Source organism: Oncorhynchus mykiss, unplaced genomic scaffold (genome assembly GCF_013265735.2).
Source record: "Oncorhynchus mykiss isolate Arlee unplaced genomic scaffold, USDA_OmykA_1.1 un_scaffold_85, whole genome shotgun sequence".
Lineage (NCBI taxonomy): Eukaryota > Metazoa > Chordata > Actinopteri > Salmoniformes > Salmonidae > Oncorhynchus > Oncorhynchus mykiss.
In genome coordinates, this window is record NW_023493658.1 from 264,667 (window position 1) to 408,845 (window position 144,179).

A 144,179-nucleotide genomic window follows, 5' to 3' on the forward strand; every position below is an offset into this window, starting at 1 on the left:
CTCTCCTTCTCTTCTCTTCTCTCCCTCTCTCTTTCTCTCCATCCCCCTCTCTCTTCTCTCTCTCTCCCTCCCCCTCTCCCTCTCTCTCCTTCTCTCCCTCTCTCTCCTCTCTCTCCCTCCCCCTCTCCCTCTCTCTCCCGATCTCTTCTCTCCCTCTCTCCTCTCTCTCCACTCTCTCCTCTCCCTCTCTCTCCTCTCTCTCCCGATCTCTTCTCTCTCTCTCTTCTCTCTCCCTCTCTCTCCCGATCTCTTCTCTCCCTCTCTCTCCTCTCTCTCCCGATCTCTTCTCTCCCTCTCTCTCCCGATCTCTTCTCTCTCCTCTCTCTCCTCTCTCTCCCTCTCTCTCCCGATCTCTTCTCTCCCTCTCTCTCCTCTCTCTCCTCTCTCTCCCTCTCTCTCCCGATCTCTTCTCTCTCTCTCTCTCTCCTCTCTCTCCCTCTCTCTCCCGATCTCTTCTCTCCCTCTCTCTCCTCTCTCTCTCCTCTCTCTCCCTCTCTCTCCCAATCTCTTCCCTCTCTCCCCTCTCTCTCCCTCCCCCTCTCCCTCTCTCTCCAGATCTCTTCTCTCCTCTCTCTCCTCTCTCTCCTCTCTCTCCCGATCTCTTCTCTCCCTCTCTCTCCTCTCTCTCCTCTCTCTCCCTCTCTCTCCCAATCTCTTCTCTCTCTCTCCTCTCTCTCCCCCTCTCTCCCGATCTCTTCTCTCCCTCTCTCTCCTCTCTCTCCCTCTCTCTCCCGATCTCTTCTCTCTCTCTCCTCTCTCTCCCTCTCTCTCCCGATCTCTTCTCTCCCTCCCGATCTCTTCTCTCTCCTCTCTCTCCCTCTCTCTCCCTCTCTCTCCTCTCTCTCCCGATCTCTTCTCTCTCTCTCCTCTCTCTCCCTCTCTCTCTCTCCTCTCTCTCCCTCTCTCTCCCGATCTCTTCTCTCCCTCTCTCTCCCGATCTCTTCTCTCTCCTCTCTCTCCCTCTCTCTCCCGATCTCTTCTCTCCCTCTCTCTCCCGATCTCTTCTCTCTCCTCTCTCTCCCTCTCTCTCCCGATCTCTTCTCTCCCTCTCTCTCCCGATCTCTTCTCTCCCTCTCTCTCCCGATCTCTTCTCTCCCTCTCTCTCCCGATCTCTTCTCTCCCTCTCTCTCCCGATCTCTTCTCTCCCTCTCTCTCCCGATGGAGGGAGGTTAGTTGGTTGTCTGAGGGAGAAAGTGAACATGGGTTGGAGAGATGGAGAGGTGAGACAGACAAGTGTTTTGGAAAGTGGGAAAGGACAAAGAGAACAAGGAATGAGATTTGGTGGCAGTGATGGCAGAGGAGAGAAAGAGCTGTTGACTAGAAAACACTGACTGACTGGCTGACCGGCTGATTGACTGGCTGACTGGTTGATTGACTGGCCAACTGGTTGATTGACTGGCTGACTGGCTGACTGGATGGATGGTGTGTCATGGTAGAAGTAGTTGTGAACAGCTACATTCTAGTTTAGAAAGGATAGGGTCACAAAATGTTAACTGTGTCCCAATTGGCACACTATTCCCTATATACTGCACACTTCAGTGTGGTATGTCAGAGGGGTTATCCCATCCTTCGTAGTGCAGTGCATACGTATATACAGTATCAATTAGGACACACCTACTCATTCAAGGGATTTTCTTTATTTTTACTATTTTCTACATTGTAGAATGATAGTGAAGACATCAAAACTATGAAATAACACGTATGGAATCATGTAGTAACCAAAAACAAAATATATTTTATATATTTCTAAGTAGCCACCCTTTGCCTTGATGATAGCTTTGCACACTCTTGGCATTCTCTCAGAATCATGAGAAATGCTTTTTCAATCCGTTTTGAAGGAGTTCCCACATATGCTGAGCGCTTGTTGGCTGCTTTTCCTTCACTCTGCGGTCCAACTCATCCAAAACCATCTCAATTGGGTTAAGTTGGGTGGTTGTGGAGGTCAGGTCATCTGATGCAGCACTCCATCACTCTCCTTCTTGGTCAAATAACTCTTACACAACCTGGAGGTGTGTTGGGTCATTGTCCTGTTGAAAAACAAATAATAGTCCCACTTAGCGCAAACCAGATGGGATGGCGTATCGCTGCAGAATGCTGTGGTAGCCATGCTGGTTAAGTGTGCCTTGAATACTAAATAAATCACCCCCACAAAATCACACCTCCTCCTCCATGCTTCACAGTGGGAAGATCATCCGCACATGCGGAGATCATCCGTTCACCTACTCTGCGTCTAACAAAGACACGGCGGTTGGAACCCAAAATCTCAAATTTGGACTCATCAGACCAAAGGACAGATTTCCACCAGTCTAATGTCCATTGCTCATATTTCTTGGCCCAAGCAAAACTCTTCTTCTTATTGGTGTCTTTTAGTAGTGGTTTCTTGGGCATCCTCTTTTCTTCCTCCGCTTACTCTCTCCTCCTCCACCTCCTCTCTTCCTCCTCCCCTTCCTCTCGGCCACCTCTGCCACCTCTCTTCCTCCTCCTCCACTTCCTCTCCTTCTCTCTGCCCCCTCTCTTCCTCTCCTCTCGTCCTCTGCCTCCTCCTCTCCTCTCTGCCTCCTCTCTTCCTCTTCCTCCTCTCTTCCTCTCTGCCTCCTCTCTTCCTCTCTGCCTCCTCTCTTCCTCTGCCTCCTCTCTTCCTCTGCCTCCTCTCTTCCTCTGCCTCCTCTCTTCCTCCGCTTCCTCTCCTCTCTTCCTCTCTGCCTGCTCTCTTCCTCCTCTTCCTCTCCTCTGCCTCCTCTCTTCCTCCGCTTCCTCTCCTCTCTTCCTCTGCCTCCTCTCTTCCTCCGCTTTCTCTCCTCTCTTCCTCTCTGCCTCCTCTCTTCCTCTCTGCCTCCTCTCTTCCTCTGCCTCCTCTCTTCCTCTCTTCCTCCGCTTCCTCTCCTCTCTTCCTCCTCTCTTCCTCCGCTTCCTCTCCTCTTTTCCTCTCTGCCTCCTCTCTTCCTCTCCTCTCTTCCTCCGCTTCCTCTCTTCCTCTGCCTCCTCTCTTCCTCTGCCTCCTCTCTTTCTCTGCCTCCTCTCTTCCTCTGCCTCCTCTCTTCCTCTCTTCCTCCGCTTCCTCTCCTCTCTTCCTCTGCCTCCTCTCTTCCTCCGCTTTCTCTCCTCTCTTCCTCTCTGCCTCCTCTCTTCCTCTCTGCCTCCTCTCTTCCTCTGCCTCCTCTCTTCCTCTCTTCCTCCGCTTCCTCTCCTCTCTTCCTCCTCTCTTCCTCCGCTTCCTCTCCTCTTTTCCTCTCTGCCTCCTCTCTTCCTCTCCTCTCTTCCTCCGCTTCCTCTCTTCCTCTGCCTCCTCTCTTCCTCTGCCTCCTCTCTTTCTCTGCCTCCTCTCTTCCTCTGCCTCCTCTCTTCCTCTCTTCCTCCGCTTCCTCTCCTCTCTTCCTCTGCCTCCTCAAGCCCAGTCAGAGGCTGGATCAGGGAGATGGAGGACCCTGGGTCAAGCCCAGTCAGAGGCTGGATTAGGGAGATGGAGGACCCTGGGTCAAGCCCAGTCAGAGGCTGGATCAGGGAGATGGAGGACCCTGGGTCAAGCCCAGTCAGAGGCTGGGTCAGGGAGATAGAGGACCCTGGATCAGGGAGATGGAGGACCCTGGATCAGGGAGATGGAGGACCCTGGGGCAAGCCCAGTCAGGGGCTGGGTCAGGGAGATGGAGGAGGACCCTGGGGCAAGCCCAGTCAGAGGCTGGGTCAGGGAGATGGAGGACCCTGGGTCAAGCCCAGTCAGAGGCTGGGTCAGGGAGATGGAGGACAATGGGGCAAACCCAGTCAGAGGCTGGATCAGGGAGATGGAGGACCCTGGGTCAAGCCTAGTCAGAGGCTGGGTCAGGGAGATGGAGGACCCTGGGGCAAGCCCAGTCAGAGGTTGGGTCAGGGAGATGGAGGACAAGCCAAGTCTGTCTGGAGGACACAGGTCAATATGGAGTAGTCTGTCTAGAGGACACAGGTCAACATGCAGTAGTCTGTCTAGAGGATATAGGTCAACATGCAGTAGTCTGTCTAGAGGATACAGGTCAACATGCAGTAGTCTGTCTAGTGGAAAAGAACAGAATGTTCTGAGCTCTGTTATCCCCTCTAGCCTCTCTTCCTCCTTCACTTCCACTCTCCTCCTCCTCCTTCTCCTCTTTTCCTCCTCTGCTTCCTCTCTTCCTCCTCTAACTCCTCACAGTAAACAAACACACAGCAGCTTGACTGTCAGTCCTGGCTGATTTCACTTGGGTCATGGTTTAATACTGGATCCTGGCCCGTCAGTCCTGGCTGATTGTCCTTGGGTCATGGTTTAATACTGGATCGTGGCCCATCAGTCCTGGCTGATTGTCCTTGGGTCATGGCCCGTCAGTCCTGGCTGATTGTCCTTGGGTCATGGTTTAATACTGGATCCTGGCCCATCAGTCCTGGCTGATTGTCTTTGGGTCATGGTTTAATACTGGATCCTGGCCCGTCAGTCCTGGCTGATTTGACTTGGGTCATGGCCCATCAGTCCTGGCTGATTGTACTTGGGTCATGGTTTAATACTGGATTCTGGCCCCAGTCCTGGCTGATTACACTTGGGTCATGGTTTAATTCTGGATCCTGGCCCGTCGGTCCTGGCTGATTGTCCTTTGGTCATGGTTTAATACTGGATCCTGGCCCGTCAGTCCTGGCTGATTGTCCTTGGGTCATGGTTTAATACTGGATCCTGGCCCGTCGGTCCTGCCTGATTGTCCTTGGGTCATGGCCCATCAGTCCTGGCTGATTGTCCTTTGGTCATGGTTTAATACTGGATCCTGGCCCGTCGGTCCTGGCTGATTGTCCTTTGGTCATGGTTTAATACTGGATCGTGGCCCGTCAGTCCTGGCTGATTGTCCTTGGGTCATGGTTTAATACTGGATCCTGGCCCGTCGGTCCTGGCTGATTGTCCTTGGGTCATGGTTTAATACTGGATCCTGGCCCGTCGGTCCTGGCTGATTGTCCTTGGGTCATGGTTTAATACTGGATCCTGGCCCGTCGGTCCTGGCTGATTGTTCTTGGGTCATGGTTTAATACTGGATCCTGGCCCGTCGGTCCTGGCTGATTGTCCTTGGGTCAAGGTTTAATACTGGATCCTGGCCCGGGAAAACTGTTCTGTGTGTTTACTTGTGGATCATAGGACGTCCCAAATGGCACCCTATTGCCTAATACTCTGGTCAGAAGTAAAGTACTATATCAGTGGAGGCTGCTGAGGGGAGGACGGCTCATAATAGTGTCTGGGAGAGAATGGAATGGCATCAAACACATAGAAACCATGTGTTTTATAGCATTACCACGAGCCTGTCTTCCCCCAACTAAGATGCCACCAACCTCCTGTGCTATAAAGGGAACATGGTGCCATTTGGGATGCTAGGTGCTTTATGAAACACAAGGGTGATGAAACATACAGGTAGAGGTAGTTAACCAGAGGGAGAGGAGGCTGTGTTGGAGCACAAGGGTGATGAAACATACAGCTAGAGGTAGTTAACCAGAGGGAGAGGAGGCTGTGTTGGAGCACAAGGGTAATTAAACACACAGCTAGAGGTAGTAAACTAGGGAGAGGAGGCTGTGTTGGAGCACAAGGGTGATTAAACGCACAGCTAGAGGTAGTAAACTAGGGAGAAGAGGCTGTGTTGGAGCACAAGGGTGATTAAACACACAGCTAGAGGTAGTAAACTAGGGAGAGGAGGCTGTATTGGAGCACAAGGGTGATGAAACACACAGCTAGAGGTAGTAAACTAGGGAGAGGAGGCTGTGTTGGAGCACAAGGGTGATTAAACACACATGTAGAGGTAGTAAACTAGGGAGAGGAGGCTGTATTGGAGCACAAGGGTGATGAAACACACAGCTAGAGGTAGTAAACTAGGGAGAGGAGGCTGTATTGGAGCACAAGGGTGATGAAACACACAGCTAGAGGTAGTAAACTAGGGAGAGGAGGCTGTGTTGGAGCACAAGGGTGATTAAACACACATGTAGAGGTAGTAAACTAGGGAGAGGAGGCTGTATTGGAGCAAAAGGGTGATGAAACACACAGCTAGAGGTAGTAAACTAGGGAGAGGAGGCTGTATTGGAGCACAAGGGTGATGAAACACACAGCTAGAGGTAGTAAACTAGGGAGAGGAGGCTGTATTGGAGCACAAGGGTGATGAAACACACAGCTAGAGGTAGTGAACTAGGGAGAGGAGGCTGTATTGGAGCACAAGGGTGATGAAACACACAGCTAGAGGTAGTGAACTAGGGAGAGGAGGCTGTATTGGAGCACAAGGGTGATGAAACACACAGCTAGAGGTAGTAAACTAGGGAGAGGAGGCTGTGTTGGAGCACAAGGGTGATGAAACACACAGCTAGAGGTAGTAAACTAGGGAGAGGAGGCTGTGTTGGAGCACGAGGGTGATGAAACACACAGCTAGAGGTAGTAAACTAGGGAGAGGAGGCTGTGTTGGAGCACGAGGGTGATGAAACACACAGCTAGAGGTAGTAAACTAGGGAGAGGAGGCTGTGTTGGAGCACAAGGGTGATGAAACACACAGCCAGAGGTAGTAAACTAGGGAGAGGAGACTGTATTGGAGCACAAGGGTGATGAAACACACAGCTAGAGGTAGTAAACTAGGGAGAGGAGGCTGTGTTGGAGCACAAGGGTGATGAAACACACAGCTAGAGGTAGTAAACTAGGGAGAGGAGGCTGTATTGGAGCACAAGGGTGATGAAACACACAGCCAGAGGTAGTAAACTAGGGAGAGGAGGCTGTGTTGGAGCACAAGGGTGATGAAACACACAGCTAGAGGTAGTAAACTAGGGAGAGGAGGCTGTGTTGGAGCACAAGGGTGATGAAACACACAGCTAGAGGTAGTAAACTAGGGAGAGGAGGCTGTGTTGGAGCACGAGGGTGATGAAACACACAGCTAGAGGTAGTAAACTAGGGAGAGGAGGCTGTGTTGGAGCACGAGGGTGATGAAACACACAGCTAGAGGTAGTAAACTAGGGAGAGGAGGCTGTGTTGGAGCACGAGGGTGATGAAACACACAGCCAGAGGTAGTAAACTAGGGAGAGGAGACTGTATTGGAGCACAAGGGTGATGAAACACACAGCTAGAGGTAGTAAACTAGGGAGAGGAGGCTGTGTTGGAGCACAAGGGTGATGAAACACACAGCTAGAGGTAGTAAACCAGGGAGAGGAGGCTGTATTGGAGCACAAGGGTGATGAAACACACAGCCAGAGGTAGTAAACTAGGGAGAGGAGGCTGTGTTGGAGCACGAGGGTGATGAAACACACAGCTAGAGGTAGTAAACTAGGGAGAGGAGGCTGTGTTGGAGCACAAGGGTGATGAAACACAGAGCCAGAGGTAGTAAACTAGGGAGAGGAGACTGTATTGGAGCACAAGGGTGATGAAACACACAGCTAGAGGTAGTAAACTAGGGAGAGGAGGCTGTGTTGGAGCACAAGGGTGATGAAACACACAGCTAGAGGTAGTAAACTAGGGAGAGGAGGCTGTATTGGAGCACAAGGGTGATGAAACACACAGCCAGAGGTAGTAAACTAGGGAGAGGAGGCTGTGTTGGAGCACAAGGGTGATGAAACACACAGCTAGAGGTAGTAAACTAGGGAGAGGAGGCTGTGTTGGAGCACAAGGGTGATGAAACACACAGCTAGAGGTAGTAAACTAGGGAGAGGAGGCTGTGTTGGAGCACGAGGGTGATGAAACACACAGCTAGAGGTAGTAAACTAGGGAGAGGAGGCTGTGTTGGAGCACGAGGGTGATGAAACACACAGCTAGAGGTAGTAAACTAGGGAGAGGAGGCTGTGTTGGAGCACAAGGGTGATGAAACACACAGCCAGAGGTAGTAAACTAGGGAGAGGAGACTGTATTGGAGCACAAGGGTGATGAAACACACAGCTAGAGGTAGTAAACTAGGGAGAGGAGGCTGTGTTGGAGCACAAGGGTGATGAAACACACAGCTAGAGGTAGTAAACTAGGGAGAGGAGGCTGTATTGGAGCACAAGGGTGATGAAACACACAGCCAGAGGTAGTAAACTAGGGAGAGGAGGCTGTGTTGGAGCACAAGGGTGATGAAACACACAGCTAGAGGTAGTAAACTAGGGAGAGGAGGCTGTGTTGGAGCACAAGGGTGATGAAACACACAGCTAGAGGTAGTGAACTAGGGAGAGGAGGCTGTATTGGAGCACAAGGGTGATGAAACACACAGCTAGAGGTAGTGAACTAGGGAGAGGAGGCTGTGTACCCAATAGAGTAGGGTTTTCCCCCTGGGTGCACGTTCAGTTTTTTCCCCAGCACTACACAGCTGATTCAAATGATTAAAGCTTGATGATGAGTTAGTTATTTGAACCAGTTGTGTATTGCTGGGGAAAACCCCCAAAACGAGCACCAAGGAGGGGACCCAAGGACCGAGTTCAGAAACCCTGCGATAGAGGACTAACGCCTTGATCACACTGAGCGCAAAATAGTACGAAGCATCATCTGGATATGTGTGCAACAAAAGTTCAACATTCACCTTCTGCTACCATTTCTGTCAAGCCGTCAACGCATACAGTTTCACGCATACGTCACCGTGCGCGCAACAAAGAACGCACTGCAGGGCAAACGCAACGTTCCATTGGACACGAAGGTACTTACGGTGTACTAAAAATGCCTAACACTGTCGGTGTGATCAAGGCGGAAGCAAATTAAACTAAGACCCATGCAGTATTTATTTTTTAGGGATTTTAAAATGTAATTCTATTCCTTGACTTTTCACAAGTACCACGATATGCGTTGTATATGGTTGCCAGTGTAAAGAGAGTAATGCTACTTTCAGAATATTTTTTTCTTTCAGAATCAGAAGTGGTTACAGAACCTCTGTACTAAGTGACACCCAAACCTGCTTGGCAGGCCTTGCTGTTATTATGAAAGGAGAAGCGGAGTCCCTAGTTACGAAAGAGTGACGGGAAGTGTCCTTTTTCTGAAGCTGGAGACATTAGGTGTCGCCTTTTGCCCAATCTCATAAGGCTCAAGACTACTAAAGAGAAGTTAACATCGTTTTTGAATATCTTTTAACCGGTAATCCGATCCGCGACATGCACGCACACAGGGAGATAAACAGTGATTACCCCACAGGTGGGCAAAGCCCCGGTGAAAAAGAGACGGAACCACCACCTGCAAACGCCATGTATCATCAAAGTCTTGCGGCGTCACGACTGTCAAGTAGTCTACTGACGCTGCCTAAAGAGTTACCGGCTTTCTGTGCGTCCAACCACGGCATGCTCGTGATGAACCCGGGGTTGCTGAATTCACGGGCGGGTTCTCCTTATTATTCGGAGACCTACAGCGATAATCTTAACAATAAACGGAAGAAACCTGCGATCCAAACAAGGCAGGAACGCTTCGCAGGTTCCGGAAACGGTGAGTTGGTTTAGTAACAATGTTACAGCACAATCACTCAACGAGTCAGATAAATGGTGTCTCTACTCTTATCGATCCAAGACTTAATGCTAAAGTTTGAAATGTTCTCTTACTGATTTAAAGATGGGCATCTTGTAAAGATGTAACTTAGATATCCTAGCAAATTCGGGGGGTGGCCCCGATTGGGACTCGAAATCGGGTCAAATCAAAACCCGTTACGCAAGGAGGTCCAAACCTCTTGACGAGGTCGTTAAGTGTTGGGTTCAAGTCACTACAACATAGTTAATTGTGCTGTTGTTGAGAGAAGCGAAGCTGGTAACTACTCTAAAAGCATCATTAGAAAATGCAACAAAGTAATGATTCATGTCCAGTGGTATTGTATCAGGGGTAATCTCGTTTAAACTATAAGAATATTATATATACATAAATGCCTCCATTTATGTAAATTGGGAATGTGCATGTTTGTTCCACAAATTCTAAACGTCATTCCAATCATTTAACCCCCAAAGCGCTTGCATTACTTCAAAGGCTCTCCTCCGCCTTTCACATGGCAACTGCAGGCTTTTGCTCCAGCCCTACTCTAACACCAGGAGCTGGGTTCATAGATTTGGGTCAGGTATGTTAGAGAAGGAGAAACAGCAGACATCCATCCAGCACAGCCTCTGATTTGAAAAGGCTACCCCCTGGTTCTCTATCTCACCTTTGCGTGTGGAGGCTTTTGCTTCTGGCCCTGCGCCAACATACCTTGAACGGTCATTTACATAGCTGCTGTTTCTCCAGTTCACCAGTAGGTGACAGTAGAACCCATGTTTTCACACTGACTCATTCCAATGACCTTGTAGTGCAGCTGTTGAAAAGCACAGCGCTACCACGCTTCTCCACACGGTCACACACACATACTGGACACGCAGGAGTAAGAAACGCACACACAGTGAATCTGCTGAGGATACGATAGCTCCAGTCTGGTAAGTTAACGTTTCAACAGTAGCCTGTCTACCAGGATTCTAACCATGTTTTATAGAACGTTTCAACAGTAGCCTGTCAACCAGGATTCTAACCATGTTTTATAGAACGTTTCAACAGTAGCCTGTCAACCAGGATTCTAACCATGTTTTATAGAACGTTTCAACAGTAGCCTGTCTACCAGGATTCTAACCATGTTTTTGAAGTTGAACCTCTTCTACTGTTGGTTCATTGCTCAACTCTCTTTCATTTTCTCGATCTTTTTCATGGCTCTGGAACAGTTATGGAATACCACTCTACTCTCAAGCAAACTGTTTTATTCTCTCTCTCTCTCTCTCTCTCTGGGGCTTGTGGGTAAGATTGTTGTATGTTGTTTGATGTACAGTGACTTGTCAAAGTATTCACCCCCTTTGATATTTTTCCTATTTTGTTACCTTATAACCTGGAATTAAAATAGATTTTGGGGGAGGGTTGTACAATCACTTTGATTTACACAACATGCCTACCACTTTGAAGATGCAAAATATTTTTTGTGAAAGAAATAAGACAAAAAACTGAACTGGAGCGTGCCCCCCTCAAAGTCAATACTCTGTAGAGCCTCCTTTCACAGCAATAACAGCTGACAGTCTCTTGGTATGTCTCTATAAGCTTGGCACATCGAGCCACTGGGATTTCTGTCCATTCTTCAAGGCAAAACTGCTCCAGCTCCTTCAAGTTGGATGGGTTCCGCTCGTGTACAACAATCTTTAAGTCATACCACAGATTCTCAATTGGATTAACCTCTCTGAACCATCCATCCCGGATCCGGGATAATTGTCATCAGCAACGCTGAATAGCGTAGCGCCACAGTCAAATAATATTACTAGAAAATATTCATGAAATCAATCCAAGCGTTTGTTTAAGTTTATCGATCACTAGACAAAACATTAAGTACACTTAGCATCAGGTAGCTCGGTCACGAATCAGAAAAGCAGAAATCAAATGAATCGTTTACCTTTGATGATCTTCGGATGTTTTCACTCACGAGACTCCCAGTTAGACAACAAATGTTCCTTTTGTTCCATAAAGATAGTTTTTTATATCCAAATACCTCCGTTAGTTTGGTGCGTTATGCCCAGGAATCCACCGGAAAGAGCGGTCACGACAACGCAGACAAAAATTCCAAATTATATCCATAATGTCCACAGAAACATGTCAAACATTTTTTATAATCAATCCTCAGGGTGTTTTTCAAATATTTATTCGATAATATATCAACCGGGACAGTTGGCTTTTCACTAGGACCGGGAGGAACAATGGCCGCATTTCTCTTTTGCGCACAACTCACTGAGAGCCCCCATCCACTTACGCAATGTGGTCGTTCACGCCAATTCTTCAAAATAAAAGCCTGAAACTATGTCTAAAGGCTGACAACTTAGGGAAGCCATAGAAAAAGGAATCTGGTTGATATCCCTTTTAAATGGGCAATAGGGATGCATAACAAGAGAGGTTTCAAAAACAGGCACTTCCTGATTGGATTTTCCTCAGGTTTTAGCCTGCAATATCAGTTCTGTTTAATTCCGACACAATTTTGACAGTTTTGGAAACTTTAGAGTGTTTTCTATCATAATCTGTCAATTATATGCATATTCTAGCATCTGGCCCTAAGAAATAGGCCGTTTACTTTGGGAACGTTATTTTTCCAAACATAAAAATAGTGCCCCCTAGCTTCAAACTGCACTGGGGCCTTTAGCAAACTGCACTGGGGCCTTGAGCAAACTGCACTGGGGCCTTCAACAAACTTGTTGCCCTACACCTTCCCTCACCGTGCTCCTACACTTTCCTAAGACGTGTAGGCCTGCGTGTTGGTACCAGACTCTTTCAGACCTGTGTCTGTTCATGGCAGAACTCTGACAAAACCATTGGGGGTGGTTTCCTGGATAGTGGTTAGGCATTGGATTAAAAAGCAAGCTCTTTAGAGAATCCCAATTGAAAGTGCTTTTTAGTCCAGGACTAGGCTTTATCCGTGTCCGGGAAACCGCCACGTTTAATTTAGTTTTCTAGAGATGGATAGATGGAACCCATTAGTGGCAACACTGTTGTAGGCTCTGCCCCTTTATGGTGTGGCCGACCTAACTTACTTACTTAATCATTTTAGCCACGAGCAAATCCCTTCCGTGATCTAGTAGATGTCTAGATCACCCAGTGGAAACGCTGTAGGAGGCTGATCGGGTAGATGTCTAGATCACCCAGTGGAAACGCTGTAGGAGGCTGATCGGGTAATGTCTAGATTACCCAGTGGAAACGCTGTAGGAGGCTGATCTAGTAGATGTCTAGATCACCCAGTGGAAACGCTGTAGGAGGCTGATCTGGTAATGTCTAGATCACCCAGTGGAAACGCTGTAGGAGGCTGATCGGGTAGATGTCTAGATCACCCAGTGGAAACACTGTAGGAGGCTGATCTGGTAGATGTCTAGATCACCCAGTGGAAACGCTGTAGGAGGCTGATCGGGTAGATGTCTAGATCACCCAGTGGAAACGCTGTAGGAGGCTGATCGGGTAATGTCTAGATTACCCAGTGGAAACGCTGTAGGAGGCTGATCTAGTAGATGTCTAGATCACCCAGTGGAAACGCTGTAGGAGGCTGATCTGGTAATGTCTAGATCACCCAGTGGAAACGCTGTAGGAGGCTGATCGGGTAGATGTCTAGATCACCCAGTGGAAACGCTATAGGAGGCTGATCGGGTAGATGTCTAGATCACCCAGTGGAAACGCTGTAGGAGGCTGATCGGGTAGATGTCTAGATCACCCTGTGGAAACGCTGTAGGAGGCTGATCGGGTAGATGTCTAGATCACCCAGTGGAAACGCTGTAGGAGGCTGATCGGGTAGATGTCTAGATCACCCAGTGGAAACGCTGTAGGAGGCTGATCGGGTAGATGTCTAGATCACCCAGTGGAAACGCTGTAGGAGGCTGATCGGGTAGATGTCTAGATCACCCAGTGGAAACGCTGTAGGAGGCTGATCGGGTAGATGTCTAGATCACCCAGTGGAAACGCTGTAGGAGGCTGATCGAGTAGATGTCTAGATCACCCAGTGGAAACGCTGTAGGAGGCTGACCGGGTAGATGTCTAGATCACCCAGTGGAAACGCTGTAGGAGGCTGATCGAGTAGATGTCTAGATCACCCAGTGGAAACGCTGTAGGAGGCTGATCGGGTAGATGTCTAGATCACCCAGTGGAAACGCTGTAGGAGGCTGATCTGGTAGATGTCTAGATCACCCAGTGGAAACGCTGTAGGAGGCTGATCGGGTAGATGTCTAGATCACCCAGTGGAAACGCTGTAGGAGGCTGATCGGGTAGATGTCTAGATCACCCAGTGGAAACGCTGTAGGAGGCTGATCTGGTAATGTCTAGATCACCCTGTGGAAACGCTGTAGGAGGCTGATCGGGTAGATGTCTAGATCACCCAGTGGAAACAGTGCTCCAGTAGAGACCTGCTAGCTGGGTTACTGGGCCCGTCCCCCACCATGCTCCAGTAGAGACCTGCTAGCTGGGTTACTGGGCCCGTCCCTCACCGTGCTCCAGTAGAGACCCGCTAGCTGGGTTACTGGGCCCATCCCTCACCGTGCTCCAGTAGAGACCTGCTAGCTGGGTTACTGGGCCCGTCCCTCACCGTGCTCCAGTAGAGACCTGCTAGCTGGGTTACTGGGCCCGTCCCACACCGTGCTCCAGTAGAGACCTGCTAGCTGGGTTACTGGGCCCGTCCCTCACCGCGGTCCAGTAGAGACCTCCTAGCTGGGTTACTGGGCCCGTCCCTCACCGTGCTCCAGTAGAGACCTGCTAGCTGGGTTACTGGGCCCGTCCCTCACCGTGCTCCAGTAGAGACCTGCTAGCTGGGTTACTGGGCCCGTCCCTCACCGCGCTCCAGTAGAGACCTGCTAGCTGGGTTACTGGGCCCGTCCCTCACCGCGGTCCAGTAGAGACCTGCTAGCTGGGTTACTGGGCCCGTCCCTCACCGTGCTCCAGTAGAGACCTGCTAGCTGGGTTACTGGGCCCGTCCCTCACCGTGCTCCAGTAGAGACCTGCTAGCTGGGTTACTGGGCCCGTCCCTCACCGTGCTCCAGTAGAGACCTGCTAGCTGGGTTACTGGGCCCGTCCCTCACCGTGCTCCAGTAGAGACCTGCTAGCTGGGTTACTGGGCCCGTCCCTCACCGTGCTCCAGTAGAGACCTGCTAGCTGGGTTACTGGGCCCATCCCTCACCGCGCTCCAGTAGAGACCTACTAGCTGGGTTACTGGGTTGACACCCAGCCTCCTGTTGGCTCTGGTCCTTTTACCGAGGGCTATGTAACAGTTGAGTAATCAGAACATATGGTTCCCTCCCAGTTAGTACCAGGCATGTTCAAGCCTGCCTGTTTAACCAGAACTAGTCGATGGCACACCATGTCTGTGTATCTGAGGCAGCTGTTGTGTAATATAGTAGAGGATTAGCTGTGTTTAAATACATCTGTAGAGGTTATGTTTTTGGAAACCTGTATTGTAGAATGGTGGTGTGTGTTTGATTTCAGAAGACATTCCCAGCGGTGTTCTATTCTGGAATTCTACAGCGTAGCCGGAATGTTTTGTAGACAATGGATGGAACAGCTAAGACATCCTTCTTCAAATGACATCCCGTTCTCTGTAGGTATGAGACCTGGTGTGAGATGGACGGACCTGGTACGACCTCGAGGTTGTATGATGGTAGAGTGGTTTTGGGAACTGTTGAGTATCTCTCACATCACGTGTCATTACAAAAAACATTGAGTTCTGTGTGGGCAGTCAAGCAGTATCAGTGTTAACCATCATTTATATAGCCAGCCAATGTTTGGTCCTAAAGGTCTAGTCTAGCTATATCTAGGGTCTAGTGGTATAGATGGGTCTAGTCTAGTCTAGTGGTATAGATGGGTCTAGTGGTGTAGTCTAGTTATATCTAGGGCCTAGTGGTATAGATTGGTCTAGTCTAGCTATATCTAGGGCCTAGTGGTATAGATGGGTGTATTTATATCTAGGGCCTAGTGGTATAGATGGGTCTAGTCTAGTGGTATAGATGGGTCTAGTGGTGTAGTCTAGTTATCTAGGGCCTAGTCGTATAGATGGGTCTAGTCTAGCTATATCTAGGGCCTAGTGGTATAGATGGGTGTATTTATATCTATGGCCTAGTGGTATAGATGGGTCTAGTCTAGTGGTATAGATGGGTATAGTCTAGTTGTATCTAGGGTCTAGTGGTATAGATGCGTGTAGTCTAGTGGTATAGATGGGTGTAGTCTAGTTATATGTAGGGTCTAGTGGTGTAGTCTAGTTATATCTAGGGTCTAGTGGTATAGATGGGTGTAGTCTAGTTATATCTAGGTCCTAGTTGTATAGATGGGTGTAGTCTAGTTAGATAGGTCTAGTGGTGTAGTCTAGTGGAATAGATGGGTGTAGTCTAGTGGTATAGATGGGTCTAGTCTAGTTATATCTAGGGCCTAGTGGTATTGATGGGTGTAGTCTAGTGGTATAGATGGGTGTAGTCTAGTTATATCTAGGGCCTAGTTGTATAGATGGGTGTAGTCTAGTTAGATGGGTCTAGTGGTGTAGTCTAGTTGTATAGATGGGTGTAGTCTAGCTATATCTAGGGCCTAGTGGTATAGATGGGTGTAGTCTAGCTATATCTAGGTCTTAGTTGTATAGATGGGTGTAGTCTAGTTATATCTAGGTCCTAGTTGTATAGATGGGTCTAGTCTAGTTAGATAGGTCTAGTGGTGTAGTCTAGTGGTATAGATGGGTGTAGTCTAGTGGTATAGATGGGTGTAGTCTAGTGGTATAGATGGGTGTAATCTAGTGGTATAGATGGGTGTAGTCTAGTTAGATGGGTCTGGTTATATCTAGGTCCTAGTGGTATAGATGGGTGTAGTCTAGTTAGATAGGTCTAGTGGTGTAGTCTAGTGGTATAGATGGGTGTAGTCTAGTGGTATAGGTCTAGTGGTGTAGTCTAGTGGTATAGATGGGTGTAGTCTAGTTATATCTAGGGCCTAGTGGTATTGATGGGTCTAGTCTAGTTATATCTGGGGCCTAGTGGTATTGATGGGTGTAGTCTAGTGGTATAGATGGGTGTAGTCTAGTTATATCTAGGGCCTAGTGGTATAGATGGGTGTAGTCTAGTTATATCTAGGGCCTAGTGGTATAGATGGGTGTAGTCTAGTTATATCTAGGGCCTAGTTGTATAGATGGGTGTAGTCTAGTGGTATAGATGGGTGTAGTCTAGTGGTATTGATGGGTGTAGTCTAGTGGTATAGATGGGTGTAGTCTAGTTATATCTAGGGCCTAGTTGTATAGGTGGGTGTAGTTTAGTTAGATGGGTCTAGTGGTGTAGTCTAGTTGTATAGATGGGTGTAGTCTAGCTATATCTAGGTCCTAGTTGTATAGATGGGTCTAGTCTAGTGGTATAGATGGGTGTAGTCTAGTTATATCTAGGTCCTAGTGGTATAGATGGGTGTAGTCTAGTGGTATAGATGGGTGTAGTCTAGTTAGATAGGTCTAGTGGTATAGATGGGTGTAGTCTAGTGGTATAGATGGGTGTAGTCTAGTGGTATAGATGGGTGTAGTCTAGTTATATCTAGGGCCTAGTGGTGTAGTCTAGTGGTATAGATGGGTGTAGTCTAGTGGTATAGATGGGTGTAGTCTAGTTAGATAGGTCTAGTGGTGTAGTCTAGTGGTATAGATGGGTGTAGTCTAGTGGTATAGATGGGTGTAGTCTAGTTAGATAGGTCTAGTGGTATAGATGGGTGTAGTCTAGTGGTATAGATGGGTGTAGTCTAGTGGTATAGATGGGTGTAGTCTAGTTATATCTAGGGCCTAGTGGTGTAGTCTAGTGGTATAGATGGGTGTAGTCTAGTGGTATAGATGGGTGTAGTCTAGTTAGATAGGTCTAGTGGTATAGATGGGTGTAGTCTAGTGGTATAGATGGGTGTAGTCTAGTGGTATAGATGGGTGTAGTCTAGTTGTATAGATGGGTGTAGTCTAGTTAGATGGGTCTAGTTATATCTAGAGGAGAAAGGGGGATTCTTGCAAGCTGAAGAAAACCATCCCAACCGTGAAGCACGGGGTGGCAGCATCATGTTGTGGGGGTGGCAGCATCATGTTGTGGGGGTGCTGCTGCAGGAGGGACTGGTGCACCTCACAAAATAGTTGGCATCATGAGGTAGGAAAATTAAGTGGATATATTGAAGCAACATCTCAAGACATCAGTCAGGAAGTTAAAGCTTGGTCACAAATGGGTCTTCCAAATGGACAATGACCCCGAGCATACTTCCAAAGTTGTGGCAAAATGGCTTAATTAAGGACATCAAAGTTGATGTATTGGAGTGGCCATCACAAAGCCCTGACCTCAATCCTATCAAAAATATGTGGGCAGAATGGAAAAAGCATGTGCGAGAAAGGAGTCCTACAAACCTGACTCAGTTACACCAGCTCTGTCAGGAGGAATGGGCCAACATTCACCCAACTTATTGTGGGAAGCTTGTGGAAGCCTACCCAAAACATTTGACCCAAGTTAAACAATTTAAAGGCAATGCTTCCAAATACTAATTGAGTGTATGTAAACTTCTGACCCACTGGGAATGTGATGAAAGAAATACAAGCTGAAATAAATCATTCTCTCCAGTATTATTCTGACATTTCACATTCTTAAAATAAAGTGGTGATTCTAACTGACCTAAGACAGGGAATTTCTACTAGGATTAAATGTCAGGAATTGTGAAAAACTGAGTTTAAATGTATTTGGCTAAGGTGTATGTAAACTTCCGACTTCAACTGGTTGTGTGTATGTATGTATGTATGTATGTATGTATGTATGTATGTATGTATGTATGTATGAGTTAATTGGTCTATTAATTTCTAATATTAGGGCCAAGTGGTATAGAAATGACATGAGCAGGTAAGCCAGTGGAAAGTTATCTGGCATTTAATTGAAGGACACACTGGTATGTACTCTCTCTCACCCACACACACACACACACAGTACACACACAGTACACACACAGTACACACACACACAGTACACACAGTACACACACACACCGTCTCAGAGAGATGTTCACTCAGACAGTGTCACTTTATCCGTGCGTGACACATTGACATTTCCACCCTGGCAGTGTACTGTGTGTTCCATCCCCTCTGCTTCTCTGATGTACCCTTCTCACACAGTCTGTCTGCTCTGATGTACCCTTCTCACACAGTCTGTCTGCTCTGATGTACCCTTCTCACACAGTCTGTCTGCTCTGATCTACCCTTCTCACACAGTCTGTCTGCTCTGATGTACCCTTCTCACACAGTCTGTCTGCTCTGATCTACCCTTCTCACACAGTCTGTCTGCTCTGATCTACCCTTCTCACACAGTCTGTCTGCTCTGATCTACCCTTCTCACATAGTCTGTCTGCTCTGATCTACCCTTCTCACACAGTCTGTCTGCTCTGATCTGCCCTTCTCTGTCTACTGCTCTGATATGCCCTTCTCTCTCTGTCTGCCTGTCTGTCTACTGCTCTGATATGCCCTTGTCTGTCTGTCTCTGTCTCTGTCTCTGCCCTTCTCTCCGATAAGATATGACATCTCGTGAATAAACTTTATTGACTATTTTAGCTGGGCCTCCATCTGTTTCATTTCATTTAAAAATATATTTTTCTCCCCATTTTCGTGGTATCCAATTGTTTAGTAGCTACTATGTTGTCTCATTGCTACAACTCCCGTACGGGCATGAAAGTCCTGCTACCCAGCCGACAAAGATTAGGGGAATCCGTGAGACTTACTCCCCATCCTCCCTCAAGATAGGGAGACCGAGAGGATAGGACAGTTAGACATGATAAGAGAGGAGAGGACAGTTCGACATGATAGGAGAGGAGAGGACAGTTCGACATGATAGGAGAGGACAGTTAGACATGATAGGAGAGGAGAGGACAGTTAGACATGATAGGAGAGAAGAGGACAGTTAGACATGATAGGAGAGGAGAGGATAGGACAGTTCGACATGATAGGAGAGGAGAGGATAGGACAGTTAGACATGATAGGAGAGGAGAGGACAGTTAGACATGATAGGAGAGAAGAGGACAGTTAGACATGATAGGAGAGGAGAGGATAGGACAGTTAGACATGATAGGAGAGGAGAGGATAGGACAGTTAGACATGATAGGAGAGGAGAGGACAGTTAGACATGATAGGAGAGGACAGTTAGACATGATAGGAGAGGACAGTTAGACATGATAGGAGAGGACAGTTAGACATGATAGGAGAGGACAGTTAGACATGATAGGAGAGGACAGTTAGACATGATAGGAGAGGACAGTTAGACACGATAGGAGAGGAGAGGACAGTTAGACACAATAGGAGAGGACAGTTAGACACGATAGGAGAGGACAGTTAGACACGATAGGAGAGGAGAGGACAGTTAGACACGATAGGAGAGGAGAGGACAGTTAGACATGATAGGAGAGGAGAGGACAGTTAGACATGATAGGAGAGGAGAGGACAGTTCGACATGATAGGAGAGGAGAGGACAGTTCGACATGATAGGAGAGGAGAGGACAGTTAGACACGAGAGGAGAGGACAGTTAGACACGATAGGAGAGGAGAGGACAGTTAGACACGATAGGAGAGGAGAGGACAGTTACACAATATGAAGTGGAAAAATTAAATTTCTGAAATGCTTGAATAAATGTGTTTTTCCTACGTCATCTGTGGTCAGGAACATGAGCAGATACAACGGGTCTGTGGACGTCTCATGTCACCGTTCTGTCTCTGGACGTATTGAGGAACTGTGTGTGACGCTGAAGTCGCTGTTGGCTAAGGACTGGCATTGATTCCACTAACTCTATTATCATGAACCAAACCACAAACCCTGTGTGGTGAAATAACCCTCCCTACGTCTACGTCTGTTTATACAAGAACGCACCCTGTGTGTGTGAATCAGCGGTTGAGATTGTGTAGCTTTATATCCTGTCCCCAAGCACATGATCTGTGGTGACGCCTCATATGGACTGCTGCCCTCACTCCCTCCTAATCTCTCTCTCTCTCCCCTTCCCTCCCTCCCTCCCTTCCCTCTTTCTGTTCTCCCGCCCTCCCTCCCTCCCTCCCTCTGGGTTATAAGGTGTAGTGAACATTGAGCTCACTCAGAAACACACTGAGTACGTCTCTCAGACACTCGACGAGAGACGAGACACCAAGTGTTTATCAAACGTTGAGCAACATTTTACTGCCGGTTCTTTCTCAAGACTGTCAGTCAGATACACACGGAAGGAAGAGACTGATGGAAACTATGGGTGAGCATGACTGTGGTATGTTTATTAAAGTCTTGTGTTAGCAGGTTTTATATTGGTCGTTGTAATGGGAAAGGCTCTCTTACGTCGGAGGTGACTTGTTGCAGATGGGGATTATCTGACAGTGAATTAAAAGGGAAACACCAGTACACTACAAGTACCACTGGTGTTTATTAAAGTCTTGTGTTAGCAGGTTTATATTGGTCGTTGTAATGGGAAAGGCTCTCTTACGTCTGAGGTGACTTGTTGCAGATGGGGATTATCTGACAGTGAATTAAAAGGGAAACACCAGTACACTACAAGTACCACTGGTGTTTATTAAAGTCTTGTGTTAGCAGGTTTTATATTGGTCGTTGTAATGGGAAAGGCTCTCTTACGTCTGAGGTGACTTGTTGCAGATGGGGATTATCTGACAGTGAATTAAAAGGGAAACACCAGTACACTACAAGTACCACTGGTGTTTATTAAAGTCTTGTGTTAGCAGGTTTTATATTGGTCGTTGTAATGGGAAAGGCTCTCTTACGTCTGAGGTGACTTGTTGCAGATGGGGATTATCTGACAGTGAATTAAAAGGGAAACACCAGTACACTACAAGTACCACTGGTGTTTATTGAACTGATTGAGCTCCTGGATGTTGTCATGTAACAGATGAATTCTCCTTCATATTGTTGTGGATATCCTCATGTTTTGGTAGATGTGTGTGTGATGTTTTCTTAAATTGTAGTGTGATCCTTGTTTGGTTGAGAGCGGAGTTGTTTGGGGGGAGGGGTGTTCTATTTCACCCAATAAGGTCAGACTTTGCGAGGGCCCCTAGTGGGTCAACACAGAGGTGTTTATGTTGGTTGAGAAGCACACAGTTGTCTTGGTCACTGTTAAGGTGAAGCAAAGGGACTGGGATGCTAGCGACATCTCTCTGTATGTAAACTCTGTTGTCTTTCTGTGATGAGTCTTCAGAGCTGCCATTCATTTAGATGGAGGGACTTCGTTCAGAACGAGGTGCAGTAGTGATTCAGATCTGTTTAGATAAGGGGTCGGAGACTGGGGGTCGGAGACTAGGGGTCAGAGACTAGGGGTCAGAGACTAGGGGTCAGAGACTAGGGGTCGGAGACTAGGGGTCGGAGACTAGGGGTCAGAGACTAGGGGTCGGAGACTAGGGGTCAGAGACTAGGGGTCAGAGACTAGGGGTCGGAGACTAGGGGTCGGAGACTAGGGGTCGGAGACTAGGGGTCGGAGACTAGGGGTCAGAGACTAGGGGTCGGAGACTAGGGGTCGGAGACTAGGGGTCGGAGACTAGGGGTCGGAGACTAGGGGTCGGAGACTAGGGGTCGGAGACTAGGGGTCGGAGACTAGGGATCCTGTTGGAAAATATCCATATGATGCATGTGGTTCATTAGTCAGCGACCGACACACACACTGAACATGTAGACCGACGTGCAGTATTTGTTTACGAGCAAAACCTTTATCCATCACTGTGTCTGACCTGGTTACCATAGCTCTGGTTCAAACCATGCACCTGCTCATCACACCCTGGTAAACAACCATGTCCTGGTCTCAGAGCAACAGATAGGGAGGGACATGTGGTGTGTCCTCAGGACATATGGGCCAGTATGAGATCCTCAGGACATATGGGCCAGTGTGAGATCCTCAGGACCTATGGGCCAGTGTGAGATCCTCAGGACCTATGGGCCAGTGTGAGATCCTCAGGACCTATGGGCCAGTGTGAGATCCTCAGGACCTATGGGCCAGTGTGAGATCCTCAGGACCTATGGGCCAGTGTGAGATCCTCAGGACCTATGGGCCAGTTTGAGATCCTCAGGACCTATGGGCCAGTGTGTGATCCTCAGGACCTATGGGCCAGTGTGAGATCCTCAGGACCTATGGGCCAGTGTGAGATCCTCAGGACCTATGGGCCAGTGTGAGATCCTCAGGACCTATGGGCCAGTGTGAGATCCTCACGACATATGGGCCAGTGTGAGATCCTCAGGACCTATGGGCCAGTGTGAGATCCTCAGGACCTATGGGCCAGTATGAGATCCTCAGGACCTATGGGCCAGTATGAGATCCTCAGGACCTATGGGCCAGTATGAGATCCTCAGGACCTATGGGCCAGTGTGAGATCCTCAGGACCTATGGGCCAGTGTGTGATCGTCAGGACCTATGGGCCAGTGTGAGATCCTCAGGACCTATGGGCCAGTGTGAGATCCTCAGGACCTATGGGCCAGTGTGAGATCCTCAGGACATATGGGCCAGTGTGAGATCCTCAGGACATATGGGCCAGTGTGAGATCCTCAGGACCTATGGGCCAGTATGAGATCCTCAGGACCTATGGGCCAGTATGAGATCCTCAGGACCTATGGGCCAGTATGAGATCCTCAGGACCTATGGGCCAGTATGAGATCCTCAGGACCTATGGGCCAGTATGAGATCCTCAGGACCTATGGGCCAGTGTGAGATCCTCAGGACCTATGGGCCAGTGTGAGATCCTCAGGACATATGGGCCAGTATGAGATCCTCAGGACCTATGGGCCAGTATGTGATCCTCAGGACCTATGGGCCAGTATGAGATCCTCAGGACCTATGGGCCAGTATGAGATCGTCAGGAATCAGCAATAGAACAAACAGCAGATAGTTAAACTGCTGACCACTGACTGTTTCTGGATGGCTATTGGTCTTGGCACAGAGATGAGGTTTTAGTGGTAATGTCAACAAAAGGTCTGTTTGTTGCTTAGTAACCTACCTAATCGTTTTAGGTTTTGATTTACTCATACATTATTGTTTTATTTAACTGTATTTAACTTGGCAAGTCAGTGAAGAACAAATTTTTATTTTACAATGACAGCCTACCCCGGCCAAACCCTCCCTTAAGCCGGACGACACTGGGCCAATTGTACTCTGCCCTATGGGACTCACGATCACGACCGGTTGTGATACAGCCCGGGATCAAACCAGGGTCTGTAGTGACACCTCTAGCACTGAGATGCAGTGCCTTAGACAACTGCTCCTCTTGGGAGCCGAAACACCAGTTAGGATCAGATCACCCTTCGCCTTTTAAATGGGTTGATTCACCATTCACAGATCTAGGATCAGATCACCTTTCCCCTTTTATATGGGTTGATTCACCATTCACAGATCTAGGATCAGATCACCTTTCCCCTTTTATATGGGTTGATTCACCATTCATAGATACTCAGGAGTTTCCATTAACCACAGATCTAGGATCAGATCACCCTTCGCCAGACATAACCTTTTACCATCATGAGGTTAATAACCATACTGACCCTAGATCAGTATTGAGGTAGAGAGATACTAATGTCAGGGGACTAGATGAGGCTGATCCAGTTCAACTGAAGGCCATCAGAGATTCAACTAGAATTTAGAAACAATGAAGACTAGACAGAGCTGGGAGATGTAGTCCAACTACAAGCTGCCATTAGACCGGGAGATGTAGTCCTTTATAAACTGAGCCTTACTGGTTCATGTGAGAGCTGGGAGATGGAGTCCTTTATAAACTGAGCCTTACTGGTTCATGTGAGAGCTGGGAGATGGAGTCCTTTATAAACTGAGCCTTACTGGTTCATGTGTCCAGAGTGGGCAAGAAGAGGAACACGCAGTCAGCTGACAGTCATGTTTATCTCACAGCATACTGTTGTCCATGTGCTCACACACACACAGTCACTACAAACTGGGCTGTAGGGTCACTGGTGCATGTGACTAGTTGAGAGTAAAGAGGAACTGGCACACAAACTGACAGCAGGGAAATAAATAGTACACACACACACACACACACACACACCGACTGAAAGTGGAGCGAGACGGAGCCAAAAGAACACACACACACTATGGAGGAAGGAGACACACACACTATGGAGGAAGGAGACACACACACTATGGAGGAAGGAAACACACATATACACTGACTGTCTGAAACCAGAGATGAGACACACACACACTATGGAGGAAGGAAAGACACATATACACTGAAACCAGAGATGAGACACACACACTATGGAGGAAGGAAACACACATATATATACACTGACTGTCTGAAACCAGAGATGACACACACACTCCCTCATAGCACACAGAGCTACTGTTGTCCCAGGACAAGGTAAGGCACATCAGCCAGCTGTGGCAGTCAGAACCAGCTAACAAGCAGTCTTTCTGTATCCACACATGAACTGAACCACACAATTTGCCTTGCAAACACACACACCGTTCCGATAGTCCACCCATAGATGTCCTATTCAGATAGTGTTTTTCATAGACAACTTTCTGGGGCGAAAACAAAAAGGCCTTTGGTTGTCAATATGTTCTGTGTTCCAAGTCAAATGGCGAGTCAATAGGTGACCTTTACCCCTTCACCTGGCAACAACCCCAATCTCACCTTTGAACTTACTCCTGATTGACCAAGGGGATTAGGTTAGTCGGATCCTCCCTGAATTGAGAGAGAGAGGATAAATGTCACCCTTAAGCACAGATCTAGGATCAGCTTCCCCAAATCCTTAACCATAAAGGGCTGGAGGGAAAACTGACCTAAGATCAGTGTGTAGGGAAAAGCTTCAGTAGACATGGATCAGTACAACACTAGGCCCTGTTACAGTGTGAGGAACCAGGCACGTGGGGACGTGAGGCCCAGGGTTCGCAGGACTTATTCTCCCTAGAGACTGACACCTATTTCTGGGATGGAATCAACCTCGGGCTACCCTTGTTGGCCCTTTGTGTGGTTCTATGTTGTGGGGATCACAGAGTTGTGGTTAAAATAGTTTGGGACTTGGTATTGGATTAAAGTGTCCTGTGAAATATCACATGATCATGTTATTGTTGTAACTCAACCCCTACAATGTTTTCTATCTCCCTACACCCTCTCTCTGTCTCTCTCCAGTCTGTCCAATGGGCAGTGGTGCCAGTAGACTCTACAGCTCCCTGGCCCAGACCCTAGTCAGCACCAGCACCACTACCACCCCGCTGGCCCAGCACCCCTCCCCCTCACAGGGGTGTCACTCTCCCCCGGGGGGGCACCCCCTGCAGCTGCTGAGGGAGTGTGAGGAGGCTCTACGGGACAGGCCTCCTCGCCTCCTCAGAGCCTTCATCTGCCCCGGGGAGGGAGAGGTGGACAGGGAGGAAGTGGACAACGATGCCACCCAGAGGACCATCAGAGTTATGCAGTGGAACATACTGGCTCAAGGTAAATATGGTTTTTAAATTGTAGCCTTTCTTTAGCAAAAAATAGTCATGAACGTTTCATCTCATTCAGGGCTATTAAATGGTATATTATTGCTCATTTTAATTGGCATCGAGGACAGTGAGATGGATGGATGGACTGACGGATGAATTCTCTCTCCCTCCAGCTCTAGGTGAAGGCATGGACAGTTTCGTCAACTGTCCCCTGGAAGCCCTGAACTGGGCGGAGCGTAAATACCTCATCCTAGAAGAGATCCTCACCTACCGGCCTCACATCCTGTGTCTACAGGAAGTCGACCACTACTACGACACCTTCCAGCCAATCCTGGCCAGCCTGGGTTACCGCGGCAACTTCTGCCCCAAGCCCTGGTCTCCGTGTTTGGATGTGAAGGGCAACAACGGTCCGGATGGATGTGCTCTGTTCTACGATGAAGCCCGGTTGGACTTGGTGGATAGTGTGAATGTCCGGCTGTGTGCCCTTTTCACACCCACCAACCAGGTCTGTAAAACTATGCCTAGTTGAACTGTCCTTCCTTCCTTGAAGTAAATCACTGGTCTGACAACGTCTAATAGGATGGAAACTCTGATTTACAAGCACGTCGATTACCTCAAGGAATGAAGGACTCCGACAGGATCCTATTTTATAACAGGCAAGAGAGGTCAGAGGTCAACCCTCCTCCTGGACAGCCACTGTTTGTGTAGATTGTTAAAAAATACAGACTGGAACGTAAACCCTTACCTGTTTAATGCATTTGTCTTCCCTACAGGTGGCGGTCGTCACGACGCTGCGTTGCAGGGTGACAGGCCGGCGGCTGTGTGTTGCCGTGACGCACCTCAAAGCCCGGAGCGGCTGGGAATGCCTCCGTAGTGCCCAGGGTTCCGACCTTCTCCGGAACCTCACCACCCTCACCCAATCACCGGGGGGTCCTTCGGGTCCCATCGGCGTCGCCCCAGACACCCCTCTCCTCGTCTGCGGCGACTTCAACGCTGTGCCTTCCGAGGACGTCTACCAGCGTTTCGCCTCGTCACCGTTGATCCTTGACTCCGCCTATAAACGGTTAAGCCGGGACGGGCTTTCGGAACCGGCCTACACCACGTGGAAGATCCGGCCGACGGGAGAGTGTTGCAACACATTGGATTATATCTGGTACTCTAGAGAAGCGTTCAGTGTGGACGCCGTGTTGGATATGCCTACAGAGGAACAGATTGGCCCCAACAGGCTTCCGTCGTACAACTACCCCTCCGATCACCTCTCGCTGGTGTGTGACTTCAGCTTTAAAAAGCAGGAGGAGGAGTGAAGTGGATCATATGGACATTTGATTGACAGAACGAGGGATGGAGGGAACAGAACGAGGGATGGAGAGAAAAGAAGCGCCACTGTCCCTCTGAGTCCGAACCCATCTCTCTGGAGTATGATGACTGGAGAACAGGAGGAGGGAAATAGCGAGGAGACTACCCGCTTGGTGTGAGCTTACTTTTCAGAAGTCATGTTATCGATTTAAAACACTCGGATTGAAGGAGAGACCGAGAGGAATGGACTGGACAGACTGCTGAAACTAGGCTCTATGGTTCCTGTCTACAGTAGAGGTGCTGTTGTTGTACCGCTGACACTGTGATGATTGGACTGGACAGACTGCTGAAACTAGGCTCTATGGTTCCTGTCTACAGTAGAGGTGCTGTTGTTGTACCTCTGACACTGTGATGATTGCACCCTACCTGCTACTATTGTCCTGGGCTGCTTCAGTTCAAGCGGGTAATCCTACAGAGCAGGATCAAGGGGTTAGCCGGCTAACTAGGAGTTTACTTGCCTAAATATTCTGAAGTATTACAGTGCATTTTGGGAAGTATTCAGACACCTTGACTTTCTTCAAAATGTTGTTACATTACAGCCTTATTCTAAAATTTATGTTTTTCATCACAATCTTCACAATACTCCACAATGGACAAAGTCAATTCAGGTTTTTAGAAATACATCACTTATAGCAATACTTTGCTATGGGCCTTGAAATTGATCTCGGGTGCATCCTGTTTCCATTGATCATCCTTGAGATGTTTCTACAACTTGATTGGAGTCCACCTGTGGTAAATTCAATTGATTGGACATGATTTGGAAAGGCACACACCTGTCTCTATATAAGGTCCCACAGTTGACAGTGCATGACAATGGAATTGTCCGTAGAGCTCCGAGAGAGAATTGTGTCGTGGTTCAGATCTGGGGAAGGGTACCAAAATATTTCTGCAGCATTGGAGGTCCCCAAGAACACAGTGGCCTCCATCATTCTGAAATGGAAGAAGTTTGGAACCACCAAGACTCTTCCCAGAACTGTCCGCCCGGCCAAACTAAGCAATCGGGGGAGAAGGGCCTTGACCAAGAATCTGATGGTCACTCTGACAGAGCTCCAGAGTTCCTCTGTGGAGATGGGAGAACCTTCCAGAAGGACAATCATCTCTGCAGCACTCCACCAATCAGGCCTTTATGGTAGAGTGACCAGGTGGAAGCCACTCCTCAGTAAAAGGCACATGACAGCCCGTTTGCAGTTTGCCTAAAGGACTCTAACCATGATAACCAATATTGAACTCTTTGGCATGAATGCCAAGTGTCATGTCTGGAGGAAACCTGACACCATCCCTATGGTAAAGCATGGTGGTGGCAGCATCATGCTGTGGGGATTGGGAGACTAGTCAGGATGGAGTCAAAGATTAACAGAAAGTACAGACTGATCCTTGATGAACCTGCTCCAGAGCACACAGGACCTCAGACTGGGGGGTGAAGGTTCACCTTCCAACACGACAACGATCCTAAGCACACAGCCAAGACAACGCAGGAGTTGCTTCGGGACAAGTCTCTGTCCTTGAGTGGTCCGGCCAGAGCCCGGACTTGAACCCGATCGGACATCTTTGGAAAGACCTGAAAATATCTGTGCAGCGACGCTCCCCATCCAACCTGACAGAGCTTGAAAGGAACTTCCCAAATACAGCTGTGACCAGCTTGTAGCGTCATACTCAAGAACACTTGAGGCTGTATACTTATGGAAATGTTTTTGCTTTGTCATTACGGGGTATTGTGGGTGTCGATTGATGAAAAGTATTACATTTTAAAATGAATCTGTAACAAAATGTGGGGAAAGTAAAGGTGTCTGAATACGTGTTAAACTTGTTTTGTAATGTTCATCAGCATTTCCTCAACTGCAGAGGGGGATTTTGCTCTTACTGTGTGTGTATATATATATATATATATATATATATATGTCCTTTTCTGGTCAGGTGTATCATTAATGCCTACTGATACTTGTTCAGTACAAAAACATTATTGAACATTGCATATAGAAATACCACTAAATAGAGCCAACGTGATTCCTTACTGTATACGTCAGAGATGAGCGTTTGTTCTAAATAGCATCACGGTACATTTCATTTGTAATGTAAACAGGATCTAGATGTATTTTATCCAAAACAAACTTCCAGTAGTGTGTGTCTACATTGTATGGGTGGCCCCAGTAGGAAACTAAACCATATCCCTGGCATGGTGCCACGTACTACCAACTGACCCAGTTATTTACAGAGCATCAGTCCCAATACAGTAGTTTATATTCAAACTGTCAGCCTATGTGCAATAAAATAATCTGCCCTTCTTTTCTGCCTCTGTGTGGTGTTCTACACATTATAAATCACTTCCTACCTCACCAGTTGAAATGCCATCCAATGTCCCCTGGTGGTAAGCTGTGGAACTACAGTTATCACCAGCATGTGAAATGTGGACATTAACTACGACATAGTGAAGTCTGCTGTGTGTTCCTGATGGGGATGGAACCTAGAACTCTGATTAAATGAACCGGAGCTACTAAACTTCTGTACTCCGTCTACACATGTTCCTTATGGGGATGGGAACCTAGAACTCTGATTACCGGAGCTACTAAACTTCTGTACTCCGTCTACACATGTTCCTGATGGGGATGGGAACCTAGAACTCTGAATAACGGAGCTACTAAACTTCTGTACTCCGTCTACACACATTACAGCCGTTTGTAAGTCAGGCGGGTGGTGAACGCCGTCACTCTGCAACAACCAGCTGAGCCATTGAAGCCAGTCTGTTGCCTCCCGTTCAACTAGTTCTGGTTAAACCCTGAATGGGACTGTTTAGAAACAGAATCCCGGCAACCAAAGGGTTACTAGTTGTCGTCAGCTACGTTGTATTTCACTGCATGTCGGCTGGAACAGAGAGAAGGGTTCCTGGTGGATCACCTCTAACAGGTCCTAGTGGATCACCTCTCTAACAGGTCCCAGAGAGAAGGGTTCCTGGTGGATCACCTCTCTAACACGGCCCAGAGAGAAGGGTTCCTGGTGGATCACCTCTCTAACACGGCCCAGAGAGAAGGGTTCCTAGTGGATCACCTCTCTAACACGGCCCAGAGAGAAGGGTTCCTAGTGGATCACCTCTCTAACACGGCCCAGAGAGAAGGGTTCCTAGTGGATCACCTCTCTAACACGGCCCAGAGAGAAGGGTTCCCAGTGGATCACCTCTAACAGGTCCCTGAGAGAAGGGTTCCCTGTGGATCACCTCTAACAGGTCCTAGTGGATCACCTCTCTAACAGGTCCCAGAGGATCACCTCTCTAACAGGTCCCAGAGAGAAGGGTTCCCAGTGGATCACCTCTAACAGGTCCCAGTGGATCACCTCTAACAGGTCCCAGTGGATCACCTCTCTAACATGTCCCAGAGAGAAGGGTTCCCAGTGGATCACCTCTCTAACAGGTCCCAGAGAGAAGGGTTCCCAGTGGATCACCTCTCTAACAGGTCCCAGTGGATCACCTCTCTAACAGGTCCCTGAGAGAAGGGTTCCCTGTGGATCACCTCTAACAGGTCCCTGAGAGAAGGGTTCCCTGTGGATCACCTCTAACAGGTCCCTGTGGATCACCTCTCTAACAGGTCCCAGAGAGAAGGGTTCCTAGTGGATCACCTCTCTAACAGGTCCCAGAGAGAAGGGTTCCCAGTGGATCACCTCTAACAGGTCCCAGAGAGAAGGGTTCCCGGTGGATCACCTCTCTAACAGGTCCCTGAGAGAAGGGTTCCCGGTGGATCACCTCTCTAACAGGTCCCAGAGAGAAGGGTTCCCAGTGGATCATCTCTCTAACAGGTCCCTGAGAGAAGGGTTCCTAGTGGATCACCTCTCTAACAGGTCCCTGAGAGAAGGGTTCCCGGTGGATCACCTCTCTAACAGGTCCCAGAGAGAAGGGTTCCTAGTGGATCACCTCTCTAACAGGTCCCTGAGAGAAGGGTTCCCAGTGGATCACCTCTCTAACAGGTCCCTGAGAGAAGGGTTCCCAGTGGATCACCTCTCTAACAGGTCCCAGTGGATCACCTCTCTAACAGGTCCCAGAGAGAAGGGTTCCTGGTGGATCACCTCTCTAACAGGTCCCTGAGAGAAGGGTTCCCGGTGGATCACCTCTCTAACAGGTCCCAGAGAGAAGGGTTCCCAGTGGATCACCTCTCTAACAGGTCCCTGAGAGAAGGGTTCCTAGTGGATCACCTCTAACAGGTCCCTGAGAGAAGGGTTCCCAGTGGATCACCTCTAACAGGTCCCAGTGGATCACCTCTCTAACAGGTCCCAGAGAGAAGGGTTCCCAGTGGATCACCTCTCTAACAGGTCCCTGAGAGAAGGGTTCCTAGTGGATCACCTCTCTAACAGGTCCCTGAGAGAACGGTTCCCAGTGGATCACCTCTATCAGGTCCCAGTGGATCACCTCTCTAACAGGTCCCAGTGGATCACCTCTCTAACAGGTCCCAGTGGATCACCTCTCTAACAGGTCCCAGTGGATCACCTCTCTAACAGGTCCCAGTGGATCACCACTCTAACAGGTCCCTGAGAGAAGGGTTCCCAGTGGATCACCTCTCTAACAGGTCCCAGAGAGAAGGGTTCCCTGTGGATCACCTCTAACAGGTCCCAGTGGATCACCTCTCTAACAGGTCCCAGAGAGAAGGGTTCCCAGTGGATCACCTCTCTAACAGGTCCCTGAGAGAAGGGTTCCTAGTGGATCACCTCTCTAACAGGTCCCTGAGAGAAGGGTTCCCAGTGGATCACCTCTAACAGGTCCCAGTGGATCACCTCTCTAACAGGTCCCAGAGAGAAGGGTTCCTGGTGGATCACCTCTCTAACAGGTCCCAGTGGATCACCTCTCTAACAGGTCCCAGTGGATCACCTCTCTAACAGGTCCCAGAGAGAAGGGTTCCCGGTGGATCACCTCTCTAACAGGTCCCTGAGAGAAGGGTTCCCAGTGGATCACCTCTCTAACAGGTCCCAGAGAGAAGGGTTCCCGGTGGATCACCTCTCTAACAGGTCCCTGAGAGAAGGGTTCCCAGTGGATCACCTCTCTAACAGGTCCCTGAGAGAAGGGTTCCCAGTGGATCACCTCTCTAACAGGTCCCTGAGAGAAGGGTTCCCGGTGGATCACCTCTAACAGGTCCCTGAGAGAAGGGTTCCCAGTGGATCACCTCTAACAGGTCCCTGAGAGAAGGGTTCCCGGTGGATCACCTCTCTAACAGGTCCCAGAGAGAAGGGTTCCTGGTGGATCACCTCTCTAACAGGTCCCAGAGAGAAGGGTTCCCAGTGGATCACCTCTAACAGGTCCCAGAGAGAAGGGTTCCCAGTGGATCACCTCTCTAACAGGTCCCAGAGAGAAGGGTTCCCGGTGGTGTGTGGATCACCTCTCTAACAGGTCCCTGAGAGAAGGGTTCCCGGTGGATCACCTCTCTAACAGGTCCCTGAGAGAAGGGTTCCCGGTGGATCACCTCTCTAACAGGTCCCAGAGAGAAGGGTTCCCGGTGGATCACCTCTAACAGGTCCCTGAGAGAAGGGTTCCCAGTGGATCACCTCTCTAACAGGTCCCTGAGAGAAGGGTTCCCGGTGGATCACCTCTCTAACAGGTCCCTGAGAGATGTGTTCCCGGTGGATCACCTCTAACAGGTCCCTGAGAGAAGGGTTCCCGGTGGATCACCTCTCTAACACGGCCCATGTCGGCTGGAACAGGTCCCTGAGAGAAGGGTTCCCGGTGGATCACCTCTAACAGGTCCCTGAGAGAAGGGTTCCCGGTGGATCACCTCTAACACGTCCCAGAGAGAAGGGTTCCCGGTGGATCACCTCTAACAGGTCCCTGAGAGAAGGGTTCCCGGTGGTGTGTGGATCACCTCTCTAACACGGCCCATGTCTGAGCCAACAACAGGTGTGTGGATCACCTCTCTAACACGGCCCAGGTCTGAGCCAACAACAGGTGTGTGGATCACCTCTCTAACACGGCCCAGGTCTGAGCCAACAACAGGTGGGTGGATCACCTCTCTAACACGGCCCAGGTCTGAGCCAACAACAAGTGTGTGGATCACCTCTTTAACACGGCCCAGGTCTGAGCCAACAACAGGTGTGTGGATCACCTCTCTAACACGGCCCAGGTCTGAGCCAACAACAGGTGTGTGGATCACCTCTCTAACACGGCCCAGGTCTGAGCCAACAACAGGTGTGTGGATCACCTCTCTAACACGGCCCAGGTCTGAGCCAACAACAGGTGTGTGGATCACCTCTCTAACACGGCCCAGGTCTGAGCCAACAACAGCATTTACCACAAATGCAGAAACGTCACCTTTGGAAAAGCATCATTTCATTTAAACAAAAGACAAAACAGGAAGTCGTTTAATTCAAATGTTTTTTTTTTATATATTTCAGTAAAATCTACTTGAATACACTTTGAAACAAGAGTACAACAAAATAGAATATACTTCAAATGTTGAATATACAAACTAGTTCAGTCCGAACAGCTTTCTCCCTCTTCATACGACTAAGAAAAGCAGAAACTGCTAGAGGAAAGGTAGGGGGCGGAGCCAAGATGGCTGACGAGCAGTTACCCTAGAGACGGTTACCGTGGGGATGTAGTAAGCCTATGGTCAAGGCCTACTAGAACCAACCAGGGTTGGGAGTCAATTCCATTTCTATTACAGTCAATGCTAATTGTTTTATCATTGAAGAGAATTGTAATGGTTTTGACCCCAAACCCTGTAACCAACCCACTGACCTGGGCTTCAGACTATAGTAGAACAATGGTATTGTTTTATAACACTGTGCTTGGTACAAGGTATCCAAAAAGATCAAGAAACCGTAACACACAAAAAAAAAGCTAAATTATCTTATAAACAATGAATGACAAATAAAAACAGATTATTCTAAGGCTGTTTTGTTGTGAATTGAATTCCCCCTAAACTGTATAATAGTTATATACACACACACACAAGTCCCTTTGGCTCTTTTTATTTTCCCCTTGTAAGAGCTGATCCTAGAACAGCCCGCAGTCTTGAAAGAGCTGATCCTAGAACAGCCCGCAGTCTTGTAAGAGCTGATCCTAGAACAGCCCGCAGTCTTGTAAGAGCTGATCCTAGAACAGCCCGCAGTCTTTCGTGTGGTTTGTTTACGCACAGTGATTCGGCAAATCAAATGCTGGTCGTACACAGATACATTTCTATACAAACCCCCCCCCCCCCCCTCCTCCTCCATCTCTCTCCTTTCCAGTTCACATTTGTTTTGGTTTTTAATAATTAGCCTTTTAGTGTTCTCGTTTTGTCCGTTGTAGCTTAGTCAGCTAGTGTCTCATCTGTCAGAAACAGAACATGTAGTGTTTTAAACTTGACTTGGTCCCTTTTTCTGAAGGAGATTCTTCCCTGTTGAAAAGTCATTGCTGGGTTCCTATGTTGGCTGGGTAACCGACAGTATTGTACGACTCAAATGACACCCTTATTCCCTACAGAAGTAGTGTACTGTATAGGGAATAGGGGGCCATTTGGGATGCATACTGGGTCTCCATAGAGATGAGGCTGTGGTAGGAAGGTAGACCCCCCCCCCCCAGGGTAAATCAGAGCTGGTTGTGGGTCTTTATAGTCTCTCAGACTGTCATGTAGAAAAAGAAGAACAAACTACGTGGGCAAAAACTGTACAAACAATGTTGAAGTGTGTGTGTGTGTGTGTGTGTGTGTGTGTCCGTACTTGTGGCCTCAACACTCCGGATCTTCTGACTTGATCTCAGGCGGGACCCTCCTCTGATTTAGACGACTACCGTGATGATCTCCGGTGCTTCCGGTAACGTGGTCTGGACGGGGAGGGCCTGTACCGTTTTAACGGTCAGCGTCTTGGCTTGCTGCTGCTGCTGCGGTTCTCTCGTCGCCGTGGCAGATCTCTTGATGATGCCGCTGATGATGTGGGATGCCGCCACCGGAGCGCTCTGATTGGCTGTCGTCGTCGTCACGGTGACCACCGCCGTCCCGGTCCCGCCACCTTGCGTCGTCGTGACGATATGATGTGTCTGTTGTTGTTGTTGTTGATGATGATGCAGCGTTGTGGGAACGGCCAGCCTCATCACCTTGGTCACAGGGGATACAATTTGTAATTCCATAAATGAAGACAATGTTTGAATTTGTAACAAAAATAAATAAATTAATACACAAAGAAACACATTAAGTCTGTGCCCAAATGCAATACTTTTATACTTGTATTTCAGTATTGATGTTTCAAAATATGTGTTTTCTGATTTTTAGCTTAAAATGGCCAATAAAAAAACTATTTTTAAAACAGACACCTGTGTCCCTGCAGCCATGGTAACATGAGGTGCCAGGGCTCGTACCCCCCAGGAGTTTGTCCCGCCCAGGAGAGAGATGCTGCCCGTCGGGGAACCCCCCAGGCCAGGCTTGGTCTGCTGCTGGTACTGGGCCAGCTGGTGGGCCGGGATGGTGATGATCTTAGCCAGTTGGACCGTGATCTTGTCTCCGTTCTCCGCTGTGGCTGGAACCATAGTGGGGATGGTCTGGATCACAACCTGGAGAGAAGAGATATGGTTAGGAACAGGTCTACACATTCTAGATCTATACAGTGGGGATAGTCTGGATCACAACCTGGAGAAGAGATATGGTTAGGAACAGGTCTACACATTCTAGATCTATACAGTGGGGATAGTCTGGATCACAACCTGGAGAAGAGATATGGTTAGGAACAGGTCTACACATTCTAGATCTATACAGTGGGGATAGTCTGGATCACAACCTGGAGAGAAGAGATATGGTTAGGAACAGGTCTACACATTCTAGATCTATACAGAGTGGGGATAGTCTGGAGCGAAGAGATATGGTTAGGAACAGGTCTACACATTCTAGATCTATACAGAGTGGGGGGTCTGATTACAACCTGGAGAGATGGTTAGGAACAGGTCTACACATTCTAGATCTATACAGAGTGGGGGGTCTGATTACAACCTAGAGAGATGGTTAGGAACAGGTCTACACATTCTAGATCTATACAGAGTGGGGGGGGGGGGGGGTATGGATCACAACCTGGAGAGAAGAGAGATGTTAGGAACAGGTCTACACATTCTAGATCTATACAGAGTGGGGATAGTCTGGAGCGAAGAGATATGGTTAGGAACAGGTCTACACATTCTAGATCTATACAGAGTGGGGGGTCTGATTACAACCTGGAGAGATGGTTAGGAACAGGTCTACACATTCTAGATCTATACAGAGTGGGGGGTCTGATTACAACCTAGAGAGATGGTTAGGAACAGGTCTACACATTCTATATCTATACAGAGTGGGGGGGGGGGGGTCTGATTACAACCTGGAGAGAAGAGACATGGTTAGGAACAGGTCTACACATTCTAAATCTATACAGAGTGGGGATAGTCTGGATCACAACCTGGAGAGGAGAGATGGTCAGGAACAGGTCTACACATTCTAGATCTATACAGAGTTTTGAATCGTGGACTTGGTTAGTATGAGGCGTGTGTGTCGCTCAGCCGTCTAACTGTCCATTCTGTCTACACTACAGAGTAGCTAGCTGACACACCAACTAGCGTGGTTACCCACCTTCGGTTGGGAGTTCGCGTTGCCCGTTGCCGTGCCGATGGGAGAGGCGTTGGCCAATTGGTACGTCGGTTGGCCTCCCGACGTCCCTGGCGCCTGTTGCACGGCAACCGTTGAGATCTTCTGGCCCAGTGACGTTGTCATGACTACAGGCACTTGCATGGCAACCCGTACAGTCCTGGAGACGGAAACGATAACAAAATGGAGTTCGTGACAAAGTTTTGTAAATACAAACTTACTAGATATCGCTAGATAGATAAACTGTTTTACATTCAGCATAAAGCCTGCAAAGTGAATTGTATGTTTCAGTGTCAGTATCAGGGTGTGTCTCTAACCTGGGTCCTGAGGAAGTGGGGATGATGGCCGTGTGAGAATGCTGCGTCTGGGTTCCGTCTGGCGCCGTGGAAATGGTCACTATCCTCGGAACCCCCCCCACCGCCGCCCCGCCCCCCGTCATCACCGCCTTGTTGCCCTTAGCAACCGGAGGATGGACTACGGTTCTAGTCCCACCCCTCAGGATGGTGGGCGTCGTGGCGAGCTCGGCCACGTTCAGTATCGTCTCCGACGAGGGCAGGACTCTCTCGTGGTAAGACTTCTCTGAGCCAATAAGATCGCCCGATCTGGAGTCGGCCTTGTCGTCCTCGATGACAACGATGTTCTTGGGCATCTCCTTGAACTGGTAGACCAGCCGCTGACCTTCGACCTTGGCCAGTATACCACGTTGGTAGTAGTATCTGGTAGAGAGGGAGGAGAGGGCGGGAGAGAGGAGAGTGAGAGAGAGGGAAGACGGAGGGAGGGAAATAGAGGAGGGAGGGAAATAGAGGAGGGAGGGAAATAGAGGAGGGAGGGGAATAGAGGAGGGAGGGGAATAGAGGAGGGAGGGGATAGGGAGAGAGGAGAGAGAGACGGAAGACAGAGGGAGGGAAATAGAGGAGGGAGGGGAATAGAGGAGGGAGGAGAGGGGGAAGACGGAGGGAGGGAAATAGAGGGATGGGATAGGGAGAGAGGAGAGGGGGAGAGAGGGGGAAGACGGAGGGAGGGAAATAGAAGAGGGAGGGGAATAGAGGAGGGAGGGGAATAGAGGAGGGAGGGGATAGGGAGAGAGGAGAGAGAGACGGAAGACGGAGGGAGGGAAATAGAGGGATGGGATAGGGAGAGAGGAGAGGGGGAAGACGGAGGGAGGGAAATAGAGGAGGGAGGGGATAGGGAGGGAGGAGGGAGAGAGAGAGAGGGAAGACGGAGGGAAGGAAATAGAGGAGGGAGGGGATAGGGAGAGAGGAGGGGGATAGGGAGAGAGGAGGGGGGGAGAGAGAGAGGGAAGACGGAGGGAAGGAAATAGAGGAGGGAGGGGATAGGGAGGGAGGGGATAGGGAGAGAGGGGATAGGGAGAGAGGGGATAGGGAGAGAGGAGGGGGAGAGAGAGAGAGAGGGAAGACGGAGGGAGGGGATCATGTTCCTCAGAGGAACTCATCCAAACCAACAACCTACACAGCTAACTCAGCTTCCACAGTCAATGCCATTTCAAGTGCTAGACGGTTGTAGGGTAAACCCTCACCTCAGAGCCCGTCCCATGGTCTCATAGTTCATGTCAGGTTTGTTCTTGTGTTTGCCCCACAGCTTGGACACGGCCTTGGAGTCCACCAGCTTGAAGATGCCCTTCTCCCTCTGAGTCCACTTGATGTACCTGGGACACGTGTTCTTGTCCTGGAGCAAGTCCAACAGGAACTCCCACAGGTACGTGGTGCTGCCTGGGGGACCAGAGACAGACGGGTCGGTCGAACAGAGAGACAGGCGGGTCGGTCGAACAGAGAGACAGGGGGGGTCGGTCGAACAGAGAGACAGGCGGGTCGGTCGAACAGAGAGACAGGAGGGTCGGCCGAACAGAGAGACAGGCGGGTCGGCCGAACAGAGAGACAGGCGGGTCGGCCGAACAGAGAGACAGGCGGGTCGGCCGAACAGAGAGACAGGCGGGTCGGCCGAACAGAGAGACAGGCGGGTCGGCCGAACAGAGAGACAGGCGGGTCGGCCGAACAGAGAGACAGGCGGGTCGGCCGAACAGAGAGACAGGCGGGTCGGCCGAACAGAGAGACAGGCGGGTCGGCCGAACAGAGAGACAGGCGGGTCGGCCGAACAGAGAGACAGGCGGGTCGGCCGAACAGAGAGACAGGCGGGTCGGCCGAACAGAGAGACAGGCGGGTCGGCCGAACAGAGAGACAGGCGGGTCGGCCGAACAGAGAGACAGGCGGGTCGGCCGAACAGAGAGACAGGCGGGTCGGCCGAACAGAGAGACAGGCGGGTCGGCCGAACAGAGAGACAGGCGGGTCGGCCGAACAGAGAGACAGGCGGGTCGGCCGAACAGAGAGACAGGCGGGTCGGCCGAACAGAGACAGGCGGGTCGGCCGAACAGAGAGACAGGCGGGTCGGTCGACAGAGAGACAGGCGGGTCGGCCAACAGAGAGACAGGCGGGTCGGCCGAACAGAGAGACAGGCGGGTCGGCCGAACAGAGAGACAGGCGGGTCGGCCGAACAGAGAGACAGGCGGGTCGGCCGAACAGAGAGACAGGCGGGTCGGCCGAACAGAGAGACAGGCAGGTCGGCCGAACAGAGAGACAGGCGGCTCGGTCGAACAGAGAGACAGGCGGGTCGGTCGAACAGAGAGACAGGCGGGTCGGCCGAACAGAGAGACAGGCGGGTCGGTCGAACAGAGAGACAGGCGGGTCGGTCGAACAGAGAGACAGGCGGGTCGGTCGAACAGAGAGACAGGCGGGTCGGCCGAACAGAGAGACAGGCGGGTCGGCCGAACAGAGAGACAGGCGGGTCGGCCGAACAGAGAGACAGGCGGGTCGGCCGAACAGAGAGACAGGCGGGTCGGTCGAACAGAGAGACAGGCGGGTCGGCCGAACAGAGAGACAGGCGGGTCGGTCGAACAGAGACCATATTTATCCCTCCCTCTACAGGCTTAAACAACAGGTTAAACTTCACAAAGAATATGGTTGATGAACACTTGGTTGTGGGAAAATTAAGTCCAAAGCCCTTAATCAACACATGAAATCCTAGGGGTTTATGGAGGTGTCCTTTCTGTATGTTTGGTGTGTCCCACCTTTTCCTTCTCTGGTTTTCTTCTTGATGCTGAGGTCCGGCGATCCGTTGGACACAGCAGGCGGGTGGGTCTTTGGCTTCCTCCCCGCTACACAGACAAACAGACCAATAAAGTTATTCAAAAATCAATCAAATCAATTGACATGAGTCGAAGACGTGAACATTTCACATTGCGTGCAATCTCCCAATATACGGCGCTCTTTCTGTCTACAAGATACAGCAAGTCCTATTTAACATCCACATCCTGTCTACAAGATACAGCCAGTCCTATATACCATCAACATCCTGTCTACAAGATACAGCCAGTCCTATTTAACATCAACATCCTGTCTACAAGATACAGCCAGTCCTATATAACATCAACATCCTGTCTACAAGATACAGCCAGTCCTATTTAACATCAACATCCTGTCTACAAGATACAGTCAGTCCTATATACCATCAACATCCTGTCTACAAGATACAGCCAGTCCTATTTAACATCAACATCCTGTCTACAAGATACAGCCAGTCCTATATAACATCAACATCCTGTCTACAAGATACAGCCAGTCCTATTTAACATCAACATCCTGTCTACAAGATACAGCCAGTCCTATATAACATCAACATACTGTCTACAAGATACAGCCAGTCCTATTTAACATCAACATCCTGTCTACAAGATACAGCCAGTCCTATATAACATCAACATACTGTCTACAAGATACAGCCAGTCCTATTTAACATCAACATCCTGTCTACAAGATACAGCCAGTCCTATTTAACATCAACATCCTGTCTACAAGATACAGCCAGTCCTATATAACATCCACATCCTGTCTACAAGATACAGCCAGTCCTATTTAACATCAACATCCTGTCTACAAGATACAGCCAGTCCTATATAACATCCACATCCTGTCTACAAGATACAGCCAGTCCTATTTAACATCAACATCCTGTCTACAAGATACAGCCAGTCCTATATAACATCAACATCCTGTCTACAAGATACAGCCAGTCCTATATAACATCAACATCCTGTCTACAAGATACAGCCAGTCCTATATAACATCAACATCCTGTCTACAAGATACAGCCAGTCCTATTTAACATCAACATCCTGTCTACAAGATACAGCCAGTCCTATATACCATCAACATCCTGTCTACAAGATACAGCCAGTCCTATATACCATCAACATCCTGTCTACAAGATACAGCCAGTCCTATATAACATCAACATCCTGTCTACAAGATACAGCCAGTCCTATATAACATCAACATCCTGTCTACAAGATACAGCCAGTCCTATATAACATCAACATCCTGTCTACAAGATACAGCCTGTCCTATATACCATCAACATACTGTCTACAAGATACAGCCAGTCCTATATAACATCAACATACTGTCTACAAGATACAGCCAGTCCTATATAACATCAACATCCTGTCTACAAGATACAGCCAGTCCTATTTAACATCAACATCCTGTCTACAAGATACAGCCAGTCCTATTTAACATCAACATCCTGTCTACAAGATACAGCCAGTCCTATTTAACATCAACATCCTGTCTACAAGATACAGCCAGTCCTATATAACATCAACATCCTGTCTACAAGATACAGCCAGTCCTATATAACATCAACATACTGTCTACAAGATACAGCCAGTCCTATATAACATCAACATCCTGTCTACAAGATACAGCCAGTCCTATATAACATCAACATACTGTCTACAAGATACAGCCAGTCCTATTTAACATCAACATCCTGTCTACAAGATACAGCCAGTCCTATATAACATCAACATCCTGTCTACAAGATACAGCCAGTCTGACAAGTCAGTCCTATATAACATCAACATACTGTCTACAAGATACAGCCAGTCCTATATAACATCAACATCCTGTCTACAAGATACAGCCAGTCCTATTTAACATCAACATCCTGTCTACAAGATACAGCCAGTCCTATATAACATCAACATCCTGTCTACAAGATACAGCCAGTCCTATTTAACATCAACATCCTGTCTACAAGATACAGCCAGTCCTATATAACATCAACATACTGTCTACAAGATACAGCCAGTCCTATATAACATCAACATCCTGTCTACAAGATACAGCCAGTCCTATTTAACATCAACATCCTGTCTACAAGATACAGCCAGTCCTATATAACATCAACATCCTGTCTACAAGATACAGCCAGTCCTATATACCATCAACATACTGTCTACAAGATACAGCCAGTCCTATATAACATCAACATACTGTCTACAAGATACAGCCAGTCCTATATAACATCAACATCCTGTCTACAAGATACAGCCAGTCCTATATAACATCAACATCCTGTCTACAAGATACAGCCAGTCCTATTTAACATCAACATCCTGTCTACAAGATACAGCCAGTCTGACAAGTCAGTCCTCTTTACCATCAACATCCTGTCTACAAGATACAGCCAGTCTGACAAGTCAGTCCTCTTTACCATCAACATCCTGTCTACAAGATACAACCAGTCCTATTTAACATCAACATCCAGTCTACAAGATACAGCCAATCTGACAAGTTAGTCCTCCTTACCATCAACATCCTGTCTACAATATACAGCCAATCTGACAAGTCAGTCCTCTTTACCATCAACATCCTGTCTACAAGATACAGCCAGTCTGACAAGTCAGTCCTCTTTACCATCAACATCCTGTCTACAAGATACAGCCAGTCTGACAAGTCAGTCCTATTTAACATCATCTTTATAGTACCTTTATCATTAAAACCATTTAGGCTCTTGAGCATTACTTTGATGTCTTAATCAACAGCCAGTATCTCCAATCAACAGCCAGTATCTCCAATCAACAGCCAGTATCTCCAATCAACAGCCAGTATCTCCAATCAACAGCCAGTATCTCCAATCAACAGCCAGTATCTCCAATCAACAGCCAGTATCTCCAATCAACAGCCAGTATCTCCAATCAACAGCCAGTATCTCCAATCAACAGCCAGTATCTCCAATCAACAGCCAGTATCTCCAATCAACAGCCAGTATCTCCAAATCAACAGCCAGTATCTCCAATCAACAGCCAGTATCTTCAATCAACAGCCAGTATCTCCAATCAACAGCCAGTATCTCCAATCAACAGCCAGTATCTCCAATCAACAGCCAGTATCTCCAATCAACAGCCAGTATCTCCAATCAACAGCCAGTATCTTCAATCAACAGCCAGTATCTCCAAATCAACAGCCAGTATCTCCAATCAACAGCCAGTATCTCCAATCAACAGATAGTATCTCCAATCAACAGACAGTATCTTTGGGTAGTATTATGGAAAGTTTCTTGATTTCTCAGTGGATAGCCAGTATTCTATTCTGTCTTAGAGTCATCTTAACCTTCCTGACAGGTTGGTGGTCAGGCTCTGGTTCCTCTAGGAGGGTGACCTCCGTGTCCTCATCACTAACCTTTCTGACAGGTTGGTGGTCAGGTTCCTCTAGGAGGGTGACCATGTCCTCATCACTAACCTTTCTGATAGGTTGGTGGTCAGGCTCTGGTTCCTCTAGGAAGGTGACCTCCGTGTCCTCATCACTAACCTTTCTGATAGGTTGGTGGTCAGGCTCTGGTTCCTCTAGGAGGGTGACCTCCGTGTCCTCATCACTAACCTTTCTTCTTCCTGACAGGTTGGTGGTCAGGCTCTGACTCGTCTGGTTCCTCTATGAGGGTGACCTCCATGTCCTCGTCCATACAGTCTTCCGTAGACACCTCCACCACCGTCTCGGTCATCACGTCTGGACGCATCGCCGCGTGGATGAAGTCTGGGGTGGCCCCACACCCTGCCGGGATGAACACATCTAGTGGGACAAGGGGGAAAACGTTTAGGAGAGAGGAACGGTGTGTGTGTTCTGGTGGATGTGACGTTGTGTGATCACCAACATTCGTACGAAATCATCTGAGATCTACGACATCAATAATGTCTCTCTGTTCTTGTCTCTCGGCTGCTTATGGATGGAATATGTCATGGTGAATACCTGGGCTGCGGTCTCAATAATGTCTCTCTGTTCTTGTCTCTCGGCTGCTTATGGATGGAATATGTCATGGTGAATACCTGGGCTGCGGTCTCAATAATGTCTCTCTGTTCTTGTCTCTCGGCTGCTTATGGATGGAATATGTCACGGTGAATACCTGGGCTGCGGTCTCAATAATGTCTCTCTGTTCTTGTCTCTCGGCGGCTTATAGATGGAATATGTCATGGTGAATACCTGGGCTGCGGTCTCAATAATGTCTCTCTGTTCTTGTCTCTCGGCTGCTTATGGATGGAATATGTCATGGTGAATACCTGGGCTGCGGTCTCAATAATGTCTCTCTGTTCTTGTCTCTCGGCTGCTTATGGATGGACTATGTCATGGTGAATACCTGGGCTGCTGCTTATAGATGGACTATGTCATGGTGAATACCTGGGCTGCGGTCTCAATAATGTCTCTCTGTTCTTGTCTCTCGGCTGCTTATGGATGGAATATGTCATGGTGAATACCTGGGCTGCAGTCTCAATAATGTCTCTCTGTTCTGGTCTCTCGGCTGCTTATAGATGGACTATGTCATGGTGAATACCTGGGCTGCGGTCTCCTCTCAGGCTGGTAACAGAGTCCATGTGCAGCAGAGCCTCGGCAGCCTCGATGGTCTTATCAGAACAGTAGATACTGGTGCCAGACTGTTGGTAATGGACGGACGCCTCCACTGAAACACAGAAAACACACATTAGTGAAGGTGAAAAGCACCGCTGCAGGTCTGTACAGCCGCTGTAGACATTTCATCACTTGTACAGTACAGAGAGGGGTTCTGATGCATCCTACTGGAAATAAAAGGTGTGTTTGGTTACCTCAAGACTGTTACCTCGGTTTGGTTTTTATTGTGAAAACACCACTAACGGTTTACTACCAAACTAAAAGGCTGAGACACCTCAAATGGCTTGTTTACTACAACCTCACACAGGACTTCTAAAGTCTGTCAAAGCTGACATCGTCTCTCTGGCGCCCCCTAGCAACCGTTCAGTCTCCAGTTACTATGGCCTAACTGATGTAGGATCAGCTGCAAATAAAAGTATTTCTTTACCACTATGACCTACAGTGTCAGACTGACCTTACAATAGATGTTACAGAGCATCAAGTAACTAACTAACCATAACTAACTAACCACAACTAACTAACCACAACTAACTAACCACAACTAACTAACCACAACTAACTAACCACAACTAACTAACCACAACTAACTAACCATAACTAACTAACCATAACTAACTAACCATAACGAACTAACCATAACGAACTAACCATAACGAACTAACCATAACGAACTAACCATAACGAACTAACCATAACGAACTAACCATAACAAACTAACCATAACGAACTAACCATAACTAACTAACCATAACTAACTAACCATAACTAACTAACCATAACGAACTAACCATAACGAACTAACCATAACTAACTAACCATAACTAACTAACCATAACTAACTAACCATAACTAACTAACTAACCATATAATAAGTATTGGTTAGAAGTCATGGTTTCCTCCTTTCCTTTGGGCCCTGAGGTTTTTCCCTTATAAAATGACCCAATCTGTTTTCCTCATTACGGTCAGTCTACAACAGGGGGTCTAGAGGGTTTCCTTGTGCTCCTCTGGTAAATCATTTGGGCCAGGAATTATTTCACAAACAAAAGGAGACAAGGAAAAATTATGCAATTTATTAGTATGGGGTATGCAGTCATTCTGAGGAACTAGGAGACAGACTAAGCCCAGGGATTCCATTTACAGTACACTACTTTTGACCAGAGCGCTCTGGGCCCTGGTCAAAAGTAGTGCACTGTATAGTGGATAGGGTGCCATTTGGGACCAAACCCAGGGCACCTGTTGTTGTCCCTCTCTGGGAAGCACGTATCTGGTTACCATCACCCCTGCCCATGTTTGGCTACGAGGCAGGCACAGGTTAGGGGAGAGGGGTTATATTTAGGAAGAGTGCCTGCCCCCCCCCCCCCCCCCCCCAATCCCTCTCATTCAGACCCTGACACACACACTACCCGTCGTCCCAAGCGCAAACAAACTGTAGCCCCCCCCCCCCCCCCCCCCCCCACACACACACATAAACAAGCAGAACTACTATAGGCACCTGATAGGCCGAGCTGCCGTTGAAACCAGGCAGGACTACCTAAATAAACCCACCATAGACCATAACATAGACTGGGCACTGGATACTTTGACAGATAGGCTAGAAATAAACACAGACATTTGACATACATACTAAGATGCATTTATCTGTAAGCACATTATACATACGGGTTTAACTGTAAAGGTGTTAACACTTAAAAAATATAAAAAAAGTTAACATTTAACTGTAAAAGTGAAATAAAATGTTATGCATTTTCATATTTCTAGGGATTCGTTCAACAGTGAGTGTTTGGTTAATAAGCGAGGTTGGTTATCCGAATATTTGGTTGGGCACGGACTCGGGTTGAAATAGTACTGCTGCACTACCTTATTCAGTCATTGTATTTAAGAAAATGAATTAACATCTGTAAAAAGCAATTGAGGCTAAAAGTCAGCATATTTCAAAAGTACAAAATGCGTGTGAATAAATATGATTCTCATCATTACTTCTCGACAAGAAAGAAAGAAAAAGCTGGTACTATTTGACCGAGCCAATAATAGCAAGTCCGACACAAAGTAGTGCAGTCCCCTATGACTTCCGTGTTTACACTCGCGTAGCCTTTCCCTCCAGTTCTCTTCGAAGACGGTGAAGACGGTCTCCATGCCCACGTCACTCACTCCCCGCCCCGGACACCATTGGATAAGTCAGTCATCTACGCCCACCCGTCTAGCAGCGCTCATTGGCTGGTGGGAGGATTTCGAACGCCTCACGAGCGCCGTTGGTCAAATGGACCTGTCAATCAAGCCAACAACCCGCCTAGATGCATAACAATGCTTCCGCCATCGAAATTATCCAAAAATATTTTTAAATGTATCGTTAAATCAAGGAAGAAAATGTAACACTCTAGCCAATGCAAAAAATAATAACCTTTTGTAAGGCGAACTGAACTTAAACGAGACACGATTTTCACTTAAAAATCGCTAGCGAGTGAACGCAAAAGCCAGCATTGAGTGCACCGTTAGCAGCCACACACTTCACGGGATAAACCACTGGGCCCACACTTAGATAACGGTCCGAATCTGACTCAGAAAAACGGTACATGGCTGAAAATGGATGGGGGGTTGGGGGGGGGAGTCACAAAATGACTAGAATACAGCTTTGAACTAAATGTTTACACTCACTTCCGTGTCATTCAATGTTTGAACAAACTGGCTGTATGTGTTATTCAACAAGGATATTTCGATAGACTATATTTCAATACAGGGATAAAATCACAACATAACTTATTCAATATAGGTAGATCATATAAAACAGATTGTGTATTTAAAGCCACGATAAACGCGGAATAAACATAAATCCACATGCCCTTCCGACTCAGACAGCGTGGCAAAGACGTAGGAAAGACAACACATCTACAACACTTCCTGGTTTCAGCGGGGGCTCCCTCTCTGCCAGAATAACCAGTTATTATGATACACATGGACGAATAAACTATAAATCACGATATGCACGCGCTGCTACGTGCAGATTGCGGTCTAATCCTCCGGTGCTCAAATCCAAACGGTAATTTTAAACATTTTAAGAACGACTGAAGAAAAGCGGACATCGCCATGCAGGTTACTAAGCAAGGTGATCACTTCCTGCTTTGCCCTCCATTATTTCACGAAACTACTTAACGGATATGGGGGCGCAGCGGTCGCTAAAATAAACACATAACGTGTTAACAAACGGTCGCCGGTAGAACGAGTTCTAAATAAATTCCGTTACCTGCTCTGATGAGCAGATCGAGTTGGTTAGCGGGCCCCTCATGAAGTGAAGTCGCCATGTTCTTCCCGTGTTGCAGATTCGTATTGACTTCACACTGAAATGCAAAGGCAGCCAAAAGCTCAGATCACTCCGCCGCCAGAGGAAATCTCAAATTCATCCAGACCGCTTCACAACCCCCACACCGCGGCAGACGGGTGTCCTTCCGCGCTAAACACAGGAAATCCTCCGCTCTCTCTTGAGCTCTTGCCAAAGATGGTGGATACATTTAGATGTCCCACTCAGGCCGTTAACCATGGTTTAAAGTTCCTGTCTGCTTAAGGGGTGGCTCTCCCATAGGCACCAATAAATTAGCAGCTGGGTCTGATTCGCTTAGGTCTGATTCACTGTTTATGAAGGAGAAAAAAAAGGAGCGAGTGAGATGTCTCGCTTTCTTTTCCATCTCTGCTCTTGCATCGATCGAACGTCAACCAAAGCAGCAAAAAAGGACAATTCCCCCATAATAGGCCCGTGCATTCAACATTTAAAAAAAAAGCATAACAGAGCATTTTAAGACACCATTAATATAATGTATGTATTGCATTCCTAACAAGGAACATTCAACGCAAGGAATAAAGATTTTAAGAGCATATAAACGTGTTTTCATTGAAACAGTCTGCTGAGGTACCGAGTGCAGAAATGTTTAGATGGATGCCAGAGCATGTAGGTACTTAGGTCATCATCCACTTTAATGGGTTAAGTTTTCTGACTGGAGTCTCACACCAAGTCTACGCCCCCAGACAGCACTCAGCGACTCGCACAACAAGTCATCGTGTCAGCAACCAATGACGGAATTTTAAAAAAAAGGGAAGAAAAACAAGGAGTTAAAAAAATAAGAATAAGTTTAGGATGGTACAGTAGAGGTTGGCTCCTTTAGAAACGTTCAGGGAAGGAGAACACACCTTTGTCTGTCTGCTTACTTGGCTGGACCACACTCCTTCCCAAAGAGAACACACCGTTGTCTGTCTGCTTACTTGGCTGGACCACACTCCTTCCCAAAGAGAACACACCGTTGTCTGTCTGCTTACTTGGCTGGACCACACTCCTTCCCAAAGAGAACACACCGTTGTCTGTCTGCTTACTTGGCTGGACCACACTCCTTCCCAAAGAGAACACACCGTTGTCTGTCTGCTTACTTGGCTGGACCACACTCCTTCCCAAAGAGAACACACCGTTGTCTGTCTGCTTACTTGGCTGTACCACACCCCTTTCCAAAGAGAAGACTTCAAAAAGAATGAAATAAATACCGAACTTTTTACTTAAATGCTTTTGGTTTGTTGTGTTTTCCCTCCACCGTGTCCAACTAACTACAGGCTATAAACTGTTTGCCTAAATCAACCAATCAAATGTATTTATAAAGCCCTTATTACATCAGCTGATGTCTCAAAGTGCTGTACAGAAACCCAGCCTAAAACCCCAAACAGCAAGCAATGCAGGTGTAGAAGCACGGTGGCTAGGAAAAACTCCCTAGAAAGGCCAAAACCTAGGAAGAAACCTAGAGAGGAACCAGGCTCTGAGGGGTGGCCAGTCTTCTTCTGGCTGTGCCGGGTGGAGATTATAACAGAACATGGCCAAGATGTTCAAAATGTTCATAGATGACCAGCATGGTCAAATAATAATAATCACAGTGGAATCACAACAGCAATCAACTCATGTTTACAACTTCCAAACAGTACACTTGTGGACTTTTTAATGTACTACAGTGGACGGCCACAAGAGGGCGATGTCTACTGGCAGACAGGCCTTACATATCCGCTTGCTGAGTTTCCTAGCAACCACAGCAAAGCTGTGAGTGACTGTAGTACTGTGGATGAAGGTGTGGAAACTAATGTACATCTCCCCAAATGAAAATAACATCTGTAAACTGGTGTGGGGTGTGTATGTCAAGTGAATGTAAAAATCAAAGTGTAATACTTCACCATCCCCCTCTTAACACTTCGCTTTATTATCAACAACTAGTGCCAAAGCTGAAAGCTGTCCCACTTCTACTCTTATTTTACTGTGTGTGTATTCAGGTTGTATATAAAAAGGTGTGTGTGTGTGTGTGTACGTCAAAAGTTTGGACACACCTACTCATTCAAGGGGTTTCTCTTTATTTTTTACATTGTATAATAATAGTGAAGACATCAAAACTATGAAATAACACATTTCAAAGTCATGCAATAACTGAAAAAGAGTAAAAACAAATCAAAATATATGAGATTGTTCAAAGTAGCCACCCTTTGCCTTGATGACAGCTGTGCACACTCTGTTTAACACTTGTTTGGTTACTACATGATTCCATATGTGTTATTACATAGTTGTGACGTCTTCACTATTATTCTACAATGTAGATGATAGTACAAATAAAGAAACACGAGCAGGTGTGTCCAAACGTTTGACTGGTACTGAATGTATATACCACTAGTGTATTCAGGTTGGGTAGGAAGATGGTAGATGGTATATGATATATGTAGACCTAGGCCTGTGTGTACATCCCACCCCGGTCTCTCACCTGTCTCCACCACCTCAGTCTCCACCTCCTGTTCTTCCCCCACGTCCTGTATCAGGTAGGTCCCGTCTTCGTAGACCAGAACCTGGGCAGAGAAATACTGCTCCAGCCCCCTGCCTGGGACCTCCTCCACGATCACTGCTGGGTTCTCCTCTTCATCCAGGTCCTCGTCTGTCTCTTCTTCCATCACGTCTCCCTCCACCTCTACCTCCACCTCCACTTCACCGTCTCCCTCCTCACACTCTCCCTCCTGGAGAACAGGGGTGAGGGAGTAGGACAAAGAGGAACAGAGATGGAGAGAGGGACGAGGATAGAAAAACAGAAGGGGAGAAGGGGAGCTTGGTTAAGAAGACAGAACCTCCCAAACAGAGCACTTTCTCTACTGTTATACAGTCCTTAAAGTATAGGAGGCGTGTAAAGGAAGCGTAGGTAAAATTATGTACCGCAGCCCTGATCACGTCCTTTCATAAAAGCAAGGAAACAAGGAAAGGAAGCCAGTGAGTGTGAATATTGGAGCGCAGCACCTATCTAGTCCTGTCTTTAAGGAAAGGAGACATGTAAAGGAAGCCAGCCTAAGTCCTAGGTGATTTCACTGCTCATAATTCAACATTACATTTGAGTCATTAAGCAGATGCTCTTATCCAGAGAGACTTACAGTTAGTGAATTCATCTTCAGATAGCTAGGTGGGACAACCACATCTCAGTCATAGTGAATTCATCTTCAGATAGCTAGGTGAAACAACCACATCTGTCATAGTTAGTGAATTCATCTTCAGATAGCTAGGTGGGACAACCACATCTCAGTCATAGTGAATTCATCTTCAGATAGCTAGGTGGGACAACCACATCTCAGTCATAGTTAGTGAATTCATCTTCAGATAGCTAGGTGGGACAACCACATCTCAGTCATAGTGAATTCATCTTCAGATAGCTAGGTGGGACAACCACATCTCAGTCATAGTGAATTCATCTTCAGATAGCTAGGTGGGACAACCACATCTCAGTCATAGTTAGTGAATTCATCTTCAGATAGCTAGGTGGGACAACCACATCTCAGTCATAGTGAATTCATCTTCAGATAGCTAGGTGAAACAACCACATCTGTCATAGTTAGTGAATTCATCTTCAGATAGCTAGGTGGGACAACCACATCTCAGTCATAGTGAATTCATCTTCAGATAGCTAGGTGGGACAACCACATCTCAGTCATAGTGAATTCATCTTCAGATAGCTAGGTGGGACAACCACATCTCAGTCATAGTGAATTCATCTTCAGATAGCTAGGTGAAACAACCACATCTCAGTCATAGTGAATTCATCTTCAGATAGCTAGGTGGGACAACCACATCTCAGTCATAGTGAATTCATCTTCAGATAGCTAGGTGGGACAACCACATCTCAGTCATAGTGAATTCATCTTCAGATAGCTAGGTGGGACAACCACATCTCAGTCATAGTGAATTTATCTTCAGATAGCTAGGTGGGACAACCACATCTCAGTCATAGTTAGTGAATTCATCTTCAGATAGCTAGGTGGGACAACCACATCTCAGTCATAGTGAATTCATCTTCAGATAGCTAGGTGGGACAACAACATCTCAGTCATAGTGAATTCATCTTCAGATAGCTAGGTGAAACAACCACATCTCAGTCATAGTGAATTCATCTTCAGATAGCTAGGTGGGACAACCACATCTCAGTCATAGTTAGTGAATTCATCTTCAGATAGCTAGGTGGGACAACCACATCTCAGTCAAAGTGAATTTATCTTCAGATAGCTAGGTGGGACAACCACATCTCAGTCATAGTTAGTGAATTCATCTTCAGATAGCTAGGTGGGACAACCACATCTCAGTCATAGTGAATTCATCTTCAGATAGCTAGGTGGGACAACCACATCTCAGTCATAGTTAGTGAATTCATCTTCAGATAGCTAGGTGGGACAACCACATCTCAGTCATAGTTAGTGAATTCATCTTCAGATAGCTAGGTGAAACAACCACATCTCAGTCATAGTGAATTCATCTTCAGATAGCTAGGTGGGACAACCACATCTCAGTCATAGTTAGTGAATACATCTTCAGATAGCTAGGTGGGACAACCACATCTCAGTCATAGTGAATTCATCTTCAGATAGCTAGGTGGGACACCCACCTCTCAGTCATAGTTAGTGAATTCATCTTCAGATAGCTAGGTGGGACAACCACATCTCAGTCATAGTGAATTCATCTTCAGATAGCTAGGTGGGACAACCACATCTCAGTCATAGTGAATTCATCTTCAGATAGCTAGGTGAAACAACCACATCTCAGTCATAGTGAATTCATCTTCAGATAGCTAGGTGGGACACCCACCTCTCAGTCATAGTTAGTGAATTCATCTTCAGATAGCTAGGTGGGACACCCACCTCTCAGTCATAGCTAGTGAATTCATCTTCAGATAGCTAGGTGGGACACCCACCTCTCAGTCATAGTGAATTCATCTTCAGATAGCTAGGTGGGACAACCACATCTCTGTCATAGTTAGTGAATTAATCTTCAGATAGCTAGGTGGGACAACCACATCTCAGTCATAGTGAATTCATCTTCAGATAGCTAGGTGGGACAACCACATCTCAGTCATAGTGAATTCATCTTCAGATAGCTAGGTGAAACAACCACATCTCAGTCATAGTGAATTCATCTTCAGATAGCTAGGTGGGACAACCACATCTCAGTCATAGTGAATTCATCTTCAGATAGCTAGGTGGGACAACCACATCTCAGTCATAGTGAATTCATCTTCAGATAGCTAGGTGAAACAACCACATCTCAGTCATAGTGAATTAATCTTCAGATAGCTAGGTGGGACAACCACATCTCAGTCATAGTGAATTCATCTTCAGATAGCTAGGTGGGACAACCACATCTCAGTCATAGTGAATTCATCTTCAGATAGCTAGGTGAAACAACCACATCTCAGTCATAGTGAATTCATCTTCAGATAGCTAGGTGGGACAACCACATCTCTGTCATAGTTAGTGAATTAATCTTCAGATAGCTAGGTGGGACAACCACATCTCAGTCATAGTGAATTCATCTTCAGATAGCTAGGTGGGACACCCACCTCTCAGTCATAGTGAATTCATCTTCAGATAGCTAGGTGGGACAACCACATCTCTGTCATAGTTAGTGAATTAATCTTCAGATAGCTAGGTGAAACAACCACATCTCAGTCATAGTGAATTCATCTTCAGATAGCTAGGTGAAACAACCACATCTCAGTCATAGTGAATTCATCTTCAGATAGCTAGGTGAAACAACCACATCTCAGTCATAGTGAATTCATCTTCAGATAGCTAGGTGGGACAACCACATCTCAGTCATAGTGAATTCATCTTCAGATAGCTAGGTGGGACACCCACCTCTCAGTCATAGTTAGTGAATTCATCTTCAGATAGCTAGGTGGGACAACCACATCTCAGTCATAGTTAGTGAATTAATCTTCAGATAGCTAGGTGGGACAACCACATCTCAGTCATAGTGAATTCATCTTCAGATAGCTAGGTGGGACACCCACCTCTCAGTCATAGTTAGTGAATTCATCTTCAGATAGCTAGGTGGGACAACCACATCTCAGTCATAGTTAGTGAATTAATCTTCAGATAGCTAGGTGGGACACCCACATCTCAGTCATAGTGAATTCATCTTCAGATAGCTAGGTGGGACAACCACATCTCAGTCATAGTGAATTCATCTTCAGATAGCTAGGTGGGACAACCACATCTCAGTCATAGTGAATTCATCTTCAGATAGCTAGGTGAAACAACCACATCTCAGTCATAGTTAGTGAATTCATCTTCAGATAGCTAGGTGGGACAACCACATCTCAGTCATAGTGAATTCATCTTCAGATAGCTAGGTGAAACAACCACATCTCAGTCATAGTGAATTCATCTTCAGATAGCTAGGTGGGACACCCACCTCTCAGTCATAGTTAGTGAATTCATCTTCAGATAGCTAGGTGGGACAACCACATCTCAGTCATAGTGAATTCATCTTCAGATAGCTAGGTGGGACACCCACCTCTCAGTCATAGTTAGTGAATTCATCTTCAGATAGCTAGGTGGGACAACCACATCTCAGTCATAGTGAATTAATCTTCAGATAGCTAGGTGGGACAACCACATCTCAGTCATAGTGAATTCATCTTCAGATAGCTAGGTGGGACACCCACCTCTCAGTCATAGTGAATTCATCTTCAGATAGCTAGGTGGGACAACCACATCTCAGTCATAGTGAATTCATCTTCAGATAGCTAGGTGGGACAACCACATCTCAGTCATAGTTAGTGAATTCATCTTCAGATAGCTAGGTGGGACAACCACATCTCAGTCATAGTTAGTGAATTCATCTTCAGATAGCTAGGTGGGACAACCACATATCAGTCATAGTTAGTGAATTCATCTTCAGATAGCTAGGTGAAACAACCACATCTCAGTCATAGTTAGTGAATTCATCTTCAGATAGCTAGGTGAAACAACCACATCTCAGTCATAGTGAATTCATCTTCAGATAGCTAGGTGGGACAACCACATCTCAGTCATAGTGAATTCATCTTCAGATAGCTAGGTGGGACACCCACCTCTCAGTCATAGTGAATTCATCTTCAGATAGCTAGGTGGGACAACCACATCTCAGTCATAGTGAATTCATCTTCAGATAGCTAGGTGGGACAACCACATCTCAGTCATAGTGAATTCATCTTCAGATAGCTAGGTGGGACACCCACCTCTCAGTCATAGTCGGTACATTTTTCCTCATTAAAGTAGTTATCAGCAAAGTCAAGTGTGAGTGTTAGTTCAGTAAAGGTGTTTGTTACTCAGTCCAACCCTCTCACCACTCACCTGATGAGGGTCCTCCACGGCGGTCATATACTCCACCACCGCCCCTCCACTGTCAACGAGCACCACCGAGGTCATGACGCATGCCCCTCCAGGCTAGATCCAGCCCTACTCACTGCTGCCTCCTGGCCCCACCTCGCTCTGCTGCCCCACGCTGGTGGCGTCTGGTACTGCAGCCAGGCCACAGCTCAGACCACTGAGGAAGAGACAGAAGAAAAGTTATTTAAACTTTATAAAGCCAGTCGTTGAGAGCCTAAGAGAGCCTGGACAGGCCTACATGATGGTAAGAGAGCCCTGGACAGGCCTACATGATGGTAAAAGAGCCCTGGACAGGCCTACATGATGGTAAGAGAGCCCGGACAGGCCTACATGATGGTAAGAGAGCCCGGACAGGCCTACATGATGGTAAGAGAGCCCGGACAGGCCTACATGATGGTAAGAGAGCCCGGGCAGGCCTACATGATGGTAAGAGAGCCCTGGACAGGCCTACATGATGGTAAGAGAGCCCTGGACAGGCCTACATGATGGTAAGAGAGCCTGGACAGGCCTACATGATGGTAAGAGAGCCTGGACAGGCCTACATGATGGTCTAGAGAAACATCTAGTTGCTACTCTCTTCCCATCTGAGCCACTGAGCCAGTACCAGGTTTCATACCTCTAAGGGCCTGTTCCCTCTCCCTTCTTCATATGGCTAAGGGCCAATGGTTGCTAAGGGCACAAGGCCCTCGTTTCCTGCTCAAAGGAAGAATGATTGGACTTTGAGAGGAGGAAATACGGACCGGACACACATTCCCTCCTACACACACTACAACATCACTTGATCACACACACACTACACATTTTCTTTAATTATTTTACCTTTATTTAACTAGGCAAGTCAGTTAAGAACACATTCTTATTTACAGTGACAGCCTAGGAACAGTGGGTTAACTGCCTGTTCAGGGGCAGAACGACAGATTTGTACCTTGTCAGCTCGGGGATTCGAACTTGCAACATTTAGGTTACGAGCCTGTTACGGATACAGGTATCCTGTGTCTGTGTGTATCCTGTGTGTGTTTCTTTTCTCTCCTTCTCCCCTCACAGGTGAAAATCATTACTCCCCAATCAGTCAACAATCAACCCATCGATCAGAAGACACACCTCCTCCTGTTTCCTACCCAATCACAGTTCCTTTCCCTTGGTTTAAAAACCCCATCAGTTGTTTGCTCTAGAGCTCAATCTCTCTGTAAATGCCATGTAATGTAGATCGCTCTGTTTCACTCTCTCTTTGTGTCTTAACCTATCCTTTTGTTTGAGCACCTCCATAGCACTTTGTCCTCATCTGTGAGTATTGTTTTTGGTTATGGTGTTTGTATTTGATTGCTGGTGGGAAAAGGGGAAACCAAGACAAGTCGCCCATGGGCATACACTACCCGTAGGTAAACTTTGTTAAATACACTAGTTAGAACTGGGCGGACCACCCACTGTATTTTTGGTTAGTTAGTTAGCTGTTGTTAAAGTAGGCTAGTCTAGCTTAAGGGTGTTTTAGTATACTTATTGTTTCTTTCCTTGGGTCCAGCTCAGCCCCTTTTCCTGCTCCCCCCATTACCGTGTGTTTATAAATAAACCTTGAGTTTGACGGTAGATTTCAGTTGTCCTGGTTATTTCGTTCACACTTTTACTTTGTCACAATTATAATTTGCATGAGTTATGTTACGGGTCTCATTACCATCCCCCCCTAGACTGTCGGGCCAAAAGGGATTCGTAACAGAGCCCAACGCTCTAACCACTAGGCTACCCTGCCGCCCCATTTCCCACACACCTTTCACTTTCTCTCCCACACACAGCAGAGCTGTAGGAGGCAGATCATTGACAAAACTTAACGACTGTTCCCTCCTCCTCTGATACAGGACAGGTCAATACCAAAACATAATGACTGTTCCCTCCTCTGATACAGGACAGGTCAATACCAAAACATAATGACTGTTCCCTCTGATACAGGACAGGTCAATACCAAAACATAATGACTGTTCCCTCTGATACAGGACAGGTCAATACCAAAACATAATGACTGTTCCCTCTGATACAGGACAGGTCAATACCAAGACATAATGACTGTTCCCTCTGATACAGGACAGGTCAATACCAAAACATAATGACTGTTCCCTCTGATACAGGACAGGTCAATACCAAAACATAATGACTGTTCCCTCCTCCTCTGATACAGGACAGGTCAATACCAAAACATAATGACTGTTCCCTCCTCTGATACAGGACAGGTCAATACCAAAACATAATGACTGTTCCCTCTGATACAGGACAGGTCAATACCAAAACATAATGACTGTTCCCTCCTCTGATACAGGACAGGTCAATACCAAAACATAATGACTGTTCCCTCCTCTGATACAGGACAGGTCAATACCAAAACATAATGACTGTTCCCTCCTCTGATACAGGACAGGTCAATACCAAAACATAATGACTGTTCCCTCCTCCGATTGACACAGGACAGGTCAATACCAAGACATAATGACTGTTCCCTCCTCTGATACAGGACAGGTCAATACCAAAACATAATGACTGTTCCCTCTGATACAGGACAGGTCAATACCAAAACATAATGACTGTTCCCTCTGATACAGGACAGGTCAATACCAAGACATAATGACTGTTCCCTCCTGATACAGGACAGGTCAATACCAAAACATAATGACTGTTCCCTCCTCTGATACAGGACAGGTCAATACCAAGACATAATGACTGTTCCCTCCTCTGATACAGGACAGGTCAATACCAAAACATAATGACTGTTCCCTCTGATACAGGACAGGTCAATACCAAGACATAATGACTGTTCCCTCTGATACAGGACAGGTCAATACCAAAACATAATGACTGTTCCCTCTGATACAGGACAGGTCAATACCAAGACATAATGACTGTTCCCTCTGATACAGGACAGGTCAATACCAAGACATAATGACTGTTCCCTCCTCTGATACAGGACAGGTCAATACCAAAACATAATGACTGTTCCCTCTGATACAGGACAGGTCAATACCAAAACATAATTACTGTTCCCTCCTCTGATACAGGACAGGTCAATACCAAAACATAATGACTGTTCCCTCTGATACAGGACAGGTCAATACCAAAACATAATGACTGTTCCCTCTGATACAGGACAGGTCAATACCAAAACATAATTACTGTTCCCTCTGTTTGATACAGGACAGGTCAATACCAAGACATAATGACTGTTCCCTCCTCTGATACAGGACAGGTCAATACCAAAACATAATGACTGTTCCCTCTGATACAGGACAGGTCAATACCAAAACATAATGACTGTTCCCTCCTCTGATACAGGACAGGTCAATACCAAGACATAATGACTGTTCCCTCCTCTGATACAGGACAGGTCAATACCAAAACATAACGACTGTTCCCTCTGATACAGGACAGGTCAATACCAAGACATAATGACTGTTCCCTCTGATACAGGACAGGTCAATACCAAGACATAATGACTGTTCCCTCTGATACAGGACAGGTCAATACCAAAACATAATGACTGTTCCCTCTGATACAGGACAGGTCAATACCAAGACATAATGACTGTTCCCTCTGATACAGGACAGGTCAATACCAAAACATAATGACTGTTCCCTCCTCCTCTGATACAGGACAGGTCAATACCAAAACATGACTGTTCTCTCTGATACAGGACAGGTCAATACCAAAACATAATGACTGTTCCCTCCTCCTCTGATACAGGACAGGTCAATACCACAACATAATGACTGTTCCCTCTGATACAGGACAGGTCAATACCAAAACATAATGACTGTTCCCTCTGATACAGGACAGGTCAATACCAAAACATAATGACTGTTCCCTCTGATACAGGACAGGTCAATACCAAAACATAATGACTGTTCCCTCCTCTGATACAGGACAGGTCGATACCAAAACATAATGACTGTTCCCTCTGTTTGACACAGGACAGGTCAATACCAAAACATAATGACTGTTCCCTCCTGATACAGGACAGGTCGATACCAAAACATAATGACTGTTCCCTCTGTTTGACACAGGACAGGTCAATACCAAAACATAATGACTGTTCCCTCTGTTTGATACAGGACAGGTCAATACCAAAACATAATGACTGTTCCCTCTGTTTGATACAGGACAGGTCAATACCAAAACATAATGACTGTTCCCTCTGTTTGATACAGGACAGGTCAATACCAAAACATAATGACTGTTCCCTCCTCTGATACAGGACAGGTCGATACCAAAACATAATGACTGTTCCCTCCTCTGATACAGGACAGGTCAATACCAAAACATAATGACTGTTCCCTCTGATACAGGACAGGTCAATACCAAAACATAATGACTGTTCCCTCCTCTGATACAGGACAGGTCAATACCAAAACATAATGACTGTTCCCTCCTCTGATACAGGACAGGTCAATACCAAAACATAATGACTGTTCCCTCTGATACAGGACAGGTCAATACCAAAACATAATGACTGTTCCCTCCTCTGATACAGGACAGGTCAATACCAAAACATAATGACTGTTCCCTCCTCTGATACAGGACAGGTCAATACCACAACATAATGACTGTTCCCTCTGATACAGGACAGGTCAATACCAAAACATAATGACTGTTCCCTCCTCTGATACAGGACAGGTCAATACCAAAACATAATGACTGTTCCCTCTGATACAGGACAGGTCAATACCACAACATAATGACTGTTCCCTCTGATACAGGACAGGTCAATACCAAAACATAATGACTGTTCCCTCTGATACAGGACAGGTCAATACCAAAACATAATGACTGTTCCCTCTGATACAGGACAGGTCAATACCAAAACATAATGACTGTTCCCTCTGATACAGGACAGGTCAATACCAAAACATAATGACTGTTCCCTCTGATACAGGACAGGTCAATACCAAAACATAATGACTGTTCCCTCTGATACAGGACAGGTCAATACCAAAACATAACGACTGTTCCCTCCTCTCATACAGGACAGGTCAATACCAAAACATAACGACTGTTCCTTCTGATACAGGACAGGTCAATACCAAAACATAATGACTGTTCCCTCTGATACAGGACAGGTCAATACCAAAACATAATGACTGTTCCCTCTGATACAGGACAGGTCAATACCAAAACATAATGACTGTTCCCTCTGATACAGGACAGGTCAATACCAAAACATAATGACTGTTCCCTCTGATACAGGACAGGTCAATACCAAAACATAACGACTGTTCCCTCCTCTCATACAGGACAGGTCAATACCAAAACATAATGACTGTTCCCTCCTCTGATACAGGACAGGTCAATACCAAAACATAATGACTGTTCCCTCTGATACAGGACAGGTCAATACCAAAACATAATGACTGTTCCCTCTGTTTGATACAGGACAGGTCAATACCAAAACATAACAACTGTTCCCTCCTCCTCTGATACTGGACAGGTCAATACCAAAACATAACGACTGTTCCCTCCTCTGATACAGGACAGGTCAATACCAAAACATAATGACTGTTCCCTCCTCTGATACAGGACAGGTCAATACCAAAACATAATGACTGTTCCCTCTGATACAGGACAGGTCAATACCAAAACATAATGACTGTTCCCTCCTCTGATACAGGACAGGTCAATACCAAAACATAATGACTGTTCCCTCTGATACAGGACAGGTCAATACCAAAACATAATGACTGTTCCCTCTGATACAGGACAGGTCAATACCAAAACATAATGACTGTTCCCTCTGATACAGGACAGGTCAATACCAAAACATAATGACTGTTCCCTCCTCTGATACAGGACAGGTCAATACCAAGACATAATGACTGTTCCCTCCTCTGATACAGGACAGGTCAATACCAAGACATAATGACTGTTCCCTCCTCTGATACAGGACAGGTCAATACCAAAACATAACGACTGTTCCCTCCTCCTCTGATACAGGACAGGTCAATACCAAAACATAACGACTGTTCCCTCTGATACAGGACAGGTCAATACCAAGACATAACGACTGTTCCCTCCTCCTCTGATACAGGACAGGTCAATACCAAAACTTAACGACTGTTCCCTCCTCCTCTGATACAGGACAGGTCAATACCAAAACATAACGACTGTTCCCTCTGATACAGGACAGGTCAATACCAAAACATAATGACTGTTCCCTCCTCTGATACAGGACAGGTCAATACCAAAACATAACGACTGTTCCCTCCTCTGATACAGGACAGGTCAATACCAAAACATAACGACTGTTCCCTCCTCCTCTTATACAGGACAGGTCAATACCAAAACTTAACGACTGTTCCCTCCTCCTCTGATACAGGACAGGTCAATACCAAAACATAATGACTGTTCCCTCCTCTGATACAGGACAGGTCAATACCAAAACATAATGACTGTTTCCTCCTCTGACACAGGACAGGTCAATACCAAAACATAATGACTGTTCCCTCCTCTGATACAGGACAGGTCAATACCAAAACATAATGACTGTTCCCTCTGATACAGGACAGGTCAATACCAAAACATAATGACTGTTCCCTCTGATACAGGACAGGTCAATACCAAAACATAATGACTGTTCCCTTCTCTGATACAGGACAGGTCAATACCAAAACATAATGACTGTTCCCTCCTCTGATACAGGACAGGTCAATACCAAAACATAATGACTGTTCCCTCTGATACAGGACAGGTCAATACCAAAACATAATGACTGTTCCCTCCTCTGATACAGGACAGGTCAATACCAAAACATAACGACTGTTCCCTCCTCTCATACAGGACAGGTCAATACCAAAACATAACGACTGTTCCCTCCTCTGATACAGGACAGGTCAATACCAAAACATAATGACTGTTCCCTCCTCTGATACAGGACAGGTCAATACCAAAACATAATGACTGTTCAATCCTCTGATACAGGACAGGTCAATACCAAAACATAACGACTGCTCCCTCTGATACAGGACAGGTCAATACCAAAACATAATGACTGTTCCCTCTGATACAGGACAGGTCAATACCAAAACATAATGACTGTTCCCTCTGATACAGGACAGGTCAATACCAAAACATAACGACTGTTCCCTCCTGATACAGGACAGGTCAATACCAAAACATAATGACTGTTCCCTCTGATACAGGACAGGTCAATACCAAAACATAATGACTGTTCCCTCCTCTGATACAGGACAGGTCAATACCAAAACATAATGACTGTTCCCTCCTCTGATACAGGACAGGTCAATACCAAAACATAATGACTGTTCCCTCCTCTGATACAGGACAGGTCAATACCAAAACATAATGACTGTTCCCTCTGATACAGGACAGGTCAATACCAAAACATAATGACTGTTCCCTCCTCTGATACAGGACAGGTCAATACCAAAACATAATGACTGTTCCCTCTGATACAGGACAGGTCAATACCAAAACATAATGACTGTTCCCTCCTCTGATACAGGACAGGTCAATACCAAAACATAATGACTGTTCCCTCTGATACAGGACAGGTCAATACCAAAACATAATGACTGTTCCCTTCTCTGATACAGGACAGGTCAATACCAAAACATAATGACTGTTCCCTCCTCTGATACAGGACAGGTCAATACCACAACATAATGACTGTTCCCTCCTCCTCTGATACAGGACAGGTCAATACCAAAACATAACGACTGTTCCCTCTGATACAGGACAGGTCAATACCACAACATAATGACTGTTCCCTCCTCTGATACAGGACAGGTCGATACCAAAACATAATGACTGTTCCCTCCTCTGATACAGGACAGGTCAATACCAAAACATAACGACTGTTCCCTCCTGATACAGGACAGGTCAATACCAAAACATAATGACTGTTCCCTCCTCTGATACAGGACAGGTCAATACCACAACATAATGACTGTTCCCTCCTCTGATACAGGACAGGTCGATACCAAAACATAATGACTGTTCCCTCCTCTGATACAGGACAGGTCGATACCAAAACATAATGACTGTTCCCTCCTCTGATACAGGACAGGTCAATACCACAACATAATGACTGTTCCCTCCTCTGATACAGGACAGGTCGATACCAAAACATAATGACTGTTCCCTCCTCTGATACAGGACAGGTCGATACCAAAACATAATGACTGTTCCCTCCTCTGATACAGGACAGGTCAATACCAAAACATAACGACTGTTCCCTCCTGATACAGGACAGGTCAATACCAAAACATAACGACTGTTCCCTCCTGATACAGGACAGGTCAATACCAAAACATAACGACTGCTCCCTCTGATACAGGACAGGTCAATACCAAAACATAATGACTGTTCCCTCCTCTGATACAGGACAGGTCAATACCAAAACATAATGACTGTTCCCTCTGATACAGGACAGGTCAATACCAAAACATAATGACTGTTCCCTCCTCTGATACAGGACAGGTCAATACCAAAACATAACGACTGTTCCCTCTGATACAGGACAGGTCAATACCAAAACATAATGACTGTTCCCTCTGTTTGATACAGGACAGGTCAATACCAAAACATAATGACTGTTCCCTCCTCCTCTGATACAGGACAGGTCAATACCAAAACATAATGACTGTTCCCTCCTCCTCTGATACAGGACAGGTCAATACCAAAACATAATGACTGTTCCCTCCTCTGATACAGGACAGGTCAATACCAAAACATAATGACTGTTCCCTCTGATACAGGACAGGTCAATACCAAAACATAATGACTGTTCCCTCTGATACAGGACAGGTCAATACCAAAACATAATGACTGTTCCCTCTGATACAGGACAGGTCAATACCAAAACATAATGACTGTTCCCTCCTCTGATACAGGACAGGTCAATACCAAAACATAATGACTGTTCCCTCCTCTGATACAGGACAGGTCAATACCAAAACATAACGACTGTTCCCTCCTGATACAGGACAGGTCAATACCAAAACATAATGACTGTTCCCTCTGATACAGGACAGGTCAATACCAAAACACAATGACTGTTCCCTCCTCTGATACAGGACAGGTCAATACCAAAACATAATGACTGTTCCCTCTGATACAGGACAGGTCAATACCAAAACATAATGACTGTTCCCTCCTCTGATACAGGACAGGTCAATACCAAAACATAATGACTGTTCCCTCTGACACAGGACAGGTCAATACCAAGACATAACGACTGTTCCCTCCTCCTCTGATACAGGACAGGTCAATACCAAAACATAATGACTGTTCCCTCCTCTGATACAGGACAGGTCAATACCAAAACATAACGACTGTTCCCTCTGATACAGGACAGGTCAATACCAAAACATAATGACTGTTCCCTCTGATACAGGACAGGTCAATACCAAAACATAATGACTGTTCCCTCCTCTGATACAGGACAGGTCAATACCAAAACATAATGACTGTTCCCTCCTCTGATACAGGACAGGTCAATACCAAAACATAATGACTGTTCCCTCTGTTTGATACAGGACAGGTCAATACCAAAACATAATGACTGTTCCCTCCTCCTCTGATACAGGACAGGTCAATACCAAAACATAATGACTGTTCCCTCTGATACAGGACAGGTCAATACCAAAACATAATGACTGTTCCCTCTGATACAGGACAGGTCGATACCAAAACATAACGACTGTTCCCTCCTCTGATACAGGACAGGTCAATACCAAAACATAACGACTGTTCCCTCTGATACAGGACAGGTCAATACCAAAACATAATGACTGTTCCCTCTGATACAGGACAGGTCGATACCAAAACATAATGACTGTTCCCTCTGTTTGACACAGGACAGGTCAATACCAAAACATAATGACTGTTCCCTCCTCTGATACAGGACAGGTCAATACCAAAACATAATGACTGTTCCCTCTGTTTGATACAGGACAGGTCAATACCAAAACATAATGACTGTTCCCTCTGATACAGGACAGGTCAATACCAAAACATAATGACTGTTCCCTCTGTTTGATACAGGACAGGTCAATACCAAAACATAATGACTGTTCCCTCCTCTGATACAGGACAGGTCAATACCAAAACATAATGACTGTTCCCTCTGATACAGGACAGGTCAATACCAAAACATAATGACTGTTCCCTCTGATACAGGACAGGTCAATACCAAAACATAATGACTGTTCCCTCCTCTGATACAGGACAGGTCAATACCAAAACAATGACTGTTCCCTCTGATACAGGACAGGTCAATACCACAACATAATGACTGTTCCCTCTGATACAGGACATGTCAATACCAAAACACAATGACTGTTCCCTCTGATACAGGACAGGTCAATACCAAAACATAATGACTGTTCCCTCTGATACAGGACAGGTCAATACCACAACATAATGACTGTTCCCTCTGATACAGGACAGGTCAATACCAAAACATAATGACTGTTCCCTCTGATACAGGACAGGTCAATACCAAAACATAATGACTGTTCCCTCCTCTGATACAGGACAGGTCAATACCAAAACATAACGACTGTTCCCTCTGATACAGGACAGGTCAATACCAAAACATAATGACTGTTCCCTCTGATACAGGACAGGTCAATACCAAAACATAATGACTGTTCCCTCTGATACAGGACAGGTCAATACCACAACATAATGACTGTTCCCTCTGATACAGGACAGGTCAATACCAAAACATAATGACTGTTCCCTCTGATACAGGACAGGTCAATACCAAAACATAATGACTGTTCCCTCCTCTGATACAGGACAGGTCAATACCAAAACATAATGACTGTTCCCTCTGATACAGGACAGGTCAATACCAAAACATAATGACTGTTCCCTCTGATACAGGACAGGTCAATACCAAAACATAATGACTGTTCCCTCTGATACAGGACAGGTCAATACCAAAACATAATGACTGTTCCCTCCTCTGATACAGGACAGGTCAATACCAAGACATAATGACTGTTCCCTCCTCTGATACAGGACAGGTCAATACCAAGACATAATGACTGTTCCCTCCTCTGATACAGGACAGGTCAATACCAAAACATAACGACTGTTCCCTCCTCCTCTGATACAGGACAGGTCAATACCAAAACATAACGACTGTTCCCTCTGATACAGGACAGGTCAATACCAAGACATAACGACTGTTCCCTCCTCCTCTGATACAGGACAGGTCAATACCAAAACTTAACGACTGTTCCCTCCTCCTCTGATACAGGACAGGTCAATACCAAAACATAACGACTGTTCCCTCTGATACAGGACAGGTCAATACCAAAACATAATGACTGTTCCCTCCTCTGATACAGGACAGGTCAATACCAAAACATAACGACTGTTCCCTCCTCTGATACAGGACAGGTCAATACCAAAACATAATGACTGTTCCCTCTGATACAGGACAGGTCAATACCAAAACATAATGACTGTTCCCTCCTCTGATACAGGACAGGTCAATACCAAAACATAATGACTGTTCCCTCTGATACAGGACAGGTCAATACCAAAACATAACGACTGTTCCCTCCTGATACAGGACAGGTCAATACCAAAACATAATGACTGTTCCCTCTGATACAGGACAGGTCAATACCAAAACATAATGACTGTTCCCTCCTCTGATACAGGACAGGTCAATACCAAAACATAATGACTGTTCCCTCCTCTGATACAGGACAGGTCAATACCAAAACATAATGACTGTTCCCTCCTCTGATACAGGACAGGTCAATACCAAAACATAATGACTGTTCCCTCTGATACAGGACAGGTCAATACCAAAACATAATGACTGTTCCCTCTGATACAGGACAGGTCAATACCAAAACATAATGACTGTTCCCTCTGTTTGATACAGGACAGGTCAATACCAAAACATAATGACTGTTCCCTCCTCTGATACAGGACAGGTCAATACCAAAACGTAATGACTGTTCCCTTCTCTGATACAGGACAGGTCAATACCAAAACATAATGACTGTTCCCTCTGATACAGGACAGGTCGATACCAAAACATAATGACTGTTCCCTCCTCTGATACAGGACAGGTCAATACCAAAACATAATGACTGTTCCCTCTGATACAGGACAGGTCAATACCAAAACATAATGACTGTTCCCTCTGATACAGGACAGGTCAATACCAAGACATAATGACTGTTCCCTCCTCTGATACAGGACAGGTCAATACCAAAACAATGACTGTTCCCTCTGATACAGGACAGGTCAATACCACAACATAATGACTGTTCCCTCCTCTGATACAGGACAGGTCAATACCAAAACAATGACTGTTCCCTCTGATACAGGACAGGTCAATACCACAACATAATGACTGTTCCCTCTGATACAGGACATGTCAATACCAAAACATAATGACTGTTCCCTCTGATACAGGACAGGTCAATACCAAAACATAATGACTGTTCCCTCTGATACAGGACAGGTCAATACCACAACATAATGACTGTTCCCTCTGATACAGGACAGGTCAATACCAAAACATAATGACTGTTCCCTCTGATACAGGACAGGTCAATACCAAAACATAATGACTGTTCCCTCTGATACAGGACAGGTCAATACCAAAACATAACGACTGTTCCCTCCTCTGATACAGGACAGGTCAATACCAAAACATAACGACTGTTCCCTCCTCTGATACAGGACAGGTCAATACCAAAACATAACGACTGTTCCCTCCTCTCATACAGGACAGGTCAATACCAAAACATAACGACTGTTCCCTCCTCTGATACAGGACAGGTCAATACCAAAACATAACGACTGTTCCCTCCTCTGATACAGGACAGGTCAATACCAAAACATAATGACTGTTCCCTCTGATACAGGACAGGTCAATACCAAAACATAACGACTGTTCCCTCTGGTACAGGACAGGTCAATACCAAAACATAATGACTGTTCCCTCTGATACAGGACAGGTCAATACCAAAACATAATGACTGTTCCCTCTGATACAGGACAGGTCAATACCAAAACATAATGACTGTTCCCACCTCTCATACAGGACAGGTCAATACCAAAACATAATGACTGTTCCCTCTGATACAGGACAGGTCAATACCAAAACATAACGACTGTTCCCTCCTCTCATACAGGACAGGTCAATACCAAAACATAATGACTGTTCCCTCCTCTGATACAGGACAGGTCAATACCAAAACATAATGACTGTTCCCTCTGATACAGGACAGGTCAATACCAAAACATAATGACTGTTCCCTCTGTTTGATACAGGACAGGTCAATACCAAAACATAACGACTGTTCCCTCCTCTGATACAGGACAGGTCAATACCAAAACATAACGACTGTTCCCTCCTCTCATACAGGACAGGTCAATACCAAAACATAACGACTGTTCCCTCTGGTACAGGACAGGTCAATACCAAAACATAATGACTGTTCCCTCTGATACAGGACAGGTCAATACCAAAACATAATGACTGTTCCCTCTGATACAGGACAGGTCAATACCAAAACATAATGACTGTTCCCTCCTCTGATACAGGACAGGTCAATACCAAAACATAATGACTGTTCCCTCCTCTCATACAGGACAGGTCAATACCAAAACATAATGACTGTTCCCTCTGATACAGGACAGGTCAATACCAAAACATAACGACTGTTCCCTCCTCTCATACAGGACAGGTCAATACCAAAACATAATGACTGTTCCCTCTGATACAGGACAGGTCAATACCAAAACATAATGACTGTTCCCTCTGTTTGATACAGGACAGGTCAATACCAAAACATAATGACTGTTCCCTCCTCCTCTGATACTGGACAGGTCAATACCAAAACATAACGACTGTTCCCTCCTCTGATACAGGACAGGTCAATACCAAAACATAATGACTGTTCCCTCTGATACAGGACAGGTCAATACCAAAACATAATGACTGTTCTCCCTGATACAGGACAGGTCAATACCAAAACATAATGACTGTTCCCTCCTCTGATACAGGACAGGTCAATACCAAAACATAATAACTGTTCCCTCTGATACAGGACAGGTCAATACCAAAACATAATGACTGTTCCCTCTGATACAGGACAGGTCAATACCAAAACATATTGACTGTTCCCTCTGATACTGGACAGGTCAATACCAAAACATAATGACTGTTCCCTCTGATACAGGACAGGTCAATACCAAAACATAATGACTGTTCCCTCTGATATAGGACAGGTCAATACCAAAACATATTGACTGTTCTCTCTGATACAGGACAGGTCAAAACCAAAACATAACGACTGTTCCCTCCTGATACAGGACAGGTCAATACCAAAACATAATGACTGTTCCCTCCTCTGATACAGGACAGGTCAATACCAAAACATAATGACTGTTCCCTCCTCTGATACAGGACAGGTCAATACCAAAACATAATGACTGTTCCCTCTGATACAGGACAGGTCAATACCAAAACATAATGACTGTTCCCTCCTCTGATACAGGACAGGTCAATACCAAAACATAATGACTGTTCTCTCTGATACAGGACAGGTCGATACCAAAACATAATGACTGTTCTCTCTGATACAGGACAGGTCAATACCAAAACATAATGACTGTTCCCTCTGATACAGGACAGGTCAATACCAAAACATAATGACTGTTCCCTCCTCTGATACAGGACAGGTCAATACCAAGACATAATGACTGTTCCCTCCTCTGATACAGGACAGGTCAATACCAAGACATAATGACTGTTCCCTCCTCTGATACAGGACAGGTCAATACCAAAACATAACGACTGTTCCCTCCTCCTCTGATACAGGACAGGTCAATACCAAAACATAACGACTGTTCCCTCTGATACAGGACAGGTCAATACCAAGACATAACGACTGTTCCCTCCTCCTCTGATACAGGACAGGTCAATACCAAAACTTAACGACTGTTTCCTCCTCCTCTGATACAGGACAGGTCAATACCAAAACATAACGACTGTTCCCTCTGATACAGGACAGGTCAATACCAAAACATAATGACTGTTCCCTCCTCTGATACAGGACAGGTCAATACCAAAACATAACGACTGTTCCCTCTGATACAGGACAGGTCAATACCAAAACATAATGACTGTTCCCTCCTCCTCTGATACAGGACAGGTCGATACCAAAACATAATGACTGTTCCCTCCTCTGACACAGGACAGGTCAATACCAAAACATAATGACTGTTCCCTCCTCTGATACAGGACAGGTCAATACCAAAACATAATGACTGTTCCCTCTGATACAGGACAGGTCAATACCAAAACATAATGACTGTTCCCTCTTCTGATACAGGACAGGTCAATACCAAAACATAATGACTGTTCCCTCTGATACAGGACAGGTCAATACCAAAACATAATGACTGTTCTCTCTGATACAGGACAGGTCAATACCAAAACATAATGACTGTTCCCTCCTCTGATACAGGACAGGTCAATACCAAAACATAACGACTGTTCCCTTCTCTGATACAGGACAGGTCAATACCAAAACATAATGACTGTACCCTCTGATACAGGACAGGTCAATACCAAAACATAATGACTGTTCCCTCTTCTGATACAGGACAGGTCGATACCAAAACATAACGACTGTTCCCTCTGATACAGGACAGGTCAATACCAAAACATAATGACTGTTCCCTCTTCTGATACAGGACAGGTCGATACCAAAACATAATGACTGTTCCCTCCTCTGATACAGGACAGGTCAATACCAAAACATAATGACTGTTCCCTCCTCTGATACAGGACAGGTCAATACCAAAACATAATGACTGTTCCCTCTGTTTGACACAGGACAGGTCAATACCAAAACATAACGACTGTTCCCTCTGTTTGACACAGGACAGGTCAATACCTAAACATAACAACTGTCCTGTGTTCCCTACTGTAATGTAGAGGACAGGGCTGGTGTTCCCTACTGTAATGTAGAGGACAGGGCTGGTGTTCCCTACTGTAATGTAGAGGACAGGGCTGGTGTTCCCTACTGTAATGTAGAGGACAGGGCTGGTGTTCCCTACTGTAATGTAGAGGACAGGGCTGGTGTTCCCTACTGTAATGTAGAGGACAGGGCTGGTGTTCCCTACTGTAATGTAGAGGACAGGGCTGGTGTTCCCTACTGTAATGTAGAGGACAGGGCTGGTGTACCCTAATGTAATGTAGAGGACAAGGCTGGTGTTCCCTACTGTAATGTAGAAGACAGGGCTGGTGTTCCCTACTGTAATGTAGAGGACAGGGCTGGTGTTCCCTACTGTAATGTAGAAGACAGGGCTGGTGTTCCCTACTGTAATGTAGAGGACAGGGCTGGTGTTCCCTACTGTAATGTAGAGGACAGGGCTGGTGTTCCCTACTGTAATATAGAGGACAGGCTGGTGTTCCCTACTGTAATGTAGAGGACAGGGCTGGTGTTCCCTACTGTAATGTAGAGGACAGGGCTGGTGTTCCCTACTGTAATGTAGAGGACAGGGCTGGTGTTCCCTACTGTAATGTAGAGGACAGGGCTGGTGTTCCCTACTCCTACTCCCTGAGTGAGTGAGTGAGTGAGTGAGTGAGTGAGTGAGTGAGTGAGTGAGTGAGTGACTGAGTGACTGAGTGACTGAGTGACTGAGTGACTGAGTGACTGAGTGACTGAGTGAGTGAGTGAGTGACTGAGTGACTGAGTGAGTGACTGAGTGAGTGACTGAGTGAGTGACTGAGTGAGTGACTGAGTGAGTGAGTGAGTGAGTGACTGAGTGACTGAGTGAGTGAGTGAGTGACTGAGTGACTGAGTGAGTGACTGAGTGAGTGACTGAGTGAGTGACTGAGTGAGTGACTGAGTGACTGGCTGAGTGAGTGAGTGAGCGTGCACAACTGTGCATGTGGGCAGTGCAGTGGAAGTTGCCTGGTCACACAGTGACATGTCAAGACCTTGGAATGTGCAGCCCCATCATCCAAGCAACATAGTGTGTGATTGTTAAAGCACACAGGTCTGCATCCTTGAGGGCTGCAACATCCACAAGTTTCTTTCCACTCTGGCCCAAGGCTGGTGGAAAACGTTGACACTAAGATAACAGTCAAGGAAAGGATGACATCAGCAAATCACAAACCAGCTGAAGGATGATCTCTCCCACTCCCTCTCCCCCATTACCTCCCACTCCCTCTCTCCCATTGCCTCCCACTCCCTCTCTCCCATTGCCTCCCACTCCCTCTCTCCCATTGCCTCCCACTCCCTCTCCCCCATTGCCTCCCACTCCCTCTCCCCCATTGCCTCCCACTCCCTCTCCCTCGCTCCCATTACCTCCCACTCCCTCTCTCCCATTACCTCCCACTCCCTCCCTCTCTCTCCCATTACCTCCCCCTCCCTCTCTCCCATTACCTCCCCCTCCCTCTCTCCTATTACCTCCCCCTCCCTCCCTCTCTCTCCCATTACCTCCCCCTCCCTCTCCCTCTCTCCCATTACCTCCCCCTCCCTCTCCCATTACCTCCCACTCCCTCTCTCTCTCTCCCATTACCTCCCACTCCCTCTCTCCCATTACCTCCCACTCCCTCTCTCCCATTACCTCCCACTCCCTCTCTCCCATTACCTCCCACTCCCTCTCTCCCATTACCTCCCCCTCCCTCTCTCCCATTACCTCCCCCTCCCATTACCTCCCACTCCCTCTCCCTCTCTCCCATTACCTCCCCCTCCCTCTCTCCCTCTCCCATTACCTCCCCCCCATTACCTCCCCCTCCCTCCCTCTCTCTCCCATTACCTCCCACTCCCTCCCTCTCTACCTCCCTCTCTCCCATTACCTTCCACTCCCTCTCTCCCATTACCTCCCACTCCATCCCTCTCTCTCATTACCTCCCACTCCATCCCTCTCTCTCATTACCTCCCCCTCCCTCATTACCTCCCCCTCCCTCTCTCTCATTACCTCTCCCTCTCTCCCATTACCTCCCCCTCCCTCATTACCTCCCCCTCCCTCTCTCCCATTACCTCCCACTCCCTCCCTCTCTCTCTCTCTCTCTCATTACCTCTCCCTCTCTCCCATTACCTCCCTCTCCCTCTCTCCCATTACCTCCCCCTCCCTCATTACCTCCCCCTCCCTCTCTCCCATTACCTCCCACTCCCTCCCTCTCTCTCTCTCTCATTACCTCTCCCTCTCTCCCATTACCTCCCTCTCCCTCTCTCCCATTACCTCCCTCTCCCTCTCCCAGAAACATAGGAAATGCAGTGGCGCCAGCTGTAGTTGTTTCATAAACATGATATCAAAGTCCACAAACACAAACATTCCCTGACAGCTGCTGCACCCGATGTTCCTTTGTTCAAAGCAATACTGGAACGGAGTAGCATATTCTTTGTAGCTAGTTAATGTGGGATAAACACAGGTATGACGGCCTTACACACACACACACACACACACAGCAGACTAAACAAGTCTCAAACAAGACCTTCAACAGTGAAACCAGAATTACAGGCTGGTCAAGAGAGACTGCCATGTCACCACAGAAGTACACAACAGTTCCAAACCCTACAAGTCAACAAAAGACAGGCAAAAAAATAACCCACCAAACTGTAGTTCTTAGTTTCCAAAGCTAGCGTGATTAGTTTGGACTACTGGCATAAAAACACTAGTGAACGCCTATCCATATAACCTACATTCTCTTTATGTAATGTATCACTCACTCCAAAGTCCTGTCATTCCAACGTCTATCGAAAGCCAACATCTTCACCATACAAGATACAGAGGAGCCACACAACCACTGCAAACGTTCCTCAGACAGGCTACTTACCAAGGAACACCATGGAACAGAGAGAGCAGGTTTAGATACAGTCACAGTCTCATGACCTGCTCCACATGCTCAATCTGAACCCTGCACATTCATCCCCAGACTGGATCCAATATGAGAAGGATTCCAACATTCCACACAAGTATCCAACATTCCACACAAGTATCCAACATTCCACACAAGTATCCAACATTCCACACAAGTATCCAACATTCCACACAAGTATCCAACATTCCACACAAGTATCCAACATTCCATACAAGTATCCAACATTCCGAGGAATCCCGCAACATTCTGACTTACTCCTGCTGTTGATTCATCCATGACATCTAGAAAATGGTAGGAGCTTTGTTTGACTGTCTTTCAACAAGCTAAATAAACAAGTAGTGATACAAAGAAGAGAGAGACAGAGAGAGAGAGAGAGAGAGAGAGAATGTGGCCTTGCTGCATTGCAGAACCATTCTCCTTGACTCCATTTCTCTGTAACCTCTCTTCCTTCCATCTCTCTCTCTTCCCATCCCTCTATCCTCCTCTCTTTCCATCCCTCTCTCCTCTCATCCGTCTTCTCCATGCGGTGGAAAGAGAGTGAGCCTCAGAGAGACTCAGCACTTTGAGAGTGTGAGCCCTGCCCCCAGATCACATGATGAGGGTGGAACACACACAGCGTCACATGATACTGCAACAAACAGAGCTTTTGTTCAGACTGAGGCTAGTTGCTAAAGATACAACGCCCTGCCTTGTGCCCTGCCCTCACTCTCGCGCACACTTTAGGCTAAGATGACCTAAAGTGCACACACACAGGCCAACATTAGATGATCTCACACACCCACAGACAAACACTAGCAGTTATTCATCATCAACTATAACATCTTCCACAGCAACATCAACAGTTACAGACAGACACTAGCAGTCATTCACCATCAACTGTCATATTATTTATACCAGTCAGTGAGAGTTCATATTATGTATACCAGTCAGTGTCTGAGAGTTCATATTATTTATACCAGTCAGTGTCTGAGAGGTCATATTATTTATACCAGTCAGTGTCTGAGAGGTCATATTATTTATACCAGTCAGTGTCTGAGAGGTCATATTATTTATACCAGTCAGTGTCTGAGAGGTCATATTATTTATACCAGTCAGTGTCTGAGAGGTCATATTATTTATACCAGTCAGTGAGAGGTCATATTATTTATACCAGTCAGTGTCTGAGAGGTCATATTATTTATACCAGTCAGTGTCTGAGAGGTCATATTATTTATACCAGTCAGTGTCTGAGAGGTCATATTATTTATACCAGTCAGTGTCTGAGAGGTCATATTATTTATACCAGTCAGTGAGAGGTCATATTATTTATACCAGTCAGTGTCTGAGAGGTCATATTATTTATACCAGTCAGTGAGAGGTCATATTATTTATACCAGTCAGTGAGAGGTCATATTATTCATACCAGTCAGTGACTGAGAGGTCATATTATTTATACCAGTCAGTGTCTGAGAGGTCATATTATTTATACCAGTCAGTGTCTGAGAGGTCATATTATTTATACCAGTCAGTGTCTGAGAGGTCATATTATTTATACCAGTCAGTGTCTGAGAGGTCATATTATTTATACCAGTCAGTGTCTGAGAGGTCATATTATTTATACCAGTCAGTGTCTGAGAGGTCATTATTTATACCAGTCAGTGTCTGAGAGGTCATATTATTTATACCAGTCAGTGTCTGAGAGGTCATATTATTTATACCAGTCAGTGTCTGAGAGGTCATATTATTTATACCAGTCAGTGTCTGAGAGGTCATATTATTTATACCAGTCAGAGAGAGATCATATTATTCATACCAGTCAGTGAGAGGTCATATTATTTATACCAGACAGTGTCTGAAAGTTAATATTATTTATAACCAGTCAGAGAGAGGTCATATTATTTATACCAGTCAGTGTCTGAGAGGTCATATTATTAATACCAGTCAGTGTCTGAGAGGTCATATTATTTATACCAGTCAGTGAGAGGTCATATTATTTATACCAGTCAGTGTCTGAGAGGTCATATTATTTATACCAGTCAGTGTCTGAGAGGTCATATTATTTATACCAGTCAGTGAGAGGTCATATTATTAATACCAGTCAGTGTCTGAGAGGTCATATTATTTATACCAGTCAATGAGAGGTCATATTATTTATACCAGTCAGTGTCTGAGAGGTCATATTATTTATACCAGTCAGTGAGAGGTCATATTATTTATACCAGTCAGTGTCTGAGAGGTCATATTATTTATACCAGTCAGTGAGAGGTCATATTATGTATACCAGTCAGTGTCTGAGAGGTCATATTATGTATACCAGTCAGTGTCTGAGGTCATATTATGTATACCAGTCAGTGTCTGAGAGGTCATATTATGTATACCAGTCAGTGTCTGAGAGGTCATATTATGTATACCAGTCAGTGTCTGAGAGGTCATATTATTTATACCAGTCAGTGAGAGGTCATATTATGTATACCAGTCAGTGAGAGGTCATATTATGTATACCAGACAGTGTCTGAGAGGTCATATTATTTATAACCAGTCAGAGAGAGGTCATATTATTTATACCAGTCAGTGTCTGAGAGGTCATATTATTTATACCAGTCAGAGAGAGGTCATATTATTTATACCAGTCAGTGTCTGAGAGGTCATATTATTAATACTAGTTAGTGTCTGAGAGGTCATATTATTTATACCAGTCAGTGTCTGAGAGGTCATATTATTTATACCAGTCAGTGAGAGGTCATATTATTTATACCAGTCAGTGTCTGAGAGGTCATATTATTTATACCAGTCAGTGAGAGGTCATATTATTTATACCAGTCAGTGTCTGAGAGGTCATATTATTTATACCAGTCAGTGAGAGGTCATATTATTTATACCAGTCAGTGTCTGAGAGGTCATATTATTTATACCAGTCAGTGAGAGGTCATATTATGTATACCAGTCAGTGTCTGAGAGGTCATATTATGTATACCACTCAGTGTCTGAGAGGTCATATTATTTATACCAGTCAGTGAGAGGTCATATTATGTATACCAGTCAGTGAGAGGTCATATTATGTATACCAGTCAGTGTCTGAGAGGTCATATTATTTATACCAGTCAGTGAGAGGTCATATTATGAATACCAGTCAGTGTCTGAGAGGTCATATTATTTTTACCAGTCAGTGAGAGGTCATATTATTTACACCAGTCAGTGAGAGGCCATATTATTTATACCAGTCAGTGTCTGAGAGGTCATATTATTTATACCAGTCAGTGAGAGGTCATATTATTTATACCAGTCAGTGTCTGAGAGGTCATATTATTTATACCAGTCAGTGTCTGAGAGGTCATATTATGTATACCAGTCAGTGAGAGGTCATATTATTTATACCAGTCAGTGTCTGAGAGGTCATATTATTTATACCAGTCAGTGAGAGGTCATATTATTTATACCAGTCAGTGAGAGGTCATATTATTTATACCAGTCAGTGAGAGGTCATATTATTTATACCAGTCAGTGTCTGAGAGGTCATATTATTTATACCAGTCAGAGAGAGGTCATATTATTTATACCAGTCAGTGTCTGAGAGGTCATATTATGTATACCAGTCAGTGTCTGAGAGGTCATATTATGTATACCAGTCAGTGTCTGAGAGGTCATATTATTTATACCAGTCAGTGAGAGGTCATATTATTTATACCAGTCAGTGTCTGAGAGGTCATATTATTTATACCAGTCAGTGTCTGAGAGGTCATATTATTTATACGAGTCAGTGAGAGGTCATATTATTTATACCAGTCAGTGAGAGGTCATATTATTTATACCAGTCAGTGAGAGGTCATATTATTTATACCAGTCAGTGAGAGGTCATATTATTTATACCAGTCAGTGTCTGAGAGGTCATATTATTTATACCAGTCAGAGAGAGGTCATATTATTTATACCAGTCAGTGTCTGAGAGGTCATATTATTTATACCAGTCAGAGAGAGGTCATATTATTTATACCAGTCAGTGTCTGAGAGGTCATATTATTTATACCAGTCAGTGTCTGAGAGGTCATATTATTTATACCAGTCAGTGTCTGAGAGGTCATATTATTTATACCAGTCAGTGTCTGAGAGGTCATATTATTTATACCAGTCAGTGTCTGAGAGGTCATATTATTTATACCAGTCAGTGTCTGAGAGGTCATATTATGTATACCAGTCAGTGTCTGAGAGGTCATATTATGTATACCAGTCAGTGTCTGAGAGGTCATATTATTTATACCAGTCAGTGAGAGGTCATATTATTTATACCAGTCAGTGTCTGAGAGGTCATATTATTTATACCAGTCAGTGAGAGGTCATATTATTTATACCAGTCAGTGAGAGGTCATATTATTTATACCAGTCAGTGAGAGGTCATATTATTTATACCAGTCAGTGTCTGAGAGGTCATATTATTTATACCAGTCAGAGAGAGGTCATATTATTTATACCAGTCAGTGTCTGAGAGGTCATATTATTTATACCAGTCAGTGTCTGAGAGGTCATATTATTTATACCAGTCAGTGTCTGAGAGGTCATATTATTTATACCAGTCAGTGTCTGAGAGGTCATATTATTTATACCAGTCAGTGTCTGAGAGGTCATATTATTTATACCAGTCAGTGTCTGAGAGGTCATATTATGTATACCAGTCAGTGAGAGGTCATATTATTTATACCAGTCAGTGAGAGGTCATATTATTTATACCAGTCAGAGTCTGAGAGGTCATATTATTTATACCAGTCAGTGAGAGGTCATATTATTTATACCAGTCTGTGTCTGAGAGGTCATATTATTTATACCAGTCAGTGTCTGAGAGAATGGATGTAGACTAGACTGTGTGCTCAGCACGGCTCCAAGATGAAGTAGCCTATCAGGTGGAGATATATACAGTGGTGTGCTACTCTACAAGGACAGTCTCCTATCAGTGCCAGAGTTTGACCAACCCTCACCGTGAGCATTTATTCATCCCCCGCCACCCCTTCTCATATCACTATGGTAACCCTGGGGTCCATCCCACCAGTAGACCTTGGTTTCCCACCCCCCCTGTTGGGAACCAACCAAACATTCACCCAATATGTAATGTTCAAGTAAACTTACGCGTTTTGTTCAACAGTCGGTACACTGCAAGTTTCACTGTGGAAACGGTGTCTGTTGGACTCTAGTTACTGGTTGCCTAACAAGGACATTGGTGCCAGGCTGAAACCGTTGTTCACTTGTGAGATGACTATCCTTCGGGGCCTAGCTCGCTGGTTCAAAGGTTACTCTAGGCCAGCGCTTCTCATTTAGTTAGTTATCAGCTTGTTTGCATTAGCAGCTCGTCACAAATACCTTGTGGTTATTACAGGCCAAATGTCAAGTGCCGCCATAGTCTTATATGGGGCAAGATAACGCTGCTGTCAGACAGACAGAGCAACGTCTGGTTTTATCTAGTCTGATTAACTTATTAATAATGTACGAAAATGAAATATGAAAATGTATCCACTCACTACTTACTGTAAGTCGCTCTGGAAAAGAGTGTCTGATAAATGACACAGATATCAAATGTAGCAGAGTAGCTACGAGTGATTGACAAAACCCACTGACGCCTGTGCAGCTATTGCCGACACTACTGCTGTGTGTAGTCCTGCTCTTGGGCAATAGTATACTGTGGTTGTAGGGGGTTAAATGGTGATTACCAGGGGCATTGCCTGTGTAAATGTATGGTATTAAACACAACTGAGGGCGACATGTACAACACTGGGAGACTAACTTAACTAGAGGGACATTTTACTGTAACTTCCTGGAGCCCTCTCTCTCGCTCTCAAACATTAACATTGATTAAATACTTTATTTATTTAATAACCACAGCAACTAGCTAACTAGTTACCATTATTAACTAACGCTAGCTAAATTGTGACGCCCCCTCCTCTCTATAGTTAGTTAGCGAACATGCATATGTTCTGGTACTCACGATTACCAGCTTGTTGTTAAGATAGTTTAGCAGAATTAGCATATGGATAGTTTACAAGACTCTCCTTACCTTGAAATGCCTCCTCTGCCCAGTCCAAAAGGGGGTTGCTGATGGCAGACCGAGTCAACAACAGACAATGGTAACGCTAGCTGCTGCCTGTGCCACTCGGTAACCTCCTCCCGAACAGAGCCAGCTAGCGGTGCTAACGTCAAAGCTAGCTGACGGTAACTAGCAGCCCGTTTGTTGTGAGCGACCCAGATCACTACGCCGCATAGTGTAACACTAGCTACACTTAGATTTGGATTTGGTTGTTTCTGGTCGTTGTGAAAGCACGTTTCTATGTTATTCTGAACGATATATAAAACGGTGTTTTTTTTTCCAAGGGGGCTGGACTCGTTGTTGCTGGGAGGAGAGATTCGGGTCAAAGAAACGACACACCGGCCGTGACGTCACGCAGAACAGCAACTGCCTTCCCCATAAATAGTATCATATGTATATTTTGCGACATTTTCCAAAATTGTTATACTACTGATGTTATGTTTCGTAGCATTGAAATATAATAACTTTACTTCTCTGTTGTGTATCAAATTATTTTCTGAAGGATATGCCCGCTCTCTGTGCGTTTCTTTACATATAATTTGCACTACTGCTGGTCAATCATTTTGCACTGCTGCTAGTCACTACTGCTAGTCACTACTGCTAGGCACTACTGCTAGTCACTACTACTAGTCACTACTGCTAGTCACGACTACTAGTCACTACTACTAGTCATGTAGCCATCCAGTCACTACTACTAGTCACTACTACTAGTCATGTAGCCATCCAGTCACTACTACTAGTCACTACTACTAGTCATGTAGCCATCCAGTCACTACTACTAGTCACTACTACTAGTCATGTAGCCATCCAGTCACTACTACTAGTCACTACTACTAGTCATGTAGCCATCCAGTCACTACTACTAGTCACTACTACTAGTCATGTAGCCATCCAGTCACTACTACTAGTCACTACTACTAGTCATGTAGCCATCCAGTCACTACTACTAGTCACTACTACTAGTCATGTAGCCATCCAGTCACTACTACTAGTCACTACCACTAGTCATGTAGCCATCCAGTCACTACTACTAGTCACTACTACTAGTCATGTAGCCATCCAGTCACTACTACTAGTCACTACTACTAGTCATGTAGCCATCCAGTCACTACTACTAGTCACTACTACTAGTCATGTAGCCATCCAGTCACTAATGAATACATGTCAATAAACATCGGCTGAATGAGACTGTTACCCATTCAAACGGATTGAAGGAGAATGAATGGAAGTGTTGAGCTCCATCTACTGTCCCAAATGTTGTCGTTTTATCCTGTAGTATACAAAAACGTCACAATAATTACATGGACAACCAAACAGTTTAAAATCACCTTTATTTATTTACAAAGAATTTGTCTTCACAATAACAGATACTATACATAATAAAACAATTATTGAATTGATAATTTCATCCATTAAAAAAAAGGGCTCTCCAAATTGAGTCTCATAATTAGATCTGGAATCATGTCAATGAAGTTCAAAGTCAAGAGTGTACAGTCCACTTGTCCATTCTGAATAAGTTTAAAGCTCCATTTCATTTAGAAATACAACACATGACACGTTTCTGAGTATGACATCATAGTAACTTTTTTAGTAATTACATAATGACTTAAATAAGTGACAGGATATTGTTAGTTTGGATCTTCAAACTAGTCTTTCTATACAAAATATACACATGGCTATAGTGACAGGATAGTGTTAGTTTGGATCTTCAAACTAGTCTTTCTATACAAAATATACACAAGCAACATGAATATATAACCAACCATAGGATAGTTTGGACAACTAGTCTTTCCATACTGTGTCACACACAACCACCCCACCAACCACCCCACCAACCAACCCTACAACCAACCCCACCAACCAACCCTACAACCACCCCACCAACCAACCCTACAACCACCCCACCAACCAAGCCTACAACCACCCCACCAACCAACCCTACAACCACCCCACCAACCAACCCTACAACCACCCCACCAACCAACCCTACAACCACCCCACCAACCAACCCTACAACCACCCCACCAACCAACCCTACAACCACCCCACCAACCAACCCTACAACCAACCCTACAACCACCCCACCAACCAACCCTACAACCAACCCTACAACCACCCCACCAACCACCCCATCAACCAACCCTACAACCAACCCTACAACCACCCCACCAACCAGCCCTACAACCACCCCACCAACCAACCCCACCTGCAAAGCTATTACATACATTTTTATTGGACTTTTACATCACATGGGTACAACACTGTCTACCAACAGTCTACTGGCTTGAGAACTCAACTTAATCTAGATGTTCCTTGATTGAATAAAAAAAACTCCATGCATAACTAACTCAACAGTCTTTGAAGAACACAATCATCTAGATGTTGTCTAATGGCCTACTGTTTAATACAACAATTCAGATCTTATTTCATTGAATCAACCAAAAAAAATTAGTCAGATTTCATTAGGCAATGTCAAGTCCACAATCATTTATCAAGTAACTTCGAATACGTTCAAGTGGTCTTCGTCAGCTTGGTAACAGGGACACCGTGGGGAACAGGGTGGTACTGAGAAACAGCTGATATCCCATCACAAATGGCACCCTATTCTCCCGGGCCCTGGTCAAAAGTAGTGCACTATATAGGGTATAAGGTGTCATTTGGGTCTGAACCTAGGAATAAAGTCAGACTTCAAACCCTTATAGAAGTGTCACCTCACCATGGGTAGGGGATAATACAAGACCAGGAAACTGAGTGAGAACCGGGAATGTAGTTACCGGGTTGACAACGGTTGTCATTAGACAACATTTAAATATATAATGAGTTAAATAGAATTTTAGAATTCAATTCAAACCAGTTCTAATTCTGTGTGTGTTTTATGTTGATCGTCCTGTTTGATTGACAGCTGTGGGTGTTGACTGTTCCAGAAGGCACATCTCGCTGGTCTCCAGTCAGAACTGGGCTGTCAGCAACATCAGGCTCATACTCTGTGCACCTGGGGAGGAAAAAGAATAACAGTATTTAGTGAAAATCCATGTATCCTTCCTAGCAGCTAAGCCAATGTGTAATGCAACATGCAAGCATTAGCAACTACTAGCTAGCTGGGGCCAATGTGCAATGCAACATGCAAGCATTAGCAACTACTAGCTAGCTGGGGCCAATGTGTAATGCAACATGCAAGCATTAGCAACTACTAGCTAGCTGGGGCCAATGTGTAATGCAACATGCAAGCATTAGCAACTACTAGCTAGCTGGGGCCAATGTGTAATGCAACATGCAAGCATTAGTAACTACTAGCTAGCTGGGGCCAATGTGTAATGCAACATGCAAGCATTAGCAACTACTAGCTAGCTGGGGCCAATGTGTTCTGTCCATAGAATTTGAATAAATTGAGCAGACATACAGTAGCTGTGGAAATAATGTAATTTGCTTGTGTGAAAGATTCGGAATGTACGGAATTATGAAGGGGCACAGAATTCTAATGACATGATCAAACTTCATGATCAAAATTCGAATGGAATGTTGTTTAGAATGGGAACGTCTGTGGTCCTAGTTCTAATTCTAGTTCTATGCTGGTGTCATTCTATTTACCTTCTGTACTATCACATCACTGAGCAGGACCTCTTTACTGGCCTGGCAGTCTCTCCTGTTGGCATAGTAAAGGTGGGACAGAAACGGGCCACAGTAGGTATTGTATTATATGTGGTATTGGACAGGGTCTTACATTTGTTTTTTATCCTAATTAATAATATTATAAAAATTAAACATGTCCTCTGTTGTTAGTGACCAAAGGGCCCTTAACTCAAAGAATACAAGCAATATTATTAATCTAAATTGTCTGCCTTTTCCTAACTCTAAATATATGTAAAAAAATAAATAATAATAATTAAAAACCTACACTAAAAATCTCACATAAGAAGTAGTGTAGAGATCTGATTTACCTTCCACCTTGGCTTCCTCCACTGCCTCTGCGGTCACCTCAGCAGGCCAATCGGTGGCACGCTCCTCTGCGGTCACCTCAGCAGGCCAATCGGTGGCGCGCTCCTCTGCGGTCACCTCCACTGCCTCACCCTCGACGACTGCCTCCTCCACACCAGCAGGGGGAGCCTCTAATTCCCCCACAGATGCAGCCTCTACAACCTCCATGGGGGTGACTGCCACATCAGCCTCAGAAGCTGGGGCTTCACATTGGTGGCATGAAGTGAAGAGGGCCTCCTTGACTTCCTCAGCCGGGGCTGCCTCTGCCTCCACTGCCTCGACATCCAGGGCTGAGGCTGCTGCCAGCATCGCCGCCTCCACGACGAGCGCCTCATCCTCAGACACTTGGGCTGTCTCCACAGCCTCCTTTGCCGCTGCTGGTTCCTCCATTTCTGGGGCTTCCTCTACTACTGGGGCTTCCTCTACTACTGGGGCTTCCTCTACTACTGGGGCTTCCTCTACTACTGGGGCTTCCTCTACTACTGGGGCTTCCTCTACTACTGGGGCTTCCTTTACTACTACTGCTACCTCTTCGGCTGCAGGTAACTCTGCCTCAACTGGTGCTGCCTCTTCGACTGGTGCTGCCTCTTCGACTGGGGCAGCCTCTTCGACTGGGGCAGCCTCTTCGACTGGGGCAGCCTCTTCGACTGGGGCAGCCTCTTCGACTGGGGCAGCCTCTTCGACTGGGGCAGCCTCTTCGACTGGGGCAGCCTCTTCGACTGGGGCAGCCTCTTCTGGGGAAAATTCCTCTACTATTGGTCCCTCCTCGGCAGAAGCCTCAGCCTCAGGTGCTTCCACAGCGGCAGAAGCCTCAGCCTCAGGTGCTTCCACAGCGGCAGAAGCCTCAGCCTCAGGTGCTTCCACAGCGGCAGAAGCCTCAGCCTCAGGTGCTTCCACAGTGGCAGGGAGCTCTGTGGCCTCTAGGGGAGCCGCAGCCGTCTCCTCCTCTGCAACAGCAGCTGGAGCTTCCTCTATGGCGACCGGAACTACTTCCTCTGGCTCAGGGGTCTCCTCCGCAACCACTTCCTCTGGCTCAGGGGTCTCCTCAGCAACCACTTCCTCTGTGACATTAGGGGCAGCTACAACAGCCTCCTCTTCTGGTTTGGGCTCTTCAGTTTCCAAGACTTCTGCAGCTGGTGCTTCTGCCACTTCCCCCTCCACAGATAATACTTCCTCCTTTACCTTAGCTTCAGGAACCTCCAGGGAATCTAGAATGTCCTCGGCGGGAGCGAGTGAGGATTCTTCAGTCCGGTCTTCTAGGTGTTGGACGGCGTGCATGAGCCTCCTCTCAGCTACCGAGGCAGCAGCGATCTCAGAGCTGGCCAGGAGCTTCATGGAGGCAGACGTGATGTCAGACACAGCATCTAAAAAGAGAAGCAAGTCATGTCAGTCATGCAAGAAAGACAAAAAGGCTGCCTGTATAACTGCAGAAACACACAGCTTTTCAGAATAGTATTTACAAAAATATTGTATATACAAAAGATGGAGCAGATCAGCAGATGCCATACTAAAATCAGTCACAACCTTCACAGAGTAGCCATGTTAGATGTGGGTGATAGTGTTATTGTTACAACCTTCACAGAGTAGCCATGTTAGATGTGGGTGATCGTGTTATTGTTACAACCTTCACAGAATAGCCATTACAGATATCAATTCATGTGTGAATAAGTAATAACATTCTGGGAAAATTCAGTCTTTATAAAAAATAATTAAAACATTGTTTACCGTCTACTGGACTTACCTTCCATTCACCTCAGGGCTCAGGATGACATACCTTGACATCATTCTGCCATGGGGGGGGGCACGTGACCATCTGGGGGGAGTCTAACACATGGGACTAGTCCAGCAGCCGTGTCATGCCCCTCGTCTGTGTCGTGAGGATATAAACCTGGAGGTTTGTTGATAAAGACCCTACTACAGGCTGGTGTGTGATGACTGATTAACACTCCACTTCGGGAGCAGCCAACCGTGTACGGGTCCATTTTGTTCTCTGAACTGCTCATTCAATCCAGTTCCTGGTCGTGTTTGGATGTGCACAGGGCCTAAGGCCATTGGACAGTGTTGATCAACTGCTGGTAGTCTGACTGCCTGGTATGTGTGCACTACTTTAACAAGCCTACAAATTAAAAACTAGAAAACAATTCATGCCAAGTGCCATTATACTAAACACATGAAGACAAAGCATTAAAAAGGTGAATGTTATTTAATAATTAATCATGGTTTAGTGTTTTTACATTTGCTTTGATGTTGTAAAACTCGTAGAGCCACACCTGTCAAATCTATCTGCTGCTGCGGGTACGGACCAGTTTGGACCAGTTTGGACCAGTTCTGGGTTGGAAGTCTGACAGGCACAGAGACTAGACAATTCTGAAATCTGGTACAAGAGGTCTATGCTGAACTAAAAGATCACACACAGCTACATAAAACCCTTCAATACACATGGGAGCATGAACATGGCATTGATGGACATGATAGAGATGATCATAAAAGGAATATCCAACTGTTACCAAAACCCTAAACTCAAAGCAATGTACGGTCATGGGTATGTCTAGACTAAAGGAGTTCTAGGTTACGGATGGGTGGGTGTGGGAACTATTAGGTTCTACATAACTGGTAAATATTTAACAAAACCTGCCTTTTGATAAAATAATGTATATGGTTGAACGATAATGATAAAATAATTCCACTCTGAAACCTTAACTGTATAAAATTGATTAGAATCAAAATTATAATCTGATGATGTGTGTAGTTTTAGTCGGAATTAGGTTAAACAATGTATCTGTATAGTGGAAAAACAGACTGAGCAGGTGTAGCTTAGGATTTGAACTTGTATGTGTGTGCCAAAGAAAAAAAAACAGAGAACAGTTCAACTGTGTTTGGACCGACCTGGCTAGGTCTCTGAGGAACCTATGAGAGCATAGGGAGTACTTCTCAAGGTTTCCCTAATATCGGGGGAATGGAACTGTCGGGTGGGTAGTGATACACAGTGGTGAGAACTACGGAGAAGGATACAACTCACCTACTGTTTGTGTGGAAGTACGTGCGTAGGATACCTACTGTTTGTGTGGAAGTACGTGCGTAGGATACCTACTGTTTGTGTGGAAGTACGTGCGTAGGATACCTACTGTTTGTGTGGAAGTACGTGCGTAGGATACCTACTGTTTGTGTGGAAGTATGTGTGTAGGATACCTACTGTTTGTGTGGAAGTACGTGCGTAGGATACCTACTGTTTGTGTGGAAGTACGTGCGTAGGATACCTACTGTTTGTGTGGAAGTACGTGCGTAGGATACCTACTGTTTGTGTGGAAGTATGTGATTAGGATACCTACTGTTTGTGTGGAAGTATGTGTGTAGGATACCTACTGTTTGTGTGGAAGTATGTGCGTAGGATACCTACTGTTTGTGTGGAAGTATGTGATTAGGATACCTACTGTTTGTGTGGAAGTACGTGCGTAGGATACCTACTGTTTGTGTGGAAGTATGTGATTAGGATACCTACTGTTTGTGTGGAAGTACGTGCGTAGGATACCTATTGTTTGTGTGGAAGTATGTGATTAGGATACCTACTGTTTGTGTGGAAGTACGTGCGTAGGATACCTACTGTTTGTGTGGAAGTATGTGATTAGGATACCTACTGTTTGTGTGGAAGTACGTGCGTAGGATACCTACTGTTTGTGTGGAAGTATGTGCGCAGCTATAAAATGGATGTCTTTGTATAATGGACTTCAGAGCGTTCTCGTGAATAAACTGTACTCTCTTTTTGCATAAGCTGAGTCTATTATTAAACCCATGGTCTTACAGGTCAGAGCTATTGATTGCCAGTTATTCTCATTGGGATTGAAGATTCTTTTGACACCTTCTCCCACAGTGTGTAGGTTCAGGCTTAGATATTGATTTTAAAACACATTTCCTGGAAAACTGTTTAATCATGTGTTCTGTTCAGGAACTCTGACCTAATATGCAAATGTTTTGTAAAAAAAAAAAAAAAAAGTTGTAAAATCTGCAATGGTAATTTCATTGGATAAAAACAGACAAAACGCAGTGTTTATTACACACGTGACGGTAAGACAATAGAAGAAATGGACGCAATAGAAGTAACTGACAACGTCTTTATTGAAGGACTTCAGCTTCCTGAATCTCTCCTTCACTGATACTTTAGAAAACATTTCCTTAAAAGGTGTCAAGGTGCATTATTAGTTGGCCCATGGCGACCATCTCCAGACAGAACAACATTTCCTTAAAGGTGTCAAGGTGCGTTATTAGTTGGCCCATGGCGACCATCTCCAGACAGTACAACATTTCCTTAAAGGTGTCAAGGTGCGTTATTAGTTGGCCCATGGCGACCATCTCCAGACAGAACAACATTTCCAATGTCGATGAGTCGGAGAGGAATAGAACAGTAGTGTTGAAGTGAGATCGTTGGGTTTATTATAAAAATGTTCCCTTAAATGTTTACCTTTCACAGTTAGGAAATAAAAAGACAGACTCGTAACAGCATCGGCGCAAATAAACTAAATGAACAAAACAAAGCTTGGACTTTTTTGAAGTTCTATTGAGAGATGGTGAATGATTGGTTGGCTGAAGGAAGAAAACAGTTTGACAGTATTAGTAGAATGTGTGTCTGCATCACAAATGGATCCCTATTCCCTATAAAGTGCACTAGTTTTAAACCAGGGCCCATAGGCCACACCATAGGGCTCTGGTGAAACGTAGCGCACAATAGGGCACGGCATCGTCCGGGTTAGGGGCGGGTTTGGCCCGGCATCGTCCGGGTTAGGGGCGGGTTTGGCCGGGGGAGGCCGTCACTGTAAATAAGAATTTGTTCTTAACTGACTTGCCTAGTTAAATAAAGGTAAAATAATTAAATAAAATGTGTAGTTAGTGTGTGCGTGATCAAGTGATGTTGTAGTGTGTGTGTAGGAGGGCAAGTGGAATGTGGGATGCAGCCTGGGAGCATCGTCCTGGACAGCTTCATTACATCATGTAAATCCTGGATGGTTTGTGTGTCAGTCACCGTGGTTACAATGCAGTGTTGGTTGATTAAAGTAGTAGTGGACTGTTCTAGATAAAAACATTCCACTAGGAGGTAAGGAAGGTAAAGAAGAAATGCACGACTACAGTTTGTTACAGGAGGTTTGAAGTTGAAGGTAGAGGCTCGAGGTTCTGTAAACAACAAGGTATTTTAGTGGAAGTCCCCTCCCACCAAGCACTTATCCAAGACCCCGCTTTTAATGAAACACTTCCTAGGGCTGCAACGGGCCGCGCCCCTCTTCCCACAGTTACAGTTCCAGGAACTGACAGGGCCACAAATTATTTGTTCGTTTCAATTAGTTTCAAATGATGAATAGCTACACAAAGTTCCAGGATGAACCAATAATTGAAAAGATTAGAAATGGCTTTAAAATGTTATTTTTTATTTTTTATAAAAAGTGTAGTGGGGGGGGGGGGGGTCTGTGTCATCCAATCACAGAGCAGAATACAAGTAATGTGGTTTGTTAGCGAACACATGATGGTACGCGATAGCTGTAGTATCTTCCAACCACAGAGCAGATCCAAGTCACCTGATCTGTTCGATGCCACATCATGTGGCGCTAACAGATCACGTGACTTGTATCTGCACTGTGATTGGACAATACAGACCGCGAGGCTCCATGGTGAGTGGAGGCTTTGGTGCTCTTTGAAACAAACTGACAATACAAACGTGATTTCTCAGAGGGCACCGATGGGCACTACATCAACAATAAGAAATTGTTTTGTAATCTCGGTTGAAAATAGAACATCTACGTTGCACAGTAATATTGCTAATATTTGATACCACTACGGGTTTTGAGGGTTGAGAATCCACTTCCGGAACCACTGGTTGCAGCCCTATTTACTCAGCATTGGGGGCAGGGGGGAAGTGATCCCTTATCTGTGCTTGGTGGGGGCAGACTTCTCCCTGGCACAGTGTCTAGGACGTGATAAGAAGGATCAGACAGATATGATGTCATAAAGAGATCAGTGAGGACACAGAACCAACTGATCCCCAAAGTTCCGATCACTGGGAGTTCCATTTGGGCACTGGAACACGGAGCTTTATGACATCACCGACTAATCCTTCTAGAGCTTATCCTAGGGAGAGGTGTGAGCAGCACTTAGAGGAGGAGAAGGAGAGAGCAGGGAGGAGGAAGGAGCTAGCAGTTTTTTGGTCACATTTCACAATAAGATGCAGTTCACAAAGCAATTAAAATGCTTCTCTGACTGGTATATTTATTACTTGCATAATAACCATTTAACCTGCTTGAAGTGCTTATCGTCTCGAGGTTCATACACATGACCTTCCTTTCAATCTGAATTTGGAGCACGTTCAACGCATCGTCAGAATGGACTGCAAACTTTAACAAAGCCCAGATGGCAGACTGACATTATTATGTAGAACTCCGCCATCCATCTGGAATCTTGAGGGACAAAGTCATTCAGACAAAAGTGAAGGAAAAGAGGTTGCCATTTTCTGTCCTGAATTCTAAGGGCCACTTGGGAACACTTTCCATTAGAAGAGTCCAAAAAAAGGCAACCTATTCCCTATATAGTGACAATGTACCAGAGCCTATGGGCCCTATATAGGGAATAGGGTGCCATTTCAGAGGCACATAGGTTTGTGGGTCAGGACAACATGTACCATCATAAATCCAATATCTCCCTTTTACTTCCCCTTTAACACCTAGGAACTCCTCAGAAAAACAGAGCCAGGAGTTTTCCCCAACAACCATGATCCGACCAGAAAAAAAACACTCCTGTCCCCACTGATAAATAGGACCATGTTGCTTGACAAATAGAGCGGGAATTATTTAAAAACCTGAAACGGCTATGTATTTAGCTGTGGTGTAAAGGAGTCAGAAAGGAGACAGCTGTCCCCGTCACCATGACATCATACCTAACTAAAGTGTTCTTTAACAGAACATAGTCCACCTCCTGCTTCCTATTGTAACATGTGCTAGTAGATAGGGGGCTGTGATCCAGAAAGGTACCCTATTCCGTACGTAGGGTGCTACTTTAAACCAGGGAAAGTAGTGCACTACATAGGGAATAGGGTGTAGAGGGGGCCTGTGAGGGGTGTGGGGGGGGGGGAGGTGGGGGGGTCAGGTGTAGGGTTGGGGGGGGGGTAGTAGTAAGAGGGGGGGGGGGGGGGTAGTAGTAGTAAGAGGGACACCACAGCTAAACACACCCCTCTAGGTTGACCTTTGACCCCTCATGCTGCTACTTCGGCGGCAGGGGCTGCTTCTGCCTCAGGGGCGGTGGGAGCCGTCTCGGCCACTACTTCGGCCACTACTTCCTCACCGGCGGCCTCCACGGCAACGACCTCTTCCACGACGCCAGGAGCCGCATCTGCGACGTCCTCGATGACGGCCTCTGCGTCAGCCTCCGGTGGAGCTTCTTCCGTCACCACGGCAACTTCCACTGCGGGCGCTTCCTCAACTGCGACGACCTCTGGTTCCGCAGCAACCTCTGCAACCGCCTCTAGGACAGCGACCTCTGCCACGACTTCCTCTGCTGCTGCAGGCGCCTCTTCGACTGCGGCCGTCTCAGCGACCACCTCGGCTAACACCTCTGCTTCTACTGGTGCCGGTTCTTCTGGGGATTCTACTTCCTCTGCTGCTGGTGCTGCTTCCTCTGCTGCTGGTGCTGCTTCCTCTGCTGCTGGTGCTGCTTCTGGAAGGAGATGGAGAGAGAGAGAGAGAGAGGGAGAAGTGGAATAGAGAGAAAGATGAGGACACGGTCTTATCCCTCCCTACAGGGTTTTGTCCAATTCCAACATCGATCCCCTAAAGACAGATTCTAAATTGTACCATGTGGTCTGGTCTCTGGGTAGAAAGTATCCTGATCAGTAACAAAAGGATAGGTGGATCCAACACGGAGAAAAATACTAAATTAAGTTCTGCTAAGCAGTTAACTACCTTCTAATGTGTGATGCAGTTTGACCTTTGAACCCTCCGGAAACCCCTGAGAGTATACTACAAACGTAGCTAGATATACTCAGGCCTTTCTGAAATGAGCTAGCTTCAGGTAGCTTCACATTCCAGCTCAGGCCTTTCTGAAATGAGCTAGCTTCAGGTAGCTTCACATTCCAGCTCAGGCTTTTCTGAAATGAGCTAGCTTCAGGTAGCTTCACATTCCAGCTCAGGCTTTTCTGAAATGAGCTAGCTTCAGGTAGCTTCACATTCCAGCTCAGGCTTTTCTGAAATGAGCTAGCTTCAGGTAGCTTCACATTCCAGCTCAGGCTTTTCCCATTAAGTAGATATTGATTGTGCACTTGTCACTTCCTCGAGCCTGCTCAAGCCAGGCTTGTAACTCCATAACTAGTTCGAACACCGAACCCGTCAGACACCGAACCCGTCAGACACCGAACCCGTCAGACACCGAACGAACCCGTCAGACACCGAACCCATCATTGACAATTTTAAAACATCAATCCATGTGCCAGAGTGACACATTTTCATGTTTTACTAAATCAAAAAAAATGAAACAAAAAAAAGTCACCCTGCAATTTCAGCAGACTATGGTGTGGAGACCACGGTGTGGAGACCACGGTGTGGAGACCACGGTGTGGAGACCACGGTGTGGAGACCACGGTGTGGAGATGTGGAGACCACGGTGTGGAGACCACGGTGTGGAGACTACGGTGTGGAGACTACGGTGTGGAGACTACGGTGTGGAGACCACGGTGTGGAGACAATTTGCAATTTTTAACACGAGAACAGTTGATTAATAAAATATTGAGTCAGTCGTCTCCTTTGAATATGGAGAATAAAGAGATGATCCACTCAGAGGGAGGAAGTCTAATTGGAACGGTCCTCAACTCTAAGCTGTAATGCTTCATTCAGGATAAGTATAGTTAACCTGCCCGGGGCAAGTTCCTTCTGAAGGATTCACTGGCATAGAAATGAAGCTGGCTAAAATAAAAAGGTGAGCCACATTCACGTCAGCAGTCATCCTGAGTTGAACTCAGAGTTGAACAAAGACAACTCAAACCACATTCGTTGTTTAGGGCTCCGACCAGGTTGGTGACACCTGCTCAGCTGCAAAGGACCCCTATGGCTTTGAAAAAAAACGTCAAATCCCTATTCCTCAATTACAAGCCCTCAAAGGTCATTGGAGGGAGGTCAGAGGGGCAAAGAGCGCAGATCCTTTGAGAGAGCGGCGAGAAATAGTGGAATCTAGGATGGGGATTTGACAGCTTGTTAATGCCACAGAGGTGAACTGCAGCTCATTAGGTGTCAACTTAAGGATCGTCAGAGAGTCACTCTTGCCAAAAATCTGTCCAAAATAAGTCCAATGAGTTTCTATGGCTGGTTTTGGACCGAAGCTCGTCGCCTGCCTTCACGCCATTGGGACAACAACTCCCATCGTTCGGGTGGAGCCCTGATATACAGATCTCTGGTCCAAGGGCGTTAATGATTAACAGGAGGAGGCAAGAAATGGAGGGAACAAGGACAGAGGGAGGAAGCCAGGATTTCTTTGACGGCTAGTAACCTTATCGGACACAGAGACAATCCCAAGATGCACCCCATTTCCCTACATAGTGCACTACATTTGACCAGAGCTCTATGGGCCCTATGGGTCCTGGTCAAATGTAGTGCACTAAATAGGGTGCCTCTTGGGACACACTCCCAGCCAGAGGGAACACCTGGAGCAGGGTTAAGGTCAAGGTTAAATGAAAACAGCTGTTTTTTTTATAAACAAACCATTATAATAGGTAACAAGGATAATATCAACCGATTAGCCACAGTGGTCTGTATTGGTATTTAAACGGGCCCCTGACTAGTTAAAGGTCCAGCCACATTCTGTTGTAGAAGTATACCCAAGTACACGAACAAGGATAAGATCTCAACTCATTAGCCAGGAATGACAGCAGTAGCCACAACTGGTTTTAAACGGTATAATTAAGAAGACGAGGAACTTGGGGTCAGGTACTCAGGGCGATAGAGCTGTGACAGACTAAGCAACGAGCAAACATCCAAACGTAACATGCAGGCAGGACAGAAAACAAAATAACAAGCTTTTTGGAATACACCAAAATATATGCAAATGAGGAAAAGAGAAAAGGACCAACAGGTCGATATGAAGGGAATGAATGAGTTCCCGTGGCTTTAGTCTGAACAGTGTGGAGATGTGTGCAGAGTAAACGATACTACAGACTAAAACCACAATAATAAGCAAGCAAAGATAAGTCGGACGCCGGTAAGAACATCTGATGTTTGGATCGTGTGTTAATGCATTGTTCCCTGACCAAGTTCAGGAGCCAAAGCTCAACATTGCCCTTTTCTTTTCAAGTGTGCCCAGCTTATGGAGCTATTTTGGAAACAGGTTTAGAATGTTTAAAAGGGGTAGAGGTTGTTGAATACGTGTAGGCCAGGTGTAGAAATCAGAGTTAGTTATTGAAAGTTTGTTGGCTAGCAATGACAAACTGGCTACCAGTGCCAGGTGTGTCAGGGGAGGTGTAGAGTTTCATTTAAAGTTGATGCGATCGAATAGCGAAGCCTACAAAATGGCGCCCCCATTGAGGGTGTGTCTATGTATAGGTTGAGGGTGTGTCTATGTATAGGTTGAGGGTGTGTCTATGTATAGGTTGAGGGTGTGTCTATATAGGTTGAGGGTGTGTCTATATATAGGTTGGGGGTGTCTATATATAGGTTGGGGGTGTGTCTATATAGGTTGAGGGTGTGTCTATATATAGGTTGGGGGTGTGTCTATATATATAGGTTGGGGGTGTGTCTATATATAGGTTGGGGGTGTGTCTATATATAGGTTGGGGGTGTGTCTATATATAGGTTGAGGGTGTGTCTATATATAGGTTGAGGGTGTGTCTATATATAGGTTGAGGGTGTGTCTATATATAGGTTGAGGGTGTGTCTATATATAGGTTGGGTGTGTCTATATATAGGTTGGGGGTGTGTCTATATATAGGTTGGGGGTGTGTCTATATATAGGTTGGGGGTGTGTCTATATATAGGTTGGGGGTGTGTCTATATATAGGTTGGGGGTGTGTCTATATATAGGTTGAGGGTGTGTCTATATATAGGTTGAGGGTGTGTCTATATATAGGTTGAGGGTGTGTCTATATATAGGTTGAGGGTGTGTCTATATATAGGTTGAGGGTGTGTCTATATATAGGTTGAGGGTGTGTCTATATATAGGTTGAGGGTGTGTCTATATATAGGTTGAGGGTGTGTCTATATATAGGTTGAGGGTGTGTCTATATATAGGTTGAGGGTGTGTCTATATATAGGTTGAGGGTGTGTCTATATATAGGTTGAGGGTGTGTCTATATATAGGTTGGGGGTGTGTCTATATATAGGTTGGGGGTGTCTATATATAGGTTGAGGGTGTGTCTATATATAGGTTGAGGGTGTGTCTATATATAGGTTGAGGGTGTGTCTATATATAGGTTGAGGGTGTGTCTATATATAGGTTGAGGGTGTGTCTATATATAGGTTGAGGGTGTGTCTATATATAGGTTTAGGGTTTGTCTATATATAGGTTTAGGGTTTGTCTATATATAGGTTTAGGGTTTGTCTATACTCTGTATGGCCCCTAGTGTACTAAGGATGGGTGAATGTAGGTAGGAACAGAGAACTAGACTCTACATGAACCAATCAGAGCTCCCAGCGACACCATGTGAACCAAGGAGCTTAGCCCAACAGACCAATCAGGCAATCTGGGCACAGGGCCCAGGAACCCAGACAGGTCAATTAATCACTGACAGAAATCAGCCCTGACAGTCTAGATTAATCGCATTCAGAGTGATCATTCCACCATGCTGGCATGTCGGTGGCAGCGCCAAAACAGGGTCCATGCCAAAAGAAAACCTTTGGCTAGGCTTAGTGTGGACAAAAACATTATTGTCATGGTTGCAACGTTCTGATGAGACATTCCTTCTCCAACTGACACTAGAACTCTGGCCATTCTTGTCCACTATGATGACGAATTCTGGAATACTGAGAGTACAAATTGTAGAACTCCCCTAGGATTCTACATTCTATGGTTCTAAATTCTATGGCTCATGTCTATTGGTAGAATGTCAAGAGTGTGGATCAATGGAGTGTGAGGCAGTGCAGACAGTAGGCTACTGAGAACTCACCCTTGGGCCTCGAGTTCATCTCGGCGAGTCGGTCATTGTACCGCTCACTGTCACCATTCACTGTCTTGTAAGCCTGAATGGAACAGACAGACCGAGAGGTTGGAGGGACACGCCAAATTAAAAGAACACAGAAAGTGAATCTAGCTGCATTTCAAAATGGCTGCCTTGCTCTAAGTTGAGAAGCTGAATCCTCTCTTCCCTCAGCACTAGTAAGTAACAGTGTAGGGTTCAATAAAGGAGTGGCCTAAGCTAACGTCCTTGCCAACGGTTCTCTGTAGAACTGGTATAACGGTCTTTAAAAAGCTCCACTGCTGCGGTAAGGACTCTCCATGACAACAGTTACCACAAGGCTATACAGTGAGCTCCAGAAGTGTGTTTTGGCTCTGTACTCCTGCACTTTAATACATACAAGTTAAAATCCTAAACTACACCCTGCTCAGTGCGTTTGTCCACCATACAGATACATTGTTTAACCTCATTCCGACTAAAACTACACACATCATCAGATTAGAATTTTGATTCTAATCAATTTTATACAGTTATAAGGTTTCAGAGTGGATTTTTTTAAAAATCATTATCTTTCAACATATAGATTATTTTATCAAAAGGCAGGTTTTGTTAAATATTTACCAGTTATGTAGAACCTGATAGTTCCCACACCCACCCATCCGTAACCTAGAACTCCTCTAGTCTAGACATACCCATGACCGTACATTGCTTGTGAACCGTTTAGAAATTACAAAACTTTTTGTACATAGCCAGCCAGCCCCCCCCCCCCCATTTTAGGGGGCCAACAGTTTTGGGAGAATTTCACTTGTATGGGTGTTATGTAGTGAAAAGTGTAGTATTTGGTCCCATATTCAGAGCACCACACGACTGCGTCAACCTTGTGACTAAACTACTTTGTTGTGGTTGTTCCAGATTATTTTGTGCCCAATAGAAATAAAATGGTAAACAATGTGTAATTTTAGAGTCATTATAAATAAGAATAAAATATGATATAGTAATGTGGATGCTACCATGGTTACGGACCATCCTGAATAATGATGAGTGAGAAAGTAACACAACAATATCATACCCCCAGGACATGCTAACCTCTCATCAATACAATTACAAGGGGGAGGTTAGCATTTTATATCATACCCCCCAGTGTAACGGATGTGAAACGGCTAGCTTAATTAGCGTGGGCGCTAAATAGCGTTTCAATCAGTGACGTCACTTGCTCTGAGACCTTGAAGTAGTAGTTCCCCTTGCTCTGCAAGGGCCGCGGCTTTTGTGGAGCGATGGGTAACGATGCTTCGAGGGTGACTGTTGATGTGTGCAGAAGGTCCCTAGTTCGCGCCCGGGTATGGGTGAGGGGACGGTCTAAAGTTATACTGTTACATTGATGCTGTTGACCCGGATTACTGGTTGCTGCGGAAAAAGGAGGAAGGTCAAAAGGGGGTGAGTGTTAACGGATGTGAAACGGCTAGCTTAGTTAGCGTGGGCGCTAAATAGCGTTTCAATCAGTGACGTCACTTGCTCTGAGACCTTGAAGTAGTAGTTCCCCTTGCTCTGCAAAGGCCGCGGCTTTTGTGGAGCGATGGGTAACGATGCTTCGAGGGTGACTGTTGATGTGTGCAGAAGGTCCCTGGTTCGCGCCCGGGTAAAGGGCGAGGGGACGGTCTAAAATTATACTGTTACACCAGGACATGCTAACCTCTCATCATTACAATTACAAGGGAGAGGTTAGCATTTTATATCATACCCCCCAGGACATGCTAACCTCTCATCATTACAATTACAATTGGAGGTTAGCATTTTATATCATACCCCCCAAGACATGCTAACCTCTCATCATTACAATTACAAGGGGAGGTTAGCATTTTATATCATACCCCCCAGGACATGCTAACCTCTCATCATTACAATTACAAGGGGGAGGTTAGCATTTTATATCATACCCCCCAGGACATGCTAACCTCTCATCATTACAATTACAAGGGGAGGTTAGCATTGTATATCATACCCCCCAGGACATGCTAACCTCTCATCATTACAATTACAAGGGGGAGGTTAGCATTTTATATCATACCCCCCCAGGACATGCTAACCTCTCATCATTACAATTACAAGGGGAGGTTAGCATTGTATATCATACCCCCCAGGACATGCTAACCTCTCATCATTACAATTACAAGGGGGAGGTTAGCATTGTATATCATACCCCCCAGGACATGCTAACCTCTCATCATTACAATTACAAGTGGAGATTAGCATGTCTTTTTTTTGGGGGGGGTGTATGATATTTGTGCGTGAGAGATTTACAGAGCAGGTGTTTAACTGAACCATAACCTGTGTACTGTTCCTAGTTGAGGCGAGTGCTGTTGAGTTTCAGCCACATAAGAGAAAAATGTGGTGGGGTTTTCATCCTACAGTAACGTGATACTACGGTATTATATTGGGTCCTGTAGAACACCATCATTATGTGATCCTGCACACATTCAGTTTTCATCAAACTTTATTAAAAAAAAACGACCTCCGTTCACCAGAGTAGCCTGTTCTCTACAGGTAGAGGGTCAAGTGGGTAGCCTAGTGGTTAGAACGTTGGACTAGTAACCGGTAGGTTGCAAGTTCAAACCGCCGAGCTGACAAGGTACAAATCTGTCGTTCTGCCCCTGAACAGGCAGTTAACCCACTGTTCCTAGGCCGTCATTGAAAATAAGAATTTGTTCTTAACTTACTAGTTAAATAAAGGTAAAACCACTGGCCTGGGATCTGTTCCCTAACCAAACCACTGGCCTGGGATCTGTTCCCTAACCAAACCACTGGCCTGGGATCTGTTCCCTAACCAAACCACTGGCCTGTTCCCTAACCAAACTACTGACCTGGGATCATGTGTCCTAATGTTTATGCATTGTTCCTAAACCAAACCACTGGCCTGGGATCTGTTCCCTAACCAAACCACTGGCCTGGGATCATGTTCCCTAACCATACCACTGGCCTGGGATCATGTTCCCTAACCAAACCACTGGCCTGGGATCTGTTCCCTAACCAAACCACTGGCCTGGGATCATGTGTCCTAATGTTAATGCATTGTTCCCTAACCAAACTACTGGCCTGGGATCATGTGTCCTAATGTTAATGCATTGTTCCCTAACCAAACCACTGGCCTGGGATCTGTTCCCTAACCAAACCACTGGCCTGGGATCATGTGTCCTAATGTTTATGCATTGTTCCCTAACCAAACCACTGGCCTGGGATCTGTTCCCTAACCAAACCACTGGCCTGGGATCTGTTCCCTAACCAAACCACTGGCCTGGGATCTGTTCCCTAACCAAACCACTGGCCTGGGATCATGTGTCCTAATGTTTATGCATTGTTCCCTAATCAAACCACTGGCCTGGGATCTGTTCCCTAACCAAACTACTGGCCTGGGCTCATGTGTCCTAATGTTAATGCATTGTTCCCTAACCAAACCACTGACCTGGGGTCTGTTCCCTAACCAAACCACTGGCCTGGGATCATGTTCCCTAACCAAACCACTGGCCTGGGATCATGTTCCCTAACCAAACCACTGGCCTGGGGTCATGTGTCCGAATGTTAATGAATTGGATTAATGTGTGGAAAACTGATCTGGGAAGAGTCAGGAAAAATCAATACTTAATGTCAATATGCTTGAAATTAAACTATATAGCATGCTTAGTTCAAGTTAACCTTCAGGCACAGACTTCAGATCAGTGTTTGCTCTCCAGATCACCTTAACCATTATGGGAGGAAACAAAAAAAAAAACTGACCTAAGATCAGTGTCTAGGGTGATACTCAAATAAGAATACTGTTCTGAGTCGATGGAGCCCTTCAGGAACAAATCTGATCTAGGATCAGCATGTATTGCCCAGGCCTTATCCTTTAAACTTAGGTACACACACACACAACCGATCTTGAATCAGTACTTACATAGACCACAGCGGCAGTGAGGCCTCCTCCACACAGAACGGCGTACGCCACGTTGGTGGCAGAGCCACCGGGGATCCCGACGGACATCTGCCGCACTGGAACCACTGTGAGGAGACCCAGTGGAGAGGGGGACATGGTTAGGGGACGGACCGGAAGAGAGAGCTACCAAAGACTGTGGATAATGAAGATCTCATAAAGGCGGTTTACCAGTTTACCAAAAATGGTCAAGGTTCCTGTCTGTGAAAGATTCTTCAAAGTAGAAGCCACCACCGTAAAGCTTGGAGGAGGTGTGATGGTGATTTGCTGGTGACACCGATTTATTTAGATTTCAAGGCACACTTAACCAGCGATACATCATGCCATCTGGTTGGCGCTTAATGGGACTATCATTTGTTTTTCAACGGGACAAAGACCAAACACACCTCCATGCTGTGTAAGGGCTATTTGACCGAGAGTGATGGAGTGCTGCATCAGATGACCTTGCCTCCACAATCACCCGACCTCAACCCAATTGAGATGGTTTGGGATGAGTTGGACCGCAGAGTGACGGAAAAGCAGCCAACAAGTGCTCAGCATATATGAGAACTCCTTCAAGACTGTTGGAAAAGTATTCCAGGTGAAGCTGGTTGAGAGAATGCCAAGAGTGTGCAAAGCTATGATCAACGCAAAGGGTGGCTACTTTGAGGAATCTAAAATATATATTCAGATTTGTTGAACACTTTTTTGGTTACTACATGATTCCATGTGTGTTATTTCATAGTTTTGATGTCTTCATTATTATACAATGTAGAAAATAATAGAAATAAAGAAAAACCCTTGAATGAGTCAATGTCCAAACATTTGACTGGTACTGTAGATACAGAGGGATATCTACATATATACAAACTATAAAGCATGTAAATATATGAATAAAAAGCTAGACGTATACTTTTTGTTCATCTACTCAGACAGTAAGGAAAATGCTAGTTTTTTATTGGACAGAGCTGAACAAGCTAAACAAGCTAAACACGACTAGCCAACCTATCCCAGTCCATCCTACCAAGCTAAACGCAACTAGCCAACCAATCCCAGTCCATCCTACCAAGCTAAAACGCAACTAGCCAACCTATCCCAGTCCATCCTACCAAGCTAAAACGCAACTAGCCAACCAATCCCAGTCCATCCTACCAAGCTAAAACGCAACTAGCCAACCAATCCCAGACCATCCTACCAAGCTAAAACGCAACTAGCCAACCTATCCCAGTCCATCCTACCAAGCTAAAACACAACTAGCCAACCAATCCCAGACCACCCTACCAAGCTAAAACGTGACTAGCCAACCAATCTCAGACAACCCTACCAAGCTAAAACGCGACTAGGCAACCAATCCCAGTCCATCCTACCAAGCTAAAACGCGACTAGGCAACCAATCCCAGTCCATCCTACCAAGCTAAAACGCGACTAGGCAACCAATCCCAGTCCATCCTACCAAGCTAAAACGTGACTAGCCAACCAATCCCAGTCCATCCTACCAAGCTAAAACGCGACTAGGCAACCAATCCCAGTCCATCCTACCAAGCTAAAACGCAACTAGCCAACCAATCCCAGTCCATCCTACCAAGCTAAAACGCGACTAGCCAACCAATCCCAGACCATCCTACCAAGCTAAAACGCAACTAGCCAACCTATCCCAGTCCATCCTACCAAGCTAAAACAACTAGCCAACCAATCCCAGACCACCCTACCAAGCTAAAACGCGACTAGCCAACCAATCCCAGACAACCCTACCAAGCTAAAACGTGACTAGCCAACCAATCCCAGTCCATCCAACCAAGCTAAAACGCGACTAGCCAACCAATCCCAGACCACCCTACCAAGCTAAAACGCGACTAGCCAACCAATCCCAGACAACCCTACCAAGCTAAAACGCGACTAGGCAACCAATCCCAGTCCATCCTACCAAGCTAAACACAACTAGCCAACCAATCCCAGTCCATCCTACCAAGCTAAAACGCGACTAGCCAACCAATCCCAGTCCATCCTACCAAGCTAAAACGTGACTAGCCAACCAATCCCAGTCCATCCTACCAAGCTAAAACGCGACTAGGCAACCAATCCCAGTCCATCCTACCAAGCTAAACACAACTAGCCAACCAATCCCAGTCCATCCTACCAAGCTAAAACGCGACTAGCCAACCAATCCCAGTCCATCCTACCAAGCTAAAACGTGACAAGCCAACCAATCCCAGTCCATCCTACCAAGCTAAAACGTGACTAGCCAACCAATCCCAGACAACCCTACCAAGCTAAAACGTGACTAGCCAACCAATCCCAGACAACCCTACCAAGCTAAAACGTGACTAGCCAACCAATCCCAGTCCATCCTACCAAGCTAAAACGTGACTAGCCAACCAATCCCAGTCCATCCTACCAAGCTAAAACGCGACTAGCCAACCAATCCCAGTCCATCCTACCAAGCTAAAACGTGACTAGCCAACCAATCCCAGTCCATCCTAGTCCAGACCAGGGTTGAAATAATATTTGAAATAATTTCAAGTAGTTTCTGTTGTTGATTGAGCCTGGTTTAATGGACCAACAGACAGACCAACCCTACCCACCTGGCGATAGTGGTAGACACCTGGCTACCCTGCCTAGTGGTTGGAGCTGGTGTAATATCACTGTCAGACTGTAGGACACTGAATCATCTTCACAGAACCATCATATTAACAACACTAAAGAAAGACCCAAATGCAGAAATAGAGATTTGAGATTAGACCATAAATCTCCATAATGGGTTGTGGTTGTTGTTATTGTTATTGTTGTGTGGGTGGCATGGTCCACATGGCCAGTAGGGCTGGGTGGAGAGCAGGAGCCTAGTCTTCAGTAAACAGACTGCCAGGGTTGACAGGATTGGCTCTCCTCAGGCTAAATAGCCTGATCCTATCAACACTGGCAATGGTGGTGTATTTAGAACACAGACATAAATAAAACCTCGTCCTTCCTGGACCAAAGATCCTCTCCTCTGCGACACAATCACCCAAACACTCCCTAAAAATCACACACAGAACACATACACACACCATAGAAACGACACCATAGAAACGACACCATAGAAACGACACCATAGAAACGACATAAAACCAGTCAACGACACAGGAAATCGTGGCCGTGTTTTGCTGTCTACTTCTGCCTGTTAAGTCCATTAGAGACTAGTAAAGGACTTCTATAGATGAATGTATACATTCAGCCCTGAGTAGAAAACACCAGGAATATAACTGTACTGTGGTGGTGTACAGGGGACTAGGTTCAAAGTTCAACATGTGTCCCAGAATGCAAAGGTCTGGCAGAGGGGCGCCTACAGGGAAAAACAAGAGACACTTTTCTATAAGTAGTGCCTCTGTGGTGTGTGCTCATGAAGGATGTGTGTGTGTGTGTGTGTGTGTGTTTCCACACCCGTCTCTGGGTGAGTGTGTGAGCAACATATGTGTTCTATAAGAGGTGTGTGTGTTTACCTGTGTCTGGGTGTGTGTTCACCTGTCTCTGGTTGAGAGAGTGTGTGTGTGCACCTGTCTCCCCTCCACGTAAAGAGTATCACATTTCATCCTGTAGCTCTGCAGAGAACACATCTATCCCCCCCCCCCCCCCCCGATAGAGGTCAACAGAACCACATGTGGAGTCAGCATGGTAGGGTACATCTACCCCTCCTGATAGAGGTCAACAGAACCACATGTACCCTACCATGCTGACTCCTCACCCCCCCCTGATAGAGGTCAACAGAACCACATGTACCCTACCATGCTGACTCCTCACCTACCCCCCCTGATAGAGGTCAACAGAACCCACATGTACCCTACCATGCTGACTCCTCATCTACCCCCCCTGATAGAGGTCAACAGAACCACATGTACCCTACCATGCAGACTCCTCATCTACCCCCCGCTGATAGAGGTCAACAGAACCCACATGTACCCTACCATGCTGACTCCTGACCCCCCCCCCCCCGATAGAGGTCAACAGAACCACATGTACCCTACCATGCTGACTCCTCACCTACCCCCCCTGATAGAGGTCAACAGAACCACATGTACCCTACCATGCTGACTCCTCACCTACCCCCCCTGATAGAGGTCAACAGAACCACATGTACCCTACCATGCTGACTCCTCATCTACCCCCCCCAATAGATGTCAACAGAACCACATGTACCCTACCATGCTGACTCCTCATCTACCCCCCCCCAATAGATGTCAACAGAACCACATGTACCCTACCATGCTGACTCCTCACCCCCCCCTGATAGAGGTCAACAGAACCACATGTACCCTACCATGCTGACTCCTCATCTACCCCCCCCGATAGAGGTCAACAGAACCCACATGTACCCTACCATGCTGACTCCTCACCCCCCCCCCTGATAGAGGTCAACATAACCACATGTACCCTACCATGCTGACTCCTCACCTACCCCCCCTGATAGAGGTCAACAGAACCACATGTACCCTACCATGCTGACTCCTCACCTACCCCCCCTGATAGAGGTCAACAGAACCACATGTACCCTACCATGCTGACTCCTCATCTACCCCCCCTGATAGAGGTCAACAGAACCACATGTACCCTACCATGCTGACTCCTCATCTACCCCCCCCAATAGATGTCAACAGAACCACATGTACCCTACCATGCTGACTCCTCATCTACCCCCCCCCAATAGATGTCAACAGAACCACATGTACCCTACCATGCTGACTCCTCACCCCCCCCTGATAGAGGTCAACAGAACCACATGTACCCTACCATGCTGACTCCTCATCTACCCCCCCCGATAGAGGTCAACAGAACCCACATGTACCCTACCATGCTGACTCCTCATCTACCCCCCCTGATAGAGGTCAACAGAACCACATGTACCCTACCATGCAGACTCCTCATCTACCCCCCGCTGATAGAGGTCAACAGAACCCACATGTACCCTACCATGCTGACTCCTCACCCCCCCCCCCTGATAGAGGTCAACAGAACCACATGTACCCTACCATGCTGACTCCTCACCTACCCCCCCTGATAGAGGTCAACAGAACCACATGTACCCTACCATGCTGACTCCTCACCTACCCCCCCTGATAGAGGTCAACAGAACCACATGTACCCTACCATGCTGACTCCTCATCTACCCCCCCTGATAGAGGTCAACAGAACCACATGTACCCTACCATGCTGACTCCTCATCTACCCCCCCCAATAGATGTCAACAGAACCACATGTACCCTACCATGCTGACTCCTCACCCCCCCCTGATAGAGGTCAACAGAACCACATGTACCCTACCATGCTGACTCCTCATCTACCCCCCCCGATAGAGGTCAACAGAACCCACATGTACCCTACCATGCTGACTCCTCACCCCCCCCCCCCTGATAGAGGTCAACAGAACCACATGTACCCTACCATGCTGACTCCTCACCCCCCCCCCTGATAGAGGTCAACAGAACCACATGTACCCTACCATGCTGACTCCTCACCTACCCCCCCTGATAGAGGTCAACAGAACTACATGTACCCTACCATGCTGACTCCTCATCTACCCCCCCCAATAGATGTCAACAGAACCACATGTACCCTACCATGCTGACTCCTCATCTACCCCCCCCCAATAGATGTCAACAGAACCACATGTACCCTACCATGCTGACTCCTCACCCCCCCCTGATAGAGGTCAACAGAACCACATGTACCCTACCATGCTGACTCCTCATCTACCCCCCCCGATAGAGGTCAACAGAACCCACATGTACCCTACCATGCTGACTCCTCACCCCCCCCCCTGATAGAGGTCAACAGAACCACATGTACCCTACCATGCTGACTCCTCACCTACCCCCCCTGATAGAGGTCAACAGAACCACATGTACCCTACCATGCTGACTCCTCATCTACCCCCCCTGATAGAGGTCAACAGAACCACATGTACCCTACCATGCTGACTCCTCATCTACCCCCCCCAATAGATGTCAACAGAACCACATGTACCCTACCATGCTGACTCCTCATCTACCCCCCCCCCAATAGATGTCAACAGAACCACATGTACCCTACCATGCTGACTCCTCACCCCCCCCCCCCCCCCCCGATAGAGGTCAATGGCACCACATGTACCCTACCATGCTGACTCCTCCCCCCCCCCCCCCCCCCCCCCCCCCCGATAGAGGTCAATGGCACCACATGTACCCTACCATGCTGACTCCTCACCCCCCTGATAGAGGTCAATGGCACCACATGTACCCTACCATGCTGACTCCTCACCCCCCCCCCCCCGATAGAGGTCAATGGCACCCCATGTAACACGTCAGTGAGCTGATCAGATACATGAATCTTATCAGCTCCATAGATGACCGAAGCAACCTACATAACATCCCAGAACTCTAGCCTAGTGGTGGCCAGTATGCGAGGTCAGTACAGGTGCATCAAAGCTGGGACCGAGAGACTGAAAAACAGCTTCTATCTCAAGGCCATCAGACTGTTAAACAGCCACCACAAACATTGAGTGGCTGCTGCCAACACACTGACTCAACTCCAGCCACTTTAATAATGGGAATTGATGGAAAATGATGGAAAATATATCACTAGCCACTTTAAACAATGCTACCTAATATAATGTTTACATACCCTACATTATTCATCTCATATGTATATGTATATACTGTACTCTATATCATCTACTGCATCTTTATGTAATACATGTATGACTAGCCACTTTAACTATGCCACTTTGTTTACATACTCATCTCATATGTATATACTGTACTCGATACCATCTACTGTATCTTGCCTATGCTGCTCTGTACCATCACTCATTCATATATCTTTATGTACATATTCTTTATCCCCTTACACTGTGTACAAGACAGTAGTTTTGGAATTGTTAGCTAGATTACTTGTTGGTTATTACTGCATTGTCGGAACTAGAAGCACAAGCATTTCGCTACACTCGCATTAACATCTGCTAACCATGTGTATGTGACAAATAAAATTTGATTTGATAGTGGTGGCCTAGTGGTGGCCTAGTGGTGGCCTAGTGGTAAGAGCGTTGGGCCAGTAACCAGAAGGTTGCTAAATTGAATCTGAGCTGACAAGGTAAAAATCTGTTGTTCTGACCCTGAACAAGGCAGTTAACCCACTGTTTCTAGGCTGTCATTGAAAATAAGAATTTGTTTTTAACTGACTTGCCTCGTTAAATAAAGGTTAAATATAAAAATATAAAAACACACCACCTTTTACATAGAGGCCATTTAGCAGACTCTGGTCCAGAGAGACGCCCAGTCAATACATTCAACTAAGGTAGGACAAGACAAATCACAACAGTCAGTGCCAGTAAAACGTTCCTCAAAAAAAACACAGCCATCAGTGGTTACCAGACGTTGATCCTGGTTGACCCAGAGCTACTCTGCTGCCCTCTCTAATCCCATGACACGGCAAGTGGCCTCCTGTCTGTACCTGTGAAGGCCCGGTTATTTATACAGGTAGCTAGGCACTAATCAGTTAAGCTGAGCCAGAGGTCAGACGTGTCACAGACACGCGTGATTCCAGTCTCCTCCCTGACAGCCAATCATAGCACAATAGCATTGACCCCCCACCGATTCCTTCCAGCTGAATAGAGACCATTCACAGCAGTGACACACACAGGACTATACATGCATGAAGAGATGCCCGCCCCTATGTAGGCCCAAAGCCTAACCATGAGGCCCATCTGCCCTGACATAGACCTAGTCATGACTGACTAGTGATCAATAAATCATTAGTCAGCTACATATAATCCAGATCAGGGGGGGAATATACACAGAGGATAAAGCTACCGCTACAATGCATGTCTATGCTTCTAGCTGTAGATCAGGGTGAATATACAGAGGATAAAGCTACCGCTACAATGCATGTATATGCTTCTAGCTGTAGATCAGGGTGAAATACACAGAGGATAAAGCTACCGCTACAATGCATGTCTATGCTTCTAGTTGTAGATCAGGGTGAATATACACAGAGGATAAAGCTACCGCTACAATGCATGTCTATGCTTCTAGCTGTAGATCAGGGGGGGAATATACACAGAGGATAAAGCTACCGCTACAATGCATGTCTATGCTTCTAGCTGTAGATCAGGGTGAATATACACAGAGGATAAAGCTACCGCTACAATGCATGTCTATGCTTCTAGCTGTAGATCAGGGTGAATATACACAGAGGATAAAGCTACCGCTACAATGCATGTCTATGCTTCTAGCTGTAGATCAGGGGGGATATACATCCTAGTGTCAAAGCACAGAGGTTGGAGAGGCTCTAACATTTATAAAACAGGAAATTAAACCAGCACTGTTCAGATCTCCCTCAGGGCAAATTCCTTATGCAACAAAGCAAACAGGGATTCTAGTTCCGGAATGAAGCCAGACTAGAACCAGTCTATCGATGAAGCTCGTGCATGGGAAAGTAGCTGCACTAAAAATACAACCCAAAGCTTCTCCTTGCTTTGACTCAAACCCACACAGAGCTGTTAACTCAACAATAACATTTTCCCTCTCCCTGACAAAACGCTTTGATGAGTCTGGGGAGAATGAATACAACATCACGATCAATTTGGATTATAGAGTTTGAGGCCTCTGCAGAACTCGACAGGTCAAATTCAAGTAGGGCTGTTATAGGCCAATCCAGATAACTATATTCACACAACCCCTATCCCTATACACGCGCTACCATCACACGTGAAGAATATCCATAGGACATCATATAGACTACGACATCTCCACTTAGCCTTCAAAAAAACAACGATTTAGGGGATATATATCAGATAAATACATGCACTTGATGCTTGGATGTTACATAACACCGATTATGTCGTTTTTGGACGGGGATGCGCTGTTTCGTAACTAAAATGTGCAGAGCTGCATGTTCTAATCTTTGTGGACATGGACACACCTCCCCAACGGAAAAGGGGGCGTACTGCCTCAACAAGCGCTCAGCAATAATGTAAGATTGAAATGATTACATGTAACTTTTCTTGCAACGTTTTTCAATAAACTAGTAAATTATGGCGCAGTGGATCATCCCGGAATGAATAAAGTACATAAATGTCGCGCAATTTGAAGGAAACTGCATTGATTGAAAAATCCTGAAACTTTGCATGCAAAATTCACCCAATGTTGGACAAACCATCCAAATGTATAAAATCAAGCTCAACTGTTTACACAGACGGTCATTAAAACCAACTGTAATTGCTTTGACCTTCGCGTAAATCCCCACATCACGCACGCGTGACGCGTCAGCTAGGATGTAACAAACGCTTAATATAAAAATTCCCTAAACTAATACAATATACTCCATCAAATTGGACCACTTGTAATCCACTCACCATTTCTGGATAAAGGCAGGGCGACTGTCATTCGTGCCAGGAGTCCCAGTCTCTGCCAAGCCGATCTACAGAAAAACATTTCTGATCAAGTCCAGGATCTAGTGTACAGTGCGTGTGGTGGTACAGGAGGCTTGCTGGATGACTGACTGAGGAGAGACCAGCTGTGAACACGCAACTACAGACTGCCCTCGTTTGAGTGGAGGCAGAGAATTCACCAAAGAGAGCACTCCCCCCCCGCCTCTTTATAAACGTCATCCCCGACAGGTCAAAGGTTGACTTGACATGTGGTTTTGGGGGAATAAACTAAATAAATATTTTTTAACAACATGTTCCAGAGGTTCTATACGGATTTCACTGAAATATTTCGGAGGGTTTGCGGTGGATTTTGTTATGCGTAAATGAGAATGACAGACCAGATCTCGTTCAGGCATAAACGATAGCCTGTTCAACTGGTATAGTACCGTGGAGATGGCAGAAATACAGGCGGATCGTTATCAAAGTACAGTATGCACATTTTGGTATTATTTCATATAATAACTCATTATTTCATATAATAACTCATTATTTCATATAATAACTTCATATAACTCATTATTTCATATAATAACTTCTTATAATAACTCAGTATTTCATATAATAGCTTCATATAATAACTAATTATTTCATATAATAACTTCATATAATAACTAATTATTTCATAAAATAACTTCATATAATAACTCATTATTTCATATAATAACTTCTGCATAAGTCTAACTACCATAGTAAAACCATATTACCATAGGGCCCTATTCGATAACAAGCTACATCTGAACAATATGAAGTCCAAACAAAAACAAAGTGCCCATATTAACGGATACGCAGTCAAATGGCCATTGTCACTGTCAAAGTGCCTGTCATATTCCCAGAGCATCTCATTCCCCCCTACTACTATGTATAAATGGATTAGGCCTCTCTCCTGCAGCTTGGAAGGAGATGTACACTGGTCAGAAATATCAACGCAGCATGTAAAGTGTTGGTCCCATGTTTCACGAACTGAAAAAAAATATCCCTGACATTTTTAGGAGTATTTCTGTCTGTAGTAAAGCCCTTTTGTGGGGGAAAAAACTCATTCTGATTGGTGCAGCCTGGGTCCCCAGAGGGTGGGCCTGGATGCCAAGTGGGTGGGCCTATGCCCTCCAAGAACCACCCATGGCTACGCCCCTGCCTAGTCGTGTGAAATCCAAACATTAGGGCCTAATTTATTTATTTCCATTGACTGATTTCCTTATATGAACTGTAACTCTGTAAAATCTTTGAAATTGTTCCCATGTTGCGTTTATACATTTTGTTCACTATACATCAGAGACTAGGCAGCATCCCAAATGGCAGCCTATTCCCTATTTAGTGCACTACTTTTGACCAGGGCCCATAGGGAATAGGGTGCCATTTGGTATTCCCTATAGAGTGCACTACTTTTGACCAGGGCCCATAGGGAATAGGGTGCCATTTGGTATTCCCTATAGAGTGCACTACTTTTGACCAGGGCCCATAGGGAATAAGGTGCCATTTTGGGACAAAATCCAGAACAAACACTACGCAGCCATGGACAGGCAGGGCGCTAATGTGGGTCTATATCACAGGAGGTTGGTGGCACCTTAATTGGGGAGGACGGGCTTGTGGTAATGACTGGAGAGGAATCAGGGGAATGGTATCAACTACATCAAACACATGAGCTGTGTTCGAATACCCATACTAACATACTGTACACTACATACTTAATGAGTACCCATACTAACATACTGTACACTACATACTTAATGAGTACCCATACTAACATACTGTACACTACATACTTAATGAGTACCCATACTAACATACTGTACACTACATACTTAATGAGTACCCATACTAACATACTGTACACTACATACTTAATGAGTACCCATACTAACATACTGTACACTACATACTTAATGAGTACCCATACTAACATACTGTACACTACATACTTAATGAGTACCCATACTAACATACTGTACACTACATACTTAATGAGTACCCATACTAACATACTGTACACTACATACTTAATGAGTACCCATACTAACATACTGTACACTACATACTTAATGAGTACCCATACTAACATACTGTACACTACATACTTAATGAGTACCCATACTAACATACTGTACACTACATACTTAATGAGTACCCATACTAACATACTGTACACTACATACTTAATGAGTACCCATACTAACATACTGTACACTACATACTTAATGAGTATATACTACATACTGTTACATACTATTAGTTAATTTTAGTATACTGTAAACAAATCCTTTCAGTTGAGCGTACTAGCTCTTCGCCTGTCTACCGGAAGTTGATGCTGTTGCTATGCAACCTCTTGCTAGCTTAACAAATTACTAGCTAGACATCGTACCAATTCGGGTGTGTTCGTAAATTCACTCTGGCTATCTACGCAGATCTCAGAGCGCACTCGTCTGAGTGTGCCAGAGCGCAGAATAACTGATGAATGTACGAGCGCTCTACACCCTTTGAACATGGCCGGTGTCAGTAAACGTTGGCAAAAAAGCGTAATTAAATTGTTGCTAGCAGCACAGTTACAGTCACCAACGCTCTGGATAACATGAAAACAGCCTAACCAGCTCTGCTAGGGAGAATAAAATGGTCAGAGTGAAGTGTTCTCTCATTTATATCTGGAAGTAACTAGCAAGCTAGCTAATTTGGCGTTGGGTGCTTGACTGCCGTTGTGAGGTCAGAACGCTCGGATCAACCCTGCTCCTCGGCCAGAGCGTCCAGTGTCACTCTGAATGCCCGAGAGCCAAACACTCTGAATTTACAAACAACAATCTGACAACGCTCTGAATTTACAAACGACAATCTGACAACGCTCTGAATTTACAAACAACAATCTGACAACGCTCTGAATTTACAAACAACAATCTGACAACGCTCTGAATTTACAAACACACAGAGCGCACGCTGGCACTCCAGAGTGAATTTACAAATGCACAGAGCGCACGCTGGCACTCCAGAGTGAATTTACAAATGCACAGAGCGCACGCTGGCACTCCAGGGTGAATTTACAAATGCACAGAGCGCACGCTGGCACTCCAGAGTGAATTTACAAATGCACAGAGCGCACGCTGGCACTCCAGAGTGAATTTACAAACGCACAGAGCGCACGCTGGCACTCCAGGGTGAATTTACAAACGCACAGAGCGCACGCTGGCACTCCAGAGTGAATTTACAAACGCACAGAGCGCACGCTAGCACTCCAGAGTGAATTTACAAACGCACAGAGCGCACGCTGGCACTCCAGGGTGAATTTACAAACGCACAGAGCGCATGCTGGCACTCCAGAGTGAATTTACAAACGCACAGAGCGCACACTGGCACTCCAGAGTGAATTTACAAACGCACAGAGCGCACGCTAGCACTCCAGGGTGAATTTACAAACGCACAGAGCGCACGCTGGCACTCCAGGGTGAATTTACAAACGCACAGAGCGCACGCTGGCACTCCAGAGTGAATTTACAAACGCACCCTAAAGCTAACTGGCGAAGCAGCTATGGTTTCCATGGTTTCCAGGTGTTTGATGCCGTTCCATTTGCTCCGTTCCGGACATTATTATGAGCCGTCCTCCCCTCAGCAGCCTCCCGTGGCCAACATACAGGGTGAATTCTCAATAAGTGGGACCCCTTTTTGTGTTTATGTCTACTGTAACCTCTTCAGACATCTATCCAACAGATTAGCCCAACGCATGATACATTTCTGAAAATCCTCAAGATGTTTTCTACTCACAAAAAAAAAAGAATGTTGATATCATATTCATGAGATGGATGGCTGACCAGCTGACTGATCGCCTCAGACAGGGCAACTCCATATATCAAATGGAATGTGGATTCAGAACTAACAACTCTTTAAAAAAAGCCCTTTGATACTGTGAATCATGAGGTCCTCCTATCCAAACTATCCTCCCGTAATGTGTCCACTGAAGCCATGAGTTGAATGTATTCCCATCTGACAAACAGAAGCCAAGGGTTCGCCTGGGTGTGGGACTCGCTCTACTTTAACATTGGCGTCCCACAAGGGTCAATGTTAGGCCCTCTTCTGTTCGCCATCTATATAAATGATCTCCCACCGGCTTGCCCACAAGATGACATGCAGATGTATGCAGACGATACAGTCCTGTATGTCCTGTCAAAAAAAACAGACAACATGCTGTTAACAAGTTAACTGAACCTATGGTCCACGTCTCTACATGGTTGTCTGATTCTTACATTGCATTTAAATATTCACACGACTGTTTGGATGTACTTCTGTAAGAAAACCATTGATTCTACCCAACGAGCCGTTTCCGGTCAATGGGGAGAAACTTGTGTCTAACTTCAATCATCTCGGCAGCGTTTTGGACTCCCAGCGTCATATTCAAGGAACAGGTGATGGTGGCGGTGGTTAACACGGTCATGTTTGGATTAAGCTTCAGGTTTACAAGACCTTCCCTTCCTCTGGAGGCCACCGAACTATGTAGGTATGCTATGATGTTCTCCCATCTGAGTTATAGCGTCACACGCTGGTCACTAGTAGGAGCTACCATTCAGAAACCAATTGAATCGCTCTACAAACACTTTTATATAACAAACCAAACAGTTAGCACCATTGTCACATCATTTACAAACATCATTGATTCAGTCTGGACAGCTTTAAGCCTTGTCCAATAACCATACAGATTCATGTGAACTGTCCCCTATAAATACATAAATACAGGTACACTGAGTCAAAACCAAAGCTTTCGTTTTTTATTTAACTACGCAAGTCGGTTAAGAAACAAATTATTAATACAATGACGGCCTAGGAACAGAGGGTTAACTGCCTTGTTCAGGGGAACAGTGGGTTAACTGCCTTGTTCAGGGGAACAGTGGGTTAACTGCCTTGTTCAGGGGAACAGTGGGTTAACTGCCTTGTTCAGGGGAACAGTGGGTTAACTGCCTTGTTCAGGGGAACAGTGGGTTAACTGCCTTGTTCAGGGGAACAGTGGGTTAACAGCCTTGTTCAGGGGAACAGTGGGTTAACTGCCTTGTTCAGGGGAACAGTGGGTTAACTGCCTTGTTCAGGGGAACAGTGGGTTAACAGCCTTGTTCAGGGGAACAGTGGGTTAACTGCCTTGTTCAGGGGAACAGTGGGTTAACTGCCTTGTTCAGGGGAACAGTGGGTTAACTGCCTTGTTCAGGGGAACAGTGGGTTAACTGCCTTGTTCAGGGGAACAGTGGGTTAACTGCCTTGTTCAGGGGAACAGTGGGTTAAGTGCCTTGTTCAGGGGAACAGTGGGTTAACTGCCTTGTTCAGGGGAACAGTGGGTTAACTGCCTTGTTCAGGGGAACAGTGGGTTAACTGCCTTGTTCAGGGGAACAGTGGGTTAACTGCCTTGTTCAGGGGAACAGTGGGTTAACAGCCTTGTTCAGGGGAACAGTGGGTTAACTGCCTTGTTCAGGGGAACAGTGGGTTAACTGCCTTGTTCAGGGGAACAGTGGGTTAACTGCCTTGTTCAGGGGAACAGTGGGTTAACTGCCTTGTTCAGGGGAACAGTGGGTTAAGTGCCTTGTTCAGGGGAACAGTGGGTTAACTGCCTTGTTCATGGGAACAGTGGGTTAACTGCCTTGTTCAGGGGAACAGTGGGTTAAGTGCCTTGTTCAGGGGAACAGTGGGTTAACTGCCTTGTTCAGGGGAACAGTGGGTTAACTGCCTTGTTCAGGGGAACAGTGGGTTAACTGCCTTGTTCAGGGGAACAGTGGGTTAACAGCCTTGTTCAGGGGAACAGTGGGTTAACTGCCTTGTTCAGGGGAACAGTGGGTTAACTGCCTTGTTCAGGGGAACAGTGGGTTAACTGCCTTGTTCAGGGGAACAGTGGGTTAACTGCCTTGTTCAGGGGAACAGTGGGTTAACTGCCTTGTTCAGGGGAACAGTGGGTTAACTGCCTTGTTCAGGGGAACAGTGGGTTAACTGCCTTGTTCAGGGGAACAGTGGGTTAACTGCCTTGTTCAGGGGAACAGTGGGTTAACTGCCTTGTTCAGGGGAACAGTGGGTTAACTGCCTTGTTCAGGGTCAGAGCAACACATTTTTACCTTGTCATTTGATTTGATCTAGCAACCTTCTGGTTACTGGCCTAATGCTATAACCACTAGGCTACCTGCCAACAATGTACAAATCTGTTGTTCTGCCCCTGAACAAGGCAGTTAACCCACTGTTCCTAGGCTGTCATTGTAAATAAGAATTTGGTCTTAACTGACTTGCCTAGTTAAATAAAGGTAAAAAAATTATAAAAAACACCTCCTCCGTGTTGTCCCATTAATAGCTCCTCCCACAAAAGCTCCTCCCACTATAACTCCTCCGTGTTGTCCCACTATAGCTCCTCCCACTATAGCCCCTCCATGTTGTCCCACTATAGCTCCTCCCACTATAGCTCCTCCCACAAAAGCTCCTCCCACTATAGCTCCTCCCACTATAGCTCCTCCGTCTTGTCCCACTATAGCTCCTCCCACAATAGCTCCTCCCACTAAAGCTCCTCCGTTTTGTCCTACTATAGCTCCTCCCACTATAGCTCATCCCACTATAGCTCCTCCGTCTTGTCCCACTATAGCTCCTCCCACAATAGCTCCTCCCACTAAAGCTCCTCCGTTTTGTCCTACTATAGCTCCTCCCACTATAGCTCATCCCACTATAGCTCCTCCGTCTTGTCCCACTATAGCTCCTCCCACAATAGCTCCTCCCACTAAAGCTCCTCCGTTTTGTCCTACTATAGCTCCTCCCACTACATTTTATAACCTTAACATCAAAACACGAACAAAGAGTTGATCTTCTGTCACTGATCTAACCATGGGGTGAGCTTCCTGTTTGAAGCTAGCTCTGCCACCCTCTATGACGTCACACCCTGATCTGTTTCACCTGTCTTGTGATTGTCTCCACCCCCTCCAGGTGTCGCTTATTATCCCCTGTGTTTCCTGTCTCTCTGTGCCAGTTGGTCTTGTATGTTTTTCAAGTCAACCCATATGTTAACCTGTATGTTTTCCCGTACTCCGGCTACTATTCTCTTTTTTGACCCTTGCCTGTTTTCTGGACTCCGTACCTGCCAGCCCTGACCTCGAGCATGCCTGCCCATTCTGCCTGCCTGCCCATTCTGCCTGCCCTGCCCTCGAGCCTGCCTGACCATTCTGCCTGCCCTGACCTCGAGCCTGCCTGCCCATTCTGCCTGCCTGACCATTCTGCCTGCCCTGCCCTCGAGCCTGCCTGACCATTCTGCCTGCCCTGCCCTCGAGCCTGCCTGACCATTCTGCCTGCCCTGCCCTCGAGCCTGCCTGCCCATTCTGCCTGCCTGACCATTCTGCCTGCCCTGCCCTCGAGCCTGCCTGACCATTCTGCCTGCCCTGCCCTCGAGCCTGCCTGACCATTCTGCCTGCCTGACCATTCTGCCTGCCCTGCCCTCGAGCCTGCCTTCCCATTCTGCCTGCCTGACCATTCTGCCTGCCCTGCCCTCGAGCCTGCCTGACCATTCTGCCTGCCCTGCCCTCGAGCCTGCCTGACCATTCTGCCTGCCTGACCATTCTGCCTGCCCTGCCCTCGAGCCTGCCTGCCCATTCTGCCTGCCTGACCATTCTGCCTGCCCTGACCTCGAGCCTGCCTGACCATTCTGCCTGCCCTGACCTTCGAGCCTGCCTGACCATTCTGCCTGCCCTGCCTTCGAGCCTGCCTGCCCATTCTGCCTGCCCATTCTGCCTGCCCTGCCCACGAGCCTGCCTGCTCATTCTGCCTGCCCTGCCCTCGAGCCTGCCTGCCCTGACCTCGAGTCTGCCTGACCATTCTGCCTGCCCTGACCTCGAGCCTGCCTGCCCTGCCCTCGAGCCTGCCTACCCATTCTGCCTGCCCTGACCTCGAGCCTGCCTGCCCTGACCTCAAGCCTGCCTGCCCATTCTGTCTGCCCTGACCTCGAGCCTGCCTGCCCGTTCTGCCTGCCCTGACCTCGAGCCTGCCTGCGCTGACCTCGAGCCTGCCTGCCCATTCTGCCTGCCCTGACCTCGAGCCTGCCTGACCATTCTGCCTGCCCTGACCTCGAGCCTGCCTGCCCTGACCTCGAGCCTGCCTGCCAATTCTGCCTGCCCTGACCTCGAGCCTGCCTGCCCATTCTGCCTGCCTTCCCATTCTGCCTGCCCTGACCTCGAGCCTGCCTGCCCATTCTGCCTGCCTGACCATTCTGCCTGCCTGACCTCAAGCCTACCTACCCATTCTGCCTGCCTGCCCATTCTTCCTCCCCATTCTGCCTGCCTGACCATTCTGCCTGCCTGACCATTCTGCCTGTCACTCTGTACCTCCTGGACTCTGAACTGATTTGGACCTTTTGCCTGTCCCTTTTGGATTGTTTAATAAATATCAACACTGAAAACCATCTGCCTCCCGTGTCTGGGTCTGCCTCCTGTGTCTGGGTCTGGGTCTGCCTCCCGTGTCTGGGTCTGGGTCTGTGTCTGGGTCTGCCTCCCGTGTCTGGGTCTGCCTCCCATGTCTGGGTCTGCCTCCCATGTCTGGGTCTGTGTCTGGGTCTGCCTCCCGTGTCTTGGTCTGCCTCCCATGTCTGGGTCTGTGTCTGGGTCTGCGTCTGCCTCCCGTGTCTGGGTCTGGGTCTGCCTCCCGTGTCTGGGTCTGTGTCTGCCTCCCGTGTCTGGGTCTGTGTCTGCCTCCCGTGTCTGGGTCTGGGTCTGTGTCTGGGTCTGGGTCTGCCTCCCGGGTCTGGGTCTGGGTCTGGGACTGGGACTGGATCTGGGTCTGGGACTGGGTCTGCGTCTGGGTCTGGGTCTGCCTCCCGTGTCTGGGTCTGTGTCTGGGTCTGGGTCTGCCTCCCGGGTCTGGGTCTGGCTCCCGGGTCTGGGTCCGGGTCTCTGTCTGTGTCTGTGTCTCGGTCTGGGTCTGCCTCCCGGGTCTGGGTCTGGCTCCCGGGTCTGGGTCCGGGTCTGTGTCTGGGTCTCGCCTTGTGCCCTTATGATGTCACACCAATCAAGTAATGTGATTTTGATCATGTGGTTTCACTGTAATGGTTTAGTAACAATATCTTAGATTTTCTCTTGTCAAACCAATAAATAAACGCGTCAGGATTAAGATGTCCCGTTCTTTCCTGAATTCACCCTGAACTCGTGACAGGCTGTGACTTTCAGACCTATTGGGACTGTCACAGTCACATACCAGCAAAAAAAGTTATATTTGCCTTTCTTGTGTCTTTCACACATCTGTGGGCCAAGGATCAGCATGCGCAAGACACCTCTTCCTCCTCCTTCTTCTTCTGTGGATTTTATATGGCGTTTGGCAACCAACTTTGAGGTGCATTACTGCCACCTACTGGACTGGAGTGTGGACCAGAGACAGTGAAGGTCTAAATCCTACCCAATAATCTGGTCTCCCTTTGGTCTCCCTAAGGAAACTAAATACAGAATTAAATACTACTTCCCTGAAGATTTCCCCAGAAGTTCACTTAATCCTGGCTCTTCAAGCCCATCAATCCTCAAATCTAATAACGTGCTCCCTTTCTCTCACATATTTCTGGCACTGAAATAGAACGTGTTCCACTGTCTCCATCTCCTACTGACACTGATCACACCTCCCAGTCTCAGCCTTGTGTGTCCCAGTCTCAGCCTTGTGTTTCCCAGTCTCAGCCTTGTGTTTCCCAGTCTCAGCCTTGTGTGTCCCAGTCTCAGCCTTGTGTGTCCCAGTCTCAGCCTTGTGTGTTCCAGTCTCAGCCTTGTGTGTTCCAGTCTCAACCTTGTGACTACACTTTCTTCCCTTCTCTCTCCCTGCCCACCACCCGTTCCTGGATCTTATACAGGGGTCTTCCCTTCTCTCTCCCTGTTCCTGAATCTTATACAGGGGTCTTCCCTTCTCTCTCCCTGTTCCTGGATCTTATACAGGGGTCTTCCCTTCTCTCTCCCTGTTCCTAGATCTTATACAGGGTCTTCCCTTCTCTCTCCCTGTTCCTGGATCTTATACAGGGGTCTTCCCTTCTCTCTCCCTGTTCCTGGATCTTATACAGGGGTCTTCCCTTCTCTCTCCCTGTTCCTGGATCTTATACAGGGGTCTTCCCTTCTCTCCCTGTTCCTGGATCTTATACAGGGGTCTTCCTTTCTCTCTCCCTGTTCCTGGATCTTATACAGGGGTCTTCCATTCTCTCTCCCTGTTCCTGGATCTTATACAGGGGTCTTCCCTTCTCTCCCTGTTCCTGGATCTTATACAGGGGTCTTCCCTTCTCTCCCTGTTCCTGGATCTTATACAGGGGTCTTCCCTTCTCTCCCTGTTCCTGGATCTTATACAGGTGTCTTCCCTTCTCTCTCCCTGTTCCTGGATCTTATACAGGGGTCTTCCATTCTCTCCCTGTTCCTGGATCTTATACAGGGGTCTTCCTTTCTCTCCCTGTTCCTGGATCTTATACAGGGGTCTTCCCTTCTCTCTCCCTGTTCCTGGATCTTATACAGGGTGTCTTCCATTCTCTCCCTGTTCCTGGATCTTATACAGGGTCTTCCCTTCTCTCTCCCTGTTCCTGGATCTTATACAGGGGTCTTCCCTTCTCTCCCTGTTCCTGGATCTTATACAGGGTCTTCCCTTCTCTCCCTGTTCCTGGATCTTATACAGGGTCTTCCCTTCTCTCTCCCTGTTCCTGGATCTTATACAGGGGTCTTCCCTTCTCTCCCTGTTCCTGGATCTTATACAGGGTCTTCCCTTCTCTCCCTGTTCCTGGATCTTATACAGGGTCTTCCCTTCTCTCTCCCTGTTCCTGGATCTTATACAGGGGTCTTCCCTTCTCTCCCTGTTCCTGGATCTTATACAGGGTCTTCCCTTCTCTCTCCCTGTTCCTGGATCTTATACAGGGGTCTTCCTTTCTCTCCCTGTTCCTGGATCTTATACAGGGGTCTTCCATTCTCTCTCCCTGTTCCTGGATCTTATACAGGGGTCTTCCTTTCTCTCCCTGTTCCTGGATCTTATACAGGGGTCTTCCATTCTCTCTCCCTGTTCCTGGATCTTATACAGGTGTCTTCCCTTCTCTCCCTGTTCCTGGATCTTATACAGGGGTCTTCCCTTCTCTCTCCCTGTTCCTGGATCTTACACAGGGGTCTTCCCTTCTCTCTCCCTGTTCCTGGATCTTATACAGGGGTCTTCCCTTCTCTCTCCCTGTTCCTGGATCTTATACAGGGGTCTTCCCTTCTCTCTCCCTGTTCCTGGATCTTATACAGGGGTCTTCCCTTCTCTCTCCCTGTTCCTGGATCTTATACAGGGGTCTTCTCTTCTCTCCCTGTTCCTGGATCTTATACAGGGGTCTTCCCTTCTCTCTCCCTGTTCCTGGATCTTATACAGGGGTCTTCCCTTCTCTCTCCCTGTTCCTGGATCTTATACAGGGGTCTTCCCTTCTCTCCCTGTTCCTGGCTCTTATACAGGGGTCTTCCCTTCTCTCCCTGTTCCTGGATTTTATACAGGGGTCTTCCCTTCTCTCCCTGTTCCTGGATCTTATACAGGGGTCTTCCCTTCTCTCTCCCTGTTCCTGGATCTTATACAGGGGTCTTCCCTTCTCTCCCTGTTCCTGGATCTTATACAGGGGTCTTCCCTTCTCTCTCCCTGTTCCACAACTCTGACCATTTGTTTTTAACCACTGTTCTTATTAACCCCTTGGCTTCTGCTTTACAATTCCATCTCAACATTAGGATGTTTAAGAGCCTGCTTGGCAATAATATCCACTTCCTCTTTCCCCTCTACTCCCACATGAGCTGCTACCCAGAGGAACATCACAAACACCCCCCCATCTGTTTTACCCTATACAAACACTGTAAGACCTCGTACAATACATCCTGTCTGCTCTGAGACACACATGAATTTAAACTCATCAGTGCTGCACATGAGTCAGAGCAGATGACCTGCACAAGGCACCCCTATCAGACTTAACATACGGACCCATGACATCACACATCCCCTTTTGTAGCCTATAGATTTGTGGAATTTGTAGTTTTTTCCATGTGGAATTCTGTAGTTTTTAAATGACACCGTTGTCATGCTACCATCATGCTACGGTATTTCAATAATCCCAGGATGGTTGTTGTCTGTTTTGGTTGGTGTCACTTGTAGATAATTATATTCTAACTATTCTGTTCTTGCCAGGGATATTACAATGACCAGCCCTCTTTCAATTCAAAACGAATGAATCCTTTCCTCCCTTCTCCCCCTCTCCTCCCACTCTCCTCCCTTACCCTCCTCTCGTTCCACTGTCCTCACTTCCTCTCCCCCTTCCATTCCCTCTCCTCCTCCTTCCCCTCCTCTCCTCTCCTCCTCAGAGTCCCCATTGATCTGACAAGGATGGATTGGTGAGAGTCAAAGCAATCCTAACCTAGCTTCCACTTATCCAGCCACAGGTCAGTGATTATTGACCAGTATTAGAACAGAACAGGGTATGATTATCTGCTGGTCCCAGATCTGTTTGACTGTCTTGTCAAATCCTACATGACAATGACCATAGGAGTTGGCAAGACAGCACACAAACAGATCTGGGACCAGGTTACAGTGCTGCTGCTACTTCTGCTGCTACCGGTCCCTCCTCTTACCTTCCCTCAGACTCTATGTCCCTATCATCAAGGAGAGAGGAAGGAAAGGAGGAAGGATGCATACAGTATTAGAATGGGTCCTGAGCTGCTGGTCCCTCCTCTTCCCTTCCCTCAGGCTCTATGTCCCTATCATCAAGGAGAGAGGAAGGAAAGGAGGAAGGATGCATACATTATTAGAATGGGTCCTGAGCTGCTGGTCCCTCCTCTTCCCTTCCCTCAGGCTCTGTGTCCCTATCACCAAGGAGAGAGGAAGGAAAGGAGGAAGGATGCATACAGTATTAGAATGGGTCCCTCCTCTTCCCTTCCCTCAGGCTCCATGTCCCTATCATCAAGGAAAGAGGAAGGAAAGGAGGAAGGATGCCAACAGTATTAGAATGGGTCCCTCCTCTTCCCTGAGGCTCTATGTCCCTATCATCAAGGAGAGAGGAAGGAAAGGAGGAAGGATGCCAACAGTATTAGAATGGGTCCCTCCTCTTCCCTTCCCTGAGGCTCTATGTCCCTATCATCAAGGAGAGAGGAAGGAAAGGAGGAAGGATGCCAACAGTATTAGAATGGGTCCCTCCTCTTCCCTGAGGCTCTGAGCACCACGTCCAACAGCAGACATGTAGACAGGAATGTCATCTCCTTCTCAACAGAGCATGACAAACAGGAACATCTCATTCCTGGAAACGAACATTTTGCAGTATTTTTATTTATTTTAGTCAGTTAAGAACACATGTTTTATTTACTAGGACGGCCTACCGGAAGGCAAAGTCCTCCTGTGGGGACGGGGGCTGGGATTAAACTATAAATATAGGACAAAACACACATCACGACAAGAGAGACACCACAACATTACATACAGAGAGACCTGAGACAACAACATAGCATGGTAGCAACACATGACAACACAGCATGGCAGCAACACATGACAACACAGCATGGTAGCAACACAACATGACAACATGGTAGCAACACAACATGACAACATGGTAGCAACACAACATGACAACAACATGGTAGCAACACAACATGACAACAACATGGTAGCAACACAACATGACAACAACATGGTAGCAACACAACATGACAACAACATGGTAGCAACACAACATGACAACAACACAACATGACAACAACATGGTAGCAACACAACATGACAACATGGTAGCAACACAACATGACAACATGGTAGCAACACAACATGACAACATGGTAGCAACACAACATGACAACAACATGGTAGCAACACAACATGACAACAACATGGTAGCAACACATGACAACAACATGGTAGCAACACAACATGACAGCAACATGGTAGCAACACAACATGACAACAACATGGTAGCAACACAACATGACAACAACATGGTAGCAACACAACATGACAACAACATGGTAGCAACACAACATGACAATAACATGGTAGCAACACAAAACATGGTACAAATATTATTATTATTATTGGGCACAGAAACCAACACAAAGGGCAAGAAGGTAGAGACAACAATACATCACGTGAAGCAGCCACAACTGTCAGGAAGAGTGTCCGTGCTTGAGTCTTTGAATGAAGAGATGTGGAGATAAAACTGTCCAGAGTCAGAGGATAACATCCAGGACTGTGTTTGTGTGTCGATCATCAAACGGTATGCTGTCTGTGTATGTGTCTGTGTATATGTCTGTGTATGTGTCTGTGTATGCTGACTGTGTATATGTCTGTGTATGCTGACTGTGTATATGTCTGTGTATATGTATGTGTATATGTCTGTGTATGTGTCTGTGTATGTGTCTGTGTATGTGTCTGTGTATGTGTCTGTGTATGTGTCTGTGTATGTGTCTGTGTATGTGTATGTGTCTGTGTATGTGTCTGTGTATGTGTCTGTGTATGTGTATGTGTCTGTGTCTGTGTCTGTGTATGTGTCTGTGTATGTGTCTGTGTCTGTGTCTGTGTATGTGTATGTGTCTGTGTCTGTGTATGTGTCTGTGTATGCAGAGGGTAAACTCACTAAGACCATACTGATTGTAGTGAGGCATAGTGATTTTATCGACCATAGTGAGGCATAGTGATTGTATCGACCATAGTGAGCCATAGTGATTGTATCGACCATAGTGAGGCATAGTGACCATAGTGAGACAGTGATTGTATCGACCATAGTGAGGCATAGTGATTGTATCGACCATAGTGAGGCATAGTAGCAGGTATATAGCAGGTATATCTCTCTAGTCACCCCCAAAACCAATTCTTTCTTTGGCCGCCTCTCTTTCCAGTTCTCTGCTGCCAATGACTGGAACGAACTACAAAAATCTCTGAAACTGGAAACACTTATCTCCCTCACTAGCTTTAAGCACCAACTGTCAGAGCAGCTCACAGATTACTGCACCTGTACATAGCCCACATATAATTTAGCCCTATCAACTACCTCTTTCCCAACTGTATTTAATTTATTTATTTATTTTGCTCCTTTGCACCCCATTATTTTTATTTCTACTTTGCACATTCTTCCATTGCAAAACTACCATTCCAGTGTTTTACTTGCTATATTGTATTTACCTTGCCACCAAGGCCTTTTTTTGCCTTTACCTCCCTTCTCACCTCATTTGCTCACATTGTATATAGACTTGTTTATACTTTATTATTGACTGTATGTTTGTTTTACTCCATGTGTAACTCTGTGTTGTTGTATCTGTCGAACTGCTTTGCTTTATCTTGGCCAGGTCGCAATTGTAAATGAGAACTTGTTCTCAACTTGCCTACCTGGTTAAATAAAGGTGAAATAAAATAAAAAATAAATAAATAGTGATTGTATCGACCATAGTGAGGCATAGTGACCATAGTGAGACATAGTGATTGTAGTGACCATAGTGAGGCATCGTGATTGTAGTGAGGCATCGTGATTGTATCGACCATAGTGAGCCATAGTGATTGTGTCGACCATAGTGAGCCATAGTGACCATAGTGAGACATAGTGATTGTAGTGACCATAGTGAGCCATAGTGATTGTAGTGACCATAGTGAGGCATAGCGATTGTAGTGAGGCATAGTGATTGTATCGACCATAGTGAGCCATAGTGATTGTATCGACCATAGTGAGGCATAGTGATTGTAGTGAAGTATAGTGATTGTATCGACCATAGTGAGGCATAGTGATTGTATCGACCATAGTGAGACATAGTGATTATATCGACCATAGTGAGGCATAGTGATTGTATCGACCATAGTGAGGCATAGTGATTGAATCGACCATAGTGAGGCATAGTGATTGTAGTGAGGCATAGTGATTGTATCGACCATAGTGAGGCATAGTGATTGTAGTGAAGTATAGTGATTGTATTGACCATAGTGAGACATAGTGATTGTATCGACCATAGTGAGGCATAGTGATTGTATCGACCATAGTGAGGTATAGTGATTGTAGTGAGGCATAGTGATTGTAGTGAGGCATAGTGATTATATCGACCGTAGTGAGGCATAGTGATTGTATCGACCATAGTGAGGCATAGTGATTGTATCGACCATAGTGAGGCATAGTGATTGTATCGACCATAGTGAGGCATAGTGATTGTATCGACCATAGTGAGGCATAGTGATTGTATCGACCATAGTGAGGCATAGTGATTGTATCGACCATAGTGAGGCATAGTGATTGTATCGACCATAGTGAGGCATAGTGATTGTATCGACCATAGTGAGGCATAGTGATTGTATCGACCATAGTGAGGCATAGTGATTGTATCGACCATAGTGAGGCATAGTGATTGTATCGACCATAGTGAGGCATAGTGATTGTATCGACCATAGTGAGGCATAGTGATTGTATCGACCATAGTGAGGCATAGTGATTGTATCGACCATAGTGAGGCATAGTGATTGTATCGACCATAGTGAGGCATAGTGATTGTATCGACCATAGTGAGGCATAGTGATTGTATCGACCATAGTGAGGCATAGTGATTGTATCGACCATAGTGAGGCATAGTGATTGTATCGACCATAGTGAGGCATAGTGATTGTATCGACCATAGTGAGGCATAGTGATTGTATCGACCATAGTGAGGCATAGTGATTGTATCGTCCATAGTGAGGCATAGTGATTGTATCGTCCATAGTGAGGCATAGTGATTGTATCGTCCATAGTGAGGCATAGTGATTGTATCGACCATAGTGAGGCATAGTGATTGTATCGACCATAGTGAGGCATAGTGATTGTATCGACCATAGTGAGGCATTATAAATGTTATGTGTTTTTAGAAAATACTGACGTAGAAGAATGCAATATCCTCACTGTTGTTGCAGATATTGAAGGTACAGGTTGATCTATATTGACTGATAACAGGGATTAGGGGATATTGAAGGTACAGGTTGATCTATATTGACTGATAACAGGGATTAGGGGATATTGAAGGTACAGGTTGATCTATATTGACTGATAACAGGGATTAGGGGATATTGAAGGTACAGGTTGATCTATATTGACTGATAACAGGGATTAGGGGATATTGAAGGTACAGGTTGATCTATATTGATTGATAACAGGGATTAGGGGATATTGAAGGTACAGGTTGATCTATATTGACTGATAACAGGGATTAGGGGATATTGAAGGTACAGGTTGATCTATATTGACTGATAACAGGGATTAGGGGATATTGAAGGTACAGGTTGATCTATATTGATTGATGACAGGGATTAGGTACAGGTTGATCTATATTGACTGATAACAGGGATTAAGGGATATTGAAGGTACAGGTTGATCTATATTGACTGATAACAGGGATTAGGGAATATTGAAGGTACAGGTTGATCTATATTGACTGATAACAGGGATTGGGTGATATTGAAGGTACAGGTTGATCTATATTGACTGATAACAGGAATTAAGGGATATTGAAGGTACAGGTTGATCTATATTGACTGATAACAGGGATTAGGGAATATTGAAGGTACAGGTTGATCTATATTGATTGATAACAGGGATTAGGGGATATTGAAGGTACAGGTTAATCTATATTGACTGATAACAGGGATTAGGGGATATTGAAGGTACAGGTTGATCTATATTGACTGATAACAGGGATTAGGGGATATTGAAGGTACAGGTTGATCTATATTGACTGATAACAGGGATTAGGGGATATTGAAGGTACAGGTTGATCTATATTGACTGATAACAGGGATTAGGGGATATTGAAGGTACAGGTTGATCTATATTGACTGATAACAGGGATTAGGGGATATTGAAGGTACAGGTTGATCTATATTGATTGATGACAGGGATTAGGGGATATTGAAGGTACAGGTTGATCTATATTGACTGATAACAGGGATTAGGGGATATTGAAGGTACAGGTTGATCTATATTGACTGATACTGGGATTAGGGGATATTGAAGGTACAGGTTGATCTATATTGACTGATAACAGGGATTAGGGGATATTGAAGGTACAGGTTGATCTATATTGACTGATAACAGGGATTAGGGGATATTGAAGGTACAGGTTGATCTATATTGACTGATAACAGGGATTAGGGGATATTGAAGGTACAGGTTGATCTATATTGACTGATAACAGGGATTAGGGGATATTGAAGGTACAGGTTGATCTATATTGACTGATAACAGGGATTAGGGGATGTTGAAGGTACAGGTTGATCTATATTGATTGATGACAGGGATTAGGGGATATTGAAGGTACAGGTTGATCTATATTGACTCATAACAGGGATTAGGGGATATTGAAGGTACAGGTTGATCTATATTGATTGATAACAGGGATTAGGGGATATTGAAGGTACAGGTTGATCTATATTGACTGATACTGGGATTAGGGGATATTGAAGGTACAGGTTGATCTATATTGACTGATAACAGGGATTAGGGGATATTGAAGGTACAGGTTGATCTATATTGACTGATAACAGGGATTAGGGGATATTGAAGGTACAGGTTGATCTATATTGACTGATAACAGGGATTAGGGGATATTGAAGGTACAGGTTGATCTATATTGATTGATGACAGGGATTAGGGGATATTGAAGGTACAGGTTGATCTATATTGATTGATGACAGGGATTAGGTGATATTGAAGGTACAGGTTGATCTATATTGACTGATAACAGGGATTATGGGATATTGAAGGTACAGGTTGATCTATATTGATTGATGACAGGGATTAGGGGATATTGAAGGTACAAGTTGATCTATATTGATTGATGACAGGGATTAGGTACAGGTTGATCTATATTGATTGATAACAGGGATTAGGGGATATGAGGTTATATAACTCAGTGTTATCATTTATAGGTTATATAACAGTGTTACCATCTATAGGTTATATAACTCACTGTTGCCATCTATAGGTTATATAACTCATTGTTGCCATCTATAGGTTATATAACTCACTGTTACCATTGATAGGTTATATAACTCTGTGTTACCATCTATATCTATAGGTTATATAACTGTGTTACCCTCTATGGGTTATAACTCAGTGTTACCATCTATAGGTTATATAACTCAGTGTTACCATCTATAGGTTATATAACTCAGTGTTACCATCTATAGGTTATATAACTCAGTGTTACCATCTATAGGTTATATAACTCAGTGTTACCATCTATAGGTTATATAACTCAGTGTTACCATCTATAGGTTATATAACAGTGTTACCATCTATAGGTTATATAACAGTGTTACCATCTATAGGTTAGAGTATATACCTCAGTTTTACCATCTATAGGTTATATAACTGTGTTACCATCTATATCTATAGGTTATATAACTGTGTTACCCTCTATGGGTTATATAACTCAGTGTTACCATCTATAGGTTATATAACTCAGTGTTACCATCTATAGGTTATATAACAGTGTTACCATCTATAGGTTATATAACAGTGTTACCATCTATAGGTTAGAGTATATACCTCAGTTTTACCATCTATAGGTTATATAACAGTGTTACCATCTATAGGTTCTATAACAGTGTTACCATCTATAGGTTATATAACAGTGTTACCATCTATAGGTTCTATAACAGTGTTACCATCTATAGGTTATATAACTCAGTGTTACCATCTATAGGTTATATAACTCAGTGTTACCATCTATAGGTTATATAACAGTGTTATCATCTATAGGTTATATAACTCAGTGTTACTGCCTATAGGTTATATAACAGTGTCACCGCCTATAGGTTATATAACAGTGTCACCATCTATAGGTTATATAACTCAGTGTTACCATCTATAGGTTATATAACAGTGTTACCATCTATAGGTTATATAACAGTGTTACCATCTATAGGTTACAGTATATACCTCAGTTTTACCATCTATAGGTTATATAACAGTGTTACCATCTATAGGTTATATAACTCAGTGTTACCATCTATAGGTTATATAACTCAGTGTTACCATCTATAGGTTCTATAACAGTGTTACCATCTATAGGTTCTATAACAGTGTTACCATCTATAGGTTATATAACTCAGTGTTACCATCTATAGGTTATATAACAGTGTTATCATCTATAGGTTATATAACTCAGTGTTACTGCCTATAGGTTATATAACAGTGTCACCGCCTATAGGTTATATAACAGTGTCACCATCTATAGGTTATATAACAGTGTTACCATCTATAGGTTACAGTATATACCTCAGTTTTACCATCTATAGGTTATATAACAGTGTTACCATCTATAGGTTATATAACTCAGTGTTACCATCTATAGGTTATATAACTCAGTGTTACCATCTATAGGTTATATAACTCAGTGTTACCATCTATAGGTTATATAACAGTGTTACCATCTATAGGTTATATAACAGTGTTACCATCTATAGGTTATATAAACAGTGTTACCATCTTTAGGTTATATAACAGTGTTACCAACAGTAGTCAATATAGGATCTTCATCTAGAATCTGGTTCCTTCCTGAGTTCCCCCTTGCTTGCCTGTCACCCTAGACCTGACAGGAAGTTCCTCCTTGCTTGCCTGTCACCCTAGACGTGACAGGAAGTTCCTGACAGGAAGTTCCTCCTTGCCTGCCTGTCAACCTAGACGTGGTATCAATGAAATAAACTCCTGCACTCCAACTGATTTGCGATATAGGTCATTATTTTGCGTTTGTAAAAAGAGCTATAAACAATAGAGGTAGGTTTATAAAACACAGATATAGTGCAGATCTAGGATCAGATTTAACTCACCCCAAATGAACCATTATGAGTCAAGTCGACGGTAATGAGTTGACATGGGACCTGATCCTAGATAAGCCGTCCTACTCTGAGACGCTTCATCAACTCCCTGACCTGAGACCAGTGCTTCAAGGCAACCAGGAGGGACCTTCCACTTGTTCTGATTCAGTCAGTTCAGGAAGTCTGTGAAAGGAGAGAGAAAACTTAGAAGGACCTCTCTGTCAGCTAACCGATGAATGTTGCACCATACTGTCGTGCCACACACACACACACACACACACACACACACACACACACACAGCTGTTGGTGGCATGTGTGTTGTCTGCTGAACTGAGCAGAAGAAGGGTCATGTGACGGCCTCAGTCACACACACACCATTCTCAACCGCCCACACTCCTGCACCAGACTCCTGCATGACCAGCACACCACTCCTCCCGTGTAGTCCCTCTACCACAGTAACCATGGAAAAGGGAGGGTTACCAGGGAGTAAATCGGTTGTGAAGTGTAACCTTTTCACAGTTGATATCGCGGGGCAGCGATCGTCTCCTTCTCATCCAGAGATCAAGAAACAAACTGAACGTGTTCTAGTCCTGCTCTGCTGTAGTACATCGTTTTGCAAGTAAACTAACTTCAAAATGAAGACTGAAAAGTATTACAGACCTGCATTAGATCCCTGTGAAAAATCAGACAAACTGCCAATGGGATGAACAATATACAAACACAACTCAGTTCAAATAGTAGTACTATTGATTACAACTGTGAAGAACATTGATTATTTTATTGAATATGGAAAACATTTTACACACATCACGAATGGAAATGTACAGTCTTATCTTTCCTGCTGTACAATGGCCATAACGCAAAGATGGACAGATCGAGACACATAAAAGACGACCCCACTGCACAAGCTTCAGACGGTTACATTATGCGGTACTTCCAGAGGAGTGTATCCAAGAGTCGCCACTGTTTTTGGGTCATTCCACGAAATGAGGGCCTTTTGCTTTCCCTTTGATATTTTAGGGATAAATTGAGCACCAATATTGAATTTAAAAAGCCTGTTAAATTTAGTGCCATTTAATATAGACCACATGGAGAATTCAATAAATCTGATTTAATAGGAATAGACTTCAGCATTTTTAAAATGTCCCTCCGTGCACCCTCTCCGACTTCTAAGAAGATTTAACCCCCTTCATCCCAACATTTCTCCATCATTGTAAAGGCCTAGTTATTTTATTGTGATTAGTGATTCAGTCCCTCGGTTTTAAGGTCAACCCTGTTAAGTGAATTGAACTCTCATTTTTAATAATGGTGAAAATATTCCCATTTTAAATATTTCTTCCCAAAGAAACATTGAACATCTAGTAGTCAAATTATAATGTGAAAACAGGTGAGCTGGTTCTATTCTTTCTGGCCATGTTCTGGTGTTTTGTGGCGTAAAACTGAGCGGGTCGAGCGTCAACAAGTCAACCCTGTTACCAACAGACAGACATTCTAAAAATGTTTTAACAATTAAAAATGTTTTGGGAAGCCTGTTGCACATACAGTAACACGCTTCCATTCCCCCTGTCACAAGGGGATTCATGGCTGATTTAAGATGACATAGTCAACCCCGTTACGATCAACCCCGTTACGGTCAACCCTGATTAGGGTCAACCCCGATTAGGGTCAACCCCACCCCGTTACGGTCAACCCCGATTAGGGTCAACCCCGATTAGGGTCAACCCCACCCCGTTACGGTCAACCCCACCCCGTTACGGTCAACCCCACCCCGTTACGGTCAACCCCACCCCGTTACGGTCAACCCCACCCCGTTACGGTCAACCCCGTTACATTATTTGGCACTTGCTATAGTAATTTCCGTCTTTAACCTGTTCCTCTTTACGACAGAATGTTAAGATGGGGAAACTTAATGAAGTTCAACATGTCCTCTTTACGACAGAATGTTAAGATGGGGAAACTTAATGAAGTTCAACATGTCCTCTTTACGACAGAATGTTAAGATGGGGAAACTTAATGAAGTTCAACATGTCCTCTTTACGACAGAATGTTAAGATGGGGAAACTTAATGAAGTTCAACATGTCCTCTTTACGACAGAATGTTGAGATGGGGAAACTTAATGAAGTTCAACATGTCCTCTTTACGACAGAATGTTAAGATGGGGAAACTTAATGAAGTTCAACATGTCCTCTTTATGACATAATGTTAAGATGGGGAAACTTAATGAAGTTCAACATGTCCTCTTTACGACAGAATGTTAAGATGGGGAAACTTAATGAAGTTCAACATGTCCTCTTTATGACAGAATGTTAAGATGGGGAAACTTAATGAAGTTCAACATGTCCTCTTTACGACAGAATGTTAAGATGGGGAAACTTAATGAAGTTCAACATGTCCTCTTTACGACAGAATGTTAAGATGAGGTGAAGTCAAACGTTTTCAAAAGGCACCAAATTAGTAGAATGACCCTTTGGATGATGCTTTATCCTGGGTACCAGTCTTACATTTATGGCTTGAAGAAGGAGACAACAGATCTGAGAGCAGGCTATAGAAGGAGACAACAGATCTGAGAGCAGGCTATAGAAGGAGACAACAGATCTGAGAGCAGGCTATAGAAGGAGACAACAGATCTGAGAGCAGGCTATAGAAGGAGACAACAGATCTGAGAGCAGGCTATAGAAGGAGACAACAGATCTGGGAGCAGGCTAAAGAAGTAGACAACAGATCTGAGAGCAGGCTAAAGAAGGAGACAACAGATCTGAGAGCAGGCTATAGAAGGAGACAACAGATCTGAGAGCAGGCTATAGAAGGAGACAACAGATCTGAGAGCAGGCTATAGAAGGAGACAACAGATCTGAGAGCAGGCTAAAGAAGGAGACAACAGATCTGAGAGCAGGCTATAGAAGTAGACAACAGATCTGAGAGCAGGCTATAGGAGGAGACAACAGATCTGAGAGCAGGCTATAGGAGGAGACAACAGATCTGAGAGCAGGCTATAGAAGGAGACAACAGATCTGAGAGCAGGCTATAGAAGGAGACAACAGATCTGAGAGCAGGCTATAGAAGGAGACAACAGATCTGAGAGCAGGCTATAGAAGGAGACAACAGATCTGAGAGCAGGCTATAGAAGGAGACAACAGATCTGAGAGCAGGCTATAGAAGGAGACAACAGATCTGAGAGCAGGCTATAGAAGGAGACAACAGATCTGAGAGCAGGCTATAGAAGGAGACAACAGATCTGAGAGCAGGCTATAGAAGGAGACAACAGATATGAGAGCAGGCTATAGAAGAAGACAACAGATCTGAGAGCAGGCTATAGAAGGAGACAACAGATCTGAGAGCAGGCTATAGAAGGAGACAACAGATCTGAGAGCAGGCTATAGAAGGAGGCAACAGATCTGAGAGCAGGCTATAGAAGGAGACAACAGATCTGAGAGCAGGCTATAGATCTGAGAGCAGCCATTATTATGAGCCGTCCTCCCCTCACCAGCCACTGATATAGATGCTTGATCAGAGGACTTCCCCCTCTCCCTCTCTCTTCCTTCCTTCCTTCCTTCCTTCAGGTATATGTCCAGAAGTCTTTCTCTGAGTTCTTGGTGGGGACCCTAAATTCCCACTCCCCCTCCTTCCATCCCATGTTCCATTCCTCTTCTCACCCTGCCTCTCTCAACAGGTGCATGTCCAGAAGTCTTTCTGAGGGTTCTTCTTGGCTGGCAGTCTGAAAGAAGATGTCCCTGTATAGGACCCACAATAGGACCCAGACACTCCTGTGTTGTTGAGAACCGGGGGAGGGGGTCTGGTCTGTCTCTTCAGCCTGGAGGCCAGGGCCATGAACACATCCTCCACACTGTCCTGATGCCCCCCTCCTGATTCTCCTCCTCCTCCAGGGAGGCTTTTAGCAGACGTTTCAAACAGAATCATCCCGTGGGCAACTGCAAACTTCTGGGCCTGATCCCGTGTCACCTGACCTTCGACCTTGATGGAGCGGGGGTCACAGCTGCAGGTGTCACGGAGGTCGCTCTTGTTGCCCACGAGGAACCTGCAGAGGGGGAGACATATGGAGAGTTTAAAACATTACAGGTTACAACCGAAAAGGCATTGTTGGCCGCTACTGAGTATTCAAAACGATGTGTTTACTGTGTGTTGGTTGAGGTGTGTGTGTAACACAGCTGCCCAATGCTGACACGATGCAGCTTTTCTGAATCTGATCCTGGCGATAGAGCTAGTTCCTCTGGGCCTCCACGTGGAACTGATCAGGTGTAAACGGGGCCATGTAACAAAAAAGGACAAATGGAAATTGGCTTCTAATATGACTGACTAACCTGGTTATCTCCTGTCCCAGTGAGTACCGTCTACACCCCTCTATCCAGGTTGTGTGTGTATATAACTAACCTGGTTATCTCCTGTCCCAGTGAGTACCGTCTACACCCCTCTATCCAGGTTGTGTGTGTATATAACTAACCTGGTAATCTCCTGTCCCAGTGAGTACCGTCTACACCCCTCTATCCAGGTTGTGTGTGTATATAACTAACCTGGTAATCTCCTGTCCCAGTGAGTACCGTCTACACCCATCTATCCAGGTTGTGTGTGTATATAACTAACCTGGTTATCTCCTGTCCCAGTGAGTACCGTCTACACTCCTCTATCCAGGTTGTGTGTGTATATAACTAACCTGGTAATCTCCTGTCCCAGTGAGTACCGTCTACACCCCTCTATCCAGGTTGTGTGTGTATATAACTAACCTGGTAATCTCCTGTCCAAGTGAGTACCGTCTACACTCCTCTATCCAGGTTGTGTGTGTATATAACTAACCTGGTTATCTCCTGTCCCAGTGAGTACCGTCTACACCCCTCTATCCAGGTTGTGTGTGTATATAACTAACCTGGTAATCTCCTGTCCCAGTGAGTACCGTCTACACCCCTCTATCCAGGTTGTGTGTGTATATAACTAACCTGGTTATCTCCTGTCCCAGTGAGTACCGTCTACACCCATCTATCCAGGTTGTGTGTGTATATAACTAACCTGGTAATCTCCTGTCCCAGTGAGTACCGTCTACACTCCTCTATCCAGGTTGTGTGTGTATATAACTAACCTGGTAATCTCCTGTCCCAGTGAGTATCTTCTACACCCATCTATCCAGGTTGTGTGTGTATATAACTAACCTGGTAATCTCCTGTCCCAGTGAGTACCGTCTACACCAATCTATCCAGGTTGTGTGTGTATATAACTAACCTGGTAATCTCCTGTCCCAGTGAGTACCGTCTACACCCCTCTATCCAGGTTGTGTGTGTATATAACTAACCTGGTTATCTCCTGTCCCAGTGAGTACCGTCTACACCCCTCTATCCAGGTTGTGTGTGTATAACTAACCTGGTTAACTCCTGTCCCAGTGAGTACCGTCTACACTCCTCTATCCAGGTTGTGTGTGTATATAACTAACCTAGTAATCTCCTGTCCCAGTGAGTACCGTCTACACCCCTCTATCCAGGTTGTGTGTATATAACTAACCTGGTAATCTCCTGTCCCAGTGAGTACCGTCTACACTCCTCTATCCAGATTGTGTGTATATAACTAACCTGGTTATCTCCTGTCCCAGTGAGTACCGTCTACACCCCTCTATCCAGGTTGTGTGTATATAACTAACCTGGTAATCTCCTGTCCCAGTGAGTACCGTCTACACCCCTCTATCCAGGTTGTGTGTATATAACTAACCTGGTAATCTCCTGTCCCAGTGAGTACCGTCTACACCCCTCTATCCAGGTTGTGTGTGTATATAACTAACCTGGTAATCTCCTGTCCCAGTGAGTACCGTCTACACCCCTCTATCCAGGTTGTGTGTGTATAACTAACCTGGTTAACTCCTGTCCCAGTGAGTACCGTCTACACTCCTCTATCCAGGTTGTGTGTGTATATAACTAACCTGGTAATCTCCTGTCCCAGTGAGTATCTTCTACACCCCTCTATCTAGGTTGTGTGTGTATGTAACTAACCTGGTAATCTCCTGTCCCAGTGAGTACCGTCTACACCCCTCTATCCAGGTTGTGTGTGTATAACTAACCTGGTAATCTCCTGTCCCAGTGAGTACCGTCTACACTCCTCTATCCAGGTTGTGTGTGTATATAACTAACCTGGTAGTCTCCTGTCCCAGTGAGTACCTTCTACACCCCTCTATCCAGGTTGTGTGTATATATATAACTAACCTGGTAATCTCCTGTCCCAGTGAGTATCTTCTACACTCCTCTATCCAGGCTGGCAGGCCTCTGAAGCTGTCTGGTCTGGTGACGTCGTAGATGAAGAGAACAGCATGAACGTTCCGATAGTACTGCTGGACCATCGACTTCCTGAAACGCTCCTGGCCCGCCGTGTCCCATAGCTGGAGCTGGAGGGAGAGAGATGGTTGGGGGGTGAAACTATTCTACATGTGAGAGAAGGGGTTTTAGAGATGGAGAAAGAGGGGGAAGCAGACAGAGAGAGAGGGAGGGGCCTTTTCTCAATTAAATTTGCTCACCTCCTGCGTCCTCTCTCCTCCATCCTCTCTGTCCTCCTTTAAAAAAGGTCCAAGTTAAACCAGGAGAGGCGGCGAGGAGGGAAAGTTGACGAGAATGAGCTTGTATGAAATTAGACTTCTCCAATCGCTCGTCATTGGGCTAATGAGGTTTAGAGGGTTGAATCCCAACATAAACATATAAAGTGATATAAACTAATTTAGATGGTTGTACAAGATATTTTAAAGATAAAAGGATAAGTAGAATAAATGTTTACATTCATTTCTCCTTTGATAAAAACAATAGCTGATTTAAAGGGGGCGTGGAAGATTTCAAAACACTTGTGCTTCATCGCCAAAAGGACGCTATCGAGGAGGGGAGGTCCGTCTCCCTTTTGTCTACTAATGAACTGACACTCTCCTCAACCACTTATCAGGTTCTGGATCACGTGGGAGAGAGAGGGCGGGAGGAGAGAGAGGGGGAGAGAGAGGGCGGGGGAGAAGGGGAGAGAGAGGGCGGGGGAGAGAGAGGGGGGGCAGTGGAGAGAGGGAGGGCGGGGGAGAGAGGGCAGGCGGGCGGGGGGAGAGAGGGCGGGGGGAGAGAGAGCGGGGGGAGAGAGAGCGGGAGGGTGTGGGAGAGAGAGGGTGGGGGGAGAGAGGGCGAGGGACAGAGAGGGCGGGGGGGGGGGTGGGAGAGAGAGGGCGGGGGGGGGGGGTGGGAGAGAGAGGGCGGGGGAGAGAGGGCGGGGGGGTGGGAGAGAGAGGGCGGGGGAGAGAGGGCGGGGGGGGTGGTGAGAGAGAGGGCGGGGGGGTGGGAGAGAGGGCAGGGGCGGCAGGGGGGTGTGGGAGAGAGGGCAGGGGAGCGTGTGAGAGGGCGGGAGGGTGTGGGAAAGAGGGCGGCTGTATAAACTCTCTCACACAGTTAGTCAGCAGATGATGTTATTCTACTTTTCATCAACATATCGACTCACCAGATAGAAGACCAACGTCAATATAACGATTTCTCCTCCACTTCTCTGATGATAACTCCAATCAGAAGGTCAACCCTGTCTCCTAGTAACCTCTGGGCTCTAAAGGGCTCTACCTCTGATGATAACTCCAATCAGAAGGTCAACCCTGTCTCCTAGTAACCTCTGGGCTCTAAAGTGCTCTACCTATGATGATAACTCCAATCAGAAGGTCAACCCTGTCTCCTAGTAACCTCCGGGCTCTAAAGTGCTCTACCTCTGATGTAAACTCCAATCAGAAGGTCAACCCTGTCTCCTAGTAACCTCCGGGCTCTAAAGGGCTCTACCTCTGATGTAAACTCCAATCAGAAGGTCAACCCTGTCTCCTAGTAACCTCCGGGCTCTAAAGGGCTCTACCTCTGATGTAAACTCCAATCAGAAGGTCAACCCTGTCTCCTAGTAACCTCTGCGCTCTAAAGGGCTCTACCTCTGATGATAACTCCAATCAGAAGGTCAACCCTGTCTCCTAGTAACCTCTGCGCTCTAAAGGGCTCTACCTCTGATGTAAACTCCAATCAGAAGGTCAACCCTGTCTCCTAGTAACCTCCGGGCTCTAAAGGGCTCTACCTCTGATGTAAACTCCAATCAGAAGGTCAACCCTGTCTCCTAGTAACCTCCGGGCTCTAAAGTGCTCTACCTCTGATGTAAACTCCAATCAAAAGGTCAACCCTGTCTCCTAGTAACCTCTGGGCTCTAAAGTGCTCTACCTCTGATGATAACTCCAATCAGAAGGTCAACCCTGTCTCCTAGTAACCTCTGCGCTCTAAAGGGCTCTACCTCTGATGTAAACTCCAATCAGAAGGTCAACCCTGTCTCCTAGTAACCTCCGGGCTCTAAAGGGCTCTACCTCTGATGTAAACTCCAATCAGAAGGTCAACCCTGTCTCCTAGTAACCTCCGGGCTCTAAAGTGCTCTACCTCTGATGTAAACTCCAATCAAAAGGTCAACCCTGTCTCCTAGTAACCTCTGGGCTCTAAAGTGCTCTACCTCTGATGATAACTCCAATCAGAAGGTCAACCCTGTCTCCTAGTAACCTCTGCGCTCTAAAGGGCTCTACCTCTGATGTAAACTCCAATCAGAAGGTCAACCCTGTCTCCTAGTAACCTCCGGGCTCTAAAGGGCTCTACCTCTGATGTAAACTCCAATCAGAAGGTCAACCCTGTCTCCTAGTAACCTCCGGGCTCTAAAGTGCTCTACCTCTGATGTAAACTCCAATCAAAAAGGTCAACCCTGTCTCCTAGTAACCTCTGGGCTCTAAAGTGCTCTACCTCTGATGATAACTCCAATCAGAAGGTCAACCCTGTCTCCTAGTAACCTCCGGGCTCTAAAGGGCTCTACCTCTGATGTAAACTCCAATCAGAAGGTCAACCCTGTCTCCTAGTAACCTCCGGGCTCTAAAGGGCTCTACCTCTGATGTAAACTCCAATCAGAAGGTCAACCCTGTCTCCTAGTAACCTCCGGGCTCTAAAGGGCTCTACCTCTGATGATAACTCCAATCAGAAGGTCAACCCTGTCTCCTAGTAACCTCTGGGCTCTAAAGGGCTCTACCTCTGATGATAACTCCAATCAGAAGGTCAACCCTGTCTCCTAGTAACCTCCGGGCTCTAAAGGGCTCTACCTCTGATGATAACTCCAATCAGAAGGTCAACCCTGTCTCCTAGTAACCTCCGGGCTCTAAAGGGCTCTACCTCTGATGATAACTCCAATCAGAAGGTCAACCCTGTCTCCTAGTAACCTCTGGGCTCTAAAGGGCTCTACCTCTGATGATAACTCCAATCAGAAGGTCAACCCTGTCTCCTAGTAACCTCCGGGCTCTAAAGGGCTCTACCTCTGATGTAAACGGAGCGTAGTTTGCATCTAGTTCTACATACTTTTGTCCCGCTACGGTTTTTGGACCGTATACGACGCTCTGCCCCTCCGTTTCCGTAGGCCGTCTAGAGCCCTTAAGGCAGTGGAGATAAAATACACGGAGGACTTTTGGCCCCTAAACGAGATATGTGTTTTGAAGCGAGGTCAGAGGTCAGAGAGAGAGAGAACCAGAATACACAAAGGACAGAAGGCAGAAATACATTATGTCACATACTTGCCTGGTGAGTAATGCTTGATTTCATTTGTCCTGGCACAATGGAACCAATTGGATAGTCCCAAAAGTGAAAACACACTATGCCATGCAGAAAACCTAAAACATCTCAAGTATTCATAATATTTTAAACACGTATTCTGCCCATGTCTGGCCTCCTCTCTCTCTCTCTTTAACCCAGATACAAAACAATGTCTTGTTAACCACCATGCTTCCTCTATCATGTGGTCTGCCCTGCTCTGATAAAGAGAGCAGGTTGGGTTGGCCAATATCCTCTTTTCATGTCTGTGTTTCCGTAAACACACAGAAATCACATTATTTAGCCCGTCACGGATGTTACAATACTTTTCACGACATTAAATAACCCTACTAATGTTGTGTGCTGAGGTGAAAGGTTTTTATCTAACTTTTTTTTAAACTACGCAAGTCAATTAAAGAACAAATTCTTATTTACAATGACCGGCCTACACCGGTCAAACCCGGACGACACTGGGCCAACTGTGCGCTGCCCTACGGGACTCCCGATCACCGCCGGTTGTGATGCAGCCTTTGTCATGTGTGTCATGACCATATAAAAGCACTGCACACGTGGTTTGTTCTGCTGTCTGAGAACCGGGGGAGTTACATATACATGTATGGAACTCTGAAACACACTAGTTTCAAGTTAACATTCTTTGTATTCATCCTTATTTAACCACACCGTCACTGTTTATCCAAGAGGCCAAACAACACAAACACTATTGTGTGTCAGTCCTTTCAACTGAGCCTTTAATGACACTTGGATCTCCTACACTGGTTTAGGTCCAAAACTAAACATGACCATTTACAGAAGATGACATTTTTGTTTGATCACACAGTAGTCATGTTTGTTAGTCCTGTACAAATAAAACTATATTTGAAATGGAACTTAACTAAGATCGATAGACCAAAGCTGACACCACAGACCGCTTGCTGTTCATGCGCAACAGTGGGCGCAGATTCAGCTGCAAACACAAATGTTTAACGAGTAACGCCTACAAAGTGCAAATATATATTTTTAAAAATGTCCATACTACGAGGCAATGAGAGTGCCGTCTGAGAGAAATCAACACCACCTTCTCAAAAATGTGTGAGCATAAAAATTATATTTTTGTTTACGCAGTGATTCTCTGGTGCATTAAATTGTGTAATGCACCAATTAATTACGACCCAACTCGTTCATAATATTTGGAAATAACGGTTTAAACTTTATACTTCTCTTACCTTGATTTTCTCGCCTTCGACCTCGACCAAGCTCTCACGGAAATCGACACCGATGGTGGCTTCGGTTCGGTCGAGGAACTCACCGGCACAGAACCGGTAGGTGAGACAGGTCTTACCGACACCGGAGTCTCCGATCACGATGATCTTGAAGATCCGACACCGCGCGGAGGGCGAAGACACACTGGTGAAAGAGTTTGAGAACTCCAGGGATGATTCCATATCGCGTAAAAACTCAAATTAAAGAGTGAGATCTAGGCTTCTCCAACTGCTCCCAACAAGCCAATATGTTATGTCGAGGTCTTTAACGTTATATAAACGTGGCAGAGAACTCCCTCGGCAAAGTTCATGACAACTCGCCGGCTATGCTATAAACTCTCCCTAGTTGTCATTGTCTGTGGAAGGAGCGGAGAGTTTAGAAAGTCCCCTGCTGCAACTTCTTGGCCCGTGGCCACCTCTCTGACAGCGCCGTAATAAATCTCGCGAGAGGAAGGGAGGAATCTATTCGCTGTCGACCGAACGCTGTGGGAGTTTTTATGAAGTTCCACGGTTAATTAATAGCTTCTCTGTATAGGCCAAGATTTTCTAGTAATTCCTCGTCTTTGTGTGTCTCTAGACTTCTACAACCATAGATAGACTCAATATGTCATCAATCCAATACTATATGTCACAATTAGAGAGAAAGAGAGAGAGAAAGAGAGCACATGTGCACAAGACAGAGATGAGCAGAGCGAGAGAGAGGAGGGGTGGGGAGAAAGAAGGGGAGGGGAGGGAGGAGGGTAACGGAGAGAAAGGGAAAGGGGAGAGAGAGATTTGTGGAGGAGAGAGAAAGAGAGAGAAGGGGAGGGAAGAGATGGGGGAGGGGAGAGAAATAGTAAAGGAAGGGCTCCACTAGGGCCCTCTCAGCCACCTGGCTCCACTAGGGCCCTCTCAGCCAGCCTGCTCCTCTAGGGCCCTCACAGCCAAGCTAGCTCCTCTAGGGCCCTATCAGCCAAGCTGGCTCCTCTAGGGCCCTCTCAGCCAAGCTAGCTCCTCTAGGGCCCTATCAGCCAAGCTGGCTCCTCTAGGGCGCTCTCAGCCAAGCTAGCTCCTCTAGGGCCCTCACAGCCAGCCTGCACCACTAGGGCCCTCTCAGCCAGCCTGCTCCACCAGGGCCCTCTCAGCTAGCTGGTTCCACTAGGGCCCCCTCGGACAAGCTGGATCCACTAGGGCCCTCTCAGCCAGCCGGCTCCAATAGGGCCCTCTCAGCCAGCCGGCTCCACTAGGGCCCTCTCAGCCACCTGGCTCCACTAGGGCACTCTCAGCCAGCCTGCTCCTCTAGGGCCCTCACAGCCAGCCTGCACCACTAGGGCCCTCTCAGCAATCTGGTTACACTAGGGCCAACTCAGTCAGCTCGTTCCACTTAGTCCCTCTCAGCCAAGCTGGCTCCTCTAGGGCCCTCTCAGCCAGCCTGCACCACTAGGGCCCTCTCAGCCATCTGGTTATACTAGGGCCCTCTCAGCCATCTGGTTACACTAGGGCCCTCTCAGCCATCTGGCTCCACTAGGGCACTCTTAGCCAGCCTGCTCCTCTAGGGCCTTCTCAGCCAAGCTGGCTCCTCTAGGGCCCTCTCAGCTAAGCTGGCTCCTCTAGGGCCCTCACAGCAAGCCTGCACCACTTGGGCCCTCTCAGCCATCTGGAAACACTAGGGCCCACTCAGTCAGCTGGCTCCTCTAGGGCCCTCACAGCCATCTGGTTACACTAGGGCCCTCTCAGCCATCTGGTTACACTAGGGCCCTCTCAGCCAGCCTGCTCCACTAGGGCCCTCTCAGCCACCTGGCTCCACTATGGCCCTCTCAGCCACCTGGCTCCATTAGGGCCCTCTCAGCCACCTGGCTCCACTATGGCCCTCTCAGCCACCTGGCTCCTCTAGGGCCCTCTCAGCCAGCTGGCTCCATTAGGGCCCTCTCAGACAGCTGGCTCCACTAGGGACCTCTCAGCCATCTGGCTCCACTAGGGCACTCTTAGCCAGCCTGCTCCTCTAGGGCCTTCTCAGCCAAGCTGGCTCCTCTAGGGCCCTCTCAGCTAAGCTGGCTCCTCTAGGGCCCTCACAGCAAGCCTGCACCACTAGGGCCCTCTCAGCCATCTGGAAACACTAGGGCCCACTCAGTCAGCTGGCTCCTCTAGGGCCCTCACAGCCAGCCTGCAACACTACGGCCCTCTCAGCTATCTGGTTACACTAGGGCCCTCTCAGCCATCTGGTTACACTAGGGCCCTCTCAGCCACCTGGCTCCACTATGGCCCTCTCAGCCACCTGGCTCCACTATGGCCCTCTCAGCCACCTGGCTCCACTATGGCCCTCTCAGCCACCTGGCTCCACTATGGCCCTCTCAGCCACCTGGCTCCTCTAGGGCCCTCTCAGCCAGCTGGCTCCATTAGGGCCCTCTCAGACAGCTGGCTCCACTAGGGACCTCTCAGCCACCTGGCTCCACTAGGGCCCTCTCAGCCAGTTGGTGTGTGTAGGAGAGTGTGAGTTGTGTGTGCAAAAAGTAGAAGTACAAATGTCAAGGGTTATTAACTAAAGTGATAAATCTAGTCCTAGGTTTTATTTACTGTGGTGTTTGTTCTCCACTGGTTCCCCTGTTCTCATCACAACAGGTCACACATTCTGCTGACATGATTACACACTGTGGTATTTCACCTAACAGAAACAGGAGTTTGTCAATATTACATATTCTTTTTCAAATTATTTTGGGGTCTTTGTAATCTGACAGAATATGTCTCCTATATCGTACTACATTAAACAGGAGGTTAGGAGGTGCAGCTCAATTTCCACCTTATTTTGTGGGCACTGGGCACATAGCCTGTATTCTCTCTGCCTATGGCGAGAGAGACTCTTAAGTAGAGACTCTTAATCTCTGAAACTCTTAAGGATTGGCCCCTTTTTTTCAATTTTCGCCTAAAATGACAAACTCAAATCTAACTGCCTGTAATTCAGGCCCTGAAGCAAGGACATTTTTTTTTAATTTCACCTTTATTTAACCAGGTTGGCAAGTTGAGAACAAGTTCTCATTTACAATTGCGACCTGGC

The 144,179-nt window shown here is 46.1% G+C and overlaps 5 protein-coding genes across 13 annotated transcripts; 1 reads left to right on the plus strand and 4 right to left on the minus strand.

Annotated features, from left to right (window-relative positions):
- Positions 1-10,226: 10,226 nt before the first annotated feature.
- LOC110497192 (nocturnin) lies at positions 10,227-27,955 on the plus strand. 4 transcript variants are annotated; one of them, XR_005041626.1, is made up of 5 exons: positions 20,481-20,659; positions 25,524-25,826; positions 25,990-26,321; positions 26,590-27,409; positions 27,496-27,955. XR_005041626.1 is itself a non-coding variant. In XM_021573182.2 (4 exons), exons 2-4 carry the CDS (start codon positions 25,532-25,534, stop codon positions 27,118-27,120), a joined length of 1,158 nt encoding a protein of 385 aa, XP_021428857.2. In that variant the 5' UTR covers positions 10,227-10,341; positions 25,524-25,531; the 3' UTR covers positions 27,121-27,955. The 4 variants fall into 4 exon arrangements, 3 of the variants coding, with proteins under 3 accessions (XP_021428857.2, XP_036827812.1, XP_036827813.1); XM_021573182.2 differs by lacking the exon at positions 20,481-20,659 and adding an exon at positions 10,227-10,341 and having other exon boundaries at positions 26,590-27,955; XM_036971917.1 differs by having other exon boundaries at positions 26,590-27,955.
- A 5,543-nt stretch (positions 27,956-33,498) lies between these two features.
- On the minus strand, positions 33,499-80,409 carry LOC110503431 (ETS-related transcription factor Elf-2). Of its 4 annotated transcripts, none has more exons than XM_036971921.1 (11): positions 80,054-80,409; positions 55,128-55,320; positions 50,246-50,492; positions 44,404-44,529; positions 43,458-43,646; positions 39,806-39,892; positions 38,261-38,453; positions 37,041-37,439; positions 36,709-36,883; positions 35,475-35,666; positions 33,499-35,213 (listed from the first exon to the last, which is right to left on the minus strand). In XM_036971921.1, the coding sequence occupies exons 2-11, from the start codon at positions 55,200-55,202 to the stop codon at positions 34,899-34,901; spliced, it is 1,998 nt and encodes a 665-aa protein (XP_036827816.1). In that variant the 5' UTR covers positions 55,203-55,320; positions 80,054-80,409; the 3' UTR covers positions 33,499-34,898. The 4 variants fall into 4 exon arrangements, with proteins under 4 accessions (XP_036827816.1, XP_036827814.1, XP_036827815.1 ...); XM_036971919.1 differs by having other exon boundaries at positions 35,430-35,666; positions 80,054-80,407; XM_036971920.1 differs by lacking the exon at positions 80,054-80,409 and adding an exon at positions 74,293-74,557 and having other exon boundaries at positions 35,430-35,666.
- Positions 80,410-82,249: 1,840 nt separating this feature from the next.
- LOC110510695 (fibrous sheath CABYR-binding protein-like) lies at positions 82,250-86,989 on the minus strand. 2 transcript variants are annotated; one of them, XM_036971899.1, is made up of 3 exons: positions 84,022-86,989; positions 83,672-83,726; positions 82,250-83,075 (listed from the first exon to the last, which is right to left on the minus strand). In XM_036971899.1, the coding sequence occupies exons 1-2, from the start codon at positions 85,391-85,393 to the stop codon at positions 83,683-83,685; spliced, it is 1,416 nt and encodes a 471-aa protein (XP_036827794.1). In that variant the 5' UTR covers positions 85,394-86,989; the 3' UTR covers positions 82,250-83,075; positions 83,672-83,682. The 2 variants fall into 2 exon arrangements, with proteins under 2 accessions (XP_036827794.1, XP_036827795.1); XM_036971900.1 differs by lacking the exon at positions 83,672-83,726.
- A 1,164-nt stretch (positions 86,990-88,153) lies between these two features.
- LOC118946767 (cytochrome c1-like) lies at positions 88,154-109,698 on the minus strand. Its single transcript, XM_036971888.1, has 4 exons — positions 109,490-109,698; positions 100,114-100,217; positions 96,177-96,249; positions 88,154-91,747 (listed from the first exon to the last, which is right to left on the minus strand). Exons 1-4 carry the CDS (start codon positions 109,566-109,568, stop codon positions 91,287-91,289), a joined length of 717 nt encoding a protein of 238 aa, XP_036827783.1. The 5' UTR covers positions 109,569-109,698; the 3' UTR covers positions 88,154-91,286.
- A 23,744-nt stretch (positions 109,699-133,442) lies between these two features.
- LOC110519448 (ras-related protein Rab-33B) lies at positions 133,443-141,578 on the minus strand. Of its 2 annotated transcripts, XM_036971893.1 has the most exons (4): positions 141,113-141,578; positions 136,808-136,843; positions 136,500-136,678; positions 133,443-134,338 (listed from the first exon to the last, which is right to left on the minus strand). In XM_036971893.1, the coding sequence occupies exons 1-4, from the start codon at positions 141,329-141,331 to the stop codon at positions 133,966-133,968; spliced, it is 807 nt and encodes a 268-aa protein (XP_036827788.1). In that variant the 5' UTR covers positions 141,332-141,578; the 3' UTR covers positions 133,443-133,965. The 2 variants fall into 2 exon arrangements, with proteins under 2 accessions (XP_036827788.1, XP_036827789.1); XM_036971894.1 differs by lacking the exon at positions 136,808-136,843 and having other exon boundaries at positions 141,113-141,577.
- Positions 141,579-144,179: the final 2,601 nt, after the last annotated feature.

Coding starts and splice junctions, on each gene's coding strand:
- LOC110497192 (XM_036971917.1), top strand. CDS start 20,632: ATGGAAACTATGGGTGAGCATGACTGTG. Junction 20,660..25,523: donor TATGGGTGAGCATGACTGTG/GTATGTTTATTA, acceptor GTCTCTCTCCAG/TCTGTCCAATGGGCAGTGGT. Junction 26,322..26,589: donor TTTTCACACCCACCAACCAG/GTCTGTAAAACT, acceptor TCTTCCCTACAG/GTGGCGGTCGTCACGACGCT.
- LOC110503431 (XM_036971919.1), bottom strand. CDS start 55,202: ATGACCTCGGTGGTGCTCGTTGACAGTGGAGGGGCGGTGGTGGAGTAT. Junction 50,493..55,127: donor CCGTGGAGGACCCTCATCAG/GTGAGTGGTGAG, acceptor CCTGTTCTCCAG/GAGGGAGAGTGTGAGGAGGG. Junction 43,647..44,403: donor GAGAGGAGACCGCAGCCCAG/GTATTCACCATG, acceptor TTGTCCCACTAG/ATGTGTTCATCCCGGCAGGG.
- LOC110510695 (XM_036971900.1), bottom strand. CDS start 85,393: ATGAAGCTCCTGGCCAGCTCTGAGATCGCTGCTGCCTCGGTAGCTGAG. Junction 83,076..84,021: donor GGAGGAAGCCAAGGTGGAAG/GTAAATCAGATC, acceptor TTTCCTCCCCAG/GTGCACAGAGTATGAGCCTG.
- LOC118946767 (XM_036971888.1), bottom strand. CDS start 109,568: ATGTTTTTCTGTAGATCGGCTTGGCAGAGACTGGGACTCCTGGCACGA. Junction 100,218..109,489: donor CCTGCCTTTATCCAGAAATG/GTGAGTGGATTA, acceptor GTCTCCTCACAG/TGGTTCCAGTGCGGCAGATG. Junction 91,748..96,176: donor GATGAACTCGAGGCCCAAGG/GTGAGTTCTCAG, acceptor ATCTCCTTCCAG/AAGCAGCACCAGCAGCAGAG.
- LOC110519448 (XM_036971893.1), bottom strand. CDS start 141,331: ATGGAATCATCCCTGGAGTTCTCAAACTCTTTCACCAGTGTGTCTTCG. Junction 136,844..141,112: donor TCGAAGGCGAGAAAATCAAG/GTAAGAGAAGTA, acceptor CCTTTTTTAAAG/GAGGACAGAGAGGATGGAGG. Junction 134,339..136,499: donor CTGGGACAGGAGATTACCAG/GTTAGTTATATA, acceptor CCCCCTCTGCAG/GTTCCTCGTGGGCAACAAGA.